This window comes from Haliotis rubra, unplaced genomic scaffold (assembly GCF_003918875.1).
Source record: "Haliotis rubra isolate DU_JTF1 unplaced genomic scaffold, ASM391887v1 Scf334, whole genome shotgun sequence".
NCBI classification, from domain to species: Eukaryota; Metazoa; Mollusca; class Gastropoda; order Lepetellida; family Haliotidae; genus Haliotis; species Haliotis rubra.
Window position 1 is genome coordinate 4,127 of NW_025767007.1, and position 144,179 is coordinate 148,305.

Here is a 144,179-nt window from a genome sequence, read left to right on the forward strand (position 1 = left end):
GTCAGGTACCTAATCGCCAGCACACAAAGTCAGCCGCGTAAAAAGGGGCAGAGCGGGTTAGGCAGCCGACTTTATGTGCTCGTCATTAGGTGCCTGACTCTGAGGGTGTGGGTTCAAATCCCGAATGGGACTCAACCCAACAAAAGTACAAGAATCTGTACATTACTAAGAAAGTGTAATCCCAAATATAACATATGTCGTAATATTGCAGTTCACTCTTTATACATATTCCTTTACAAAATATACAAGAAAGTAGTGTTTCACTATAGTTACACCAGGAAAAAAGTATGAAATATAGGATGTACAATTTGTAATTTGTAATCATGCAATATTACAGACATACCAGTAGGGGATACTTGGAAATAACTTCAAATTTCCAAAATTGTAAAGGTCCTGTCACACCATGACAATTTAGCCAGCTTATGCCGACGTATGAAAAATTTGGCGAATACACTGGCGTACACTGAATAAATTATGGGTAAGTTTTGTATAAGTTAAACGCACACTAAAGAATGCTGGTATACATCGTAGTACGGCAGGTCATTGGAAAAATTTTGCATGCACAAAATGGTTGACGTATACCAACGTATGGCTCATATGTCCTGCATATGCGGGTGGTAAGTTGAAGGCAAGTTATGTGATAGTTGACACACCCTACTTGTAAGTTACTCATAAGTCGAAATACATCAAAATAAAGTCTAGCATACGCAAAACTTATTTCTAACCTATGAGTAACGTGCTTTGAACATATACGCAACTTTAATCGACTAATTTCCAACGAATATTGACGTATGTGAACGTATTTGACGTGTTCCGGATGACCACAGAACTTACTGAACCTGTTTCTAACTTACTCTGACTGACTGACTGAGTTTGGTTTTACGCTACTTTTAGCAATATTCCAGCAACTTCACGGCGGGGGACACCAGAAATGGGCTTTACACATTGTACCCATGTTGGGATTCGAACCCGGGTCTTCGGCGTGACGAGCGAACGCTTTAATTCTAACGTACAGCTACCATATGACTGACTGACTGACTGACTGAGTTTAGTTTTACGCCGCTTTTAGCAATATTCCAGCAATATCACGGCGGTCTACCATATGATGGCGTATCGGCAGCGTTCAGGGCAATTGGTAGGTAAACATGGGGTTCACAGGAGGAAACTTTCAAGACTCCTCAAGACTCCTCAAGAGGTTCTTCCTCATCACTCTCCTCGTCCATCAGCTCAGTGAGGATGGTGTTGATGCCTGACCGAGCCTTCCGGAATTTGTCCTTGCACATGCTGACCAGGCTGTCACGCACGTAGTTGGCGAAAGCTATGGTGACTGTGATGGGTTGAGGCTGTGTGAGTCTTTTGATGAGCTCCCCAGAATCGTGCACCCTCTTCTGGAGTGACTGTAGCAACTGGTCATTGTCCTGGCTATGCTTGCCCAAGTGCTGTGAACATGAGGAAGGGACAGTGGACGGCATGCTGTGGTCAACAACAACCATGTCTGCATGGGTAGCCTCGAGGTCCCCCCCCCGCTGTGTGCCACAATTCATGTTTGTCACAACCTGACCCATACCCTGAACAACGCCCTGGAAGTGGTGGAAACATACAGGCTCCTGTAAAGGAATGCTCTCGACTTCTTATAACTCATGTTTCCAAACAATAAGGACTATATGTAATCCTGATGCTAACACACAAGTGAAAAAACATTTGAAATCTATCATTTGACAATATTTCTTTCATTTGGCATAATTGGAACTCTTTCCTGCCATGATGGCTTCAGAAATTGGGTAATCTAATCTAAACTTCCTGGAAACATCATGCAATAATTCATTGAGCAGCTGCGCATTGCCTTACAGACAGTGGTTCCTGCCAGGGGATCTCATTAGCAAGAATCTAGATAACAAGTATATCTGTTTGGTTTATCGCATGATAAATACCAACTGTTTGGTTTCAGTGTGTGACTTCAGTTTTACGCCGCTTTTAACAATATTCCAGCTATATATTCACACATTGTACCCATGTGGGGAATCGAACCCGGGTCTTCGGCGTGACGAGCAAACGCTTTAACCACTAGGCTACCCCACCGCCCTGTTTGGTTTCAGAGAAAGGAACCTTTGACAGACCCTGGCTTTAGGTTTGTACACTCAGCATGATTCCAGCAATAGACAACGGCTGCCTGTAAGTAATCAAGCTGGATCAGACAATCCAATGATTAACATGATCAACAATCCACACCATCAGGGTATGACAACATATTATCAACCAAGGGTACTGACATGTGTTACATCTTCAGCAACCCATGCTTGCCACAAAAGGCGACTTTGCTTGTCGTAAAAGGCGACTAACGGGATCGGGTGGTCAGGCTCGCTGACTTGGTTGACACGTCATCGGTTCCCAATTGCACAGATCGTTGCTCATGCTGTTGATCACTGGATTGTCTGGTCCAGACTCAATTATTTACAGACCGCCGCCATATAGCTTGAATATTGCTGAGTGTGGCGTAAAACTAAACTCACTCACTCACTCACATGTGTTACATCTAGGTTTACACTGTAAAGTACAGATTCTAGTAATTTTGTTGGGTTGCACCCTTTTCAGGATTCGAACACACACTCGAGTCAGGTACCTAATCGCCAGCACACAATGTCAACCCTCTCAGCCACTGCAGCTTCCACAAGTGTAAATTTCAGAAGGCTACACAAAGTATGTGATCTAGACTACCAGTTGTCCAGCTTCCATTTTTAGTGGAACCCGAGGTGGCTGGGTCGGTTAGATCTCACAGCGATTTAACCCACTCAGCCACAAAAAATGAGTGGGTGAGATCACAGACATTGGAGCACCTTTAGAATACAGCACCACAACTTCTCATGAGGACGCTCTCAGCCGTAGGTCACGTTTCATTAAGACAAGCAACCAGTTTGTGAGAACCCGTCGGACGCGAACCTGCGACCTTCGGATTGTTAGCTCGACAGCTAACCGACTGAGCTACGTCCACACTGTTGCACAATGTGCAAATTTATCGAGTCATTCCTGTGACGTCACGGAAATGAACGGAAAGAGTCGAATAGGTCACGGACAATTACGAATGCTACGGGTAGACTTGGTGTCTCGTGATTTTATTCTGGACAATTGCCGAATGGATCCGATGCCATTTGGCACACTCGCCCCATTCCGTAATCTACAAATTAACGTGTTGCATGCGTGGTATGAGCCGATATGCCTCATACTGAAAAGGGTTGTTGACGCCAGGCGCCAGACGATTTCACGGTGCATGCATAAATGACGCTTTTATATAAATCGGTGATTTTGTGACAGAAAAGTGATGTAGGGAACACTGTAAGGATAATGTGGATCGCACTAAGGAACGAGGGAGACATGAGCTGTGTAGTGACGGCACGAGGGTGAGTTAGCCTTCGAATCATTACTTTACAAAATTTTTTGTTGCGGTGAAAGAGGCTTGAGTGCAAATTCCAGGCCAATTTCCATTAGCCCAAAATTTGTACATTAACCCATTTCATAATGTACTTTCGACGCTTTTGGTTTCCGCTTTTGTGTGTGAAAAAAGTATTAAAATGCAAAAAGGAAAAACAACAAATGGTACTCACGTATTACACCGGACATGTACCTACTATATTGGATTAGGTCCCTAACCCTAAACCCTAAACCCTCAGCCCTAACCCTAACCCCTTGAAATAATCGTAATAAATAGAATGCATTGACCGAACCACCGGACATGTACCTACTATATTGCATTAGGTCCCCAACCCCAACCCTAAACCCTAAACCCTAGCCCTAGCCCCAGCCCTAACCCTAACCCTAATCCCTTGAATTAATCCTAATAAATAGAATGCGTTGACCGAACCGGCACAAACACGATGACGTGTAATGCATTATTACTGCTTCGAAAAATAAAATACTAATAAAACACTTTTCTATGTAATGGTGCAAATTACTGAATGACAAAACTATATATGTAAATTTAAAAAATTACAAAATACAAAATACACAAAACATAACACCTCAGCAGCCCGTAATACAAATAAATATGAGCGTATTAGTGAAAAAAGAAAAATATTTCAAACTGGTGCTTGCAAAATATTGCGCATCCGCCGGTATACAACTACTGGAAACTCTCAACATCGTTGGGCTTATGCAATGACATAGCTCGTAGAGATGAAACATCAGTGAGCGGAGCTTATACGCACTCGCTGAACCAGACAACAGTGTTGCCATGCAGGGGTCATAGGGCATTGTTTCGAGAACGTGCTTTCGAACAAAATCACATTACATTACGTAAAAGGGTATTATGACATATTTTTAAAGTTTGTGGTGCTGTATTCTAAAGGTAGGCCCAGACATTATGTGTTGGGTTAGCCCCTGGGAACACAGCTCACCTGCAAGTCTTCTAGAACCATGTCGCAGATGTTGCTGATCAACGTCCACTTCTCACGTGCTACTGTGTCATCACTCTTACAGCCTTCCTTGCTCAACTTGGACAGACTGACGGTTCTGCAGAAACAGGAGCCATGTGTCAACAAGGTGGATAAGAACAGTGGTTAAAAGACTGGTCAGATGAATGATCTTTGCTCATCAAATATATTATGTAATGAGTTTCCACATGGAATATGATGGCAGACAAATGAGCAAGTAGCTAAAATGAATATGTCAAGAAGTATATCAACAAGAAGACAAAGTCATCAATATCCCCCGCAATGGCAAACTACTCTTCATGAATATGTCTACAATTATGGTTATGTCAAATATTTTGGTGTGTATGGTAAAGTGGAAGAGAGTATTGAAAGGTTTTGAAGTTCTGCACCAGAAAGGAGCACTACCACCAAAATCAGTTGAAGCCAAACTTGGAAACACAAAAAATATTTTATTCAGAAATCCAAAACTACCAAAAGGCACCATTTCACCACCAGACCTATCTATGTACCAAGTTTGGTGAAGAAATCAAAGTCAAACTTGTTGCCATAGAAACGCCAAAAAATATTATAATCAGAAATCCTAAACTACCAAAAGGCACCAGTTCATCACCAGATCTATCTATGTAATAAGTTTGGTAAAGAAATATTGAAAGGTTTTTAAGTTCTCCTCCAGAAAAGAGCACCAACAAAAAATTCAGTCAAAGTCAAACTTGTTGCCATGGAAACGCAAAAAATATTTTATTTACAAATCCAAAACTACCAAAAGGCACCAGTTCACCACCAGAACTATCTATGTGAGTAGTTTGGTAAAGAAATATTGAACGGTTTTAAAGTTCTGCTCCAGAAAAGAGCACCAACACCAATTTCAGTCAAAGTCAAACTTGTTGCCATAGAAACGACAAAAAATATTATAATCAGAAATCCAAAACTACCAAAAGGCACCAGTTTATTACCAGACCTATCTATGTGCCAATTTTGGTGAACGGTTTAAAATTTCTGCTCTGGAAAAGACAAATGTGCACGGATGTACGGACGGATGGATGGACGGAGTGCATTTTAATACCCCCCGCAAAACACGTTGTGGAGGATAATTAAAGTTTTATGGAATTCAGCTGAAAGGATGAGTGAGAGAGTTTAGTTTTACGCCACACTCAGCAATATTCCAGCTATATGGTGGTGGTCTATAAATAGTTGAGTCTGGACCAGGCAACCCAGTGATCAACAGCATGACCATCGATCTACGCAATTGGGATACAATGACATGTGTCAACCAAGTCAGCAAGCCTGGCCACCGATCCCGTTAGTCGCCTCTTACGACAAGCATGGGTTGCTGAAGATCAAGGTGGATAGGTATGGTGGATACGGCAAGTAGCTAAAATGAACATGTCAAGATGTATCTCAATTAGTTTTATGGAATTCAGTGGAAAGGAAGAGAAATGGTTTAATTGTAACAGATGTACATTGGAATATTGGACTATTGGACTTGAAAAAGAATTTTAATGGAATTAAGATTTTTCCAGAAATGCATTGGTATTCAGAGGAATTGTTCCAGAATTGTAATTTACAGGGTGAGGAATGAGTGAGTATGGTTTTACACCGTTTTTAGCAATATTCCAGCAATATCACAGCTGGGGACACCAAAAATGAGCTTCACACTCTGTACCAATGTGGAGAATCGAACCCGGATGAGCGAAAACTTTAACCACTAGGTTACCCCACCTCCCTGTAATTTACAGGGTGAGAAAGAAATGCTACATGTGCAAGTGAAAATGACCATCTAAATAAAGTTGAGATCAATAAATTCTTTTAAGAAAATAGGAATTATTCAATTGCATGGAACATTGTTTTATCAGGTATCAATTTTTTTGTACATCACTAAACAGATGCATGAGACACAAAATAACAATTAATTCAACACATAAAGAAACCACTTTTTATCGACATAAGATGCCACCATCCCACAGATGATGGAAGTGTGGTGGCCATTATATCCCAGACAGTTAATAACGTTTCACAAGATGCTAAAAGAATAGTTTGGCAATTTAAGAAACGTTCATAACATCTGTGAAGGGCACCAAGAACTGAATTGATTCAGCTTAAGTCATTGAGGACAGCCAGTGACCTCTGACCTTGCCAGGCAACGTTGGGACCACCTTTTCTCAGTCCACAAACCAGATTTTCAAACAGTGTGTCTGAAAGCACCAAACAGCCCTTGAAGATGACACGCCAAAGTCACGTCAATAGAAAAGTTAGTTTGCATGCAGTGTGCATTAAGCCACAAACAGGCTCCAATCTCCCCACACCAAAATCAATGTGTCTTTCGATCAGGCTGCTCAAATTTTCATCTGGGGTTTAAATAGTGGACAAAGAAAGGCGAATTTTGTAAGGATGAGTTTGATTTGTGGTAGCCAACTTGGTTTAAGTAACGAGTACACGCAACACTTAAGAACCTGTGATCATACAGTTTGTAACCATTTCTGTCTGTCTCTGGTCAGATCAATGGAAGTGAGCCAGATTTGATTGAATTTGATTCTTTCATTAAGTTGCTAGCTCAGAGTGTAATAAACAGATGCTGAGAGACAGATCTTAACCCTTTCTGATAAGGCAGATATCACAGTGTTAGTTTCATCAAATCAGTTTTTTCTTTATTAACAAGCATTTTGTGATGTCAATTTGGCTTTCAAGGCCTGGGAAGCTTTCTTCATGAAATAAAACCAGGATATCACCTTACGGTATGTATAACATATCAGGGTGTGGAGATCAAAAGGGTTAATGTCTAATAATATTGACAAAGAAAGATAGACCTTATAACCATAACAACAGATAATATTGATCACTTAGATAAGCTGGTTAAAGAGATGTTTGATATTCATGTACAAAACTGTTTAGTGTAAAAGCAACCTAAATCCCAGACACGATGGTACACAGGAAGTGCAAGTCAGACATATTGGGTCTGGTTTCTCACCTGCTATAGAGAGACACCTCCCACAAAAGCACAATATTCTTCTGACTCACCTGATACACTGACAGAGCTCTTCCAGGAGAACAATGTTCTGATTCTCACCTGTTTCTATTTTGAGTGACATAATGAGACAACTCTCCCAGGAGAACAATGTTCTGTATTCTCACCTGTTTCTATTTTGAGTGACATAATGAGACAACTCTCCCAGGAGTACAATGTTCTGTATTCTCACCTGTTTCTATTTTGAGTGACATAATGAGACAACTCTCCCAGGAGAACAATGTTCTGTATTCTCACCTGTTTCTATTTTGAGTGACATAATGAGACAACTCTTCCAGGAGTACAATGTTCTGTATTCTCACCTGTTTCTATTTTGAGTGACATAATGAGACAACTCTTCCAGGAGTACAATGTTCTGTATTCTCACCTGTTTCTATTTTGAGTGACATAATGAGACAACTCTTCCAGGAGAACAATGTTCTGTATTCTCACCTGTTTCTATTTTGAGTGACATAATGAGACAACTCTTCCAGGAGAACAATGTTCTGTATTCTCACCTGTTTCTATTTTGAGTGACATAATGAGACAACTCTCCCAGGAGAACAATGTTCTGTATTCTCACCTGTTTCTATTTTGAGTGACATAATGAGACAACTCTCCCAGGAGTACAATGTTCTGTATTCTCACCTGTTTCTATTTTGAGTGACATAATGAGACAACTCTCCCAGGAGAACAATGTTCTGTATTCTCACCTGTTTCTATTTTGAGTGACATAATGAGACAACTCTTCCAGGAGTACAATGTTCTGTATTCTCACCTGTTTCTATTTTGAGTGACATAATGAGACAACTCTTCCAGGAGTACAATGTTCTGTATTCTCACCTGTTTCTATTTTGAGTGACATAATGAGACAACTCTTCCAGGAGAACAATGTTCTGTATTCTCACCTGTTTCTATTTTGAGTGACATAATGAGACAACTCTTCCAGGAGAACAATGTTCTGTATTCTCACCTGTTTCTATTTTGAGTGACATAATGAGACAACTCCTTCCAGGAGAACAATGTTCTGTATTCTCACCTGTTTCTATTTTGAGTGACATAATGAGACAACTCTTCCAGGAGTACAATGTTCTGTATTCTCACCTGTTTCTATTTTGAGTGACATAATGAGACAACTCTTCCAGGAGTACAATGTTCTGTATTCTCACCTGTTTCTATTTTGAGTGACATAATGAGACAACTCTTCCAGGAGAACAATGTTCTGTATTCTCACCTGTTTCTATTTTGAGTGACATAATGAGACAACTCTTCCAGGAGAACATTGTTCTTCTTTTCTAATGACCGTTGTGTGTCCTCCAACTGAAAACAATTTGAGTGAGTGAGTGAGACTGAGTATGGTTTTATGCTGCTTTTAGCCATTTTACAGCAATATCACGGCTGGGGACACCAGAAATAGGCTTCACACATTGTACCCATGTGGGGAATCGAACCCGGGTCTTGGGTCTGATGAGCAAATGCTTTAACCTCTAGGCTACCCCACCACCCCTGAAACAATGTGGACACAATCGATATTTGTTCCACAAAAAGACAGAAATCCTTGTCTTCTATACCTACCTTTCGGAAACATAAATTGGGAAGTAAGCTGGGTTGTATAATTCTTGATATTACAAGAGGACAGCAACAGTCACACATTTCATACATGTGGGAAATTCCCGGTATAGACTTTATATGTGGATGCTTTCAGCTACAAGCTTCACAAATGCCAATTATGGCAGATAAAATTTCCTTGACATGCGTACGGCAAGAATGATTTCAATAATGAATCTTTCAACAAAATTCAAACATTAAGTTTTTCTTGGTAATGCCTGTCTCAATTCCGACAACAAAATCTGTGTTGTTTCAACATAGTCAGGTCCATATTTAGCCTTTCATACCTGTGGAATCATCTCACCTGACTCGGGTGTTTAAAAGAAAAAAATGTGAGTCAATATACCAAATACAGGAAGGGCTTTGGCATTACATTCCAGCCACATCACAAGCATACACACCAAAGTCAAAGTGGCCTGTGCTTCACACATTGTACCAACAGGGGCCGTGGGGTAGCCTAATGGTTTAAGTGTTGGCTCGACACGCCGAAGACCCGGGTTCGCATCTCCACATGGGTACAATGTGTGAAGCCCATTTCTGGTGTCCCCCGCCGTGATGTTGCTGGAATATTGCTAAAAGCGGCGTAAAACCAAACTCAGTCAGTCAGTCAGACATTGTACCAACAAGAGAATCAAACCTGGAACTTAATCATCAGGCTATCCAATGGCAATTCAGGACTTCTAATGCTTTTGAGTTGGAAACAGAAAATCACAACTTAGTACAATGTGCATACTCTCACACAGAGCAGAGTTTGGGGAAACTCATCAAAATACAAAATATCACACACACTGGTCAAAACATCTAGGGATTGCGAAATGTTTCAAACATCATACACATTTAAAGAAACTCTTCACTGCTGATAAATATTAAAAACTCCCTACAGCCACATCCCACAGATTTCCCCAAACCCATATCCTACAGTCCCCCTACAGCCACATCCCACAGATCTCACCAAACCCACTTCCCACAGTCCCCCACATCCCACAGATCTCCCCAAACCGACTTCCCACAGTCTCCCTACAGCCACATCCCACAGATCTCACCAAACCCACTTCCCACAGTCCCACAGATCTCCCCAAACCCTCTTCCCACAGTCTCCCTACAGCCACATCCCACAGATCTCCCCAAACCCACTTCCTACAGTCCCCCTACAGCCACATCCCACAGATCTCCCCAAACCCACTTCCCACAGTCCCCCACATCCCACAGATCTCCCCAAACCCTCTTTCCACAGTCCCCCAACAGCCACATCCCACAGATCTCCCCAAAACCTCTTCTTCCCACAGTCCCCTACAGCCACATCCCACAGATCTCCCCAAACCCACTTCCCACAGTCCCCCACATCCCACAGATCTCCCCAAACCCTCTTCCCACAGTACCCCACAGCCACATCCCATAGATCTCCCCAAACCCACTCCCACAGTCCCCCACATCCCACAGATCTCCCCAAACCCACTTCCCAAAGTCTCCCTACAGCCACATCCCACAGATCTCCCCAAACCCACTTCCCACAGTCCCCCTACAGCCACATCCCACAGATCTCCCCAAACCCACTTCCCACAGTCCCCCACATCCCACAGATCTCCCCAAACCCTCTTCCCACAGTCCCCCCACAGCCACATCCCATAGATCTCACCAAACACATTTCCCACAGTCTCCCTACAGCCACATCTCATAGATCTCCCCAAACCCTCTTCCCACAGTCCCCCTACAGCCACATCCCACAGTCTCCCTACAGCCACATCCCACAGATCTCCCCAAACCCACATCCCACAGCCTCCCTACAGCCACATCCCACAGATCTCCAAAAACCCACTTCCCAGTCCCCCTACACACCCACTCCCCAAGACCCCTACATATACACCCCACAGACCCTATACACCCACTCCCTAAAACCCTGACACATACTCCCCACAGACCCTACACGCCCACTCCCCAAGATTCCTACACATACTCCCCACAGACCCTATACACCCACTCCCCAAGACTCCTTACACATACTCCCCACAGACCCTATACACCCACTCCCCAAGACTCCTACACATACTCCCCACAGACCCTATACACCCACTCCCCAAGATTCCTACACATACTCCCCACAGACCCTATATACCCCTCCCCAAGACTCCTACACATACTCCCCACAGACCCTATACACCCACTCCCCAAGACCTCTGACACACTCCCCCACAGACCCTATACACCTACTCCCCAAGACTCCTACACATACTCCCCACAGACCCTATACACCCACCCCAAAACTCCTACACATACTCCCCTACAGACTCCTATACACCCACCCCCAAGATTCCTACACATACTCCCCACAGACTCTATATACCCTCCCCAAGACTCCTACACATACTCCCCACAGACCCTATATATACCCTCCCCAAGACTCCTACACATACTCCCCACAGACCCTATACACCCACTCCCCCAAGACTCCTAGCACATACTCCCCACAGACCCTATACACCCACTCCCCAAGACTCCTACACATACTCCCCACAGACCCTATATACCCTCCCCAAGACCCTGACACATACCCCACAGACCCTATACACCTACTTCCCCAAGACTCCTACTTAAGACTCCCAACAGACACTATACACCCGATCCCCAAGACTCCTACACATACTCCCCACAGACCCTGTACACCGACTCCCCAAGACCCTGACACATACTCCCCACAGACGCTATACACCCGCTCCCCAAGACTCCTACACATACTCCCCACAGACCCTATACACCCGCTCCCAAAGACTCCTACACATACTCCCCACAGATCCTATACACCCACTCCCCAAGATTCCTACACATACTCCCCACAGACCCTATATACCCTCCCCAAGACTCCTACACATACTCCCCACAGACCCTATATACCCCCCTCCCCAAGATTCCTACACATACTCCCCACAGACCCTGTACACACCCACTCCCCAAGACCCTGGACACATACTCCCCACAGACCCTATACACCCGCCTCCCTCAAGACTCCTACACATACTCCCCCACAGACCCTGTACACCTGCTCCCCAAGACTCCTACACATACTCCCCCACAGACCCTATACACCTACACTCCTCAAGATTCCTACACAAACTCCCCACAGACCCTATATACCCCCTCCCCAAGACTCCTACACATACTCCCCACAGACCCTATATACTTCTCCCCAAGACTCCTAACACATACTCCCCACAGACCCTATACACCCATCCCCAAGACTCCTACACATACTCCCCACAGACCCTATGTACACCCCCTCCCCAAGACTCCTACACATACTCCCCACAGACCCTATACACCCCTCCCTCAAGATTCCTACACATACTCCCACAGACCCTATATACCGATCCTCCCCAAGACTCTACACATACTCCCCACAGACCCTATACACCCATCCCCAAGACTCCTACACATACTCCCCACAGACCCTATGTACACCCACTCCCCAAGACCCTGACACATACTCCCCACAGACCCTATACACCCACTCCCCAAGACTCTACACATACTCCCCCACAGATCCTATACACCCACTCCCCAAGACTCCTACACATACTTCCCCACAGACCCCTGTACACCCAACTCCTCAAGACTCCTACACATACTTCCCCCACAGACCCTGTACACCCACTCCCTAAGACCCTGACACATACTCCCCACAGACCCTATACACCCAATCCCCAAGACTCCTAAGCACATACCTCCCACAGACCCTATACACCCACTCCTCAAGACTCCTACACATACTCCCCACAGACCCTATACATCCTCTCCCCAAGATTCCTACACATACTCCCCCACAGACCCTATATACCCACTCCCCAAGACTCCTACACATACTCCCCACAGACCCTATACACCCCCTCCCCAAGATTCCTACACATACTCCCCACAGACCCTATACACCCAATCCCCAAGATTCTACACATACTCCCCACAGACCCTATACACCCCACTTCTTCATGATTCCTACACATACTCCCCACAGACCCTGTACACTGCCTCCCCACAGACCCTATACACCCCTCCCCAAGACTCCTACACATACTCCCCACAGACCCTATTCACCGCCTCCCCAAGATTCCTACACATACTCCCCACAGACCCTATACACCCACTCCCATGAATCCTACACATACTTCTCCACAGACCCTGTACACTGCCTCCCCACAGACCCTATACACCCACTCAAGACTTCTTACACATACCCCACAGACCCTATACACCTACTCCCCAAGATTCCTACACATACTCCCCACAGACCCTATACACCCACTCCCCCAAGACTTCTACACATACTCCCCACAGACCCTATACACATACTCCCCAAGACTCCTACACATGCCTCCCCACAGATCCTATACACCCACTCCCCAAGATTCCTACACATACTCCCCACAGACCCTATATACCCTCCCCAAGACTCCTCACACATACTCCCCACAGACCCTATACACCCACTCCTCTCAAGACCCTGACACACTCCCTCACAGACCCTATACACCCAGCCCCAAGACTCCTACACATACTTCCCCACAGACCCTATACACCTACTCCCCCAAAACTCCTACACATACTCCCCCACAGACCCTATACACCTACTCCCCAGGACTCTACACATACTCCCCACAGACCCTATACACCCACTCCCCAAGATTCCTACACATACTCCCCACAGACCCTATATACCCTCTCCCAAGACTCCTACACATACTCCCTACAGACCCTATATACCCTCTCCCCAAGACTCCTTTACACATACTCCCCACAGACCCTATACACCCACACCCTCAAGACTCCTACACATACTTCCCCACAGACCCTATACACCCACTCCTCAAGACTCCTACACATACTCCCACAGACCCTATATACCCTCCCCAAGACCCTGGACACATACTCCCACAGACCCTATACACCCACTCCCAAGACTCCTACTTAAGACTCCCAACAGACACTATACACCCATCCCCAAGACTCCTACACATACTCCCCACACAGACCCTGTACACCTAATCCCCAAGACCCTGACACATACCCCCACAGACGCTTATACACCCGCTTCCCCAAGACTCCTACACATACTCCCCACAGACCCTATACACCCGCCTCCCCAAAGACTCCTACAAATACTCCCCACAGATCCTATACACCCACTCCCCAAGATTCCTACACATACTCCTCACAGACCCTATATACCCTCCCCAAGACTCCTACACATACTCCCCACAGACCCTATATACCCTCCCAAGATTCCTACACATACTTCCCCACAGACCCTGTACACCCACTCCCCAAGACCCTGACACACACTCCCCACAGACCCTATACACACCCGCCTCCCCAAGACTCCTACACATACTCCCCACAGACCCTATACACCCACTCCCCAAAACTCCTACACATACTCCCCACAGACCCTATACACCGACTCCCCAAGACTCCTACACACACTCCCCCACAGACCCTATATACCCTCCCCAAGACTCCTACACATACTTCCCCACAGATCCTATACACCCGCTTCCCAAGACTCCTACACATACTCCCCACAGACCCTGTACACCCGCTTCCCCCAAGACTCCTACACATACTCCCCACAGACCCTATACACCACTCCCCAAGATTCCTACACAAACTCCCCACAGACCCTATATACCTCCTCCCTAAGACTCCTACACATACTCCCCACAGACCCTATACACCCGATCCCCAAGACTCCTACACATACTTCCCCACAGACCCTGTACACCCTCGCTCCCCAAGACTCCTACACATACTCCCCACAGACCCTATACACCCACTCCCCAAGATTCCTACACAAACTCCCACAGACCCTATATACCCCTCCCCCCAAGACTCCTACACATACCCCCCCACAGATCCTATACACCGCCTTCCCAAGACTCCTACACATACTCCCCACAGACCCTGTACACCCGCTTCCCAAGACTCCACACATACTCCCCACAGACCCTATACACCCACTCCCCAAGATTCCCACACAAACTCCCCACAGACCCTATATACCCTCCCCAAGACTCCTACACATACCCCCACAGACCCTATATACTCCTCTCCCCAAGACTCCTACACATACTCCCCACAGACCCTATACACCATCCCCAAGACTCCTACACACATACTCCCACAGACCCTGTACACCCGCCTTCCCCAAGACTCCTACACATACTTCCCCCACAGACCCTATACACCCACTTCCCCAAGATTCCTACACAAACTCCCCACAGACCCTATATACTTCCCTCCCCAAGACTCCTACACATACTTCCCCACAGACCCTATACACTGGATCCCCAAGACTCCTACACATATTCCCACAGACCCTGTACACCCACTCCCAAGACCCTGACATACACTTACTCCCAGACCCTCTACACCCACTCCCCAAGACTCTTACACATACTCCCCACAGACCCTATACACCCACTTCCCAAGACTCCTACACATACTTCCCCACAGATCCTATACACCCAATCCCCAAGACTCCTACACATACTTCCCACAGACCCTGTACACCCACTCTTCAAGACCCTGACACATACTCCCCACAGACCCTATACACCCAATCCCCAAGACTCCTACACATACTCCCCACAGACCCTATACACCCACTAATTTCAAGACTCCTACACATACTCCCCACAGACCCTATACATCCCTCCCCAAGATTCCTACACATACTCCCTACAGACCCTATATACCCACTCCCTAAGACTCCTACACATACTTCCCCACAGACCCCTATACACCCTCCCCAAGATTCCTACACATACTCCCCCACAGACCCTATACACCCAATCCCCAAGATTCCTACACATACTCCCCACAGACCCTATACACCCACTCTTTCATGATTCCTACACATATTCCCCCACAGACCCTGTACACTGCCTCCCCACAGACCCTATACACCCCTCCCCAAGACTCCTACACATACTCCCCACAGACCCCTATTCACCGGCCTCCCCAAGATTCCTACACATACTCCCCACAGACCCTATACACCCACTCCCCATGAATCCTACACATACTCTCCACAGACCCTGTACACTGCCTCCCCACAGACCCTATACACCCACTCCCCAAGACTCTTACACATACTCCCCACAGACCCTATACACCCACTCCCCAAGATTCCTACACATACTCCCCACAGACCCTATACACCCACTCCCCAAGACTCTTACACATACTCCCCACAGACCCTATACACCCACTCCCCAAGACTCCTACACATACTCCCCACAGATCCTATACACCCACTCCCCAAGATTCCTACACATACTCCCCACAGACCCTATATACCCCTCCCCAAGACTCCTACACATACTCCCCACAGACCCTATACACCCACTCCCCAAGACCCTGACACACTCCCCACAGACCCTATACACCCGCTTCCCCAAGACTCACACATACTTCCCACAGACCCTATACACCCACTCCCCAAACTCCTACACATACTCCCCCACAGACCCTATACACCTACTCCCCAGGACTCTTACACATACTCCCCACAGACCCTAGTACACCTACTCCCCAAGATTCCTGCACACATACCTCCCTTACAGACCCTATATACCCTCTCCCTAAGACTCCTACACATACTCCCCACAGACCCTATATACCCTCCTCCCCAAGACTCCTACACATACTCCCCACAGACCCTGTACACCAAGCCTTCCCCAAGACTCCTACACATACTCCCCACAGACCCTATACACCTACTCCCCAAGATTCCTACACAAACTCCCACAGACCCTATATACCCTCCCCAAGACTCCTGGCCACATACTCCCCCACAGACCCTATACACCATCCCCAAGACTCCTACACATATATTCCCCACAGACCCTGTACACCCACTCCCCAAGACCCCTGGACACATACTCCCCCCACAGACCCTATACACCCACTCCCCAAGACTCTTACACATACTCCCCACAGACCCTATACACCCACTCCCTAAGACTCCTACACATACTCTCCCACAGATCCTATACACCCAATCCCTCAAGACTCCTACACATACTCCCCACAGACCCTGTACACCCACTCCCCAAGACCCTGACACATACTCCCCACAGACCCTATACACCCAATCCCCAAGACTCCTACACATACTCCCCACAGACCCTATACACCCACTCCCCAAGACTCCTACACATACTCCCCACAGACCCTATACATCCCTCCCCAAGATTCCTACACATACTCCCCCACAGACCCTATATATACCTATACTTCCCAAGACTCCTACACATACTCCCCACAGACCCTATACACCCTCCCCAAGATTCCTACACATACTCCCCCACAGACCCTATACACCCAATCCCCAAGATTCCTACACATACTCCCCACAGACCCTATACACCCACTCTTCATGATTCCTACACATACTCTCACAGACCCTGTACACTGCCTCCCCACAGACCCTATACAGCCCCTCCCCAAGACTCCTACACATACTTCCCCACAGACCCTATTCACCAGCATTCCCCAAGATTCCTACACATACTCCCCACAGACCCTATACACCCACTCCCCATGAATCCTACACATACTTCCCACAGACTCCTGTACACTGCCTCCCCCACAGACCCTATACACCCACTCCCCAAGACTCTTACACATACTCCCCCACAGACCCTATACACCCACTCCCCAAGATTCCTACACATACTCCCACAGACCCTATACACTCCACTCCCCAAGACTCTTGGCTACACATACCCCCCACAGACCCTATACACTTAATTCCCTCAAGACTCCTACACATACTCCCCACAGATCCTATACACCCACTCCCCAAGATTCCTACACATACTCCCCACAGACCCTATATACCCTCCCCAAGACTCCTACACATACTCCCCACAGACCCTATACACCCACTCCCCAAGACCCTGACACACTCCCCACAGACCCTATACACCCGCTCCCCAAGACTCCTACACATACTCCCCACAGACCCTATACACCCACTCCCCAAAACTCCTACACATACTCCCCACAGACCCTATACACCGACTCCCCAGGACTCTTACACATACTCCCCACAGACCCTATACACCCACTCCCCAAGATTCCTACACATACTCCCCACAGACCCTATATACCCCTCCCCAAGACTCCTACACATACTCCCCACAGACCCTATATACCCCTCCCCAAGACTCCTACACATACTCCCCACAGACCCTATACACCCACTCCCCAAGACTCCTACACATACTCCCCACAGACCCTATACACCCACTCCCCAAGACTCCTACACATACTCCCCACAGACCCTATATACCCACTCCCCAAGACCCTGACACATACTCCCCACAGACCCTATACACCCACTCCCCAAGACTCCTACGAAGACTCCCAACAGACACTATACACCCGATCCCCAAGACTCCTACACATACTCCCCACAGACCCTGTACACCGACTCCCCAAGACCCTGACACATACTCCCCACAGACGCTATACACCCGCTCCCCAAGACTCCTACACATACTCCCCACAGACCCTATACACCCGCTCCCAAAGACTCCTACAAATACTCCCCACAGATCCTATACACCCACTCCCCAAGATTCCTACACATACTCCTCACAGACCCTATATACCCCTCCCCAAGACTCCTACACATACTCCCCACAGACCCTATATACCCCTCCCCAAGATTCCTACACATACTCCCCACAGACCCTGTACACCCACTCCCCAAGACCCTGACACACTCCCCACAGACCCTATACACCCGCTCCCCAAGACTCCTACACATACTCCCCACAGACCCTATACACCCACTCCCCAAAACTCCTACACATACTCCCCACAGACCCTATACACCCACTCCCCAAGACTCCTACACATACTTCCCCACAGACCCTATATACCCTCCCCAAGACTCCTACACATACTCCCCACAGATCCTATACACCCGCTTCCCAAGACTCCTACACATACTCCCCACAGACCCTGTACACCCGCTCCCCAAGACTCCTACACATACTCCCCACAGACCCTATACACCCACTCCCCAAGATTCCTACACAAACTCCCCACAGACCCTATATACCCTCCCCAAGACCTTACACATACTCCCCACAGACCCTATATATTTCTCCCCAAGACTCCTACACATACTTCCCCACAGACCCTATACACCATCCCCAAGACTCCTACACATACTCCCCCACAGACCCTGTACACCCGCCTCCCAAGACTCCTACACATACTCCCCACAGACCCTATACACCCACTCCCCAAGATTCCTACACAAACTCCCCACAGACCCTATATACCCCTCCCCAAGACTCCTACACATACTCCCCACAGACCCTATACACCCGATCCCCAAGACTCCTACACATACTTCCCCACAGACCCTGTACACCCACTCCCCAAGACCCTGACACATACTCCCCACAGACCCTATACACCCACTCCCCAAGACTCTTACACATACTCCCCACAGACCCTATACACCCACTCCCCAAGACTCCTACACATACTCCCCACAGATCCTATACACCCAATCCCCAAGACTCCTACACATACTCCCCACAGACCCTGTACACCCACTCCCCAAGACCCTGGACACATTCCCACAGACCCTATACACCCAATCCCCAAGACTCCTACACATACTCCCCCACAGACCCTATACACCCACTCCCCAAGACTCTACACATACTCCCCCACAGACCCTATACATCCCTCCCCAAGATTCCTACACATACCCCCACAGACCCTATATACCTACTCCCCAAGACTCCTACACATACTCCCCACAGACCCTATACACCCTCCCCAAGATTCCTACACATACCCCCACAGACCCTATACACCCAATTCCTAAGATTCCTACACATACATGCCCCCACAGACCCTATACACCCACTCTTCATGATTCCTACACATACTCCCCACAGACACCCTGGGTCCCTTGTACACGGCTCTCCCCACAGACCCTATACACCCTCCCCAAGACTCCCATACACATACTCCCCCAGAGACCCTATTCACCACCCCCCCAAGATTCCTACACATACTCCCCACAGACCCTATACACCCACTTCCCCATGATTCCTTGCACATACTTCCACAGACCCTGTACACTGCCTCCCACAGACCCTATACACCCCTCCCCAAGACTCCTACACATACTCCCCACAGACCCTATATACCCCTCCCCAAGACTCCTACACATACTCCCACAGACCCTATATACCCTCCCCAAGACTCCACACATACTCCCCACAGACCCTATACACCCACTTCCCAAGACTCCTACACATACTCCCCACAGACCCTATACACCCACTCCCAAGACTCCTACACATACTCCCACAGACCCTATATACCCTCCCCAAGACCCTGACACATACTCCCCACAGACCCTATACACCCACTCCCCAAGACTCCTAACTTAAGACTCCCAACAGACACTATACACCCATCCCCCAAGACTCCTACACATACTCCCCACAGACCCTGTACACCGACTTCCCAAGACCCTGGACACATACCTCCCCCACAGACGCTTATACACCCGGCCCCAAGACTACACATACTCCCCACAGACCCTATACACCAAGCCTCCCAAAGACTTCTACAAATACTCCCCACAGATCCTATACACCTACTCCCCAAGATTCCTACACATACTACCTCACAGACCCTATATACTTCTCCCCAAGACTCCTACACATACCCCCACAGACCCTATATACCCTCCCCAAGATTCCTACACATACTCCCCACAGACCCTGTACACCCACTCCCCAAGACCCTGACACACTCCCCACAGACCCTATACACCCGGGCTTTCCCAAGACTCCTACACATACTCCCCACAGACCCTATACACCCACTCCCCAAAACTCCTACACATACTCCCCCACAGACCCTATATACACCCATTCCCCAAGACTCCTACACATACACATACCCACAGACCCTATATACCCCCCTCCCCAAGACTCCTACACATACTCCCCACAGATCCTATACACCCGGGCTTCCCAAGACTCCTACACATACTCCCCACAGACCCTGTACACCCGCTCCCCAAGACTCCTACACATACTCCCCACAGACCCTATACACCCACTCCCCAAGATTCCTACACAAACTCCCCACAGACCCTATATACCCCTCCCCAAGACTCCTACACATACTCCCCACAGACCCTATATACCCCTCCCCAAGACTCCTACACATACTCCCCACAGACCCTATACACCATCCCCAAGACTCCTCCACATACTCCCCACAGACCTCTGTACACCCGGGCCGCCCCAAGACTCCTACACATACTCCCCACAGACCCTATACACCCACTCCCAAGATTCCTACACAAACTCCCCACAGACCCTATATACCCCTCCCCAAGACTCCTACACATACTCCCCACAGACCCTATACACCCGATCCCCAAGACTCCTACACATACTCCCCCACAGACCCTGTACACCCACTCTCAAGACCCTGACACATACTCCCACAGACCCTATACACCCACTCCCCAAGACTCTTACACATACTCCCCACAGACCCTATACACCCACTCCCCAAGACTCCTACACATACTCCCCACAGATCCTATACACCCAATCCCCAAGACTCCTACACATACTCCCCACAGACCCTGTACACCCACTCCCCAAGACCCTGACACATACTCCCCACAGACCCTATACACCCAATCCCCAAGACTCCTACACATACTCCCCACAGACCCTATACACCCACTCCCCAAGACTCCTACACATACTCCCCACAGACCCTATACATCCCTCCCCAAGATTCCTACACATACTCCCCACAGACCCTATATACCCACTCCCCAAGACTCCTACACATACTCCCCACAGACCCTATACACCCCTCCCCAAGATTCCTACACATACTCCCCACAGACCCTATACACCCAATCCCCAAGATTCCTACACATACTCCCCACAGACCCTATACACCCACTCTTCATGATTCCTACACATACTCCCCACAGACCCTGTACACTGCCTCCCCACAGACCCTATACACCCCCTCCCCAAGACTCCTACACATACTCCCCACAGACCCTATTCACCGCCTCCCCAAGATTCCTACACATACTCCCCACAGACCCTATACACCCACTCCCCATGATTCCTACACATACTCTCCACAGACCCTGTACACTGCCTCCCCACAGACCCTATACACCCCCTCCCCAAGACTCCTACACATACTCCCCACAGACCCTATTCACCGCCTCCCCAAGATTCCTACACATACTCCCCACAGACCATATAGACCCACTCCTCAAGACTCCTACACATACTCCCCACAGACCCCTACACATACTCCCCACAGACCCTGTACACTGCCTCCCCACAGACCCTGTACACCCACAGTTCCCCTACACCGGCCCTCACCCATGTTACCCCTACACCCACAGTTCCCCTACACACCGCCCTCACCCATGTTACCCCTACACCCACAGTTCCCCTACACCGGCCCTCACCCATGTTACCCCTACACCCACAGTTCCCCTACACCGGCCCTCACCCATGTTACCCCTACACCCACAGTACCCCTACACCGCCCCCACCCATGTTACCCCCTACACCCACAGTTCCCCTACACTGCCCCCACCCATGTTACCCCTACACCCACAGTTCCCCTACAATGGCCCTCACCCATGTTACCCCTACACCCACAGTTCCCCTACACCGGCCCTCACCCATGTTACCCCTACACCCACAGTTCCCCTACACCGGCCCTCACCCATGTTACTCCTACACCCACAGTACCCCTACACCGACCCTAACTCACGTTACCCCTACACCCACCACCCTGACAGTATCGACACCCACCTCCTCTCTGACTTGCTGCAACTGGTGCTCCTTGTGGTGTAGTTGCTGTTTCATGGTGGTCATCTCCCGGTCTTGAGACAGGAGCCGGATTTTCAAGTCTTTTACCGTCAGCTACAAACAAACATGAATACATAAAAACACTGATTAACAAGAACTCAACTAGCTTTTCCGTTTTTGGTTATGAAATCAGATTTCACTATTTCACAACTTGGGGACCGTTCATAGTTTATGGCTAGGGGGATGATGATGATTTTTATGGAGAAGCATGTACAATGTGAATGGCCCCCCCCCCCAAAAAAAAATAAAAAAATTATGTACAAAATAAGTGACACCCCCCTGCATGTCGTGTACAATATCAATGACCTCCCTCCCCTTTCCATAATTTTTAAAGCATAATTATAAACATATTTTTGTGTACAAAATTGCTGCCCCCTAGAATGTGTGTACAAAATTGCTGACCCCCTAGCTCCCAGAACAAAATGGTTGACCCCCTAAAATCACACCACCCCCACCACCCCCAAGCCATAAATTATGAACAGTCCCTTACAGATAAAAATCCTCTATCAAAATTTGTGTTTTAATTGCACCTGAGACAGAACAAATATACTTCTTATCAGGAGCACGAGACATTTTAAAGCATATTTCCATTTTTACTGATTTAATGTGCTACATTTGCTGACTTAATGTGACACAAGTCATTCTCTTCTAAGCTGGCATAACATGCTTAAATGTTTCTTCTAAGCGGCTGACATGTCATAAAAGTATGTTCTTGAGATGAGTCTCTACCTGGCTTGTCTAATCTGTAAACTGTCTGCAATGGATGTGTAAATGTGTAATAAGTCACTACTTGGTTGGTGTAAATGTGTAATAAGTCACTACTTGGTTGGGGTAAATGTGTAATAAGTCACTACTTGGCCGGTGTAAATGTGTAATAAGTCACTACTTGGTTGGGGTAAATGTGTAATAAGTCAATACTTGGCTGGGGTAAATGTGTAATAAGTCACTACTTGGCCGGTGTAAATGTGTAATAAGTCACTACTTGGCCGGTGTAAATGTGTAATAAGTCACTACTTGGGTGTAAATGTGTAATAAGTCACTACTTGGTTGGTGTAAATGTGTAATAAGTCACTACTTTGGTAAATGTGTAAATGTGTAATAAGTCATTACTTGGTTGGGGTAAATGTGTAATAAGTCACTACTTGGCTGGTGTAAATGTGTAATAAGTCACTACTTGGTTGGTGTAAATGTGTAATAAGTCATTACTTGGTCGGTGTAAATGTGTAACAAGTCACTACTTGGTTGGTGTAAATGTGTAACAAGTCACTACTTCTTGGCTGGTGGTGTAAATGTGTAATAAGTCACTACTTGGCGGTGTAAATGTGTTACAAGTCACTACTTGGTTGGTGTAAACTTGGTTGGTGTAAATGTGTAACAAGTCACCACTTGGCCAGTGTAAATGTGTAACAAGTCACTAAACTTTTCACGGTGTAAATGTGTACTTGGCTGGTGTGTGAAAGTCACTACTTGGCCAGTGTAAATGTGTAACAAGTCACTACTTGGTTGGTGTAAATGTGTAACAAGTCACTACTTGGTTGGGGTAAATGTGTAACAAGTCACTACTTGGTTGGTGTAAATGTGTAACAAGTCACTACTTGGCCAGTGTAAATGTGTAACAAGTCACTACTTGGCGGTGTAAATGTGTAATAAGTCACTACTTGGCTGGTGTAAATGTGTAATAAGTCACTACTTGGCCGGTGTAAATGTGTAACAAGTCACTACTTGGTTGGTGTAAATGTGTAATAAGTCACTACTTGGTTGGTGTAAATGTGTAACAAGTCACTACTTGGTTGGGGTAAATGTGTAATAAGTCACTACTTGGCTGGTGTAAATGTGTAACAAGTCACTACTTGGCCAGTGTAAATGTGTAACAAGTCACTACTTGGCCGGTGTAAATGTGTAACAAGTCACTACTTGGTTGGGGTAAATGTGTAATAAGTCACTACTTGGCGGTGTAAATGTGTAACAAGTCAATGTGTACTTCACCTTGGTGTAAATGTGTAACAAGTCACTACTTGGGCGGTGTAAATGTGTAACAAGTCAATACTTGGCCAGTGTAAATGTGTAACAAGTCACTACTTGGTTGGTGTAAATGTGTAACAAGTCACTACTTGATTGGGGTAAATGTGTAACAAGTCACTACTTGGTTGGTGTAAATGTGTAACAAGTCACTACTTGGCCAGTGTAAATGTGTAACAAGTCACTACTTGGCCGGTGTAAATGTGTAATAAGTCAATACTTGGAAGGTGTAAATGTGTAATAAGTCATTACTTGGCCGGTGTAAATGTGTAACAAGTCACTACTTGGTTGGTGTAAATGTGTAATAAGTCACTGCTTGGTTGGTGTAAATGTGTAACAAGTCACTACTTGGTTGGGGTAAATGTGTAATAAGTCATTACTTGACCGGTGTAAATGTGTAACAAGTCACTACTTGGCCAGTGTAAATGTGTAACAAGTCAATACTTGGCCGGTGTAAATGTGTAACAAGTCACTACTTGGTTGGGGTAAATGTGTAATAAGTCACTACATGGCCGGTGTAAATGTGTAACAAGTCACTACTTGGCCGGTGTAAATGTGTAACAAGTCACTACTTGGGCGGTGTAAATGTGTAACAAGTCAATACTTGGCCGGTGTAAATATGTAACAAGTCAATACTTGGCCGGTGTAAATGTGTAACAAGTCACTACTTGGCCGGTGTAAATGTGTAACAAGTCACTACTTGGCGGTGTAAATATGTAACAAGTCAATACTTGGCCGGTGTAAATGTGTAACAAGTCACTACTTGGCCGGTGTAAATGTGTAACAAGTCACTACTTGGCCAGTGTAAATGTGTAACAAGTCACTACTTGGCCAGTGTAAATGTGTAACAAGTCACTACTTGGCGGTGTAAATGTGTAACAAGTCACTACTTGGCCAGTGTAAATGTGTAACAAGTCACTACTTGGCCGGTGTAAATGTGTAATAAGTCAATACTTGGAAGGTGTAAATGTGTAATAAGTCATTACTTGGCCGGTGTAAATGTGTAACAAGTCACTACTTGGTTGGTGTAAATGTGTAATAAGTCACTGCTTGGTTGGTGTAAATGTGTAATAAGTCACTACTTGGTTGGGGTAAATGTGTAACAAGTCACTACTTGGCCGGTGTAAATGTGTAATAAGTCACTACTTGGCCGGTGTAAATGTGTAACAAGTCACTACTTGGTTGGTGTAAATGTGTAACAAGTCACTACTTGGCCGGTGTAAATGTGTAACAAGTCACTACTTGGCCGGTGTAAATGTGTAACAAGTCACTACTTGGCCAGTGTAAATGTGTAACAAGTCACTACTTGGCCGGTGTAAATGTGTAACAAGTCACTACTTGGTTGGTGTAAATGTGTAACAAGTCACTACTTGGCTGGTGTAAATGTGTAATAAGTCACTACTTGGCCGGTCGAATGTGTAACAAGTCACTACTTGGCCGGTGTAAATGTGTAACAAGTCACTACTTGGTTGGTGTAAATGTGTAACAAGTCACTACTTGGTTGGGTAAATGTGTAACAAGTCACTACTTGGCCGGTCGAATGTGTAACAAGTCACTACTTGGCCGGTGTAAATGTGTAACAAGTCACTACTTGGCCGGTGTAAATGTGTAACAAGTCACTACTTGGCCAGTGTAAATGTGTAACAAGTCACTACTTGGCCGGTGTAAATGTGTAACAAGTCACTACTTGGCCGGTGTAAGTGTGTAACAAGTCACTACTTGGCCGTGGTAAAAGTGTAACAAGTAATAAGACATACATCAGCCGATGCCTTGACCTGCTTGAGCTGTTTTTCAAACTTGGTCTGTAAGACTGCTTCCTCATTCACAATGTCTACCTCCTTCTGCATCAGCTGGGTCTCAGCTGATTTCAGTTTCCTCTCCATCTTCGAAAGTGACTTGATGCTATCAGACTCCATCAACTCCACCTGGGCCTGCGATAGTCAAATGGTCAAATCTGTACCCAGGAATAACACTATGACACTAAAAGTTTGATGAATTGTATTACCGTATTTGCCATATTCAGGTAAATAAATTTGCAGTGAAACAGCCTGGGAGCCATTCAGCAGGTGACACAGTTACTTACAACACTGACAAGACTAATGACATTGATGACATGACAAAAAAGTTCATTGTCTGAGAATGAAATTCCTAAATTGCTAAACTCTGACATCAGCTGTGACCATTGTTGTAATTTGAAAATAGCACATGAAAAGTTTGTTTTAGGATGCTTCATGCTATTTGGTCTCTACACACAAAAATACCTTGTGATAGCAAATGGCAATTAACAAACCATGGACGTATTTCTGTTGTTGATACAGATTTCAACAAAAATAGGAACAACATGAGGAAGTCAGAGAGTTTAACTTGTATGACAATAATGGTTGCAGATTGGTTTCCTTAGAACTTCACACTAAACAATTATTGAAAGGATCATGTTGGGTGATCACTTAGGGCACTGTGCATTAAATGACTGGCAGTACATGTTACCCTGATATGTCAATACGATTGTTATTTCCAGGTTATCTTAAAAGGAAATCACTGAGAAACCATATTGATTAAGGCTTTTAAAAAGTGCTTACCTAATGGAAATACTGCTAGCTATCACTCACCATGTCTAATGACCTATTATTGGAACAGTTCTAGCTTTATCAATGTTTACTAAGTTTACTTGTTCCCACGTGACTCCTGGTATCACGTGTGGTCCTAACAAGCCCACTTTTGATAATTATATACCAGGATGCCTATTATGGAATATACAGTAACATCTAAGAAGCGACTGTTTATCTTGAAAGTTATTGTGTACTACCATGTGCAAAATATTATCCTGTTCATTTGCCAATAAGGAACAATTACATGTATTGTTAGTAATTGTTAGTAAACTTACCTCTGGATTATGGTTGCCTTATTCCTGTGGATTCCACAGATACATACAGAATGGAAATGAAATTTTTAACTAAGTCATAGGTATCCCTAGTCGTATGCTTAAAGAGTTACGCGGTTATCTCCCTTAGGCTAGCTGTGACGTCACAACGTAGTTGTTGAAAACCTCTCATGATTTTTCTGAAGAAAACTGACATCTTCTGCATCTCCTCGTGGGGAGGTCGGGTGGGCACTAGATCCAATAATCCAACGGTAAGTTTACTAACAATTACTAACAATACATGTAATTGTTCCTAATTATAGGCGTAAACATTCCCTCTGGATTATGGTTGCCAGAATCTCACATAAGGAAGGAGGGTTTATACAGATGATGAATACAGCAATACCACTAAACTATGACTTAAGTGATGAAATGTAATATACATATGGATTACCTAGATCATTCCCTGGATATTTCAGTATTTAATTACCTAAAGGGAAAGATCATCCTTGTGAGGGAGAAGTATCTGGTGTTTGGAGAAGACTGTGACGTCACTTCTGGTCCCAGACGTCATATCCGGTTCTGTAATAGTCTATTGACTGATTCTCATTTTAACCGGTTTCTGTGACGTCACTTCCTGTTTGATTACGTCACTTCCGGTTCATTGACGTCACTTCCGGTTCATTGACGTCACTTCCGGTTCGTGACGTCACTTCCGGTTTGTGATTTCAAGTCTTCTTGTGGATTATTTAACTGGAGTAATAAATTGCAGCGGATATAATAATTCCAATTACTGGTGATAAACATTATTAGATACGGTTCTTCAAAGATCCTCATCCTTCCGTTTACTGTTAACCTGTTTCCTCCCTCACAGTCCAAAGACAGTGAACCACTGCTGAGTTTGGATATATATAAATATGCACCCACACCTCTTTTTCCCCTTCAAGGGAAAAAACAAGAGGAGGAGAGGCGCTGTCCGTAGGCTCTCTAAGGATGGAATGAGTTTCGCAAAAGCAAATTGGTGTGGGGATTAGAGATCTTCCACCGGCATGCAGCAACAATCTGATCTACTGAAATGGACCCCCAAGCTGCAAGTGACGACGTCCAGGCCCTGGTCTCATGCAGGGAAAACTATTCTTCACTAAGTTGGGGTCAAAATCCTGGTAAACAAGAAATTATTGTCTTCCTAAGCCAAGACGATATAATATTCAATCAAGAACTCCAAATCAACAATTGTCTTGCATGAGATAATAAAACAAAACAAAGCACAAAACAAACAAACAGCAGCAACTATGTCTGATATTGAGAGCATGCTGGATATACCTTCTCAGAGCTCGAATAGGGCATAGGAGTCTAGTTCTGTCTGATCTAGAGGCAGAGGTAGGGAATACTTGAATCTGGTATACTCTGTGGCTGAGAGACCGCCAGCAGAAGCCTGATTCTTGGCAAGAACAAACTGGTTAAGTTCTACATGACAGCCATCTAGAGCCTCCTGTAAAGGTGATTGACTAAAGTCTATGGCCAAAAATTCTGGAGCTGGAAGCTGTAGCAATGTAGCAATGACAAGTAGAAAACCCACCTTTTATGGAGAAGAAATAAAAATAAATTTCCTACATAGGTTTGGAAGACTTCTGGAGAGACTACAGAATTAAACATAAAGCCAACTTGGGGAAGATTGTAGGACTAGGAGCTGAAAATAATAATAATAATAAATAAATAAATTCTTAACTGGAATGAACTAATCGGCTTGTAGAGCAAGCTGTTAGAACCACTGCTAGTCCTTGTATATCTCAAACAGAAGCGATTGCTGATCTGTAGTCCACCATAGTACTGTGTTTCAGTGTCTTAACGTCACTGAGAAAAAGTAGAAATCCACTAAGAATCGTTGAGATAGACCTGAATCTGAATTCCCATCAACATAAAACATTGTAGGAGCGATATCATAACAATGAAAAATATCCAGAAATTGTTGAAACAATTTCCTCATTGGATTGTTCTGGAAGATTCGTATCTCCAGTCAAGAGGTGAGATGGTACTATAGCTGCCGAATGGTCTAACACAATCACTCGAGTGTGATTGGCATCGGAAAACTGCCTGAAAAACGACATCCAAAAAGGAGTGGGCAAGCATCCTTCGTGGGCTGACATGACCACCATGGAATCTTGATGAATTGCCATATAATCCTCAAAACCTGGGTGAGGAAGCTACCCGATTCCCAAGACAAGGCAACTGCCGTGATGAAAAGATATCGATCTAGTATGCACAGTCGAAAACCTAAAACTCCCTAGGACTAGGAGTAACGTGACGTAAATAAGAACGAAATTTTTGGATAATTTCGAGGATAGGTGTGAGAAATCCCTATCAATTTGAAGCACTGGCGAGGAAAAAACAACCCCTTCCTATCCAGGTTGACATTGGCTTGTCTATCCATACCCCTAGCCAAGGATGCTAAGCCTTCGTATTTGCAATATCATGACTGAATTGTCCAGCCACTTGTACAGTGAACACAGACATGAAAGCACGGAATAATTTCCCACATGGTGCATAAAACGCTTACAGCGCATCTCCAATGGCGCGTCATATTTTTCAAAGAACGTACCTTCATAGAAAAAGATATTACAATTCAACGAGCCGTTGATTAAACCCATGATTAAACTCATGTCCCCCCGTAACACTCTAAAACCTAACAACACGATGCTTACGGCGTCCATTTACAATGTATTAGCTCTCTGCCAATCAGCGTCATTCATTCCGCAGTAAATACTATTTATCAGCCAATGCAAAAATTCGTTACATTTTAGCTTACACAATGTCTAAGCTGGTTCCCAAGCTGGTTTCCGGCTCCCTTTGCGCTCGCAAACTTGCGCCACCTTGCGTATATTGCGATAAGCGAGATGAGGCCCAGCGTAACACATGGTCGCAAAGCATCACAGAAGTTGGTAGACCAAACAGAAGATGCCATTAGCGTGGTTAGGGAGATGAGGGTGATGAAAAAGTAAACTAACGACGGAATACACCTTCCAAGATCCGTCAGAAGCAGAGGGATAATAGGCACTTGTTAGAACAATAAATGTGCCCTATAACACGCCTTTTCCAGGTACAAGGCACATGCTCAAGGTGTTGACATGTTACCTTTTATTAACCCTGAAAACCCATGCTGCCAAGAGGTGCGAGAAAATTGAATAGCCACATGAATTATCCCACCAGGTACCCATGTACCCTGCTTGGTTATATTGAGGCAATTTGAATAAACTCACTTGCCTGTATTCAGTGACTGGATATCAGTCTTGTTTCCAACCTAACGGTATATCGCCCGTGCCTCCCATTGAGCGCTCAGCTGACAGTGCATTCTGGCAAGAAAATGCACGTGTCATCCCCTTATCTGATTCATTCACCCGGTCGTCACCTGGTCCGACTCGTGCTACCTGAACAGCTGTAACCTCGTGGGACAGCAGATTGATTTGAACCGTGGCCTCGAATATAGCCGTGGTGTTTCTAATTCAGTAATAGTAATAATAATAATATTACTGAAGGTTATATATCGCGAAATCCAACCACAAGTGGATGCTCAAGCGCTACAAGTGAGGTTGAGTTAATAGTACAATGAAAGAGATGCGTTGAAAGATGTGATCTGAACGCAATAAAACATGGAAACAGTTTATAGCGAGGAACAGTCTATTCCACAGCAATGGCGCGCAACCACTGAAAGAACACTCGCAATAAGAGGCCAAGGCAGTCTGTAAGAAGGAATACTAAATAAGAATTGCTTCCAAATCGTAGTTGTCTGGGTGGTTGAAACGGGTTAGCCATTCACTTATATGATAGATATTTTGGTGCCATGCCATTTAGACTCTTGTATGTGATACAGAGTACCTTAAACAACTGTACCGGGTTGTTTGGAAGCCGTGGCCGTAGGTAGATTCCAATGGAACGGATGAAAAACCGAAGTAGTAGACGAAGTAATAGGACCAGATGACGAAAATGTATATCATTGTTTACCACGCCAAGTGGAACAGATTGTTGAGTGGAGACGAGATCGACAACTACCTAGCTCAGAGTTGTCGTAGGCTCAAGTGACATATGCGAAGGAGTCATGGATATGTTTTGTGAGTAAACGTCAGTTTGGAACTTCCATCAAGACATCAATGTTGATTGTTTAATAACAACAAACAAAACAAATAAGACATGTCAGGTATTTAAGCAGTACCGAGCAGTCAAAAAAACAACAAAAACAAAAAAACAAACCAGTCATTGGATAGAACCCAAGTTAGATTATCTGAACTAAGGGCCCAGTAGCTGTTCGTCAACAATGACGCAAGCTTCTAAATCCACTGCCTATTTGAGATAATTGTGTGTTAAAAAAACGCAGGTTATCTGCGTCATGACAAACACTGCTGACACCCTTATATCTCTCTCCCTGAAGGTAGATATCTACCGAGAGTTGAGAAGTGAGAATTTCCAAATGCCGTTTACAAGTGATGAATGGGGAAGAAATGTCTTGGGAGGTCCCTCTACTTAACATAAAGGGCGACTAATAGAAACAGGTGGTCAGGCTCGCTGACTTGGTTAGCACAATAAGTCATCGTATCCCAATTGTGTAGATCGATGCTCATGTTGTTGAACATAAGCTTGATTGTCTGGTCCCGACTCGATTAATTACAGACCGCCGCCATAAAGATGGAATATTGCTGAGTGAAGCGAAAAACTTAACTAGCTCACTCTGTGGTTGATACTCGACTACCCACATATAAACTAAAGAGTACCTTACTGCCTAAACTATGGCTCTTGCTGGCGTCATACGAGTTACTATGGCCGACGATTCCGTGGATGGCACTCGGACACATTCGGCTTGCAACTCCGACCGCACCATGCGGTAATAAACGATTGCCTGCCAAGCGGACTTATTATCAGTAGGTCAAACGCAAGCGGTTGAACCCCCGGGACTAACGGCAGGACCTCATGCGGCTTGTGCCATGGGCATAAGCTACCGCCGGGTCGACTTTGTCGAACCTAGACGGTGTCAATCTGAGCCAGATATATCCCGTTATGCCATGCCACCGATCCGCCCGACTACCGCGGGCTACGGAGACGGCAGCTGGTGTACAGCCGCGGAAGCCCGTGGTCTCCGTGAGAGTCGGTATCGGTTGACTGGGACGATCCCATACGAGGATCAGCCCCGTTATGCTCGCGCTGTTCCAGACCACCCCTGGCTTACGGGGGATGGCAGCTGATGAACAGCCGTGAAGCCCGTGTCTCCCGTAGCTGGTACGGTTGACTGGGACGATCCCATACGTGAGGGCCGCAAGCGGTCCACAGGATCAGCCCCATTATGCTCGCGCGGCTCCAATCCGCCTGCGCGGGAAAGGTTGGCCGGCCGAGAGGGCTTTTATGGGTTGTTACCGTTGCCGGTTGAAACCCAGGGACTGAAGGCAGGGCCCGTGCGGCTTGCGCCATGGGCAAATCCTGCCTAATGTCGAACCGTCGACATAGTCCCTCCCGCTCGAAACCTTGGCTTCTCCCCCGTGGGGATTGCTCATCAGCTTCAGTTCGCGGGTGATACTACGGCTTTCCCGAGTAGAGCACCACAACGACCTATGGGTATAGACTCTAGACCGTTGGCCCTGGACGTGGTCTTTCGAGTCTGTACGGCACACGGCCGACAGGCTTCAGCCTGATCACACTGCCTCTGCAGATTAATTTTTAGCCTCTTTTTTATCGAATTTGCAAAGAATAGATATATAGACGAATGAATGTACCCGTAAGGGATGAAATAATGCCGAATATTGTCCATTAATCCAATCAGATTACAAAACAATTCTTGACACAATGAAAATCGGTTATAAAAAGAGTAGGGAGGACCCGGGGGGCAGGAGGCAATTAGAAATGGGGATACAATTTGGCCATGAATTTTTTGAGATTGCAGACACGTGCTTGAGACAATATGATTTTTGGCGGGAAAATTAGATGAAAATCAAGCAATATGCACAAAATATAGAATGCGATTGTCAGAAACATCAACCAATGCGACACTACTGACCAGGAGTCTTGAAGTTGTTGAAAATTTGAAGAAAAGTTAAAAAACACTTCCACACTGTAAACACGTCTTCTGTGTTGTCCATACAGAAAAATCATGAGAGGTTTTCAACAACTACGTTGTGACGTCACAGCTAGCCTAAGGGAGATAACTGCGTAACTCTTTAAGCATACCACTAGGGATAGCTATGACTTAGTTAAAAATTTCATTTCCATTCTGTATGTATCTGTGGAATCCACAGGAATAAGGCAACCATAATCCAGAAGGAATGTTTACGCCTATAATTTCATCAAATATTTGCAATATCATCTACTTTGACAATGACCACATGTAAACAATGTCGTGTCGAAGTTCAAGGGAGATAATATCACTTTAAGTTATCCCTGGTTTGATACAACTGAAGAATAACTTGGCAAACATCTACTGACTTATATGGCACATAAATAACTACAGCTTGTTCAGCTTGACCCGATCAAGTGAATACTAATGCATTACGTGACCGTGTCACAACTGGTTGAGTAGTATACACAATGGGGCTACAAGGGTCCCCCCCCCCGGCTCAATTTAAAAATCCCCTAGCCCCATTGTGTATACTACTAAGGTCCCCAGCGAATAGTTTCTGAAATATTGACTTTTAAGTGAGCATGGGGTCATTCGGTCGTAATTAAGTCTTAATTAATCTAATGAAGTCATCGAGAGTGTTCCCAATGCCCTTTTGCTATAGCGTAACCATCTGCCGAGATGCATGCAAAATTTCACGAAAATCGGTCAAATAGTTTAGGAAATAATCACTTTTTAGTGAGCATGGGGTCGGTCTGGCGAAAGGCTAACAATCCAACGTGTTGTCGTACTTGTTATATATTATCGAGGCGAGAGGAGTTTTTAGCCGAATGAAAGGCAGGTCTCGGAAGTCGTCACCTAGCTACCATCTCTTTGAGATGGTTTCTTTGAGCGAGAGCCGTGCACAAGTATAAGTGTGTGTGTCTCTTGGCTCGGCTATGATGATGATGCACGGCCGTCTGACTAGCGAGGCTACAGATGTCTGAAAATGAATGAAACGCATCTCTCGGCAGTTTCCTACCCGGATAGTCGTCTCGGTATAACTGAGCAAGCGCTGTGGGCGAGTCGCAGTGTGTGGCTCGGCTCGGCTTGTACAGCTTGCTGTAGAGCTGGCTGGCTGTTGGCTACTTTATGTAATGATAGTTTTGGACCAGATTCCTAAATTTGTTACGATCCATTGCTCCTGCAGGAGTAAAAATATGGTTAGAATGATGGTGGGTCGTCTCTCTCTATCCACAGTGGTACAGCTTAGATCGATAAGTAGCTTTCATTGTAAGTGCTATCAGCGTCCTCCGGGGTGTAATGGTTACAGAGCTGGGCACACTATTCTGAGGTCCAGCGTTCGAATCACACTTTCAGCAGAAACTTTTGTGACTTAGATGCCCTACTCAGACTGTATAGTCACCACGGCTCTGATGTTAAAATTAAAAGGGGGTGTTTGTGAGAGATGAATTTAAGCTTTGAAATTGATTGCTGATAACACGAGAAAATACAACTCTGACATATTGTGTCTCTAGCCACATAGCATACCACAACCTAATAGAACACACAAATAATCATGAGAATTATCATACAGTGGGCACTCTAAAAGGGATTGTGTCGTGAGGTACGATCATCAACTCCTCTCTGACGAATGCTCTCAGCGGTCCGTCTTTCAAGTAGTACAAGTTTTTTATGTTGACAAAGTCTATGTTGTACGTTTTCATGGACCATATCGGATCGGTGGCGCGTTTTCTGCAGTTTCTGCGTGCGATCGTAGCCATTTCTTTTTTATGTGTTTTTTAATATTACTTCAAAATACATGTATTGTCCTTAGTGGCCAAGTCCATGACGAGCATGCCCATGTCCTGCACATTGAAATCGAGTTTGATCGTAGGCTGTTTGAGAACCATTTTCGTTAAGCAAGCGTAACCTACGGTTAGTCCGGCGATATGCATCGTTGACGAATGTTTTTCCTTCGGACGACATCGTGTGTATATAAATATATATATATATTGCAGGTTTATTTCTAATTGTGTCGTCTGCTGTTGTGGCGGTGGTGGTTGTTGCTTGTTATTATTATATAGCAGCATAACGACGACCACGCTTAATCCCGGCAACAATCCACGGAGTGTAATGGGTGTTATTATTTTTGTGGTGCTTGGCTAAACCACCTTTTCTACCAGCAGCGACTTTTTCAGGATTCTTGGTGGTGGTGACTAGTCGTATCGGTGTCGTTGCTTCCTCCTCCGTCGGAGTTTCCTCCTCCTGTGGCGCATCCATGTTGTATATTATTATCATTATTATTTTTTTCTTCTTTAAATTGACAATGCTTTGCCGTGATGATTGCCGCGGTCATCGGAGCTAAAACATGCCGTATCTGTAGTACAGCACGCAGCTGACGGCGCTGAAAGCGTGGTCGATGAACAGATCTTTCATGAGATCTTCCCACAGGTAAAGTCGACGTTCTGGCAGAATGGGAAGGAAGTACGACGCTACGCCGGCGTAGACTTGCGTTATGACAGACCCTATGGTTTTCGTCATTTCGTCGCCGAGTCTGGCTTCGTATCTCGTGTACAGCTTGTCGATTTCTTCGGCTGGCATTTTGTGAATTTTATTGGGAGTGTGGTCGCCCCCACCCAAGTATTGTTTGGCTTTGCCGCTGTCTGCGCGCGGCACCAGTCTCTCTCGCTTGTCGTTTTTATTTATATTATCATCATCCAACATTTGTTTGAGCAGTTGTCGCACACCATCTTATTATGTAACAAACGATTTTTAAGTCTAATAAAATATCATGCGATGTACGCGAAACACAGCGAGATGAAAGTCAAGTTGCACACAACGATAGTTTCGAACATCGTTTTTGCTTGAGTAATGCTAGAATTTGCTTGAATTTTGCTAGAATTTTGCTTAAAGCTAGCAGACTTTATACGCCACGGGTTGGTCATTTTTCAACAGGAGTTTGGTGTGTTTCGTTTCGGCGAGCTGTTTTTTTCACTCGCTCTTGTTCTTGTTTGGTCGGGATCACGTCATTTTCTCGCAAGCAGTCCTCGAACGAATCCCTGTCCTTGCAGTGAAACAGGGCGACCCATCGCGTCTGTTCCCGTAAATCTTTCAGCACCGAGTTGAATTTCTGCGTCAAAACCCAAACGCTGTGTTTCGTGTGTCGGCCCGAGAAGGCCAGGTACGACAGCACGTCTCGTTTTTTAACCATCTCCTTGTTGACGCTGCAGTCGTCCAGGATAAACAGGGTCGATTCTCCTTTCAGCTTGTCATGGCAAGCGCGCAACCAGTCCTGCAGACGAATTCCAGCATCGATTTTGTGCACGTCCGGGTCCGTCACAGTCTCTCACCTACGGTCTCTCCATGTACGTCTTGTTCACCCGTAAAGTGGGGCAGCGAATGACGATGTGGTCGAACACGTCATGATAGTTATGAATGCCATCTTGCTGCATCCCGTCTGACCGCACAGGATGGCGCAGTGGGGATCGCAAGGTAAATCAATAAATGGCTTGCACGAATCTTCCATTGTCTATATTGAGTTGCGCGTCCATAATCACGTACAAATATAAATTTAACTTGCCGGCCGGATTTTGAGCTTTTGGGGCGATTTGGATGGTGATCCCCTCGCTGCCGTTGTCGATGCGACGTCCGCTGCCATGTAGTCTGTCGTCGTCCGTGGATCGCATGTCTAGCCACAGCGCTGTAATGTTTATCCAGGTAACCATCAATCCTCATGTAGGATAAACTCGTTGACTTCCGGCGAGTGTCGCTTGATGGTCGGTAGTTTTCTTATCTCGTCCCACTGCTGGTAAGCTCGCATGCCTTGGCTGAACAGCTGGTTGGGAACGCCCTCGACGGTCACTTCAACTTTCGTGATCTCGGGATTCCAAGTGAGTTCGCTGTCTCTTCGAAACGGCTCGTATTCCGCCACGGGAGTGATCAAGATGCCTTTCATCGATAGAGCCGGCACGTTCAGGTTGATGTTCCACAACGTGTCGCTCTTGTCCTTGACGATCGTCCGGTGCCGCAGCACGCGATCGTACAGGATGGACAGCTTTCCTGAGTACTGGGTGCGAATCTGCCGGGCCAGTTCGGAGCTCGTGACCATGTCGAATTCCAGAGAGATGTTGTCAACGACGTAGCTGGCCCCGGTGCCGTCCAGTGTGAATATTACTTTGCTGTAGCCGTTGAACGTGAGTTCGTATTCCAACCGGTCACCCAGCGCGGCCCTGTAAAACGGCATGTGGCCCTCGAGCAGCTCGAAGTCGAGTGGTATGCAAAACCGGTTCCCGTATGCCTTGGTGATGGCTTTGTCCCCTGCCTCTATCCCATCTAGCTTGTCTTGCGTGAAAGCTCATCCCACATGCATGTCGTTCGCACGGCAGAACGAATTTGCACGGCCCAACAAATTCCTTGATACAACATGTCAGCGCGTTCCTTCTCGATTCTCCAGAGGTCCGTGTAACAGTAAAACACGTCACTGTCGTCGATGCTCAGCACCTCGTTCCCGCGTATTTTGATGGTGGTTTTCTTGACAATGGCACGACCCAGGTTGTGCACGATCTTGCGTTTGTCGTTCGTGGACTCCAAAGTGATGTGCAAAGCCAGTCGAGCTGTGCCGGGGACGATGACGTCGTTCGTGGCCAGGTTGGGGAATCGAACCAGCAGCGTTTGGTTTTGATCAATCGTGCTCGGATTGTTGGTGATGGTCACCGACTGACGCATGGCTTTAACACCCAGGGGTTCTCTCGATCTTTGGAAAGGATCTAGCTTTCGTCCGTATTGCTACATTGTTTATATTGAAACTATGTATATTATAAGTTTAATATAACAAAAATGGCTGATGATATTCCCACGGAAGATTTCGACGTACACCAGCTGAACGACCATGATGCAGCAGCCATGGACACCTTGTTCATGGGGGACACCGTGGGCAACAAGCTTTTAACGCAGGCTGTAGATGAGTATTACGATGCTTTAAAGCGCGATAAAAATTACGCCGAAACGTTGGGACGCTGCGATTGAAAGCTCATCCGGAGGTCGATCTCATGAACAAACACACGAGAAAAACTCTCGCCCTGTCGACGCTAGCCAGTCGCCGTGGCGGTAGTCAAATGATCCGCGAACGAACTAAACCTGCGAGATTACGGCGGCGCACGACCCAAACAACTTCCGCGAAGGTCGTCCAAGATCTGCAAAACGTAAGGACCAAACTTGGTGGTGCCAGCGCTGCCGATCTGAGAGAAATGCCCAAGGGTGCCAAAGAAGCGTCGGACGAAATCGATAAAATATTGGTCACGTACTGGAACGAACCCTTGCCCGGTTTCGAATTTCCTCTTAGGGAACTTCGAGGTCGAGATGAAGCCTTGAAAAACTAGTGCGGAGAACTCGTGAACAACATGGGTAAACTGAATGAAATCGACGAGCACATCGCTCGCGAGAAAAGAAACCTCAGGATTGTGGATGACGACGAGGCGATGATAAACATCATCGAGAAAAGATTGCACGACCTGGAAGACGAGAGACGGACCAGATTGGAAGCCGCTTCCTCCAACCGGGAAGCCCTACGATCACAAATCAGTCGCGTGCGCGAAACCATCAACCAAGTCTTGAACGAGGACACCACATTGGCCAACAGGATCCGAATTCTGTTCCGGGAACAAGGAATCACCATCGCCAGTGTTCTCACGGCTTTGGGCTTCATCATATCGACTCTGGTGGTATCACTGACGGGCAGTGGTGGTACACCACCAACACCAACAAGCCCATCATCAGGCGACGACGTCAGAGACTGGATAAAAAAACATTTGAAATCTCTCGGCGAAGCCCTGGCTAAACTGGCATCTTGGGCAGCATCGTTTCCTGGTTGTTAGGCTTCTTGTCGAAAACCGTCACGTGGCACGGTCAAAACCTGTGGGCTTTCATCGTCGCCGTGGTGGGTCTGGTGTAAGTCGCGGCTAAGGAATTTTTAACCAAATGAGGCACAGACCGATCGCGATCCCCCTGACCACCAGCGCCGTTTTGCAATTGACGTGCTGCTGATTGTTTGCCTGCACATGCTGAGGCAGCTGCTGCTGTTGTTGGCGTGGTGGTGCTACTTCTACTTCCGGTGTCGGTGCCACGATGCCCGTTTCATACTGCAACACGACTCGACTCGTGTTATTGACATCCTTTTGACACTTTTGATCGGCGATGACGATTTCGTTGTTGTAGCCCACCACTCTGTCCATCCTCATTCGCATGTCGCTCGGAGCCATGTACAGTCTCGGGCCGAACACGTGGTTGACTTTCAACCGGGTTTATTCTAGCGCTTTTTGATAGCTGTTTCTGCGCGTCGTAAGCTGTCCCTTCACGACCCACGATGCTGGAACGCATTTGCGTCTGAGCACCCAGCACGGCCCACACGTACGTACGTTCGAATCGAATCGTTCAATCTGACAACACCAGCAAGAGTACACCCTTTCGAAGTGTCCAGCATGAACATTTTCCAATCATCCGCAGGTCCTGCTCGAACCTCCAAACGCGGTAATCCTTGTTGCTGTTGTTGAAAGACATGTAATCGTCTTGATGTAATGATACGACTTGTAACCCCAATCTTTCACTAGCTGTTTGCTGGCTTCCACGAGAGACATGTTGTGAATGATGGGAATGCCCAAACCGTGGTTCGGACCCGGCAAACACTAATCATCTGATCTAGTTCTAATTCATCGCAAACGCGTTCGTACGCACATCGATCGTATGATTGTTTATGGCATTCCATGCCTTGTCTTGCGGAATCGGGGCACTGATTTCTTTCAGGATACGTCTGATCTGGTAGTACACGTGAAATGAGAATACAGACCGACTCAGCGCATCACGACAAGTGTCGTTCAACGTCACGCCGCACCAAGTGGTTGCGCACCACACGGCGAAATTGAATTGATTCTGCCACAACTGCATCGGGTTGATAAACCAAGTGTGTACCGTTTTCACATTCGTGACTGAAAACCCGTTATTTGTAAACACGTCGATGAACCGAACTATGAAATGTAAACCATCCTTTGCATCGACCACAAGACTCGCTTGCATGAGATTGGTAGCACTTTTAGAAGAAAACACTCCCGGTTTGTACATATTTGAATTGTTATATAGTATACATATCTACTTTTTCAATATGTACATGACGCTTCCGGGAATCATGAGTGGCGAGTCCGTTCAACTGTTTATAAATAAGAGGCGGTCGGGTAGCCTAGTGGTTAAAGCGTTGGCTCGTCACGCCGAATACCCGGGTTCGATTCCCCACATGGGCACAATGTGTTAAGCCCATTTCTGGTGTCCCCCGCCGTGATATTGCTGGAATATTGCTAAAAGCGGCGTAAAACTAAACTCAGTCAGTCAGTCAGTTTATAAATAACGCCCGCAACCAAATATTGGAAGGCTACTACTGCGTGTGCACGCTCAAAGAAGAAATCTTCAAACCCATGGGAGCCGAACTCAAAATAAACGACTCTAACAGCACGGTCATGTTAGCCATCAACGGAAAAAACACTTTGAGTCGGCTGTTGGCTAAAACGGTCGGGTTGACGTCAAACAACATACCACCGAAAACCACCGAGACCGGCACAAAATTACCCGACCTCGTTCTGTATCGCGAACTGTGCATTCATCTCGATCAGCTGAGCACGACCGACAACATTCAAGGCGAACGACCTTCCACACTGCTGAGAGCTGTGCCGGTGAAAACTGAAAAGTACAACGACGACAGAACCGAATTGTTTTCGTCGCGGCATTACAAGAAATTAATCCGAGGCAACATCACGGAATTGAAAATATCGGTTTTAGACATTAAACATGATCCCATAAGTATAGGATATCTCAGCGCGACGCTGCACATACGACAATGACGAAGTCTCATGGTCCAAGAACACGCGTTAGAAAATGCGCGAACATAGCGATCTCCGACCTCGGGGACACGCATGGATTCGACGGCAAACTTTATGCCTTGCAACTGAAAAACAGCATTTACAAACACGTCGATTTGCCACCCTCTACTGCCGCTGGTGGTGGTGGCCACGACCTAGGCGATTTCTTCGATACTGAAGGAGCGGCCAACAACACCCGGTACGACCTGATATGCAATGACGAGGACAAATGGACGATAACCCCAGCCTTCCGCGGCAGGGTGATCCACCTGGACGACGTCGAGACCACGGCCATCTCCAGAAACACGCAGTCTCATCTTCAACGACGACAACAAATGAGTATTAGTGCCATCCCAAATCGACTGGAATCTCAACATCACCCTCGACTCTCCCCACGTTTTCACGGACAACAAAGATCACTACCTGATGAAAGTCATGAACAACGGAACGCTGCTTGTGGCTTACGTCCCTACGCAAAGACGCAGCGTGAATGTCAGCACGTTGAGGCAAAGAGTAGCCCACATGCTGTCTAGCAAACCCGGGAGGCAAAACGTGGGATTGCAGATGGTGTCGGAATTCGACAGTAACAAGCTGTAACTACGGAAACATATAAGAGACTTTTGTTTTGATGAATATGACCAAAGATTAGACAGCCTAAATAGTCAAACAACACACACACCTTGTAGTCCCACCATACCTTTTACACCTTGGTCCTGCACACTCACACCTTAAACGAAATCTAGCTCAATACTAGGCCAACATATGAACCAGTGACCCACCTGGAGAGCTTTGATTGTGTCCATGTAGCCTTGTTCTCGATGTTGGAGGTCAGCACTGACACTGTCGTCTGCTCCTGTGGACTCCAGCTGATGGATGCTGGCACAGTAAGCTTCACTGGCTTTCCCACACACCTAGAACACATCATATGTCACTTGAAAACTTGTCATTCCTATGTCTGTTTTTACGTCTGCTCCAGTCGTGTGACACTTTTGAAAGATCATAGTCCAACAAATATCATTTGAACCCAAATGATATAGTGCCACCCCGCCACTGCCAAAATAAATACCACCTCTATAAACAACCCTTAATATTTGTCCTAATCAACCCATCCTGAATGTGCAGAAATTGAATTCAGAATGCTATTTGGGGTGTTTCTTTGAATGGCAGGTCAAACACTACATCATGAATATACTAGGCTACTTTTGAGGTGTTTTGAATCTGTTCACAAATTGACAGAGAGAGAGAAAAAAATCTATTCTTTTAGTGCTAACTTTATTATTTGTATCAGAGAAGGATGTAGATTAATTTCTTTAAAACAAACATTGGCAAAATAGAATGACTTCTTTGAGTGGCATTTGGAAGCTGGTATGAGTGAGTGAGTGAGTTAATCTTTAACGTCACATCGGCAATATCTCAGCCATATCGTGATGAAGGAAGCTGGTACAACTTATTATGGACAGACAATCAAAAAGTTGTCTATCCATAAAAAATTGGTCCTGTTCAGAATAGAATAGACAAAACACATTCAATTCACATGGTCGACTTCTGAATTTGTCACATCATTACCTGAGGAAACATTGTGGCAAAGAAAGACTGACATCTATTAACATTTAAAAAATATTTGTACAGGGCTTATCCATAATCCATAATTTGTGACATAAAGGTTATCATCATCAGAAACATATTAGGCAACATCATCCAGTTTTTATTATATCGTCTGGCTCCAGCTCTATTAAACAGAAATGTCCAGCTACATTATCAGCACACAGATACTTGCCAGGCTGCCTGCATATACCAACACGATTGTTTTCTCAGAGAACAATTTTACACTCATCAGGGAAGATGACTCTATTTCAGTATTTACAGTTTGATACCTCTGTCCTTTCAGACATGCCACACAATTTCCTGAATCCTGATTTTCTTTCTGACCACTAGCTTGTGATTTTTGTTGTCAATGTCAATAATTTTCTCCTAATACAACCCAAACTCGGTGGCTTTTAAATTCTGCAGCAATATTATCTAAACACGAAAGTATGTCATTTATTACTAGTTTTAAAAGTTGCTGTGTTCTATTCCCAAGTCCTTCTCAATTTCAGAACAATTTTGTCCATCTTGGTATTTGTCTATGACTTTCTTTTCTGACTTTGGCAGAGTGAGTCACTTGTAATTTGTTGCTGGAAGGACCCTTGGAAAGTAGTGATGTAGACGACAACAAATTGATGACAATTAGATGACGATGTAATTATTGAGCAGTGTCAATCTTATTACTGAGCATTGAAATGACAACATCATCGCCATTCCAAATTGTCTGTAATCATATGGTCACTCACTGTTTCTGAATGTTTATCTTAATAAACATTTATCTTAATAAACATTTTCCATGTGAAAATAAGTAAATTGATAAACTAATGCTGACTATTCCAGGAGTTATCACTTGTGTAATATGAAGATCTCCGATGATACTCTTTTCCTGATCACTGACACTCATCGTCTTGATGTCAGAACAAAATTCTGTGCTAACCTACCTTTTTACTTAAATACAGTCAGGCCCCGTTAGTCTGGACCCTGATAATCTGATTCCCACGATATCTGAACGGTACTTAGCTGTAACCAATCTTGTTTACTATGTAAACTCATTGACTGTTGATTCATTAATCCAGAGCTTCACTCTCCGGATCCGGACGTTAATAAGCGGTAACGGATTAGCTAATTACACTTGGTTTTGCATCATTAATCTGGCAGTACATCAAAAAGGTTTGGATAATCCCCTTACCTCATGAGCACCATTGATTAGCACTGATCATCATCAGTAAACTTCAATGGTAATTGATAAGCGAGGTGACACTTCTGAGTTGAACATGTCGTTAGTTTGTGATTTTAATCAATTAATAGGTCTCACTTGTGCAAACACAACTGGCACCATCAATATTAAGCCATTTGTCATCGCCAAATCCCAGATGTTTTGGAAGAGACTTTAACCCAGAAATGTATGTTCGCTATCGGTTCAGCAACAAAACATGGATGACATCAGACATGTTTTGTGACTGGCTGAGATCTTTTGACAGACAGATGCAATCACATGGTCGACACGTGATCTTACTTTGTGACAACGCTACCAAGTGTGCCAATGTCAATTGACCAGTGTGAAATTTCATTTTCTGCCTCCCTACACCACTGTCATTGGCGATTTCTTTAAACCCAGTGAGTTTCTGACTTTTGATTGTTATACAAACTGTAATAAAGTCATTTGATAAGGTATCTTCCCATAAGACAGACCTCCCAAAAGACAGACCGCTTAAAACAACACATTTTGTGGTTGGTTGCATAAGGCTTAATGAAGCTGTACCCTTGATAATAATGGTATGTGCCCACATAAAAGAGACAACATTAGGTATTAACTATAGTCTTATCAATTCATGTTATGAATTATGATTTTTAAATTAAGACATATTGCATCAACAGTCAACACATATGTACATCAACATCTATGTGTCAGATCACATTTACTTGTGAATATTATCAAAAACAATAATTTATATATACATGTACCTATCAAACATATGAGACCAAGCACCATATTATTTTACATCACATGTCAGGTAAGAGCACAGATAACACTTATTAGAAAGTCACTTGAACATCATCAGTTTCTCCTGTTCACCTTGCTCTTGGCATACAGGTAGCCATCTAGAAGGGTGATCATATTAGCTGAAACAAGTGATGGATTGCAAAAAACTTTGAATGTGTTTGACCAGTATTGTAAAGAATGGAAACATAGTGTGAATTTAGATGTCTGTGATGAACTTCACTTTTTATTATACTATCCAGCACTTAATGCCCTCAGAAATCAATTTCTTCCCCAATATTTCTGTAAACATTGTGCTATTGAAAATTTGTTTATCTTATGAAATGTGATTATTCACCACATAACTCTAAAGTATCTGTATCAATATGCTGTATGTACTGTGTCACTATAAGTGTTTTATTAGAATAATATTTCGGTTCTATTCTGTTCTGTTCAGTAAAAGGCTCAGTAATATGTTTTGAGAAGAGCACAGGAGATAGGAGTGTGCTGTTACTATACACTGTAGTGACTCTGGGTCAGCTCATTAATTAAATAGGGGTGGACAGCATGGCTTAGCTAATTAGTGTACTCCCTGAGTCTGTCTTTTGGAAGGTCTGTCGTTTGGGAGGTCTGCATACATTCTTATGTTCTTGTCTCAATATGTCAAAGGGAAGTAACTCTACTGTAGTGGTGTAGATAATGGTTCGTTTCAGTAGTCTGTACGTTTCATTATCTGAACGTTTTTGATGAAAAACGGAAGTGTTCGGATTAACACGGCCTGACTGTATATATTTTTATTCACTTTATTCCAAGAGTTAAAAAAAAAATGCTCAAATTACTGAACAAATCAAACTAGGATGATGTACATCTGTCCACTATCCTAGTTCTCAAACTCAAATTTAAGCTTAAACTGCAAGGTTCATGTGCCTTATTTATTTCAAGATTCTGTACAAAGTTAATGTGACCATGGAATTAACATCCTGTTTGTGTCATATATATTTGTTTGTTGTTTAACTCCATATCCCAGATATGTGAGGTGAGGTGAAATTGGGTTTAACGTCGTGCTTGAGAATATTTCGCTCATATGACGACGTGTATGCGTGTGTATGTGTATGTGCGGCTGCTTGTACTAGCCCAGACTGAAGCTGGTTTTATAGTGCTAGCCCACTGAGATACCATGCCACAGTGAAGCATGAATATCCCACTCAGACACATTATACTGACTCCGAGCCGACCAGTCCTTGTTGTGCCCATTAATGCCGAGCTCCAGGCAGGGACCAACAAGTACCATATTTTAACGTCTTTTGGTATGACTCGTCCGGGGATCGAACCCGCGACCTTCCGCTCTCCGGGCGGACGCTCTAACCACTACACCACGGAGGCGGTCCCCAGATATATGAAATAGTCGAGTCAGGAATTGAGAATTCAGTGATCAGTTTTGTGAACAGCGAACCACATTGTCAAGGTACGATGACATTAATCAAGTCATAGAACCTAACCGCCCGATTCATCCAGTTGCCTCTTATGATCATCACTTTAACTGGGGATGTATTCTAACCCGGATCACCAGGCAGGTGTAAGAAATATTTCTGAATATATGTTGGAAAATGAAATTAAGGATATTGGAAGAATCTCAACCATACATCTTTCTTGCCAATTAAAGAATACCTGCTCTAAAACTACGTAAAGGTTCGGAACTTGAATCAACTCATGTTGAGATATACAGCTCAAAACAATCAAAGATCACCAAAGGTTTGAAAGGTTGTGTGTTTTCCTACAAGCCAAGAAAATGTAATTTTTAGTAAAATTGATATTTTATACTTATCCTGACTCATGCTTATTGGCTTTCTCTTCCTTCCATGCGAATGGTAGTGGAACACTTAGAATCCCTTGTAGTTCCCTGAAGAGGACGTAAAAGTTCTCTCACCCACGAGTTGCCTCCCTTTTCCCGCACAAACAGTCATGTGACCTGCCATGCTTGTCACTCTCTCCTGGGAGGCTGGGAGGGCTTGACATCATGAGTCAAGATAAGTATAAATATCAATTTTACTATAAAAATTACATATTTTTCCTTATCCTGACTCATGCTCATTCGCTTCCAGAATCCGATGGATTGGAGGTGGGTCAAGCCACTTCGTGGATTCATCAGCTGTTCTTAGATACGTCCTGTATTCCCCCCATGGGAACTGTGTAACGGTACTTTCTGGATACTGTTCTTCTAACTTCCGCTGTCAACTCGGGATACCACATCTTGTTATACTGCTCTAAGACAAGTGAATCTTTTTAGATTCATGTGGATTTTAGATATACTAGTATCTTCTTCTAACTAGTTATCTATAAACAACCCATAGATTATTTTAATATCATTACCATAAATGAGTTACGGCCCCTTATCGTACAGGTAAGATCGTTACCCGTACAGAGTCTTAATCACTCATGCTAGTCTAGTGTAGACGGTGCGAATGGACTCTCAACCAAAACTCTCCAGAGTGAAGGTTATGAACAAGTCAACGTGATAAAGGGTGAGATTCCCAACTCAGCGCCTTTGTGGAACCGTTAGTTGTAGTGCTACAAGAAGTGGCCCAAACTGGGGAATGCCGGAAGCATCCTCGGCGGTGATGTCTCTGAGGTAGAGGTTGCCAAACTCCGTGTCCGACTTTCAAAAGCAGCTCTCCATTATAGCTCATATCTAGCAGCTTCCGTGCAGAGCAAGTGTGGACGCCAGTGCTCTGACTTTGTATGGGTTGGAAACTCTTGGAGGTTCTAGTCCTGCTGCTTTGTCAGCTCACATCCAAATAATATTGTTGTCTTTGAGACTTCTACGGTCGTTCTGCTGACAACGGAGAGATGACTGTTTCTGCAATCGTGGCTTGAATCTTGACTCATCGATCTGCCGGTAATATGATGCCATTCTGATTGACAACAAATCTTGCTAACTGCAATGCTTCCGCCAGAATCCAACACAGCACAACGCTTGTTGCTGTCGAGGCGCTCCAATCAGCTGATTACTCATGTAAAACAGATGATTTTCAATGATGCGTCATTCTTCGTCTTCAAATCGCCAAAGATTTATATTGAAAGCAAGCTGACATCGATGTGAAGTCTATTTATAGTTGACTGGTTGCCGCGAACAGAAACCATCTGTCACTTGCTACTGCAAGCCTCCAGATAAACAATGTTTAATCTGCTGTCAGAAGAAGACCTCTATGCATCCCATGGAGATGATGGAACCACGTTGCACACTGCTATCTAGACTGTTGATGAAGTCTTTCCACGTTGGAAGGGTTGTTTACAATTGTAGACGACTTCCTGGTATGTGAACTGCGACCGCCTTCAGCGCAGGGCGTTGTCTCTCATGGACCAATCAGATTCCAGATATGTGACCTCACCAGTGTTGCAGCAAATTGCTCATCATGAAATCTTGTGCAGTCGTTGGTTCCTTCGTCATCGAACACTCGGTCTTGTCCGTAACCTCGCTATTCGGCTTGCCCCGGAATAACACGAGTGAACACAGGTGTTGTTGGTTGAGCAAAAGCGCGCGAAATTATTTGCCGCTTAGTGCTTAGTCCCGCTGGCAGTTGCATCTCTATGCTTCAACTTCTTATTCTTCACTGAAGACAATGCAGTCATCATCTTGTATAGATGTTCTGATGAGGTTCCCACGCTTCCTCAACGTTGTTACTGGTTGTCAGTAATAATCGGCTAAATGAAGCGTTTTACAATATTCTTGCACGTCCCAATTGCGTTGTAATACACAAGTAGGTTACTGTAGCATTGATAACTTCCCTCCACATTGATTTTAGAGTCGAAACATTCATCAAATTGAATGTTAATCTAATAACTTTGGGACGGATGCGATATCTTGATGAGGAACTGCGATGACGCCAATCCTAGGCTGGCGTCGACTGTCAGAATGTTCCCTTAATCTCTTGTAAACTGCGCAGGCACAATGTCAAATGGAGAAAATCTGAATGTAGCTGCATTCGTGCAAAGTTGACAACATATTCTTCATGCAGGTTAACTTGTGTAGCCAGTCAGGCATCTACGAACATTCCATTCACAACTGCATGCATGATGGAGATTCATCTTTGGTGCTTTCTCGAAAGTTGTCTGACATCGTTGTAACTTGCTTCATTAACACGCCTGGGACGAAGTTCTGCGATGTGGGTTGAACTTGATAAAATGCGGTGTACGCGTTCATGAACGCTGAGGCATTGTCTTCATCCCTGATGACAGACGTCTGCGTTGCCGGTGGTTGATCATCAAAGAGCTGGGTAGATGTCGTAAGTTCTCATAACTGCAGGGGAAGATCGTCTCACCGATGAAATAGCGTGTGTGAACGTAATCGTTGGTCTTAAAATCTAGATGAATGTCTACTTCGCCGGAAGGTACGATGTCTTCCTTAACCGATCTGAACTCCGGTTCGATGGGCGGGATCGTGAGAGAGTCGAAATCCTCATTCAACATCTTGTACGTGAGTACTTCATTCGACTCTTTGGATGGAGACGCTAAGTCCAGACCACTTGTGATCCAGGATGTAACTTCCGAATCCGAAAGGATGCCATCACTTTCTTCATCTGTTCTATGAGTCGATTCTCACTCTGATGAACTGTGTCTTCGCGAGTGCATTTGCGAATACTCCCTTCGTGAATCTTCCTTTTGTGAAGCTTCCTTTTGTGAACCTTCCTTCCGCAAATCTTCCTTTCGCAAATCTTTCTCCTGTAGATCTGAGGGTTTGCGAACCCTGTAGATGTCTGCATTGCTGGAATCTGCCTGTTGATCTGAGTGTTTGCGAACCCTGTAGCTGTCTGCGTTGCTGATATTTCTCTGTGTTGTTGTCGGTTTGCTGACGTGACTTCATAGTCTCTTGTAGACTCAGGGACATTCGCCGAACCTCTTGTAGACTCAGGGACGTTCGTTCGCCGAACCTCTTGTAGACTCAGGGACGTTCGCCGAACCTCTTGTAGACTCAGGGACGTTCGCTGAACCTCTTGTAGACTCAATGACTCAACTTACTCGACTATGTAACGTACTCGGGAAACACCTGAATTCAGCAGTAGTTAACAACATACGGTTACCGGTATTATCACCAGTGACTTGAGGTGACTTCCTCTCCTGGTCTATCGCCCGTCTATAGATATAAGATAAATAAATATTAAATTGCAAATCTGATAATTTAATACAGAATCTGCAACGCAAGCTGGAAGAACATGGATTAATGCATGACAGGCATTGGGGAGAAGACTCAGCCGCTGACAGCCGGTACCTGCAATCACTGCAAGATTTCATCAAATGTAAACAATCTACATTATGATGAATAAATGTCACAAAATATGAATAATTTTTCCAAAATTTTGGCATACGATGAAAACTAAATATAACCAAAGTCATACACAGCTTAATTTTGAATAAAGGATCTAAATATTAAAGGATATGGTGCCGTATACGGGACTCCAGTGATCGTCCAACCATCCACTTGGGCGATGAAGGAGAGAGTGACAAGCATGGCAGGTCACATGACTGTTTGCGTGGGACAAGGGAGGCAACTCATGGTTGAGAGAACTTTTAGGTCCTCTTCAGGGAACTACTAGGGATTCTAAGTGTTCCACTACCATTCACATGGAAGGAAGAGAAAGCCAATAAGCATGAGTCAGGATAAGGAAAAAAAATAATCTAGTCATATGAATAAAATCATGTGATATTTGACTTCTTTGGAATAATATATTTGACATCTAAGACATGATATTCTCTACTAATTCTGATACTGATAAATTGGAAAAAGTTTAGCTTCTCTATTTTTGTCAAACATCATTTTTACATTCTAATATTCAGTATTGCTTGGGGTAAAACAAACATGGTCTAATTGAATAATAAATATGAGAAAATATCAAATACTTCAGCCGGAAACCATGTATGCAGATAATAAACATAATATTTACACCAATTTACAAATTTCAAGTTAGGTGTATAATGTATCCTATTACATGTATATGGTCTTAAAATGTTGTTTAAGTAATCAATTCAAGCAAATTATCTGTCAAAGTTAGAAACATCCGCTGAAGCTCACCTGTGAAGCCAGTGCTGCCACCACATTCACTAGAGGGTAGTGAGACAGGGCGCGTGGCCTCCATCCTGTGTCGTGGGGAGCAGGTTGAGCTTGAGCAGGTGTTTCCTTACTTCCAACACAGCATGACACATGACAGACTCACGACACTTGCACTGAAAAACAACAGGAATAAATCTGAGGTGAGGTGAGGTGAAATTGGGTTTTACATCGTGCTTGAGAATATTTCGCTCATATGACGACATGCATGCGTGTGTATGTGTATGTGCGGCTGCTTGTACTAGCCCAGACTTAAGCTGGTTTTATAGTGCTAGCCCACTGAGATACCATGCGGCAGTGAAGCATGAATACCCCACTCAGACACATTATACTGACTCCGAGCCGACCAGTCCTTGTTGTACCCATTAATGCTGAGCGCCAGACAGGGACCAACAAGTACCATATTTTAACGTCATTTGGTATGACGTGGTTGGGGATCGAACCCACAACCTTCCGCTCTCCGCGGGCGGACGCTCTAACCACTACACCACGGAGGCGGTCGGAATAAATCTCACACAAAACAACCCTGTACCAGTGACAGGAAGGGATTGAGTATTACTCTCATGTTTCTTTTGTCTTCTTGATACGAGTTCGGGTGAAAGTGAGATATCGTCACAGTATGGTTCTTGAATGATTTAAATCAAACTTCTTGGGACTGCCAAATGGCCAGAGTCATGCTCCCTTTAACATATTTAAGGTTCTATAAGCTGTTCTTCACAGTATGAATAATACTAAGGCTAAATACTACCATTTGAGCCTTATCAAAAATTCCCCACTCACAAAAATATTTTTAATACACAAAAGGATATTGGTTTTCTAACAAATAAAATACTCATGTTTCCCTTGTTGTTAGCACCTCTGATGGTTGTCATGTATCTGTGAAGGAAGCACAATGAAAACATGTTCCAAAAAGGTCCCAAACATTCTGTACTGACTCAGAGCCAACCTGTCATTAATGCAAAACATGATATCTTTGAAACCAAAGTGTGTGTAACTGACCTTGACATGTTTCTCCAGCTGGGAAGGGTTAAAGTTCATCTCCATGTGGACTGCGTCCAAGTCCAACATCCACAGTGGAATACACACTCTGCCGTCTCTCTCACTGCATGTCTGGAGAGAGACTCACACACATCATTAAACAGAAATACATGAATCCTGTTTTGCAACAATCATCTTATACAGATATGAGGTCCTAATTACTTTATCTGGGAATTTGTTTGTTTTTGCCATGTGTGATTCAATCTCACTGATACTGACTGATTAAATTCCATGATTGACAAGTGTGTGTGTGTTGTGCATGTGCAGGACAAAACTTCTGCCCACATCCCCACTTAAATTTCACTTTGCAAGGCTAACCCTAACCCGATGATTTAATGTCTGTATGCACAAAGTCATTTTTAAACTTATGTTATGGCTTCTTGTCAAATCATTGTATCTGAATATAAATATATCTTTTTCATTATCGTTAAAATTTCGGGGGATACGGACCGAAGTCTTACCCATGTGCATGCAAGACAGCATGCAGCCTTTAACGCCACACTCAGAAATATTCCAAGGATATTCCTGCCAGCCTGTAAATAACTTAATCTGGGTATTTGAGTATTTCCCAAGTAATCCCCCCTTCTGGAACTAACCTGATAATTATCTCTGTGTCAAATTATGTTGAATAGCATTAAATTACATTTATACCTTTTGTCATGTTATTTAACTGTAATTTTATTGTTTATCTTACAAAAATTGTTAGTTAAGATAATTTCATCTTGCTTCCTCAGCATGCTCAAGATTTCCTTTGTAAATCAAGGGAGGTAATTTTGCTTCAAACAGTTTCATAGTCTTTCCACATCAAAATCAGAACTGTGACTATCATTTTCTTGAAATGCCAACATAACCAGAAAAACCACTGACAACACTACATCAAATATAAACGAGCACAAAGAATAGATCGAAACTTGTTCATTTCCAGATCTGGCTGACACTTTGATAAACCAAAGCAATATGATTAAATATAAGCTATAAGCTTCCCTATTCCTCCTGTGAACCTGTTTGTTTGTTGTTCAACACCACACTCAGCAATATTCCAGCTATATGGTGTCTCTTGTGAACCTACAATACATTGCACACACATAAACAACATTCACACTTCCAGGTATGTCCATGGAATAATCGACCGCCTCCGTGGTGTAGTGGTTAGAGCGTCCGCCCGGAGAGCGGAAGGTCGCGGGTTCGATCCCTGACCGCATCATACCAAAAGATGTTAAAATATGGTACTTGTTGGTCCCTGCCTGGCGCTCGGCATTAATGGGTACAACAAGGACTGGTCGGCTCGGAGTCAGTATAATGTGTCTGAGTGGGGTATTCATGCTTCACTGCGGCATGGTATCTCAGTGGGCTAGCACTATAAAACCAGCTTCAGTCTGGGCTAGTACAAGCAGCCGCACATACACATACACAAGCATGCACGTCGTCATATGAGCGAAATATTCTCAAGAACGACGTTAAACCAAATTTCACCTCACCTCACCATGGAATAATCATGTATTTGTCAATGCTAACCTCTCTGCGTGGTGTATCAACAACATCCACAATAGCCAGACTGAAGGAAGAGTCAGCCATGTTGGTTAGGAGAACCGCCTCCTGTAGGACATGCCTCTGCTCAGATGACAGGGAGGAATACGGGACAGTCACTGATTCCTTCATACGCTGCTCGGTTAATGCTGAGCTGAGGTTGTTGTAGCGACCAGATTTGATCAAGAGCTTGATTATGGTGTCATTACAAAGCACAACCTGCAACATGAGCATGGAAACATTTGAAATGATTGTTACTAGGGCTGTGCAATATAACCGGTTTACCGGTATTTACTCGTTCAGACATGAAAACAATACGTATTGCGAGACGCTGATCGAAAACCGGTATTTTGACATGCATTCGGAAAACCTCGTAACACTCGGAAATCTTGATAATCCTGGCAATTGTGGTAATGGTAGTGGGAATGATCATGTTGAAAATTACATTAAACTGGCTTGTTAAGTTGGGTTTGAAGTTGTGTTCTTAGTATTTGTTCAAGCGTTTCGCAATGTTTTGGATCTGAGTGTTTTAAAAATGTACTTATTAATGACCAGTGATCTCTGATATCTCCTGACCAGGTCAAGTTGCTGTCATTTTTATTTTGTCATCATTAAAAAGTTTATATTAAATAATCAAGCATAGTGATTTTGTTGTTGTTTTGCTTTAAACTCGATTATAAGAAGTATTTTGTTAAAAAATTCTTCCTGCAATATATTGCAATACATATCGCAATATATGCTTTCGTATCGCAATATATCGCAATATGAAAATTCTCTGCAATACCCACCCCTAGTTGTTACATACAGACAATAATTGTGTCTTTCTCCCACATTTGGTTTTGTAACGACAGGACAGAACTGCGAAACTCCTCATTAAACTATCACACAGATGGTACAGATATCAGTGAAAATGTTCTGATGAAAAAATTATTGTATTAACCATAATTACCAGGTCATGATAAGCAATCTCTGACAGTTGTATAGTAGTAAAGTAATTTGTACAATAAATAAAAATAACTATCATCATTATTGTGTACTGTTCTGATTTTTCCAAAACATTTATATACACTTTGGTTTTGCTGCAATGCCCAGCATGTAAATAATCGAGGCTGATCTGGAAAAAGCAGTGATTGGTATTTTAAGCAATGTCCCACAAGATGACTATAGTCCGCTTGTTGCAACATTGTTCACATGAATTGCCAACTAAATATACATCTGAAAGCAACAACATGTCGTAAATGACATGAAAGTAATTTATTTGTCAATACCAACCATTTCAGACATTGCCATGAGGTAGAGAAAAAGTTCTTTAACAAACTATCATGAAATTGTTGGTGTTTTAATGGCTGTTGTAACAAGACAGTATACAATGTAAAGGACACTACAAACACATGGACACAAGGTCCTCAGACTACCACCCCATCATTGTGACCTAAACCCAAATGGAACTTCACTCTAAGAAGGGCGAAGCTATATAAAATTCAAACTATCCAGTGTGGAGAAGCTGGTAAGAAATAATTTAGACAGTATTTGTAAAGAAACTTGGTAAAATGCATTGAAAATGTTAAGACTGGAATGAAAGATTTGGATATGAAAGGAGATGGTTTAAATCATGCAACCACCAGTCAAATTCTCATTTCAGCTGACAACAATTTCATGATAGTTTGTTTAACAGTTTGTCATGACAATGTCTGTAAATATGGTAAGGAGTTAGTACATAAACACAACTTAGATGCCATTCAGGGGGCAGTGGGGTAGCCTAGTGGCTAAAGCATTCGCTTGTCACACCAAAGACCTGGGTTCAATTCCAGACATGGGTACAATGTGTTAACCCATTTCTGGTGTCCCCCGCCGTGATATTGCTGGAATATTGCTAAAAGCTGTGTAAAACTCAACTCACTCACTCACTCACTCATGCCATTCGGGTTTGAGTAGTTGCTTTCAGATGTATTGTATCCATCGTATTACAAGCCTTGCATTGCTTCCAATATTTATTCAGGAATGTTTACAATCTGCATTAACATGGTAGACTGTTGGCAAACACATGCTCTATAGATATCGCATGTGAAGTCCATGCACGTGCACGAAGCACACATAAACAGAGTTACCTCCCCTGACCAGTATGCACCTGCATAGCAGATATACCACAGGATGCAGAGATATTTGGCATTATATGTCAGTGAGAAACTGAGTGAGTATGGTTAATGCCAAATTTAGCAGTACACCAGCAGTATCAGGAGGTGGACACAAGAAATGGGCTTCACACATTGTACTCATTTGCAGAATCAAACCTAGGCCTTTGGCGTGACAAGCAAACACCTTTACCACTGGGCTACTTCACCTCCCTATTTATTGTTATGCAACAAGCAGTACACTGACCGTCTTGTGCAACTCGTCCCTCACAGACTGAATGTCTGTTGCCTCTGTGTTGTTCAGGACTGGGAAGGCAGAGTCACCATACTGTCTGTCAAATAGAAATAGGTACATCACAAAATGAAGACATATCTAGATCGCAGAAACAATGTATTTGAAAAAACATTCATTGCAAATATCTATACAGTTGTATTATCAACTGTCTTTTTAGGGAAACCAGATACTTAATCATGAAACTTAAATGTGAAGTATATCAATGTTCAATGATTCTTCACTGCAATAATAAATGACATAATGTTTTGGAACCTATCCCAAGACTTCGGTTCACCTACTTCAGGAACTGATCTGCAACCATTAGAGCCATTTCAGGTGTTGCATAATCTGCAGCGTGACGCACATCTCTGTATTTGCTGTAATGTTTAAAATCATACTGACAACATATAGGAACATATCTTTTGCTGTGTTAAAACAGTGTATGAAATAAGGCCCGTCCGACAGCCCAAGACGGGCTAGATTTCTGCCGGACGGTCTAATTTTACAGCTAGCCAGCCCGATGGACGGATGAAAAAAAAGATTCAGATAACATGTCCACTGGCACTGTCTATTTAGTATTTAAGACTGACTGACTGACTGAGTTTGGTTTTACGCTGCTTTTAGCAATATTCCAGCAACATCACGGCAGGGGACACCAGAAATGGGCTTCACACATTGAGTATTTAAGAAGGACTGGTTAAATCTCTTCTGGGCTGGTAAGTTTTTGAAGTTACCTGCCAAGATGTCAGGCTGGGTTTTTGGCTTATTTCATACACTGGCTAAAAGCTATTTCATCAACTGTCAAAATGTTACTGTTTAAAGCAAATTTAAATGAACGCATCACTTAAAACGACTATGACAGGTCACAAACAAAATCGTTTAACTATCGCCTTTAATTGCAGCATGCTAACAACAAGAACTGTGTTGATGTATCTTCAGACATTGTGAGGTGAGGTGAAATTGGGTTTTACGTCGTGCTTGAGAATATTTCGCTCATATGACGACATGCATGCGTGTGTATGTGTATGTGCGGCTGCTTGTACTAGCCCAGACTGAAGCTGGTTTTATAGTGCTAGCCCACTGAGATACCATGCCGCAGTGAAGCATGAATAACCCACTCAGACACATTATACTGACTCCGAGCCGACCAGTCCTTGTTGTACCTATTAATGCCGAGCGCCAGGCAGGGACCAACAAGTACCATATTTTAACGTCTTTTGGTATGACGCGGTCGGGGATCGAACCCACGACCTTCCGCTCTCTCAGACACTGTGAATGTCAATTGAACATAAGCTGGATAATAAGCAGTGTTTGCTCCCTTTCTTTTCAGTGATATCTTAAAATTAATTGGGGTAAATTTCTTACTCCCCATGTTTCACACTGTGCATTAGATGTGATCACATGTTAATTATATATTTTCACCCACAATCCTTTTACAAAACAATTAATTCAATAAAACATATTTACCACAAGGTACCTTTTTTAAGATAAGATTTCTAAGATTACCACCAAATTATTTAACTGTGCATGTACAACTTTTTGCTGTTTCAAAGATACTGAAATACAAGTAGCTTGAAACCCTGTCAGAGTATACATGTGAAAATACAGTGTGTCTCACTTACTCATTAAACAACAGTTGGTAGTACCTCTCTACAAGACTGGGTTTCTTCTGCACTGCCCGGATCCACATTCCGCTAACCTGACGAGAGACCATTAGGTATATCAACAACCAATGACCAACAGCAAGCAGTCTGTTCCAAAATATGTCTCTTCGTATCAGTTTCAGTGGGTTATAACTTGTAGGCACATGTACAACCCGTAATAGTCCTTTGCATAGGTGCTTGATGAAACAAATTTTTGACAGATGTGTGCTTTAGTCAGTGGCTGAATTCGCTGACTGATTGAGATGTATTCTTTCTCAAGTGTTTCAAAGGGAACCCACAAACATGGCAAGTTGTTAGTTGGTTTGTTGTTTAATGCTGCACTCAACAATATTCCAGATATATCGTCACACCTCTAGTAAGAGGCGACTAACAGGATCAGGTGGTGGATTTTTTCAGCTGAACTTAATAACACATGTCATCGTATCCCAGTTGGTGTGTTACTTCATTATGGGCTATCGATGCTCATGCTGTTGATCACTGCATTGTCTGGTCCAGACTGTCGATAATATACATCGATGCTCCGCCGCCATATAGCTGGAATATTGCAGAGTGCTGCGTAAATGTAAAACTTAACTCACTCACTCACTCACTCATTATGAGCTAGACAATGAAACAATTTTGTCCCTTTCTCTAATTGGTTTGCTCTTATCCTTTTCAGCTTCTGAATCCACGAGAATTGTTCTGTTACTCATAGCTGGACAGCGATGTCCTCATGCTACAACACGTTCCCAGTCATATTGTAGCAACAAGCAGATGAAGGGGTGGAAATATCCCATTGCCCGAGTCCAGTGTTTTTTTCTGTTGGGCAAGTAAATTTGTATATCACACTGTACTGGTGTCCAGTTGACTTTCCAATATTAATTATGTTGTTTATTTAAAAAATCAACAAGAAAACGGCCGGTATAGTGGAAAATTTATCAGGGCAAGTGAATTTACATGTGCCACTGCACCGGAGTACACTAGCAATTTTAAAGTTATTTCCACCCCTGATTTGAGTAGTGACGATACTGTGATATGGTGTTCATCAAATTTGATTGGACTATTGTTTGTGTCATGTCATTCACCTAGACAAAACAATTAATAATGGCATATGTGTCCAGGGTATTTGTCATGAAAGAATGGAGAATTCATACAGACATAATCAAGCATGGTTAATCCTTTGCCAGTGACATTTTGAATATTTATGGACAAGTAATCATTGAAGTGTATACATGTATACCTGATGGTCTATCTCATGGTCTACATACCTGGTGGTCAATCTCATGGTCTACATACCTGGTGGTCTATCTCATGGTCTACATACCTGGTGGTCTATCTCTGATGGTCTACATACCTGGTGGTCTATCTCATGGTCTACATACCTGGTGGTCTATCTCATGGTCTACATACCTGGTGGTCATATCTCATGGTCTACATACATACCTGGTCTACATACCTGGTGGTCTATCTCATGGTCTACATACCTGGTGGTCTATCTCATGGTCTACATACCTGGTGGTCTATCTCATGGTCTACATACCTGGTGGTCTATCTCATGGTCTACATACCTGGTGGTCTATCTCATGGTCTACATACCTGGTGGTCTATCTCATGGTCTACATACCTGGTGGTCTATCTCATGGTCTACATACCTGGTGGTCTATCTCATGGTCTACATACCTGGTGGTCTATCTCATGGTCTACATACCTGGTGGTCTATCTCATGGTCTACATACCTGGTGGTCTATCTCATGGTCTACATACCTGGTGGTCTATCTCATGGTCTACATACCTGGTGGTCTATCTCATGGTCTACATACCTGGTGGTCTACATACATATGGTCTACTGGTGGTCTATCTCATGGTCTACATACCTCTATCTCATGGTCTACATACCTGGTGGTCTATCTCATGGTCTACATACCTGGTGGTCTATCTCATGGTCTACATACCTGGTGGTCTATCTCATGGTCTACATACCTGGTGGTCTATCTCATGGTCTACATACCTGGTGGTACCTGGTGGTCTATCTCATGGTCTACATACCTGGTGGTCTATCTCATGGTCTACATACCTGGTGGTCTATCTCATGGTCTACATACCTGGTGGTCTATCTCATGGTCTACATACCTGGTGGTCTATCTCATGGTCTCATGGTCTATCTCACATACCTGGTGGTCTATCTCATGGTCTACATACCTGGTGGTCTATCTCATGGTCTACATACCTGGTGGTCTATCTCATGGTCTACATGGTCTACATACCTGGTGGTCTATCTCATGGTCTACATACCTGGTGGTCTATCTCATGGTCTACATACCTGGTGGTCTATCTCATGGTCTACATACCTGGTGGTCTATCTCATGGTCTACATACCTGGTGGTCTATCTCATGGTCTACATACCTGGTGGTCTATCTCATGGTCTACATACCTGGTGGTCTATCTCATGGTCTACATACCTGGTGGTCTATCTCATGGTCTACATACCTGGTGGTCTATCTCATGGTCTACATACCTGGTGGTCTATCTCATGGTCTACATACCTGGTGGTCTATCTCATGGTCTACATACCTGGTGGTCTATCTCATGGTCTACATACCTGGTGGTCTATCTCATGGTCTACATACCTGGTGGTCTATCTCATGGTCTACATACCTGGTGGTCTATCTCATGGTCTACATACCTGGTGGTCTATCTCATGGTCTACATACCTGGTGATCTATCTCATGGTCTACATACCTGGTGGTCAATCTCATGGTCTACATACCTGGTGGTCTATCTCATGGTCTACATACCTGGTGGTCTACATACCTGGTGGTCTATCCCACGGTCTACATACCGGGTGGTCTATCTCACTAGGTTTGGGTACAGCATTCCTGTCTCTGTCCAACTGTAGATGGACAAAGTCCACCCCTGCAGCCAGATCCTCTTGTGACAAGTCGGACACCCAAATACCCTTCATGTACAGCTGACCGTTATGGTGAGGGTCCAGCAGCAATGTTCCTGTCAAACAAAGACCTCACTAATGTGGACAACTGACAGTACTGATACAACGTAAATATCCACAGAACTGAAAGACTGGGCATAGTACCTCTCCCACTCTTTCTTAGTCTGTCAAATATATCCAAGAAAGCGCATGCAAGTCTAGAAAATGTGTCAAGTATAGATTTCCACAGCTTCTGAAAATGAAAGTCTCAGGGCTTCTTTTCATTTTATTTTACGGGTTTTTTTACAATGAACTTTTTTCTGTAATATACAGTGAAGCCTCGTTAATCCGGACGGTTGCGTTTCTCAGCAAATTCGTCCGGATTGCTAATAGTCCGGACTACTGAATCAAGACCCAAGTTGCTTCCCTTACTATTACAAAAACGACACGAATCTGGATAAAACAAATAAGCATTTAATGTAAAGCTTATTGAATTCATCACATCAATAATTTTACCGAGTGACATCCGCATGTTGATCCGACGTGTCTGATCACGTCCTTCCTTAACACAGGTGAGGTAATGGCTAACAAGCGATTGTAGTATGCCTTGAATGTCCGAATTATTCCTGCATCCATCGGTTGAATATGATACGCGGTATTTGGTCACATTTCGCAAAGTTAACGAAGCACACTTGTGACTTGCAGCGTTGTCGTAAAGCAAAAGTCCACGTGACCGCATCTGTCTGTCAAAGTACATTAACCAATCACAAAACAGCTCACTTGTCATCCACGCCTTTGTATTGTGGTGTCAATCAAAGTGTAAATGTACAGTATCTTCAGTCGGGAGCTTTTAATGTCTAATTAAAACAACAACCCAGTTGGCCAGTTAATTAAGTAAACATCGCCGGGAAGTGTTGTTACGGTTCGTGAACACGACTTACAGCGTCCGGACTGTGAAGCAATTTACTGTTTATTTTACTGATTGGTGACAGCTACTTGCCGTCCGGTTCTGGAAACCGAATTCCCGGATTATTGAGGCAAATTATATAGGCATAGATTGGTAACAAGCTGAAATCGTCCGGGAGACGAGACATCCGGATTATCGGAGTCCGACTAACGGGGCTTCACTGCACGTTCATTTCAGAGACTAGTTGTTAGTCTAACACTTTCCCAACCCATCCCTGTCCCAACCCTTCCACACACCCAGCCCCTCTCCCAACCTTCCCCAAACCCTGCACCCCTCACATGTATCCTGTCAGCTGGCATTCAATATTATCCAGTTTAATATATCTCCATGCTATGATGACTTGCTACCTGTACTCATGATTCCTAATGTTTTGAAAATGCTTTTCAGGTAAAGCTACAGTACAGAGTGGGCTCTTGGTATTTCGGACATTAAATGGTAATCATAAATCCTATGATAATCGAGGAACATCAACTGATGCATCTTCTCAGGATTTAGCCACCTGTATCTGGTAAAAACATCTGCAGGAACTCCCATTCTGAAACATGCACAGAACAGGGGCTACTTTGTTGAAACCTCTTCATTTTCAAAGCAAATGCATGGACATTACTGCAACAGCAACAATAATGTCATAAAAATAATGTCACAAACATACATACCTAGTTCAGTTTTAACAAAGTCAGCAGGAGGTCTCAAAAACAGGAATCTTGGCAGCTGAAAGAGATTGGTATATGTCACCAGACCACCATGGTTCAAGCTTTTGGAAAGAAACACAAATGAACTAGGGCTGAAAAACTCATAACAAAATCGCACAAGACCTGAAACAGCATTGTTAAGATATGACAGTATTTATTCATCCAGGGTATGAAACTCCCAAAAAGATGTAAAACTTGCCAGCCCTGACTAAAACTTACCTGCCCACTATTAAATATCTTCACATACCAGTACATGTCTAAATTTTATCCCGACCGTCGGGCAGGTGAATTTGAGAATCTGGCTGTCCGTGTTGAAAATAACCCGTCCTGGGCTGTCGGGCAGGCAGGTGTTTCGAACGCTGATTCACCAAATGTTAACATTTGCTCAACCATTCACATGCCATACGTCCATTAACAGGTGAGGCAGCATTCATGCACTAAATGTTGCATATATTATACATAAATAAGTTACCACTACTTACAAACTTCTTCCAGTCTTGGTTTTCAACGCCGCTGATCTTTGTGCATGTATAAGACTTCTCACTCGGACCTTGTGCCATACCGCTGTTGGTAAACAATGACTAATTAACATGACTGAGGTCATAACACTTCAATTCTGGTTTCATTTCTGACATTGCATGATTCTATCTATCAGCAATCTTTGGTGTCAACTGCCAAAACAATTTTGGCAACACTGCAAAAAATATTTTTGGAAAATCTCTCCCAATTTTGTAAATAAGAACTGAATTGTTTAACGCCACATTTAGCTGTATTCCAGCTATAAATCTCTAAATAATTGAGTCTAGACCAGACAATCAGGTGATCAACAGCATGAGCATTGATCAGTTGTGATACAATGACATGTGTCAAAAAACGTCAGTAAGACTGAACAATCTCAAAAGTCGCCTTAGGACAAGCATGGGTTGCTGAAGACCATTTCTAACCTAACCCCAAACTAGTGGCAATCCCATGTTAATGCCAAAACCACAAAGTTAAACTTAAATCCCTGAGAACTGGTGATAAATAAGGATCATAATCCTGCCAAATCTAGGACTTCCAGAAAAGATCGCGTTCCTGGCTTAGCGATTTCTGCTTTGCACAGCAAGTCATGACCAACAGGAGAATAACGAACAGATGCAGATTATGACGTTTAACACTTGTGCAGGCCTGGACCTAGTCAAGTTTGTTTTAGTCTTGTTAGCATAGCTGACAAAAAACATTAACACTAAAATCGCCCGTACATATTTTCAAGTAACAATGTCATGATTCCAAATTTTGGGCAGATACATGTTAATATATTCAGATGTGAACTGAACAGAAAACAGACAAATGTGACTGTCAGTTTTGGGCATGAAGTGATAGTATGTTTATTTGAGTACCTTTTATCTTGATTGATGTTTTCAAGATCCTCAAGTCTTTCTGTGTACAAAAGACAACATGGTGTTAGAAATGGGAGTGAACATAATATATACTCCTGACAATACCTCGTATACTTCTAAGCATATGAAAGCAAGCTGTCTAAAGCATACAGGGTACAATGTGTGAAGTACATTTCTGGTGTCCCCCACTGTGATATTGCTGGAATATTGCTAAAAGCGGCGTAAAAATAAACTCACAACTAAAGCATACAGGAAATATCAGAAAAATTCACAACATAAAATACAAAAAATCCCAAGTTACACTATTATTGTTAAAACTATTGTCATGAACATGCAGGGGAGAACTTTATTTCACTGACAATGTGGTTAGTAAGCTGTAGTTCTTAGTTGTACAAGCGCTTGCTTGCCCACATGGGTTCGATTCCCCACATGGGTACAATGTGTGAAGCCCATTTCTGGTGTACCCTGCTGTGATATTGCTGAAATATTTCTAAAAGCAACGTAAAATCATACTCACTCACTTACAATACATAAAGCATAAAATGAAAAGTTGCAATACATATAAGAAAACATCCAGCCTGTTACAAAGTAACTTTTTTCAATTTGCCTCCCAAATGTGCTCAGTTTGAAATCCTGGACAAACAGCGGGGGTATAATCTTACATCACTGACACGAAATTGATGCATTTAAGTTCTCACCATAAGAAAACAAATTAATTCAAGACTTACCTGAAATAACCACTGACAATACTTTTTCACCAAATTCTTCATTATGCAACAGTTGGAACTCCCACACATCACTTCCCGTTTCCATAGTTACCAAATGACCTTGTCTTACCAGTGCCAAAGCGCCAATTTTCAGTCCTTCACCAAACTGGCCAATCACCTCTTTTGTATCAGCTTTTGCACTGTATCCTAGCAACAAGATCTTCTTCTGCAGTGCTGTACATTCATTAGTTAGCATTAGCCTATTGTCAAATATACTGTATATAAGATGTCCAAGAATTGTTTCTTTCTTGGTCACTGGGTTCTTGATTAATGCTTCATATTTCTGTTCAGAGACATTTTTCTTGCACCTGAATTCAACCATGACATTGGAATCTAAAGGTAGATCATCCAGCATGGCTGCCATGGAATGAAGGCCATCATGCCAATTTTGAATGAGTTCTCGTATTCCTTCCCACGTTCCCCAAGATCTGGCATATCGTGATGTCACAGTAAGGGGGATAACTCTCTGTGTAGTCATGATGATGACTCACACACCTGTAAAGAACTGAAAAACAAAAGAAAAAAAGGATCATGTAACAGAACAATACATCAGTTAGATACATATGTATTAAAATTGTTCTTCATAGAAAAAATAATAATTTCAATGTTGATTATATTATACTTGATAAACAAAATTGTATTTCTGTTCATTTCTTGATCACTTGTTTCCTAATTTGTTATCTAGGAAGTTGAATCATCTGAATAATAATTATAGTATTATGGATGACAAATCAAAAAGAATATTTCACAATTAGCCAGAACACATTCTACAGGTATGCTTAATATGGACTAGTAAAAGTGGGAGCGTGAAATTCAGAAGGGTATAGAGTCCTTTTTCCAATCTGAATATATACTGAACATCATTGAAAACGCACCAGTCTAAAATTGTCCATATTTTCATCAAGATGGATTTCAGCATGACAATGATCAATGAATATATAACTAACATGAAGTCGAAGGGCATGTCCAGTTGAAAAAATGCTTTAGAAACAAATTCCTGTCCACAGTATGACTCTTAATTCCAAAATGCATCAACATGCAGCCACGCCATGAAAAAAGCGCAAATTTCATTCTGAAATCATACTGACTGTGACATTAAAAGCAGGTGTATGAGAACCGATTCTCATTGTTTCACTAACGATTGTGAAACGAGGACAGAGATGCCGAGGTTAACACTTCACGAAAGAGAACGTGCACTAGGCATGATTCAGGTTGGCACTAGCAGCAGGGATATTGCTCGACAACTTGGACTTGGCCACTCCACCATCGTTAGGCTTCATACACGACATCAGTAGACAGGCAGCACCCATGACCTTCAATGACCTTGGCAACAACGTGTTACGACGCTCCATCAGGATCGCCATATTGACCTTGTCCATATCAGTCATACTCATTGAACACTGCCGACTGCCAAGACTGCTGCACTAGTTCAAGGTTGACGTGGGGGTCATCAGCGCTGACTCTATGCGACGCCGTCTACACGCTACAGGACTTCATGTTCGAGGTCCTTACGTTGGACCAATTCTGACTGACAGACACCGTAATGAACATATACAATGGGCTAGCAGTTATTTTCAGTAAAGGTTACAACAATGGTATGGTGTGGTAGTCACTGACGAGTCACATCTTCATCTACGTAATGCTGACGGCCAATTACGTGTTTGGCGTAGACGTGGTGAACGTTATGCTGATGAGTGTGTGGTTCAGACAGACCTTTGGGTGATGGGTTTTTCTTTGTCTGGGGTGGAATAAATAACAATCACAGGACTGCCTTCATGTCTGTCAAGGGAGAGTTAATGCCCTTTATAAACCGTGAGCAGATTCTTCAGAATCACATTGCGAAACCAGATCTGTCTTCAATCACCACCAAGATGTCCATATTCTTTCAACATGCGGGCACACAACAACAAGACTTTCCATGCAGTATCTGGCCCAGCAACACAACCAGGTTATTCATTGGCCAGCACAGTCGCCAGATGTATCACCCATGGAGCACTTGTGGGATCTAAATTGGTCAAAGTCTTCGTGGCAACAACAGATGCTTGCAAAACAACCTGGGAACTTGAGTCTGCACTCCTGCTGAAGTGGAATGCCATCCTCAAGAACTCTATTTGGACGCTTATTGACTCAATGAGGAGACGTTGAACTGCATGTGTCAATGCAAATGGCGGTCACACACAATATTGACTTTTCCATTTGACTCCATGTATGTTTGATCCTTTCTGACTGTGGAACATTCAATGAATGAGCGTCTTTTCTGTGTTGTTGTTTTTGTCAGTCGACCATCTGTTATTATCCACTCAAAACATATTAATTCCTTACACATGCTTTTAATAATCTGAACTTTTATAAGTGGTGCGTTTTCAATGATGTTCAGTATATTTTCAGTCAATTACATCAGGGTCTTCTGCATAACAAGAAAATGCCTTAAACACTAGACTACCCAACCATCCTTTGTTACTTGGGCTGCAACAAATCCACTAAGAGGTGAATATGACAAATGTCACGAATATTGGGTCATGAATACAGCAACAAGTTGATGTACTATTCATTAAATCATAAATGTAGTTAAACATTAACAAACAAATTCTTTGACATATTGTGACTATATTGACAGTGTTGATTTATCACAACAATGACCAGTGGCCATGTTACAGTCATATTGTATAGCTAAGAGAGTTGACCTTCATCCTGCCTGACCATATATATACTGAGGAAAGGAAATAAGAGATCATATGAAAGCACAAGTGTTCCTTTATTTTTTCCAGCTTTTTCACAAGTTGTGCGATACAAAGCTTATGAGGAAACCTGGGAAAAAATAAAGGAACACTTGTGCTTTAATGTGATCCCTTATTTTATTCCCTCAGTATATATTCTATTTCATATCTTGCTTTGACAAGTTACAAGTTCTATTAAAAACACTTCTGTTAAAAAAAATAAAGAATATTCTATTCTAATACTCTTTATGGCCCTATATCTTACCAATGCCAAACATGCAACAAAACAGATGTTTGGGCTTTGAGTGAGTGAGTGAATTGGTGAGTGAGTTGGTTTTACGTCGCTTTTAGCAATATTTCAGGAATATCACGGCAGGACACCAGAAATGGGCTTCACACATTGTACCCATGTGGGGATTCGAACTCAGGTCTTCAGCGTGACAGCAAATGCTTTAAGCACTAGGCTACCCTACTGACCTTTTGACTTTGAAAAAAAACAATGACTATTAACTCAAAAGCTGTTAAATACCTTTTGCAAGTTTTGTTTAATCAAGAATGATTGAATGAATGATCAGTACTGGAACTATAACACTGGTGCCACGTGTCAAAAGGGAACTCCATTGTCACATTGTTTGGTCACAGGTTATTATAAGCAGGGCTCCAGATAATTTTTCAACATCAGGAGTACGTACTCCTTATTTTTGTAATATAGGAGTACTGGAAAACCTTAAGAGTACATTTTGAGTACTGAATGGAATTTAATGCAGTATCAGTAATCTTGTGTTTCGTTTCATATATGCACCACAACATTGCTACTCTTGTGTAAATGGGGCAATAAACAACAAAATAATACTTTTTCAGATAAATACGTCTGTAAATGATTCTAAGACCGTACACCATTGCTGTAGTACATATCTGCTACGTTTTCTAAATTATTTCCTACCATATCATGCATATTTTTTAGCCGTACACACGCCAATACGGCCCTTATCTGGAGCCCTGTATAAGGGATTATGCGTTCTGATGATATCAATAATAATGTGTATTTGACATAGGTACTACTGAAATGTGCCCCAGGTAACCCATAAATTCTCCATACTAACTGTCCTCTAAAGTTACTGAAGTACCTGTGGCGACAACCCACCCAACAGCATCTAAGTGTCCTTTCTGTATACACAATATTCCTTGAAAAATTCATTCGGTACATATTTCTGTGCCAACCATGACCTTATCATCATCAATAGTATCATCGTATCATGGGTTTCGGATGCTTCTCACCAAATGCATGAACAACTGTAAAACATGCTAACTTAATATTGAAGGCAACATTATCTTAAACACAAGACATCACCAGAGTATTCACAATGTCTCTGTGACGCAGCACACCTTGTTATAGTAACATATAAACATTGTTATCCCAAAACGTATGAAGTCTGAAAACATATAATCAGACGATACATGAACTTCTATCGTCTTGCTATAGGTTTTTGGATGCTAAAGAACACCTGTTATCATCTTGATTATCACATAAACAATTGTAAAGCATGTCCTTGACTTATTAAAGGCAATTTTATCTTAAACACAACCCATCATTCGAGTATTTTCAATGTCTGTGTGACTTAAAGGCAATTTTATGTCTGTGTGACGCTACCCATCACTTTGTATCCGAATAAGCACTGCCATCAGAAGACATGTAATCCGACAATATTTGTTTGAATATCTGGATGCTACACACTATATAGATGAATATTCCTGAAACATTACATCAGTAGAGGAGCTACTCTCCCAAAGTCCTCCACAGCCTGGGAATACTTGAACAAATTCATTTCCAAACAGCTAGCTAGCTTACAATTTTCAGTGTTCATGATGGTACTCAACTTCAAGAATTTCAAGTCTATATTTAGCATCCACCCATCCCGTGTTTCCGTTTATGACCTTTGCAGAAAGAAGTGAGCATACACTTCAGAATATCCGTAAAATGTGAAAGTTTACTATTTAGCAGCATCTGCTGTTTATTACAAATTTCATATTATGTATTTTCGGACATAAGAAACATTCCTTCCTTTATCTTTATCAATAATCACGTGAACAACTGTTAAACATGTCACTCACTTATAAAATCTGAAACATAAGCAATCATCCGAGTATTTACAACATCTGTGTGATGCAACAGACCTCGTTATAACGCGAATCCCTCCGAAAACCTCACACCTCTTTCACCTTACCACAAAACGCCGCTGCTGTGTAAAACTTCACTGTCTGATCGATGTTACCGACTTTCATTGGTCTGATAACAGTAATGCGAGACTGTCAGCTCAAATTCCAATTGACACTTTCTCAAAATAGCACCACAATTATCTTACTCAGTGCTGATGGCTCTTGTCGTTGTTTACCTGTCTTGGATGAAAATAGTTTAGAGTTACCCGCCCTTGGTGTGTATGGCGGGAAATTATGAACAGAAAGATGTCACAGAGTTTCGCTGTACAGAATGTCAACCAAATTTGAATGATATAAAGATATTCACAAAATATAACTGAAGAGATCTACATTATATTAATCATTTGATCTTATACTGTATTGTACATTAGCTGACGGATGATTCATGATTAGCGAACATATTGCATACCATCGTACATAGGTTAAAGAACACATGTATCTAGATAGACTAACAACTAGACTCTGAAATGAACATATTTTCCAGAAAAAAAACAGTTCATAATAAAAAATATATCTAATGAAAAAGAAACCTGGGATTTTCTTCATTTTCAGAAACTCTGAAAATCTGGTCTTGCCTCATATTCTAGACTTGCATGGGCTATATTGGATATGTTTGTTTCAGGATCTGTATGACAGACTAGTATCAAGATTGACTCCCACCAGCATCGTCTTAATTGAAGACTAGATGAATATCATCTAAAATTAGATTGTTTGTAATTGGAAATTTGCATAAAAATGTGCTGAAAGAGTGGTTAGTTTGGGGTAATTTTGTCATTCCAAATCGAAAGTCACTCGTGATTTGTTTAGATTTATTTTTCTTATTTATTTATTTTCTTATTTTCTAGTGGGACATAGGCATAAACAGTTATGTTTTAATACTTCGGTGTTGTAGATTGTTGTTACTAACGGAACAAGATGGTCACGTTCACCTAAAGTTTGTATGTCATTTTCAGAAACTTAATTGGATCAGGGAGACTCTATCTGTTGTAGAGTATCCCTGATTGGATCCAGTGTCGGCTGGTGCAAAGCCCACGACACAGACAATACAGGTCATCAAAAACACCCAGAAATCTCCTTGTCAACAATCTTTTGCGACCAGCCTCCCCTACTTTAGAACCACCAGGAACAACATTTAGGGAATCCTGAAAAATAGGCCAACACTGATGTAACTTCTTTGAGTGGCATTTTAGAAGTTGGGAAGTACGATATAGAACAAACTTTATGCATGAATCGTCTTTTCTTCGTGAGTGCGACGTTTCGATACAGATTCTTGTACCGTTGTCAAGCATGTCAAGAATCTGTATCGAAACGTCGCACTCACGAAGAAAAGAAGTTGTTATCCATAAAGTTTGTTCTATACACTGATGTAGTTTTCAAGACAATAAACAGCAATCAAAACACCAGTCCCACGAATATCTTTCCATCCAACACAAAGAACCACTGGCATACACAGTACCATATTCAGTGTAATGGTGGACATACTTATAATGGCAACCCCTCGGCCACTGTGTTTGTGAAATAAATAAAATCCTTCACAACTAACCCCAAAGACTTAAAAATCAGAAAACTCCAAGAAGAAATCCACACCATTACACTCCAAACACCAATCAGCCGTGATCAAGGCTAGCTGTTATACTACCTCCAGCTTACCATCAACTGAAAGAAGATTCTCATCAGTCGTAATCCTTTATATCATTGGAAGAACAAGTTAAGTCTATACCTCAGATCAACGTGAATATATTGTGTTGTCAACAGCTTCTACACTCTATTGTAACCAGACCCCAATTCATTCAACAGTAAAAACACTGTCTCACGTTTGTATACAATGTACTTCTCGACCACACTCTCGATATGGCTTAACGTCGGAAAGCATAAGTTAAATCTCAAAATCATCATCATCATCATCATCATTATCATCACTCTCGATATCACTTGCCAGATAACGGTGAACGATGAAAAGACACGTACCATCCCTTTTACAGGAGAGTTCGATTTTAAAAACGGCTCATAGTATAATGGAGATAAACCTAAAGTATTTGAATAATTTAAATACAACAAGTTTCACAAGACTGCAAAGCGGAATGCACGTGCAAGCTGTGACAGTCATGTGCAGTTAATGACAAAGCTACCCGTTACACCACACACAGCTGACTGTGACCTGTGTCATACCTCACACATCAATGTCTTGACATGGCCTTCTAGATCTCCGGGTCTGAACCTGATAGATAATCTGTGTCACAGATTAGCGTCAACGTCAACATTCTCCGGGGGGCGGTGGGGTAGCCTAGTGGTTAAAGCGTCCTCTCGTCACGCTGAAGACCCGGGTTCGATTCCCCACATGGGTACAATGTGTGCAGCCCATTTCTGGTGTCCTCCGCCGTGATATTACTGGAATATTGCTACAACTAAACTCACTCACTCACTCAACATTCGGCACCAGGTACTGATCGGAACTCCTCCCTAGTGGACGGGGATATCTAGTGACAGGACAATCAGTATTGCGATTACATGCTCAGAGCGTGTGGTTATCACCAAGTTCCATCCTTGTTTCAAACAAATTAAATGAAATATTAATATCAAATTACATACCGTAATTAATTTAGTTTGCCTGTGCGTCTCTTCTTTCGAAGAGAGTATTCCACGATCCCCTACATATTTAAAGAGTGTATTCCAGCTATATCACAGCAGTCTTACTAGAAAATAAAATAATTGCCATCATGGGAATAGATGCTTGATTGGCATTTTAGAAGATGCTATTTGATGAACATAGAGATTTTTCTGGGTTACAGGGGCGGTGGGGTAGCCTAGTGGTTAAAGCGTTGGCTCGTCACGCTGAAGACCCGGGTTCGAAACCCCACATGGGTACAATGTGTGAAGCCCATTTCTGGTGTCCCCCGCCGTGATGTCGCTGGAATATTGCTAAAAGCGGCGTAAAACCAAACTCAGTCAGTCAGTCAGGCAGTTCTGGGTTACATCTTCTTTTTATTCTTGAGTACAACGTTTCAGGGCTTGTTCTGGCCCCACCATCAGGTAAAACTTGGGCCAGAACAAGCCCAGAAAAATCTCTATGTTCATCATAGGAATATATGAAATATGATCAAACAAGTCACTGGTCCTGGCGACTCGATGTAAACAAAGGTCACGACTCTTAAAGACAGTACATCTTTATCTTATTCTCTTTCAAAGGAACGTTTGGTACAGAGCTACCGCACAGTCAATCATTTTAGAGCTGCATCAGTTCTGAGTGACAGTCGTGTATTGAAACTGGACGATTACCAACAATCTCACGAAACAGAAGATCATGCTGTGTTTGTAATGCCCAGGTATTTGGATGTCAAGTGTCCGGTTTTAACTTCTTTTTCCCCCATATCTTTGCATAGGCGGATCCGGTTGATCATTTCGTTATTTTATTTATCAACCGATTTCACTTGGTTGTGTGTGTTTTGTCCGGACATAAAAGTTTATATATAAATATAGTATGACCAAAAATTATTGAGAATTTTAGGAATATGTTTAATTGGATTTCTAGTATAAACAACCTTGACCAGCTATCAAGTGCTTGGTAACATTCAAGAGAGACAACTCTGTTAATCCTTTTTCATTAGTTTGTGAAGAGTTATCCCCCTTTGTTTACTTGCTAGCAGACGACATTTTCAGTGATCCTCAGTATGGATGATTTAGAGAAGAGGAAGTTGATTTTAGAGTAGTATAACAAGGACATCAGATCAGCTAAAGTGATTTCAAGTATAACAGGCACCCCTTTGTCCACTGTTTATCGTGTTTTGAAAAATATTGCAAATGGATATGGCATTGAGCACCAGGGAGGCGGTGACAGGAGGCGGCTTGGTATTCTTGTTTCTAAAAACAAACGAAGGAGTTAAGAAAACTTAAGGCTGGATATGATTGATAGAGGAACTGTGGCTGTCTGTAAGGAGACAATTAGAACTGAGCTGCATGCAGTGGGTTGGAAGAAAAGTCGAGGAATTCCATCACCGATCATGAAACCTGAACAAAAGGAGCGAAGATTGAACTGGTGCTTACAACATAGAAATTTTAACTGGGACAATGTGATTTTCTCAGATGAAAGTTCTGTGTGGCTGTTTCCTAATACACTGAAATTCTGGACCAAACAAACCGAAAAACCTTTGTATCAGCGCCCAAAGTACAGTCCGAAATTTAACGTGTGGGGTGGCATATCTGTGTTAGGGGCAACGCCCCTCTGTGTATTTGAAGGGAATATGAACAGTGAGCGGTACACAGATATTCTCGAGGGACATTTACTTCCATCTGCTAACGTGTTCTATGGACATTTTTGGATTTTCCAGCAGGACAACGACCCAAAACATCGTTCAAGGCATTCACAGGCCTGGTTTCGGACCCAAAATATGACATTATTAGATTGGCCAAGCTATAGCCCTGACCTAAATGCAGTAGAAAATGTTTGGGGACTTATGAAGGAAAGTGTCAATAAGAAAAATATGACAAATATTGCTGAAATGAAAGAAGAGGTGGTCCGATATTGGGACGGCATGGACCAAGACTTTCTAACTTCTTTGATCAGTAGTATGCCCCGCCGCATTGAAGCCTGCATTGCTGCCCATGGTGACTTGACAAAATACTAACTGTTCACCTGTCTTTGAATCTAGAGTTATGTTCTGCTAATATTCACATTTAATACGTGAGTAATGAGTGAAAATTAAAAAAAAAAAAATACAATCTTAAATTCTCAATAATTTCTGGTTGTACTGTACAAAAGTATAAATGGGTCCGATGGTCTACACTTATAAAACAAACGGGTTTTTGTCTTGATGACAGCTTTCTTCCCGTGCAATTTTTTTTTAAATGCTGATGCACCACCAAACTCCCACAAATATGTGTCCATTAAATAATAATTCACGCTTAATCTTTTTAGTTTCGTTTTCTGTTTAGCAACGTAAAAGTGAGCGGAACTGAAAAATGTTTTTAAAGACTGGGACCCATCTCTAAAAATATGCGTTGCGCCAACGGAATACCAGTATAACAGCATGTGCGTGCATATTGACCAATGACAACTGCGTATTGTATTCACATGCTGAACTACAATATGTCGGCGTACTTGACGAAATTTTCTTTCTGATAGAACGACCTTCCACTGAACTAATCCAGGATGCGTATCCCAGTTCGATCACAGAGGAATAGGAAAATATTTGTCTACGCTGCAATCGCTTGTAGTCTGGGCTATTACTTTTCCCCGGCTCTCGACCTCGGTATAATAAAACCTCTCATGATAAAATACGGTCTACGGGAGGATGCCCCCGAAAAGAGAACCGTTCCAAGACCAGCACTCTATCCCTTTCTCGGATCACCCCAAGAATGTATGTGACATAAGTACATCGGGTTCATATGCATTATATACATTGCGTTGAAAATATGATCTGGCTGAATTTTTGCACCTGTTTCAAATCTATTTTGGTTTGGGTACAGCCCCATAAGATAAACACCACAGTGTATTGATACGATTGTATATTGTCACTGTTTATCAGTTTTCATGAATCATTTTCTTGTCTGAGTAAACATTTTCCGTGAATTATATAGATTTTGATTTAGATATCTATGTCATTCTATTTCACGTATTTTTTATAAATGTGAGTGTTTACAGATGTGCAAGCTCATATGATGTTTTTCCTCTGATCAGTTGGTAACTGATCAATGTACTGGCTGCTGAACAGTTACGACATATTTTAGCGGTATTTACAAAATTACTCCACCGTTCGTTAAATTAATGAAACAGAATTAATTATGACACTTAATTATCTGCTCACTGATGTGTCCAGCCTTTCACTTCTGCCAATCATGTTTTTATATAACGCGACAGTAATCATGTCAGTACTTGTGTAAATAGGTGATTTCTCACAACTGACTGTAACAGTTATTGCCATTTCAGAATTTCTCATGTCATTCGTGAAATAACATATAATTATATCATAAAGTAACCTCGAATAATTGATTGTGTGACTAGCTGAGTGTTTTTTTTACAGTAGATTGATAGGGAATGAAACAATTAAGGACATTTGTGAACTTGAACTTGCTATTATATAGATTGTTAAAAAGATAAGTTAAAAAACATTTAAAGGGTTCATAACTTTATCTTTATTTTTCTCTTATGGTACTTACCGGAAAGAATTTTCTTTTGCTCTCCTTTATTGTTGTCAAATACTGTGGGAAAAAATTCTGGAATTGTAATTAAATAGAACTTCGCTCGCGTGAGACTATGTATTGGTGATAACTGTAACGAGGCGATAACTGTTTGGCAGCCAGTAGACATTTCTGTAATTTTGTAAAATTTTACATGATTTCTACTATTTCGTTTTGAGATGAACTATTCAAATTGCATCAAAGTGTAATGTCCATCACTGCCAGTATCACCACTAATTACAATTTTCAATGATAGTAACGGAGATGAAACTTTGAATTTGATCTAATCAAGAATATTGAGTAGTGTAAACATGGTTTTGATTGTTAATTTTCATTTAATTTGTCAGTCTGTTGTATCTCTTCTTTATTATTTGACATTATTGATGAATTGCATTGATGTTTGAAGGTTTCTATTGCCTCCTTTCTCCATAACTCATGGTCAGATTGATGGCCTTCACTTCTGTCAGGTTACACACGTTTGCTCGAAGTTTTGCAAGCGATTTACTTTTCAGAGTGTGTAGTATGTAATCATAGCAAGTTTGAAATTATCAATTTTTAAGAATAGTCCAACTGATAAATATGTCGAGCATCAAAGCCTTTGGATAACGGATTAATCTATTATGGAATATGTTGTGCAAAACGTTATGGAAACAGACTTTAAACTATTAAAGTAGGTATGGTTCATCACTGAGACTGCAGTGATTTCACAATGACATCTTCAAAGAAAATATTTTTTATGTGTAACAGTGTGACTTTGATATACATGTATTTTATAAATACTATATACATTTTTGATGACGTGGAAACAATGCTTTTGATATTTTTGCATCATTTGTATATGTTTCAAATATTCCCCTGATTTATTTGTTTATTGAGCCTGTTGGTATGGCTCAATCATCCAATTAATGTCTCAAATTAGTGTCTGTACTTAGTATGTACACCTTGTACACAAACAATACATGAGTGAAATATAGTTTTCATTATATTTTCAGTCAGCCTCAAGAATAATGAAGCGAAGAAAGAAAATTAGTCAACATCTGTTTATGTAGAAGAGATCAGTTGAGATGACATCATTCAAGATGGCTATGGAGTACACATGTAACAGTAGTAACCTTATTGAAAAGCATGAAAAAATGACTTTGTCAGATTTATTAAATTGCTTCAGTGAAATGAGACAAAGAGATGAAATAGCAGCTGAAATGGAAAGAGAGAAGAGCCAAGCTTTTCTCAGTAGTTCTGATTTCTTTAATCATCTGTCACTGGAGATCATATGTCATGTACTGAATTACCTCCCTTTGCGAGATGTGCTAAAAATGGAGCAACAGTGTAAGAAGATTCAGAAGGCTGTTTCAATGCATCTCAAAGTTAGGAAGTCAATTGATTTTACTGAAGGGGAAATATATGGGTGGATTCCTGCAAGTCTGAATGATTCCATGCTGGCCAAGCTGATATCAAGATGTGTGGAACTTGTGTCAATATATGGTTTTCACTCACAGCTGATTCTCAAGAGAAGACAACGAGGTGCTGACATGTTGACTATTCCAGGAATTATTGCAGCCTTGTCATCAGCCAAGATTGAAAGCTGTGGAAGTGTCTGATATCAACCTCATGGAGGCTATCTTGAATTATCTTCCACGCTTGGAAATTCTGGGAATATTCAAAAACAGAAATGCTGCATTTCCAATCAATCCATCTAATAAACTTACTCTGACATCTAACCCAAGGATTACGTCCCTTCATTTGTCTGGAGTTGTGATTTCAGAACTACCTCGTATGAGTCATGTGAAGCATATTTATCTCCGTTGGGTAAAAATCACACATTCACATCCATTCCGTGACTTCGCAGTTCCAAGCCTGCAGAGTTTTGTCATGTCCAACTGTGCAGGTCCTTCCAGTACATTGAAGTATGTGCCCCTGATAACAGGCCTGGCTGCAGCAAGGTCTCTCACCCGGCTAGAGCTAGTCAGAGTTCCATTTCTAGGTAAGAACTGTCAGAATATTTCAGCTGGTGGAGGGGGCTGTTTTATTACTGTGACACTGCTCCAGCCTATCTTAAGGACCTCCTCACTCCCTATCTCCCTGCTCGCAGACTCCGCTCACCTGGTCAACTCCAGCTCTGTGTACCCTTTACGAGGACAAAGTTAGCTAGCCAGGCTTTTTCTGTTGTGGCTCCAACTTTGTGGAACAGCCTACCAACATATATAAAATCTGCGGACTCTGTCCAGTCATTCCGCCGTGACTTGAAAACCCATCTCTTCAACCAATAACTCTGTTTATTTTATTCTTATTTTTAACCTTGTGAAGCACCACTGAGCAGCCACCGGTTGGAAATTAGGTGCTATACAAGTGCATTATTATTATTATTATTATTATTTTGTGTTTTCCATCACTGTAGTAATACACAATTTGTTTCATCTTTCAAAGTATGCAAAGCAGGTTTTGTTTTAACACAACATTTCTTTTTCCAAGACATCCTGCATGATTTTGGACAAAGACAGCAAACACAATTATGTGTTCTTCATAGAAATGAAGATACCCCAATGGCAGTGAGTCAGCGGATTTGTTAAGTGGGTCATACATAGCGAACCTCCATTTCTGAATTGCACCAGATTGAGGGGATATTTCATCCCGACTGACTCTGGAAAATGTAGTAAACCATTGCATGTATGATAATAAGGAATTAGGAGCATAACAGACCATATTAACATGACTGTTACATTCGGTACACAGGAGGGCTGATACAGCACATTGTGGAGGACAGCTGGCGAGTCAGTGGCTTCTCCCAGCTGCAGACTGTCATGTTCGGAGCCTGCAAACATGCACAGGAAGTTGACCTCGGCTACCTCATGATCACAGCTGCCCATTGGTAAGGATTTCTGTCTGTCTTCAATTTTCTAAACTAATTCAAAGAAGGTTTTGCCCTTGATTGGATGTATGTCATCACGATGTTGATTTCATGCTTGAACCGTGGGTGTCATTGCTCCGCTTGCAAAACTTTGTGTATGCTTGTCTGGTCCAGATACTCAGCTGTAACATAAGGGGCAGTGGGGAAGCCTAGAGGTGAAACTGTGCGCATGTCACACAGAAGACCAAGGTTCTATTCTCCACATATGTACAATGTATGAAGCCCTTTTCTGGTGCCCCCACCCTGAAATCGCTGGTATATTGCTAAAAGCGGAGTAACATTTCCCTCACTGACATGAAACAACCTTTCCTTTGAAAATGAAATTTTTGTTAAATTTCATCGAAAGTTTTCCTTGTCCTGACTGTAATATTGCTGTACATTGCTTCTACAGCCTAGAGGAGTTGAGCATCCAGCCTTCTCTCACGAAGGACAGTTTGTTTGCTGCCATCAAGATGGCCGACGTCACATTCCCAGTCTTTGAGACTCTACATCTGGGTTATGTGGACCCCTTCCCAGAGGCGGGTAAGTAACTATTACAGAATGTGTTCAGTTGACATGATGATCAAGATGGGAAGAATGGAAATATTTTTCAAGTCTACTAAACCCAGTGGGTAATGTATGTTGTCGGTTTATGACAATTGCCTTTATCTAATTCTGTTATCTGCAATATTGCAGCTATGATGCTAGTCTGCATATAATTGAGGCCTCTGAAGATCCGGGGTAGAATTGGTCTTCAGCAACCCATGCCTGCCACATGGTTACCTGTCCCCTGCTGAAGATTGCTGGAATATTGCTTAACGTAAAACTCGCAAGGTCAGGTCTATCCATGGACTTGGTTGATAACATACCCATCGGTCCCCATTTGGGCAATCAAATGCATGGACCAGTTCTTCAATCTCATACAGTCAACTCTCGTTAATCCGACACTTGTGGTTGCAGAGAAATATGTTGGATAAAGAAAATGTCGGATTAATGAAAATGTCGGATTAATGTACATGTATTTGTGTGAAAATATCAATGTTTACTAAATGTCATGGTCGTCATACTGTTGCATGCATATCAGAAATGGTAGATCTAGTTATCTTCATCGTATGTAAAAATATTCACAGAAATAAAAAATACTAACAATACATCCTTGTTTCATTACAACAACATAACAAACTCACCTTGCTGTGGTTTGTCCTGGAACTGTAACCTGGGCGATAGTGCTTAATCATGTCTCTGTGATGTTACCATGTTTTGCAGGCAAGTGGAACCAGGATGACCTGGTGATGATCCACGGCCTGGCTGAGGTTTCTGAGAACCCTGCAATGATCACTGATATTGGGATGAAGGCCATTGGCCAGTGCTTTTCCTTCCTCCGCAACCTGGAGATCTACAACTGCCCGCACCTCCATTTCCCAATGTCGTGGTTCACTTCAGGTAAGTTGATTCAGAGGAAACATTGGGCCCTGTTCTTCCATTACCTTATCTTAAAGCTGCAGCTGTTATGACTTAATAAGTGTTAAAATATTGAACCTAGACCTAAGATTGTGTTGTACAGTGCTCAGTTTGTTTTAGGGTTAAACATATATGTGTCATTCCTCAGCAAAATAAAAAAAAGATGTGTCGCCAAAGCCAGGTAAGATAGGAATCAGGGTGCCATTGTAAAGATGAACCAAAATGCTATGATGATCATATATCTAAGTATGGGAGTTGCGAATGCCTTATCGCTAGAAGGTGTGAAGTATCTATTCATGTTAATCGTGTGGCACAGTTTGTTGCTCTTGCTGTCAACCACTGGAATATTGATGACTGCAGAGTTAAAAAGCCACTGTGTAGGACAACTTACCTGTATTTTTATACATGTATTGAGATCCGTAACCATGGTAACTGTTCTGCAGGTGCAGAGAGTCTGAGTCACCTACGACACCTTCATCTCCGCCGCTGTCACGCTCTCCGACTCCAAGACTTCTGCCACTTCATTGAACACCTGCCTCAGCTTGAGCTACTGCACTTAGAGTTCATGTTCAGGGAGCCACCTAAAGGATGTGCGAGGTGGGTGATCATTCCTGTTGTCAAATATCATTTGTACCTCATTGAATACCACATGATCACAGCTTATATTTTCAAATCCAGTCAGATACCTGTCATGTTACCCATGGAGAATCTGGGTTGGAATTGATCTTCCACAACCAATGCTTGTCATGATAGGTGACTAGCAGGATCGATTGGTCAGGCTTCACTGTTGGTATAGGTAGTCATATCCCAACTTCATGGATAATGAGACCGCCTCCGTGGTGTAGTGGTTAGAGCGTCCGCCCGGAGAGCGGAAGGTCGCGGGTTCGATCCCCGACCGCGTCATACCAAAAGACGTTAAAATATGGGTCCCTGCCTGGCGCTCGGCATTAATGGGTACAACAAGGACTGGTCGGCTCGGAGTCAGTATACTGTGTCTGAGTGTTCATGCTTCACTGCGGCATGGTATCTCAGTGAGCTAGCACTATAAAACCAGCTTCAGTCTTGGCTAGTACAAGCAGCCGCACTTACACATACACACGCATGCATGTCGTCATATGAGTGAAATATTCTCAAGTACGACGTTAAACCCAATTTCACCTCACCTCACCTCACCTCACCTCATGGATATTGATTATGATGTCAGTCACTGTACTGACTGGTCCCTCAATTATTTACAGACCACCCACAAAATTTTTACTGACGTAAGTTTAGCTTGGGTCATTACTGAAAAGTAAGTACAATTTCTGAAAGTTACTCCTATTTTATCCAGATATTACTGATACAAAAACAAAATTTGTATTCGCAACTGAAATCTGACCCAGAATCAGTTGCAAATCAAAGCAATCATACATGTGCATATTCCGGTATTGAAACAAAGGACAAAGTACAGTTATCACATGTACCAGTATTCATCATTTTGACTGTATTCAGTATTATTTGATAACGTTTGTCAATATTAACTTGTTATTTCAGAGTGGGCCTGAGTGCTGGTACTGGGTTGGGTGTATCCTCAGCTCTTGTCCAGAACAACGGCAATGACGCTGGTAACCTCGATGGTGGGAATCACAACAATGATGATGGGGACCTTAACCAGGATGGTAACAATAACAATGCAGATGCCGGGGCCATGGCTGCTAATGGAGGGGACATTAACAACAATGAACCGCCCAATCAAAATCCAGATAACATTGAACCCCACATTGATCTAGATGATGATCCATTGGATGAGGATGATGAATTTGATGATTTTTCTGATAATGGAGATGATCTAGATTTTGACGGATTGAGTGGTGATGAAGAAAACATTGACATGGCCAATCACATTGGGGATGACATTCGAATATTGTCAGTGGTAGCCAATGAGGGATCGGGTAACAGATCCCATGAGGAAGAAGAGCACCCGGAGACCAGCAAGAAAGCCAGTCAGTCCAAAATCAAGCCACCTGAAAAGGATGACAGCAAGCCAGGATCAAGCAAAGAAGATGTGAACAACCCACAGCCAAGCACAAGTCGAGTCTATTGTGGCGGAATGCCTTCAGGAAGCTGTATGAAAAGAGAAGTAAATATTGTCCCTTCTGTTGATTCAAGGTCAACTTGTCAGCTTGTTGATATTGACATCGGTAATGGCAGTGATACAGATATAGAATGTCCAGCAGACGGCAAGATCAAGGTGAAGGTTGAATGTAACAGCACCATTGAACTTCGATCCAAGGATGACGCTCTGGTTACTGAACCAAAGTTTGTGTCCTCATCTTCTTTGTCTGGAGCCCAGAGAGACCTAGGTGAGGCATGTCCCAGTACGTCACGAGCGTCAGGTACAATGTGTGCTGCTTCACAGGGAACTAAAGCATCTTCCAGTGGCACGTCTGATTGTGTTCAAGGAATCAAGGCAAATTCAAAACACACATCTGCCACGGGTGAGGAAGTCAAGGAGACCACCAGTTGCATGTCTGCTAGTGTACAAGAAGTCAAGGCAACAACCAGTGCCACAACTAGCTGTGTTCAAAGGATCCAGGCAACCTCCAGTGCCACGTCTGCTCATGTTCAAGGAACCAAGGAAACTGCTAGTGCCACATCTGCAAGTGTTCAAGTTTTCAAGGACAAAAAGAAAAATCAGAATCCAAGTGTAAAAAATGAAAAGCCGTGTAGTAGTGTTCCCTGCAAATCTGCAGGGAGTGTTCATGCTGCTGACAAAAATGCAACTGAAGTAAAAGAAACAGAAGAACACATTTGTAGCCCAGCTAAAAAGAAGAAGAAAACTTGTTCTAAGAACAAGGATGAACATATTGATAAAAGAAGTGACAAGTCACATTCAGACTGCAGGGGCAAATGTGAATATGCAGATCATGCTTCTTGTTGCTCAAAGTGGGCGAGACCATCAGAGCAAGATTGTCATAAGACTACTGAACAGCACTGTTCAAAGGACCGCCATATAGATTCGCCTATTGCTCCACCTAGTGCTCCAACCTCCAGTACTGCAGGCAGACAGCATGGGAGGACTTGTAGCCATCTTGAATCATCTCAACCTGTAGCTTCTTCATCTGGTGTAGTGAAATCATCGTCAGCCAATTCACATGTTGATCTCATTAGAAAGAAACCTGTTTCAAACTTACCAAAATCAGTGAATCGAAGGACTGCCTCTTGTTCTGTATCTGACTCTGCTACAAATAGGAAGAAGTGTTCAGAGACAAAAGGGAAGATGTCACATTCGACACACAGTAAGCTTGGTAAATCCAGTTCTTCCAGTCAGCGTGAACCAACAGGCGATACAACAGAGAGTTCCAGTGATGAGAGTTCAGTGAATGAAACTGTGGACAATACTGAAATAGTTCGAAAGAAGAAACAGCCAGTTGATAACAAGAAGACAAGCTCACAAACCAGTTCCCCTGAACCCAGTACATCGAAAAACTCTTGGGACAAAGCTTCCGTCGAAAGTGAACCTGACAATCGTACAGTAGATGAGTTTCTAGATGACATTGCTAAAGACTATCACAATGACCTGTCTGCCTCCAAAATAGCAGGTGATGACAACATGTATCTGTTTACTCCAGAGGAAGTGGAGGCAATGGACTTTGGGAAGGAGAACCCTGGTGAAGAAGACAAAGATGATGACACAAAGGGTTACAACATGAGGCCAAGGAAACGGGGGAAGAGTCTCACTGGGAAAAAGAAAGGTCTTGTGAAAAAAACGAAGGAAGCTTGACAATGTCGTGAAGGCAAATCCAAATATGCATGATAAATGCTGTCAGGCAGTCAGTGATGAAATACGTGAAACAACCAAGCGTGCCAAAGAGCAAGAAGAGGCTCGACAAGGAGCTGCTTCAGCTCCTAGTTCGAAGGGAGGCAACTGCTGTGGGAAAAGGACAACCAAAAATAGATCAGTTGTGCATGAGAGTGTATCCAGTTCCAGGGATGAGGCACAGAGGTTGAAACTGGGACTGCGGAAGAAAACCAACATGTGTGATAAGGCTACAAGCACGAGTGACCCAGTCATAGAGGATGACCATATTCAGGTGAGCTTCACCTATGCTTCTTTTGGCATGTGTCTGTTTTTCTGTGTAGTGTTGCGCTCAGTAGTATTCCAGCTATGTAATGACTGCCTGTAAGTAGTCGATGACCAGACATACCAGTGATTACGTTATGAACATCAAGTTTCACTGTGAGGGTGCTGTGACATGCTGTTAACCAAGCCCTCAAATCCGAGGGACTGTGGGGTAGCCTAGTGGTTAAAGCATTCACTCATCACACCGAAGACCAGGGTTTGATTCCCCACATGGATGTAATGTGTGAAGCCCTTTTCTGGTGTCTCCTCTCTCTTCTCATTACTGTTGCTATGTAATGCATCTTGCACATTTTGGCTTCACTATATCTTTTCTTTTGAGAATGGGGACTCCTTGATTAAAAACTAAAGGAAATGAAGTTACATTTAACACGTGAAGAAAACCTTTGATCGAAGTATAATTTCAATATGTTGTGTACCTTTATTTTGTACTTAAACATGTATCACAATCACTCAGGTGCTGTCTCTGAGATCCAAGAGTCTGTTGTGTGTCACGCTTCACATGGTTGGGGTGACTGACGTCATCATTGATGAGTGTCCAAACCTCAAGCTACTCCGAGGTGAGTTATTCATTTTCATACATTCTACAGATTGTGTTGCCCTTGCGTGTTCCTGTGTGCGTGTGTTCCTGTGCACGTTCTTTTGTGTGTGTGTGTGTGTGTGTGTGTGTGTGTGTGTGTGTGTGTTGTGTGTGTGTTGTGTGTGTGTGTTCCTGTGCGCGTGTCCTGTGTGTTGTGTGTTCCTGTGTGTGTTCCTGCGTGTGTTCCTGTGCAAGGTGTTCCCTGTGTTCCTGTCCTGTCCTGTGGGTGTTCCTGTGTGCGTTTGGGATAGGGTAGCCCAGTGGTTATGGTGACCATTTAAGGGTTCCATTCCAAGTCTGTTACTAGTCCAACGGTAACAAATAGTCTGGAGCTCAGCACTGACAAACACTGACAAGAGCTCCATGTGAAGCTGGTATAACAGGAATACTGACCAAAGCTGTTAAAACTCACTCACTCACTCCTTTCCATTAGTTAATGTGTTGTTTTTGCTGTATATGAAGTATCTGCATAATGGCAGTAACAAATGTCATCATGGTCATAAGCTGTTCTTGTGCTCCTCTCATGCATTTAATGTTCAATTATCACAATACTTCATTGAAAGTTTCCATCAACTTGATTCCATCATTGGCAGGAAGTGCTTGTCGTGTGCTGAAGAAAGTGACAGTAGGTGGGGCTCCCAAGTTGTCTAAGGTGTCATTTGCCCAGTGTCGGAAGATCGATGAGATGCACCTTGTCAATGAAGTCTGTGATCAGATCAGCATGACCAACAGAGTGATTTTCCTTCGGCCCATGAGACAGGTAGGGATGTGATACTGATAAACAGAGTTATCTCCCTTTTGTCCATTTCAAGTTGGTAACATACTACCGACAGGTAGGGATGTGATACTGAAACAGAGTTGGTCCATTTCCTACTTCTAACATACTAACATGGGACAGGTTACCATTACCTACTGATAAACATGGGCATACCAATACCATTGAACAGGGATCCACAGGTTCAAAGTTAGTAGTGGTAACCATAGGGACATATGAATTAAGTGAGGTGAGGTTTTGATAAGTTTTCATCGATGGAAGGAGCGGGGTTTAGCTGCGTAATTGGTTAGACTATGTGAACCTTTCATTCTCGTTGACACTGCAGTGATATGATAAGTGTAATTTCGCTGCTTGGGGATTGTGGTAGAAGTATGAAAAATTCTTTATAGATCAAAGTATAGAATCCGAGATCATCTCCTCCCAAAATGACATCCTCATTGATGACAAACAATTATTCTTATTTCAAAATAGGTTCATTTAGTGACTTGTAAGTGTAACCATTGTAACAGTGTACATTTGTCTTTTACAAATGCTTACTGATCCATTTCATAAGCTGTGCTCAAATGATTAAATGCCATAGTATCTGTCATTGCAGTTTGACATGTTTGCCTTTGAGAACATGCTATTCTGCCAACCTGACATCGACTACCACCTGTGTGTCATCTACGACTACAGCCCCGATCCCACCCACACCATGTACAACCACGCCCGCGTGGCCACATGGCTTGACCTGTTTAGTGGCACCAACATGTGAGTTGACATCCCCAGATCATCACTTAATGAGTAGGTAACCATGGTAACATACACTATACAGGATCAGCAGATGCTTTCAGTGAGTAATGCTGGACAGGGCAGATACCAGCACAGGGGCAGATCTAGAAGGGGGTGTCTGTGAGGCGCTTCTCCAAATACCTGGATCCCTCCCTGCAGCAGTTACAGCTCCAGGGTGGACAATTGAAAATGATGGATTTTGTATTATGATTCAGACAACTTACATTCATTGATTTTTAACATTTTGTGTCAAAGCATCCAACTTTGCACTAACCCAAGTCAACATGTCTAATGTTAAAGGTATCTGAAGAGCCTTTTTGGGAGGTTTAGGGATAGAAACTAACACAGAAAGTCTACCAGCCTGAATAGTGATAACCCATAGTTAAACATCCCTAAAATGTTTCAAAGTTCTACCAACTCGTGTGACGTATGATGACTGAAACATTAATGAAGCTGCCTGAGGAAAGAAGCCAAGTGTAATTTCCCCCCTTTTTTGACAGTTTCATGTTTTTTAACTTTTGCAAATGTCAGGATATTCTTTCTTTGAAACAATGTATAAAATAGCTTGATCTTGTTTGCTTATAACAGCATTTATAGCAAGTTTTAGAAGTTTAAATTTCTGAGACAGAATCTGTTCAATTGTTTGGTCAGGGAGCTGTTGCGGTTTATGGATTTTGAACAAGCCAAGAACTTCCCAGTGGATGATGACGATGAAGAGAAAAAATGCTACAGAAATGCCTACATCTTGCATGGTGAGACCCTTGTTCATAATCCAGGATGTACCAGGATGTATGAGATGATGCTATGACTGTTAGCCTTCTGGCGCCTCACAGGCAGCTTGGCATGTAATATGTACTGACCTATTGACAAGGGTAATAATGTTAGCACTTTGAGCATACATCATGTGTATGGAATGCAATGTAAGTATACACATTATTATAGGGTTGTAACGATGCATCAAACTTCCGATGGATTGCAGTTGTTGAATCTCCAATAGCAATTAATCCATGGTAGAAACGAAAAACTATCCACGGATCGATAGTATGTGTGACTATCGATACTTTAGTAATTGACTTTCATTGTTAAATACGCAGCACAAAATACAGGAAGTACCAGATTCGTTCACTTTGATTTAGAGTTATCTGGTCCTGTTACCTCATAAACTAAAACAAACTTGATCTGGGTTTCAAGGTTCTTGTCAGTTATTTAAAGTTACTGAAAGTACCTCAGCTTGTTTTTATTTCATATAAACTATACATTCATTTGGAAAATGACTTCAAATGAGACATTTCAAGGAGGAAGAAACTATTGCAATAGTTGTTACCCCCTCAATAGTCACCCCTACATTATTATTGTTATTATTATTGTTGTATCTGCAGACAAACACTAAAACACACACGCACACCTGTTTCAGGCTACAACGACAATGGCAGCAAGTGGACGCTGTCGACAGACATCCCCTGGCTTGATCACCTGAGTCAGTGTCCGGACATCGACAGCCCCGACCTTCATCCTGATGATTATAAAGGTTGGTGTATTGAAGTGATGCTTTCAACATTAGAGTGAGCGAGTGAGTTCATTCTTACACCGCTTTTAGCAATATTTCAGCAATATCACGGAAGGGGACACCAGAAATGGGCTTCACACATTGTACCCACGTGGGGACTTGAACCCAGGTCTTCTGCGTGACAAGCGAACGCTTTAACCACAATATATTGCTGAAAGTGGCATAAACTAAACTCACTCACTCACTCTTTTATGCAGAGGAGGCACAGGTGAGCCCATCATCTAAGGCAGTTCACCTTTGCAGAGTTGCTTCCCTTTGTCACACTAGAAACCTATCCCAATCGTGTTTCTGTCAGCCAGCACTATACCCATGCTTGTAGGTGTCACCAAAGTGGTAGACAGATAAAACCTGAATCACTTAGGGTTTTACCCTCACATGCTAACACAAGATGATTTAAATGGAATACTTTTAAAAGCTGCCGTGCACCAAACTCACATATGTGAAACCTGTTACCTTGTGTTTCAGAGGGAATCTACTGTCCCAGACGGAAGGGCCACCATGTGATGACGGATTGCCTCATGGACCTACAGGACGTCATCTCCGAGATGAGACACAAAAGCGTCAGTCTCTATTGCTACTCTGTCATCGTTTATGTTAACATGTGTGACGTCACAGGAACACCCACTCCTGACATGTACCTGTAACCATGGTAACCATCTGATGCTAACATCATGCAAGAACATGAAACTGACAAGTACTCTGGGATGTGCTTCTCTAGCATGATCATCGGTGGAGCCATATGAAAGACTCATCATCTCGCTGACAACAGACGGTGCCTACATTGTTGGATGATGTAACCCTTCAGTAACAGCACGTGTACCATTCCTTACAACACTGAAAATGAGGGAAATGACTCACCCAGTAAACATGGTAACCTGCATGTCAGGAATCTGCTGTGATAACTGTCAAATAAGACTCTTTGAAGTGGGAAAATCTCTTTTGTGTTTCTTTGTCATTGACCTAAGAAAAGGATTTCTAATCCATTAAACAGGATTTCATGTAGGTCTCTCTGATACAGTTGATGATGTATAAATTGATAAGTCAAATTAAAACTGACTTGGTTGATGCATGTCATCATACTTCAGTTGCATAGGTCGGGGCTCATGGTGTGAGGGGCGGTGGGGTAGCCTAATGGTTAAAGCGTTGGCTCGTCACGCCGAAGACCCGGGTTCGAATCCCCACATGGGTACAATGTCTGAAGGCCATTTCTGGTGTCCCCGCCATGATGTTGCTGGAATATTGCTAAAAGCGGCGTAAACCAAACTCAGTCAGTCAGTCAGTCATGGTGTGAGTCACTGACTTGTCTGGCCCAGACTTAGTTAGCTACAGGCCACAGTCATTTAGTTGCAGTATTGTTGACAAACACAAACATGCTGAAGTCCTGGGTTCGATTCCCTACATGGGTACAATGTGTGAAGCCCATTTCTGGTGTCCCCTGCTGTGATATTGCTGGAATATTGTTAAAAGCGGCATAAACAACTCATTCAATCACTTTAAGCTGTGCTCTTAAAAAAGTGGGCGGTGGGTAGCCTCTTTAAAAGTGACTTTAAAACCAAGTCTAATGGATAGAGCTTCCCAGATAGATGCTGGTGGTCAGTTAGTCTAATGTCACTCAGTACTAGTACGAAAATACTCTGTGACTATGTGTCCCAGTCCACCCAGCTGTGAATGGGTACCTTGTACGGATGGGAAAGCCGCAATAACTCGGTGCGCCTAGTGGCTGCAAGAGTTGTATGATCCCCAGGGAGTTGAGATTGATAATAAGATGTGCTGTTGAGATTGACATCCAGTGATCGAGGGAAAAACTACCAGCACCTTGAGCATGCACTAGTGTGTGGATATGTGCACTATATAAATATCCAATAATAATAATAATAATAATACAAGCTGTCACAGATACATGCACGCATGTATTAAAAGTATCTTTTTATGTCTATCCAGATTCTCAAAATAGGTAATGAACTAACAGGAAAATGTCAGCCTGTTAAGCTTGCTGTTCCATCCCTGACAAGACTATGATTTCAGCTAAGTCTATATCACACTATTACTTCTGATTCCAAAAACTCTTTCCATGGAGGTTCAGAGTGAATTGGAACATAGATATTTATGTGTTGTTAATAAACTCAATGTCATTTATGTATATTAGTAAATATTTATTATGTGATGAGCACTTGCCGCTATGCCATAAGCTATATGGCTGTGTTCATGTGATGTGATCAGAATGGTCAACATAGTCAAGGTATTCTTTTCGGAATTGGTATTGTTGAATTTCTTCCACTAGAATATTTTCTGTGCAGTCTAAGTATACTTAGGCTCAGTATTATTCGTTACACTGCTATACAGTATATCAGTGTAACAAATAATACTGAGCCTAAGTTTACTTAGACTGATTTTCTGTGGTTCATTGTATTGTCAAAATGAAAATGAAGTCGTAATGTGTTTATTTGTTAGACAAAACCGTACCTGTTGAATATCAGGAAGTTTGGAATCGGTAACTGCAGTCTGTACTGGTCTGTGATTGTGTTTGATTCTTTCCCAATGCGATCATTAATCACAATATCAATCAGTGGATTGTTTGGTTCAGACTCACATGTAGAGACCACTGGCTCTGATGAGAAAGTTATGTGTGTGGCCTTTCCCAACAGATGCACTTACGCTTGCATGCATGGCCACACAAACCAGAGGAAACGTGTTCATGATTTACAAGTAGTTCAAGCTTGTGCTTTGGGTCTCCTGTCATGGTGGTGATGCTGGTATTAAACTTCATGTCAGAAGATAATATGACCCTTGTGTTTCTGGTAAGGGGCACATGATTTAGCAGCATTGTACAGATGACTTTGTCCTAGGAGGCAGCAACCTTATCCTCCAACAAATTCTCACACTATTTCCAAAATGGACATCCTGAGAGCCACAGAGACAGTGGTACATTTTTGTTTAGTTTCTTGGTAACATGTTTGTTACGACTTGCATTGTTTTATTAAAAGTGGTTAGGGTTTTCCATGATTTTAAGTTTTAGTATGATCTTCAGCCGAATAATGTTACTTGTAGAGATTTATTTGAAAGTTATTTTACAGTATCAGGTTGAACTGAAGGTGCTATGGAAGTGATAGAGAGGTGGGATACAGAAGCTGTCTGTATATATGTGTGCGTGAGACATAGAACGGAGTGTGAATTTAAGTAATTGATCTTTGTAACACAAAGGGAATAAATTATTTGAACAGGTACCATGAATACATCTTTGTAAGTTATTGCAGAATGTTATTTGTTGGAATGAGCACAGGTTGCTTCAGACCTATATTCTGAACATGAGCCCTGTAGGAATCATAACATTTTGCAGTTCAGAACAGGGGCAAAGGTTGAAGTGACCTTTCTTCAGGACCGTGAAGGTCCCCATAAGAATATTGATCTTCAGTAACTCATGCTTGTCGTAAGAGGCGACTAACGGGATCTGGTGGTCAGGCTCGCTGACATGGTTGACACATGTCATCGGTTCCCGACTGCTTAGATCGATGCTCATGCTGTTGATCACTGGATTGTCTGGTCCAGACTCTATTGTTTACAGACTTCCGCCATATAGCTGGAATATTGATGAGTGCAGCGTAAAACTAAACTCACTCACTCGTTCAGGACAGTCTGGACCAAGTTGGGACCATATGATCCAGTGATTGACTTCATGAGCATCAGTCCATGCACATGGGATGGGATGAAGTGTAGTCAAGCAAGTCAGCCAGCTTGGCCAGACAGCCACCTTATCTTGGAACCTATATTCTTAAGGGATTGGCACATACCATGGGTTTTTGACCTTTCTCCAGATACGAAAAGCATACGCAGACTCTCAGGAGATATGTCCCAGTTTCACATTCATGTTTAGACACAGACTCCCAGTCTTGTTTAATTCCCATGATGCCGATGCAACAAAGGGAAACGGCCAGTACCATGTCTTTATGGCCTAATCAATGAAGTGGCCCGCAACTATCACCGACTTTCAGCTCTCTGGCCACACCAAGTATTCTGTTGGAAATGTTTAACACCTGGATCAGGGGCGTAGGAACAGGGGACATGACATTCCTCTGTCTACAGTATACAGAACTGGGGGGCGCTCGCCGGGGCCGAGGTGGGCGAGCTGGCTAAGGCGCCAGGCTAGTGATCCAGCAACGTTGAGGTGCCGGGATCAAGCCTACCTGTGACTGGTTGTGAAAACCTTGGAGTCAACATTGTGTGCCAACTCTTTCCGTGTTGTCATAACCCTGTGGACTTAAAAGAACCCACGAATCCATTGGTATATGACCAGATGGTGACCACATAAATACATGCAAACACCTAGTTGCGGGTACAGCAACGTGCAGTGAACTTGGACAAAGTACTGTGACTATGTGCCCCATTCCACCCAGCTGTGAATGGGTACCTCGCTAGGATGAGAAAGCCACAATAACTCTAGCAGTGCGCCTAGTGGCAGCAAGAGTTGTATACTCCCTAGGGATTTGAGATTGATAATACGATGTGCTGTTGAGATTGACATCCAGTGATCGAGGAAAAATTACCAGCGCCTTGAGCATGCACTAGTTGCGTGGATATGTGCGCTATATAAATATCCTATAATAAGAAGGATCAAGGATCAACTTCTTGTACAGAAAATGATTTTGGAAGAGGCTAAAACATCACCGCAACCTCTCTGTGTGCTGGATTGACTTAAAAAAGGCATACGACTCTGTCCCTCATGAATGGATTCTGAAGTCTCTTCATTGTATTGACCTCCCGGAGCGACTATTTGATTTACTCAAGTCTTTGATGAGTTGCTGGTCGACTCAAATTGAGATGTACTCGCAAGGGCAGGTGCAGACTTTGGAATCGATTCCAATCAGAAGGGGAATTTTCCAGGGGGACTCCTTCGTTCCTTTGCTCTTTTGTTTGTCTCTAAATCCTTTGAGCTTTCTGCTCAACAGAGAGGAGGGTTACCATCCCGGACCTCCCCAGGACAGACCCCCAACACCGGTTACCCATCTCCTTTACATGGATGACATCGAACTCCTTGCCGAAGGAGATACCAATACCAAGTTCGAGACAAGCTCCAGAATGCCCAAATTCATGAAAAAACTTCGGGCTGAGTATGAAAATCTCGCTTAAAGAAAATCTGGAGCTCAGAGCTAAATGCTCGAAACAAGGTCAAAGCCACCAATACTTTTGCTGTGCCAGTCCTTTCCTATTCCTTTGGAGTAGTTTATTGGACAAACCAAGACATCCAGAGTCTTGACCGCCTGACCAGAAGGATCATGTCTGACAACAGAGCCCACCACCCTTGTTCCTCTCTTAACCGTTTATATATGCCAATCAATTCTGGAGGTCGGGGTTTGATTAATGTGGAGGCTCTTAATGATAGAGTTTTATTGTGTACTTTTGCACATATTTATTTATCGGATGATCCTCTGGTGATGCATGTGAAGACTCATGATGAAAGCAAGGAATTCCACAGCTTTTTTAAGCGTGCCAAGGTTGTTGGACAGAATCTGAGATTTGAGGTTGATTTTGTTGATGACGATGTACTGCTGGACGGTACAGTGATGGGAGTAAACCAGGTGAAGCACTTCACCAAGTCTGCCCAGAGTCGGTCTTTTGTGGAGAAGCTTTCTGAGAAGCCATTGCATCGTGTGTACATGCAGTGTGTGGAACAGAATAGCAATCCAACCGACTCCTTCGCCTGGATGAAGTTGGCTGGTCTTAAATGTGAAACTGAGGGCTTCCTTTTTGCTGCTCAGGACCAGTCACTTCCCTCTCGTAATCGCCAAAATGTGATTCTTAAGGAAAATATCAATTTGAAATGTCGACTATGTAATGAATTTACAGAGACTGTCCAACACCTTGTCAGTGGATGCCCTTCTTTGGCACAAACAGCATATCTTAAACGACATGATGGCATGGCTCGTTGCTTTTACTACCGTCTCCGCCATGTCTGTGGCTTTGACTCCGAGGTCCATCCATGGTATGACCCTGAACATGTCCAGGGCGTCATGGAAAATGATGCTTTTAAACGTCTGTGGAATAGGCCCATATACAGCCCTCAGAAGAATTCCTGCCAACAAACCCGATCTTGTCCTTTTTGATAAAGCCAATGAATTTATTTATATCATTGAATTTCCGGTCCCTTTTGACAGCAACGTGATTGGCAAGATTCAGGAAAAGCATGATAAATATGCGGACCTCGCCTTTGAAATGTCTCGCTTGCATCCCAAGTACACTGTCGTCAGGCTCCCCATTGTTCTCGGAGCCCTTGGTTTGGTACCTCCTGATCTCTTGGCGCAGATCAGGAGAGTGCCCGGGTTCTCCACCGGGAGCACAGCCCTTCTGACACGCTGGGTAATGCAGAAGGCTGCAGTGTTGGGGAGCTTTCATATTCTCCGGAAAGTTCTTGGTGGGTTCGACTAGGCAGTGTTTCCTGGGAGAAGTCCCATTCCCTGTCTGGGCTGCGTGTAGAATGGGCGAGGGCCCTGAGCTGATGATGAGCCTTACCAGCCTGACTGTGCCAGGATCACCCGAATCTCTGCTGCATTTTTCATCTTTAATCTGTAAAACATAATAATAATAAAAACTTTGAAGAATATTCAGCCAGGAGTTGGGATTGAGCATAAATTCAGGGGCAGGGAGGCCAAGGAGTTTCAGTACTACGAATCGCCGGCGACTTGGTCAGATTGTGAGAAGGGGAAAATTGAAAAGCGTTGAAAATATCAGAAATTAGATGATTAGTAGAGGAAGTCATAAGATATGTAATGAAACCCTTAGACAGGAATTACAAAGAGAACTGGTTGAAAAAGCGCTGAATTCCCTCACCATTGATGAACAATGCACAAAAAGAAAGACGTTTTAAAAACTGATGTAGGGCTCACGAAAATTAAGATTGGGGTAATGTTTTCTTTTCCTGTGAAAGTTCTGTCTGGCTTTTTCCAAACTGTGTGAAAATTTGGACAAAAACATAGCCCGAAATTTCACACGTGGGGTGGGATATCATCGCGTGGAGTGACGCCGTTGTGTATTTTCACTTGAAATTTGACGCAGGAACGATATGTTGACATCTTAAATGATCACTTCCTTCTAACGGCCCGAACAGTGAATGAAGATAACTGGATTTTCCAGCATGCTAACGACCCAAAACACACTGCCGGCTACACAAAACAGAGGTTGTCGGACGAAATTGTTCATGTTTTAACTGGCCCAGCTACAGCCCAGATCTTAATCCTACTGAGAATGTGTGGTGGCTAACGAAGGACAGAATAAACGAAAAAGGACTCAGAAATATTGAGGATATGAAGAAAGAAGTGGTCGAATATTGGGATACACTGTCAGACGATTTCCTGCAAACTTTGATCGATAGTGCGCTAAGGCGGATACAGTCGTGTATTGCAGGACAAGGAGGTCTCACAAAGTACTGAAAAGACACTAAGACTGTAAGAGAATAATATCTCAACATATTCATTTAAAAAAAACGTCTATAGTTTACATACATGAATTAGATATTTGCCGAAACAGCTTTCTCATTACTTTCTGGGAATACTACATATTTCAAACCGTTAAAAAGTGCATGGGTACAATTGCTGCTAATGAAATGAAGATATTGGTCAGTATGCTATCCTGTCCACAATATGGAAAATACTTATCTGTAATAAATTATATGCTGTACATTCTAACATGAAGTGAATTTCATCTTCATTCGAGCCGCAGTCACATGTTTTACATATCTATCAAAATTAATACCTCTAATATTACATCTCAGTGGAAGTGCATGTAATATCAATAAAAATATATTTCTTCTAACTGCTAAGTGATTAATGGATGTAACCTAATTTTTTAACATTTAACAATGATTTCTCTTCTTTAAAATACCTTAGATGGAGAGATTCACTTATTTTATACCTGTGGGGTAGCCCAGTGGTTAAAGCGTTCGCTCGTTACGCCGAAGACCCGGGTTCGATTCCCCGCATGGGTACAATGTGTGAAGCCCATTTCTGGTGTCCCCGCCTTGATATTACTGGATTATTGCTAAAAGCGGCGTAAAACCAAACTCACTCACTCACTACTTTATACCAAGAATCCGTTGTTTATCACAGTCAAGAAGTCTATTCTTAAATAGGGAAGTAAAATGGGAAATCCTGACTGTACCATACACATCTGAAACCATAGGAACCTAACATACAATGTCCGAGATAGTCAGGTTGTCACAATGGCATCACGCACTTTAATCAGAAGTCTGTATTCATGATCAAACAGGATACCAAGAGAGGAATTTCTTTCGTATCGCTTTCCAGGTTAACGGATTATCTCCCCTGGTCAGGCCATCCTCAAGTAATATCTAAGTTAGATACGTGGTCCGTCATTTAAAATTGCATAAACCGTTGTGATATTGATGTGTTTTATACCATCTTCAGTACATATTGTTCTGGAAACCTTGAATTCGTTTCACCTTCACTCAGAGTGAAAAGGTATAGAGCATAATATCTACTGAAGCGGGTGTAAAATATGTCAATATCATAGCGGTTCATGCAGGTTATATGATGAAGGTGTGGAGTAGACGTGAATGTTTGGTGTGTTGTAGTTGTAGAATTCATGTATGTGTAAACCACGCGAATGCATACTTTTTTATGGCTAAAGAATTCATGTGAATGCATGTTGTTGTGGAATTCTCGTCAAGCCATGTTGTTTTGTTGTGGAATTCACATGAATGCGTACCGTGTAGCAGCGGAATTCACGTGAATGAATACTGTTTTGTAGTTGTGGAATTCACTTGTATGCATGCTGTTTTGTAGTTGTGGAAATCACTTGTATGCATGCTGTTTTGTTGTTTGAATTCACGTGAATACCTGCTGTTTTGTAGTTGTGGAATATACGTGAATGCATGCTGTTTTGTACTTGTGGAATTCACTTGTATGCAGGCTGTTTTGTAGTTGTGGAATTCACGTGAATACCTGCTGTTTTGTAGCTGAGCAATTCACATGAATGTATGATGTTTTGTAGTTATGGAATACACGTGATTGCATGTTGTTTTGTAGTTGTGGAATTCACGTCAATGCATGCTGTTTTGTAGTTGCAGAATGCATGCTGTTTGGTTGCTGTAGAATTTACGTGAATGCATGCTGTTTTCTTGTGGAATACACGTGAATGTACAGTCAGTTTGTAGTTGTGGAATTTATGTGAATGCATAATGTGTTGTACTTGTGGCACACGTAAATGTATACTGTTCTGTAGGTGTAAAGTATATCACTTCGTTCGTTGTACCGCCATTTACTCACATATGGATAAGGTTTATGCAGAGGGGCGTGATTTCACAAACTGATTGAAAGAGAGCTGTCCAGTTAGTCATAAAGACACGAACCGGATATCGTCTGACATCTGTTAGGTAACGTCTGATGAAGCATGACATTTGACCAGCCTGACTCACAGTTATTGTCGAAGAGAAAAGATGAATTTTACAAATTGTCATTGTCAATCATTTCTACTCCATAAATATGTCTAAATAAGCATAACGCTGCCCGGTGACTGAATGAAGTCATTACAACGTTGTGGCGGCCAGATTACATGAGCATTCCTGGCGGCCTGAGTCGCCGGTAATACCGCATGCATATTATCATATTATCTTCCATTATCCCCCTTACAGCCAGTCGCTGGCATTAGGGACCAAATTACATAAGTACGTCTGGAGATATAGGCGAATTAGATTACCGTTTACGACCTTGCTGGCTGACAGAACGTAATAAAGTGTTTCATTCGACTGAGGACCAAATAATACCATTAACAGCGATGGAATTGTCCTGTTTTCTCTGGAAGACGTCGTTTTATGTTTCCATTTTAAAACAGTAAGTAATATTGTTAGTATATAGTAATATGTGGGAGGAATTATATACCAATTACCACACTTAAAGCGATTTGATGCTATTAAGGCGAAGAATGGAACTATTATTTGTATGCTGATGGAATTATTCATGAATTAATACGTTCTGTTAAGCATTTCTATTCCAGTACTATTCGGGATTGGGATCTATTTTCCTGAAACTAAGGTGGAACGGTGGCGTGGAATTGTGAATATATAACAAAATGAGAACACACGTTTGACCTAAGTGATTTGTTGATGGGGTCTAAATATGAAATTAGATTAATGTCAAAGTATTCATAAAATATTTTGCATTTGTAACGTCGTTCTCTCTACTGAAATTCATTTTAAGGTTTTACAAGTCTTGTTCAAGTTAACAGACTCAACGGGAATAGAATTGAAAAGGCATGATTCATGTTTTAATTCCATGTTTGTTAAAGAAATAAGGTTATATTACACCAGGTAATATTTTAAAAATCCTAAACAAGAATATCTTTCTGTTTCCTATTCCTATTTTGCTTTGATCGACGCTCTCAGTGATTGCGCGAAGTCTTTGATAATTCCCTTCACCCAAAGAGTGCCCCTTCTTTGACAGTCCCCGCAAGTCGCAGTAACGTGAGAAGTGAAGCTTGGAGCCGAAGTCAGTGGTGCTTGCGACATGTTGTGAGAAGCACAGGAATTGTATCCGCCAGAACTGTAAGTTAAATTTTTGTATTGTTGCATTTAACAATTGATAGAACATATATAAGATGGGTGATGACACATTTATGATTTACTTTTGGTGCAACACGTGGTTGTGTGGTTCAAACGAATCCATTAACACAAAGAGATGTTTTGGCGCAAATAGGTCAAGTGGTTCACAGGTTTCAAAATCTTGACAACCATCATTAGTGTGTGTAGTAGTGAGACAACATGTTTACAACTGGTTTTCTCTTGATCTGAAAGAGAAAAATGTTCAAATGAGAAGTCAAACAAGATTGTATGCCATCCCAACATTACCCTAAAGCTTTGTGTTGATGGACTAGGTCAACATCTTGTCAGGAAACAAAGCTGTTTACAACGTCTTAGTGTCAAAAACAACCCTCAAGTATAAGCAGCCCATCAAACAGCGTAAGTTCAGTGCTTAGAGCTAAACAAGGGGACGAGGAAGGGATGCTGGAGCCGAGGACATGATAAGGATGAAATAGGGATGATTTAAACAAGTGCTCTTGCATCTGTAAGAGAAACTGTCAGTGGGCCTGTTGTATCCAATCAGAGACCATATAATAAATTTATAATATGGTCTTTGATCTAATTTTATGTAAGATTGTCATCATCATTTCCAAATTATGACTATTTACAAACCGCCGCCATAGCCTACAGCTGAAATATTGATGTGCGTTAAAAACACACAACCAAACATAATTACCCAATTGGCATTGTAATGAAAATCATCGTGAGTGTGCCAATGAATTCAAATTTTTAAAGTATGATTCTACAAAATATAATTTTCGTTGTTCATCTGTTCCTTTCATATTCTGACTGATCAGTGCAGGTTTTAGAGAATTCAACTGCAAAACAAAAATATGTCGCGATTCCGTTCAGGTTTTGACATCGGAAATTAAACGGGAAGCACTGGTCGTGTAAATAACAGCTCCCATGTGATGCAAGCCGGAACTGTCGACACACACAATCCTCGTTCACAGGCCTAGCTGCACTTCTTCCGCTGTCAGGAGCCCTGAACAGGATACGAAGAAAATATGCAGTGCAATATGTAACACATCCACACAATTATTTTGAGGAATATTTTGTATAAGTATAAATTATAAAAATATAGATGTATTGGTATCTGTTTCACAAATTCACATATGTTATGGCTCTATTGTACAATTTTAATATGTAAATTATTTTCTTAATGTATATCCTTGACATTTTTAACCCGTTCCTGGCAAGACCATCAGTGACATTTTATCCTGAATATAGAAGTTGTTGCGTAAATAGTTGTTGTTGATAGTGTAAATCTGGTCGTTATCTCCTCCGGGGCTATGTTGTGTACCACTGTTAATGCAGAACGGCCACGTGTTTATGTATGTTTGACATCAGGGACCCAGCTGACCCGTGGCCAGTTGCCATTATGGCTGGCGGGTCAAGAGTCCAGTTCTTGTATATAATACCACATTAACTGAACAATGACATATGCATGGTATATGGCCACTTATTGACCGGATGTGGGTGGTCAGTGCCAGCCGCTCGGGATCCAGCACGTGAAGCTGACCAGTGCTGAAAATAAGGCTGATGGTCACTACGTCAGTTACCTCCCTTCGACGTCTTGTATTTTATTGGTAAAGAATCTGTGTTATAAAAGGGTACATATGTATTCTATTGGTTATCATATCCTAAATCAACTTGATCGATATCATAAAATTCTTACAATTCAAGGTTAAGTAAGTAAGTTTGGTGTTATGCGTTTGCGTGTTTTGTATACATGTACATTGTCAATGCGTTTTGCTTGTTTGATCCGGACGCCCCGCTATCCGGACGATTTCCGAGTGTAACCAGAATGTCCGGATAAACGGGGTTCGACTGTACTTATAAAGCAATGGGGTTAAAACATTCACCCATTATGCAGAAGATTCAGGTTCGAATCCAGTCCTGGTAACACGGAGTGTTTATGTTCTCGTGTCGTATATTTAGATTACGTACTTAGCAGTAAGGACAATATCCTAAACTTAAAACAGCGACAGGTAGTCAAATATGTTGAAATGTGAACACACATTGGTGCCACAGGGCAAAGGTCGTGAGTTCATCGTATCTGGACATGTTGTCTTAATTTAATAAATTGTATTCTTGCAATCTGGTAATCATATTCATATCGCAACTGCAGGCGATGCCTTTAGGTTAGCGTCTAAAATAAATATACTCCAACAAGCCTCAAGAATGGTAAGATAAGCTATCGTCAAACGGTTAGTCCTGTGGAACCTACAGAACGCTTACCTCCCTTGGATAGAGTGTGATACAGAAAGTACTGTATAATGTCTGATTCAGGTTTGGGATGTCCACCACACTCTTCCCACGGCGCCACGAAAACATGGGACGTATCACGTTTCCCATCCTTGAGTGACAAGGGCCATTCTTACCATAGACGCTTGTTTATGCCTTGGTGCGGGTTAGGATCCGTGTTTGGGGGATACTTTTGTGTCCGTTTTCAACAAACAGGATCCTCTTGCGAATTTCTCCCAGAAAACGTGATTATATTCACAATTGAGAAATGTAGCAATTACATCATTCGTTCCACGCGGTCGTTTTTAACATACACTGGTATTTGTATGATAGAGTCAGTAGCGCTGAAGGGGTCGTTATCAGCACGGGTACTACAGAATACAGAAACGTACCTTAGGATTAGTCCATTCCATATTATGCCGTTTTCTTGATCGGAACTGTCCTACATTTGCATTAAATGCATTTGATCGCGTTAAATAAGAAATGAGCATACACAGAAACGGGAACAACTCAATGTTTCGACCCTCGTTTTGGGTACTGGGTAGGGCGGGTACGTGTTTGTATTTTTACTTTGTTTAGGGTACATTTTCGTATATAGAAAACTTATAGAAAAGTACCTGGTGTACATATCTGTAGTACCCGTGCCGACGACGACATTTCAGCGTCAGTGGCTCCCATTCAAGACGTTGTGTGGTCAGACTTGGTTATTCCTGGCTTATTGCTTACTACAATATCAGAGGCGGATACAGCTTTTTGAGAAGGTGTGTGCGCGCGTGCGTGCGCGCACACTCTTTAGAAGGGGGTGGGGGTGCACACTTTATTTTCACGAGTTTGAATGGTCATTTAAAAATCTTTTAGGACCGCCTATGAATATCGTGTCTTAGTCTGTCTTTCAGTCCCTGAATCGCGTTCTGTTCCCTTACACCCAGCCCTTTCTGCAAGGCTAAAGCCTAAATAAAACAAATCTGGGGCTCTTTTTCATTTTAAAAGGAATTGTTTGTTTCTATCACAATTGTGTACATGTATAATCAGAGACTATTAGAGATTATTCTATATCGTGTCCAGATGGTGATAACCGTTGTTATTTTTCATGGGTTTCATTGTTGTTGGTTTGGTTGTTTATTTGTTTATAATTTTGGGGAGGAGTGTTTCTTTGTTTTTGTCTGAGGTGGCATGTCTTAAACTATACATTTAGTGGACTCAGTGCATGAGGCGGGGAGACAGAGAGTAAATGACGCATGAGTGGTGTTTTTGGTACCACGCCTCACCGTCGGAGACTTAATGAAATAGAATAGCGTCATGTCTAAAATTATCTATCCCAGTGCATGGTGCTTGCTGTCTTAGCATTGTCAAACTCCCTTAGAAGAACTGATAAGCTAAGATTGTGTTACAGGGGTTGAGAAGGATAGTATATCTTGCACAGTTCAATTAAGTCTCATGATTAAACCGCGTCATTCCACAGTCTACACAATCACCCGCAACATAGCCCATTACTCAACACTTCATGTACAGATCAGCGTCACAACATAAACACAGCACTCCACAACACATCAGCCTTAGAACGAGGATGACCATCGCGTGGCCCCATGGAATAAATATCGCGTGGCCATATGGAATAAACATGTCCTTTGTCTTAGAGCGTGAGGTCACCGTGACCCGGTTCACGAAACTGACCAGTGTCCAAGAGGTCATGAGAAGATGGTGGCAGCAGACCCAGCAGGTGACTGGAACGTGGAGATAGGACGCGACTCAAATTGAGATAAATAAATAGATAGATAGGTACTAATGTAATATACAGAAACAGTGAAAATATTCTAAAATGTATCTACATACATAAACGATGTAGCATAATACGCAGTGCTAAGTCAAAGTGTATGTTGGCTGAGGTTTTCTGTGTGGTGTTTGATATCAGAACAAATAGTAAGGGAGTGAATTTAGTTTTTCATCCGCTTTTACCTTTATTCCAGCAATATCACGGCTGGGGGCACCAGAAGTCGGCTTCACACATTGTACCCTTCGGCGTGACGAGCGAACGCGTTTTACCACTAGGCTACCCTACCGCCTAGAAAATATAGGTGAGGTGAAATTGGGTTTTAACGTCGTGCTGGAGAATATTTCGCTCATATGACGACGTGCATGCGTGTGTATGTGTATGTGCGGTGCTTGTACTAGCCCAGACTTAAGCTGGTTTTATAGTGCTAGCCCACTGAGATACCATGCCGCAGAGAAGCATGAATACCCCACTCAGACACATTATACTGACTCCGAGCAGACCAGTCCTTGTTGTACCCATTAATGCCGAGCGCCAGGCAGGGACCAACAAGTACCATATTTTAACGTTTTTTGGTATGATGCGGTCGGGGATCGAACCCGCGACCTTCCCCTCTCCGAGCGGACGCTCTAACCACTACACCACGGAGGCGGTTAGAAAATATAGAACGAATGAGCATCCGCATTTGTATCCGTATGTAAACTGTGTAATACCGTGGTCTCGGGATATCCGTATGTAAACTGTGTAATACCGTGGTCTCGGGATATCCGTATGTAAACTGTGTAATACCGTGGTCTCGGGATATCCGTATGTAAACTGTGTAATACCGTGGTCTCGGGATATCCGTATGTAAACTGTGAAATACCGTGGTCTCGGGATATCCGTATGTAAACTGTGTAATACCGTGGTCTCGGGATATCCGTATGTAAACTGTGTAATACCGTGGTCTCGGGATATCCGTATGTAAACTGTGTAATACCTTGGTCTCGGGATATCCGTATGTAAACTGTGTAATACCGTGGTCTCGGGATATCCGTATGTAAACTGTGTAATACCGTGGTCTCGGGATATCCGTATGTAAACTGTGTAATACCGTGGTCTCGGGATATCCGAATGTAAACTGTGTAATACCGTGGTCTCGGGATATCCGTATGTAAACTGTGTAATACCGTGGTCTCGGGATATCCGTATGTAAACTGTGTAATACCTTGGTCTCGGGATATCCGTATGTAAACTGTGTAATACCGTGGTCTCGGGATATCCGTATGTAAACTGTGTAATACCGTGGTCTCGGGATATCCGTATGTAAACTGTGTAATACCGTGGTCTCGGGATATCCGTATGTAAACTGTGTAATACCCTGGTCTCGGGATATCCGTATGTAAACTGTGTAATACCGTGGTCTCGGGATATCCGTATGTAAACTGTGTAATACCGTGGTCTCGGGATATCCGTATGTAAACTGTAATACCGTGGTCTCGGGATATCCGTATGTAAACTGTGTAATACCGTGGTCTCGGGATATCCGTATGTAAACTGTGTAATACCGTGGTCTCGGGATATCCGTGTGTGTTTGTGGTCGCCATAGCCGAAAACCACAACAGGTACCGGTACGTGAAAGTCCTCTTCCGTCCATCCGGGGCTTGAACAAATCCCTTTCGGAATCGAAAATAATTTGTAAAGATGTTCGTGGTTGAATTGTATGGTAATCTATTGCACTTAGGGAACCAGAGTATATCTTCATTTCTAGTGAGTGAGTTTGGTTTTACGCCGCTTTTGGCAATATTCCAGCAATATCACGGCGGTGGACACCAGAAATGGGCTTCACACATTGTACCCATGTGGGGAATCGAACCTGGGTCTTCGGCGTGACGAGCGAACGCTTTTACCACTAGGCTACCCCACCGCCCCTCATTTCTAGTGAGTAAGTGAATGAGTTTAGTTTTACGACGCAATATCCCAGCTACATGGCGGCGATCTGTATATAATCGAGTCTGAACCAGAAAATCCAGTGATCAATCTACACAGTTGGGATACGATGACATGTTTCAACCAAGTCAGCAAGCCTGACCACTCGATCCCGTTAGTCGCTTCTTTCGACAAGTATGGGTTACTGAAGATCAATTCTAACCCTGTTGTGGGGACATGGTGGGCGAGCTGTCTAAGGCGCCAGGCTAGTGATCCAGTGAGCTTGAGGTGACGGGATCGAGCCCACCTGTGACCGGGTGTAAAACATTGGAGTCAACTTGTGTTCAGACTCCTTCAGTATTGTCACAACCCCTAGTGTACAGTACACAACCCTGTGCACTTAAAAGAACCCACGAATCCGTTGGTAAATGACCAGATGGTGCCCTAGGGAATACGTGCAAACACCTTGCTGCGGGTACAACAACGTGCAGTAAACTTGGACAAAGTACTGTGACTATATGTCCCAGTCCACCCAGCTGTGAATGGGTACCTCGTAAGGATGGGAAAAGCGACATTAACTCAGTGCGCCTAGTGGCTGCAAGAGTTGTATGTTCCCCTGGGAGTTGAGATTGACATCCAATGGTCGAGGGGAAAAAACAAAGCACCTTTGAGCAGGTGATCTAGATACGCTATACATACATATATGTATATATTTTCATGGGTCTCTTCATTAGGGCTTCCACGGGTACTCGAGTACTCGAGGACGAGTTGGGTTTAGCTGGACTCGAGTCCATTTTCAAGGACTCGAGGACTCGAAAAAGGGAGATAACTCGAATTATTGACGTTGACGGACTGTCTGCCATGTGCTCAGCATGAGCGGCCGTTAACGTCTAATATTAAGAAAAAGATATAACTTTATTATCCCGGAGGAAATTCTCATACATCCAACGTCAAAATAAATATATACACAGTTCACAAAAATGTACACAATAATTACATGCTCAAAACGAATGCTATTTACAAATAAAACTGGCATGATATAATTCAATTAACCACATAGGTAAAGAGGCTGAATAATTCTGGTGAATGGTGATTCAAAATATTTGTTGCATTCACGAATACTTGATGGTATGAAAGACTATCGAGCTCTGTTTTGGGGGAAAGTAATCGACAGCAGCGTCCAGAAGGAAGTAGTTCAAAATGGTGAGATCAAATATGTCAACTATCAAATCTAATTTTAGCTGTCTTTTTGACTATACTCGAAATACACTCCAGAAATTTTGCAAGCAGTATTAACAATTTTGAAAAGTCTGTTTTTGTTAAGATGAGACAGATCCCCATACCATCATAGAAAATTGTAGGTCAACACACTTTGAATAAAGGTTTGTTAAAAAACTGTCATTACGGTTTTGTCAATGCCTTGACGATAATAATGTTCAGAATCAGAAATTAGGCCAGTAACAGTTGAGATTTTACTTCTTAAAATGATTAGGTAACTATCTTGACAATTAATCGTTTGCTTGAAAGGTATGAATTTCGAGTATTCGGGTCCGAGTCGAGTCTCACCCCTCGAGTACTCGAGTCCAAAAAAATGGACTCGTTGAAGCCCTACTCTTCATTTCTAAAACTGAAGTCAACTACGCTACCTCTGTAGATCAAAAACAAGACCTGGCCCTTTAACATGTTTTGGTTTGTTGTTTAACCACACACTCACCAACATTCCAGATATATATATATGACGGCTGACAGTAAATAATCGAGTCTGGACCAGACAATCCAGTGATCAACAGCATGAGCGAGTCTGTCCACCCGCCTTTTACGACATGCACGGGTTGCTGAAGACAAAATTCTTGACTGACTGGCAATTAATCGGCACATGAGGCTTAATAGATTAATGTGGTGTTTAATATTGTCTCTCATGCAAATAACACTACATGCCCATGGTGTACGGACATTATTTATTTCACTTCTCCAAGAGCGTAATCTGGAAGCCCAGTCAGGAAAAGGGTTTAACACGTGCTAGGTCCTTCCCCAGAAGATCAAAATGATCGATCAATAGTTGTAGACTTCCTATAAGAGAGGCAGAAGCAATTTCTTTAACTGTAGCTAGCATGAGGTCATAAAGATGTGATGGATATTAAAAACTGCTTAATCCCATAAAGTTTCACGTCCTGGCGTTTATGTGTCACGTGATCAAATGTATTATGAAAATCAATATTACTTATGTGACAATCGATGCACGCGGCCTTACACAGACATCCGTTATACCACACCTGTTCTATAACCACCGTACTGACACCACTCCCGAGCCTTTCTCGTGATATTGATTAATATAACTATATATTTACCTACATGCACCACCTTACACATGGTGTTTGAGTTGCACAGAAGTCGATACTGTGATGGCGGAGTGTGCAGTATATCACAATATAATAGTATAATAATTGTGACGGTTTGCATTCATGGGATGCCTGAAAGAACGCTAGGCGTGATGACGGTGAGGGTACTGACGGAAGCAGTCGGGATATGTGAATATACGTGGACTACAACAGAGACACGGTATAAGCTGAGGATACATTTAACCGCGGGTAGGTGTAAATATTTAATTCAAATTTTAATCTATGAAATCTTTTATGATGCACTACTCTTCTGAATCTATATTTCCAATGCCAGTTTAATTTAATTAGCAATAATTCTGTAAACTAGATTGGCCTTATTACATTCCATGCAGATATATCACAGTTCTAATTTCGATAATTGAATATGAAATGTGAATTTTATCATTTACGATTTAGATGTAGTTTGGATTTATAAAATGAAACTGTTTTGAAATTCATTGTAGATTATTCCAATTGAATATGCATCCAGTCGCCTGGATATGCCAGGATGTCGTTAGATCGAATCTCATATTCACTCACATTATGATACTTGGATTGTGAAAACAAATTAGTTTAATTGCCACCAAATAGTAAATGCATTCATCATTCGTCACTTGGACGTTTCCTCCTGAACAGTAATCTACCACGTTCAGATAAAATACTGTTTCAAAAATACATTTTAAAATAACGGTACATGAGTGTGTAAGTTGTTTTCGGAACCTTTAGCAATTTTCAGCAATATCACGGCAGGGACACCGCATTATATCCACTTCGGGAGACGAACCTGGGTTTTTGACGTTGTACGCTCTAAGCACTACCTACCCCACCGGCCTTTCGACGCATGCCACATATGCTTTATCTTCATATATAAATTCACAAACCGACATGAATTTTTCAATGTTTCAAATTCAACTTGATAGGTAAACACAACATTGGCAGGAGTATGTTCACGTAATGGAAGAGCCAAACACCCTCTGGCTGACGAAGAAATGCCGGAACCGTAATTGAAGCATGTTTCTGGAGGGGGTCAAGGGTTTAAGGAATAGCGCCAACTCGATATGCGCTGGCGATGTAATTGTATTTTTCATGGTAACATATTAAACTGCTCCTGTAACACATTCATGCACGAATCGATGACTGTGTTGTGGTCAAAATGACATTTTCTGATTGGCTTGTTTTTGGAGGTACTGATCGCAGTTTTATTTCTAGTGAAAAGGTTATCAATTGAACATTATCTGGAGACAGGTAGTTTATCATAGGGAAGGGGTTGTTTCGTTTTGTCTGGTGTGGGGATGGCTTGAAAAACATGTTACATTATATAACGCGGGAAGAGACATGTAGTTCTAAGATCAATCTCTCAAAAAATAGTGAGTGAGTATGGTTTTAGGCTGCTTCCAGCAACATTCGGGGAATTTCCAACAATATTATGGCGGGGCACACCAGAAATATGTTTCACACGTTGTACTCATGTGTTTAATTGAACCCAGATCTTCGGCGTGACGATCCAACGCTTTAACCACTAGACTACCCCACTGCCTCAGAGACCAATGACATGTCCCATACAACCGATAATAACACAAAAGAAAATTCAGTGAGCGTGTTTGAGACAAACTGGTGGCACTATCCATCCATGCCTTGTAGAAATGACCTCACTGGACAAATGGTAAATGTAAACCTAACCGTTACGACAGTCAAACAACGAGCAGACGACATATCAGCTGCATCAGCACCCTTTCATTTCGTTGAAAGCGACGTGCCGGTTTCATACCGGCCCATGTCCCCTACATCCAATGCGATTGGTCAATGGCAGGGTCTAAAAATAGCAGGGGTTACGCATGAGGGATTTGGTAGCTTTTCTTATTAGAAGTGAATATTTGGAGCAGTGGTCGTGACGCTTGGCAACGGGGTAGCCAAGGTTGGATTCAAGTGTACAAACCTCTTTCCTGTTCATTTCAGATCACATCGAAGGTGACATCAACGAGAAGCAAGCCCAGCACGAAACCCACGTGTATTGGAGTTCACACGCCATCATGTGCTCTCTGCATCTAATGTAAACAATGTACCCACGGACAAAAGAGTGATTCGAAATCTGGCGGGTTGAGTTTGCAGTCGCGACAAAATTGGATTACTAACTGTACCCCGAGGATTTAAAGGGACCGTTTGCACAGGACAATGTAAGTGTTTCCTCTGTCGAGTTAGAAGAAGTTTGTCATATCGATTGTGATAATGTCTTTGTCTCTTGTCTAAGACAATGAGACGAGTTGAGATGGCCCCCTTTCTTTCACTTGGAAACAAAGACCATCTGTCTACGGACACTGACGATCAGCTTAGATTTACGAAAAAATAATATTTTCATTGAAAGGGACATTTAAACATCTAGTCAATTTTAAAAAACAGTTTACACATAATTTAAAAAGGACATTTTAACTTAGTTTTGTATTTTGGTGTAGAAATGACGGTATAATTCAGAGTAAGTACACAAATCAGATATGAACAACTATTTTGTGTGTATTGTAATTCTAAAGTTATTAAATTGAAAATATTTCCGCAAAACACGGAATTTGACAGTTTTTGTTTCAATTTCGACATGAGTTAAGACCACAGCTATATACTGTAGCACGTGTACACTTGATAGTTTTTTCTTCAGGATTGTGACTGTTTTCGGTTTCAAATCCCTTCACGGCATGTCGTAAATGTATATGATTATCATGAATACTAGTATTCCCGCGGGATCATGCATGTGACGGTGAGGCAAACCGTTTTGACAACACGTGTATTCCGATCAATTGATCAGCTGATGTTTTGTAAACAGATGTTACATATATATGCATGATACAATATTCTCCTATTTGTAACACCACGTGTGTGTGTATTCACAAGTTCTACTGCCCAGTGGTATGGAATGATCCCGTACATTAAAGCGGCAACCGACAGGAAACATTATGCTCGCGGAGTGGATATGGAGGGCCATTTTTCATCTGGTGAATGTAATTATCCTGTTTCACTAGAATTAGACATAATTGAGAGAAGGCATTAAGTAAATGTCAACCACTTCCCTGGGCTGCAGTGCAGACAGAATGTCAAGTTAGACCGAAAACCTATGTTCGCGTAGCATATTATTAACTTACATTCATACATATATATTTGTATTAGACCTATGCATATTTTAAAACAAATTAGTTCAGAGTGAGTGTATTTTACGCCGCCTTTAGCAATATTCCAGCAGCATCATGCCATGGGACACCAGAAATGGGCTTCACACATTGTAGGGGAATCGAACCCGGGTATACACCGCACCTAGATAGACATAGAAGCAGAATATAGTTTACAATGAAATAGGATAGTGGGTAGCGCACCATGTGGTGAATCAGGGTCATTGTAGCCTCCAGCCGTGATGTTGCTGGAATATTGCTAAAGCGGCGTAAAACAAAACTCAGTCAGTCAGTTAACGGTGTGAATTGTTGTTCATGCTATCGGCAACCATCTGCCTGTCCTGTGCCCGAATATTCCCACAACCAATTTCTGTACACACACCCCACCCCCAACACACACACATTCCCCCACCCGTCTCCCCGGGATGAACAAGATAACCACGTGTTCTTATTGACACTTGGCGCCAAGCAAACGTTTGAAAAACAACGATAGCGAGGCTGCCAGATGTGTAATGTGTATTCAATAAGTTTGATATTGTAACTTTTTGCCTCTTTCGTAGCCTTGCACCAAGGCTGTACTGAATGCTAGGCATTTGGATTTATAGTGATTCTGTTCTTTGAACGGGTAAGTCTAGATAATCGGTCTGAGGATGCCAGTCTGTTAGGGGGACAATGTGTTAATTTCATATATATTTATACAAAATTATCATTTAAACTATTAATAATTACTTTAGAGACTTGTGCAAGTCTACCACTTGCGCTTTGCTTTATTGAGAATATATGTGCACGGAAGAACGTCTCCAGATAAGATTCAGCTTGGTGAAACTTGACATATACTTCCTATTATGTAACCGAAACTAGCAATTAAGTAGTTTAACACGGACTCGTCTTCAATGTCACCTTCAGCCCAAGTAGGTAAGGAATTGGGGGGTTGGGGGTCGGCCGGAGGCGTGACCAGCCACATGTGGCATCACCTCGTGGGTTTTACCATCGGGCGGAGACACAAGAAAACCAGAAGATGTTGAAGCGTGCCTTGTAGCGTCTTCACAAGGTGACTTCCTTTCACAGCTGTTTGTGGTTGGCGCCCAGTCACTGGCGACTCGCACATGTGGTTGTCTTGTTCTTCTGGGTGGCAGTGGGGCGACTGTGGCTTCGTCACGTGTGTGTTTGTTTCATTTTAGGATTATATTCCATCAATCGAAACACGAAAATAGTTGTGGGTACACATGGGCTATGTTAGTCTGTCTCACAGTCCCTGGACCATATTATTTTCCCTGTAGCCTAGCCCTCCCTGCAATGCTGAAGGCCTAAATGAAGCAAGTCTAGATTTCCCAAGGTTCTGAATCTCTTGTCTCCTTTGGGCTCATTTTCAATTTAAATTGGTTTATTTGTTACAATCATACAGTGTAGCCCTGAACTTCTGGTGACGGGGCAGGGACGAGTTAGTTCACCTGTGAAGGGAACAGAGTAACGCCCCTTGGCATGCCAGAAACATATGAGGGTGGGTTCGAATCTCATTATCCTAGTGAGACTTGATCTCACTTTTTGCCCCATACGCCCTGTTAAAACTGAAATAATATTATCCAGTTACAGTCTCCCTCTGAAAATCACGGGAGAGTAATGGAATGGTCGTTATGCTCTTCATTTCTGCAGAAAAGGAAACGTTTACATGACATGGGATATAAACCGTCCACCTTTCTATTTAAGAGGAATAATATTTAAGGACAAGTTGAGATTATTCTCTCACTCACTCACTCTTCAGCACACCATGCTTGTCGTAAAATGTTCCTGGTTGTGTGTGAAAGTACTACATTATGAAACTACGTATGTGACGACAAACAGGTGCGTGATTTGAAGTATACAACTAAACTCACTAAATCAAAGTCCTTCATAATTGATAGTAGATGGTTAGTGAATAGCGGTGACATCAAGAGTGTATGTTTGTGGGTGTTTAACTAGATAACAGTGGCTTATGACGTCATATTGTGTAATGACATCCTCCGCGGTATTGCGTCATCTGTTCACATAAGTGGTGACAATTTGATCACTCGTTAATTAGTCCCTCATTATGCCTGTAGGCCAAGAGGTACGACCCTTCACAGGTCGTTGGTCTGATGATAACGACATGAGATCTGACGCCCCGCTTTGTAAGGTGGGGTAGAATTTAATTAGGTGCAATCCGGTAATTGCTCTTCGCAATTAAGAGACGGTATGGAGGATGCGAATGATCAAATCTAGGCCAGATATTATAGATATATCATACATGTAATATAAATGTAATATTATTTGAGGGAGTCGACTGATACATGACTGAGTGACTATTATTTTACACCACTCTTATCCAAGTAATAATCCGGGGTAGAATAGGTCTTCAGCAACCCATGCTTGCCACAAAAGGCTCTAACACCCAATGGTCACCCCATTCACATCGATTTGTGATGATCCGGGTTAGAATTGATCTTCAGAAACCCATGCTTGTCGTAAGAGGCGACTAACGGGATCGGGTGGTCAGGCTCGCTGACTTGGTTGACACATGTCATTGTATCCCAATTGCGCAGATCGATGCTCATGCTGTTGATCACTGGATTGTCTGGTCCATACTCGATTATTTACAGACCGCCGCCATATAGCTGGAATATTGCTGAGTGCGGCGTAAAACTAACGCACTCACTCCAAGTAATATCATGGCGGGGAAGGGAGAGTTGAGACACTAGTAATGGGCATCACACTTTGTACCCAGGAATAGAATCTACCTGGCAGGTATGTGTTGTCGTGTTAATCTATTGTACTACTCTAATATAGCATGGTGTTGACGAAGACTTCAGTAAATATCCAAGTCAGTAACTGTTTGATTTGTTGTTCAACGCCGCACTCAGCAATATTCCAGCTATATGGCTGTGGTCTGTAAATAATCAAGTCTGGACCAAAAATGTAGTCATCATCAGCATGAGCATCGGTCTACGCAACTAGGATACGATGACATGTGTCAACCAAGTCAGCGAGCCTGACCACCCGATCCCGTTAGTCGCCTTTTACGACCAGGGTTACTGAAGACCAATTCTAACCCGGATCTACACGGTTATATGTGTCTGTAAAAGAGCGGGGTGCGAAACTCTACATCCTGTGCGGAGACAAATGAGTGGTTGATACCTTACCTTGATGCTGATTTCTTTTAACAGTAGGACTGACTGACTGACTGAGTTTGGTTTTACGCCGCTTCTAGCAATATTTCAGCAACATCACGGCGGGGGACACCAGAAATGGGCTTCACACAATGTACCCATGTGGGGATTCGAACCCGGGTCTTCGGCGTGACGAGCCAACGCTTTAACCACTAGGCTACCCCACCACCCCTTTAACAGTAGGAACAGTACATAAGCATCTGGTATCTGACATGAACATATTCAACCGAAAAACAGTTCTTAAATTTAACTTAAAACGTCTCACTTGAAGCAGCGAAGAAACCTTCAACTGTCATCTAGACCTGTCACATATTATAACTTGCATGGGCTGTTTTTGAGATAGTCTATGTGAGCGGATTCGTTTAAACCTGTTGATTTGTTCGCAGTATTTTTATTTCTCAATATCTGAAAGCTACCGTCGCATGACATCAGCCCGTGACATTAATGAAACTATTATGCCTCGTCAATCCAAAGTAGTTGTTAAAAGGTTAAATGGCATGAAAAAAATACTGCGTTTCGTATGTCATGATGTTCATTGTATATGGCCAGCCTGTTCCTGTAGGGATTGTTGGTATGGTAATTACATCAGATAAATAACAATTGTAACATACTTGATGGGTCGAAACAAATGTCCTGCTTCTGGATGCTGCATTTTCATTGGACGTCACATCCCAGTCCCAAGTGACGCGTTACATGATTGGTCAGTTAGAGACAGTGCGAGCCTTTTTTCTGGCAATATCCAATAGTCTCATTACTTAATATAATTATGTTGACACAGACACATGGGTTTCTCGCGTGTACTTATTGCTCGGGTAGTGATTATGTCACATACATGACTATATCAACAAGCTAAGGGAATTAAGGCAATCAAATAATAATAGGATTATGTCAATCACTGCACCTAAACCTGAACGGAAAACTACTCCAGTTTGACCACATATCGTTCTACCTCATTAATTGGTCTTACAGATCAGGCCATTCTTACTGAGATATGTTGTACACAGACTGGGAGTGTTAGATATAATCGGTTTAGGGGGAAAACGTATTTTGGTGAGGGTTCGTGTTTCCGATACGGCAGGATTTGCTTACCCATTTCGCGAACACCCGGTGTCGTCACTAATTTTCAATGATCCATTCGTTTCACCGCGATGTTGCCCTTTACACCCAGCTGAATCTGGTTTTGGAGGTAATCGCGATTATCCACTTGCGTTGACGTTTTCTCTTTAAACTGGATTTGAAGTATGGACATTTGGACTGTTCAATGTGTGTGTGGATATTTTCTGCCTATATACCCTATCACAAATTGAAAATCGTGGCATTCGGCATCGTAAAAAGAGTACAATATCCCTTGCGTTTGATTGTTAATTGGGAATTATGGATAACTTTTTGTATTTTACAATGTTGATACACATTATGCCATGACATTGTGTTCCGAACATATTCCGGACCGCCTCCGTGGTGTAGTGGTTAGAGCGTCCGCCAGGAGAGCGGAAGGTCGCGGGTTCCATCCCCGACCGCGCCATACCAAAAGACGTTAAAATATGGTACTTGTTTGTCCCTGCCTGGCGCTCGGCATTAACTGGTCTGCTCGGAGTCAGAGCATGAGTGGGGTATTCATGCTTCACTGCGGCATGGTATCTCAGTGGGCTAGCACTATAAGGCAGCTTAAATCTGGGCTAGTACAAGCAGCCGCACATACACATACACACGCATGCACGTCGTCATATGAGCGAAATATTCTCAAGCACGACGTTAAACCCAATTTCACCTCACCTCACCGAACATATTCCAGGTGTTGAATACACAATATCATTTGTAAATCTCAAAAGCACAAAAGTTTGAGTGAGACCTCCTCCATTGTCATGTACCCGAGAACGGAAGGCCGGTGGTTCCACCAGTTTGCTGGGAGTCTGTATGATATCTATGTTAAACTGTGGAATGGCATGTCAGTGGGCAAGCAGCATTGTTAAAACTGCTCAAACGGACAAGTCAAAGCAGCCACGCACAACTACTAGTCTGTCATACAGACCCTGAAGCAAATATAGTCAAGAAAGCCCACGCAAGTCAAGAAAATGTGGCAGGTCTAGATTTCCACAGCTCTGAAAATGAAGAAAGTGTCAGGGCTCCTTTTCAGTACATATTATTTTTTACTATGAACTTTTTTTTCTGTAAAATATGTTCATTTCAGAGACTAGTTGTTAGTCTACCCAACTACATGCACCGCTCTATGTAAGTGAAGTTATCTTGAAAGCGACCTCATATCCTCAGCTCACCTAACTGACTAAAACAGGTTTTCTTGACAAAATTCGAGGAGTTACCTGTCCCATTCATACATTGACGGATGCATAAATGAAATTAACAACCAACTGAAGTCTGTAACTTTAAGCACACTGCACGATAGTCCAGTATAAAGTTTAACACCACACGCCATAGACTAGAGTCGCCATACTAACCTGTACATATGGTTCAAGCTGACTTTGTACAATTTGTATGAATTATAAGAGTTCCACACTTGTTGCGCTTTATGGCTTTATGATTGAATCGTCTAACGCTCAAGTAAATTCGGTCTGCAGTCGCGTCGCTTTGTCGTGATAAAAACCTATCATCCAGGTTTGAATTCAAAATTCGCCCTGATTATTTCATGGCCCAGAACCATACACGGGCTTGGGACATCTTCAAGCAGTAACGCGAGGCGGTGGGGTAGTCTAATGGTTAAAGCTTACGCTCGTCACGCCGAAGACCCGGGTTCCATTCTCCACATGGGTTAAATGTGTGAAGCCATTTCTGGTGTCCCCTGCCGTGACAATTATTGCTGGAATATTGCTAAAAGCGGCGTAAAACTCCACTCACTCACTCTCTCCAAGCAGTAACGCCTTAGATGATGAAGAAAAACTCGTATACATGTAAATGTCTTGAGATCAACACATGTCAGGCTCAGAACGTATCGATCACCCAGTAAGGAAAATACTCAATTTGTCAAAAACTGAATTTATGGGAAACACAGGTGTTGTGCATTTATTGATTTATTCACGAAACGTGAACAAGGTATTTTTAGTATTTAAAGCAGATGTCGCCAGTGTTTGATGTATAAATACTGTTTGATTACTGCATATGCATAGATGAGATCCATTGATATAGATATATAATACAATAACAAGTATTACCAATCCAATAAAGGTGTTGTCACTCAGTGTATTGATACGCCGTTTCTATGGGTAATTCACTGAATGATCATCGATGTTTTAAAGAATAACGTATGGTAAAGAGATAACAACCCCGACGTATTTCCGAATCGTATCTATGAAATATATTGCAGTGTTAGAAACCTTTAAAAAATTCCCACTTGACCACTCCAGTGAGTGGCCCTGTCTGTACGTCCCATCCTTGTATGTGTCGTAAGAGGCGACTAACGGGATCGGGTGGCCGGTCAGGCTCGCTGACTTGGTTGACACAAGTCATCGGTTCCTAATTGCGCAGATCGATGCTCATGCTGTTGATCACTGGATTGTCTGGTCCAGACTCGATTATTTACAGACCGCCGCCATATAGCTGGAATAGAACTCACTCATTCACTGGTCCAAAATAGCGTGATATGATTGCATTCGGAATGTACTTTTTATTTTGTTATCCTCTCGGACCACATCAAACTTATCATTTTGTGATCCTGATGATTTCAAGTATTTTATCATTTACATTTCTTGTTACAATATGTGTGATCATAAAGTCTGGTTTCTTACTTGATCATCCAGACACAGTATAAGTTTGAAAGAGAAATTAACAGCTTCAAATCACGCACCTGCTTGTCACAAATGTGGCTTCATAACGTTGTACTTTCAAACACTGAGGAACTTTTAACCAATATGTATAGTTTAATAATACTGATAATAAACAGAAGGTAAACGTTGGAGGTAAGGGGTTAATCTAATCTAATCTTGTTTGTGTGTTGTTTAACCCCGCACTCAGTAATATTCCAGCTATGTGGCGGCGGTCTGTAAATAATGGCGTCAGGACCAGACAATCCAGTGATCAACAGGGTGAACACCGATCTATGTAACTGGGATACGATGACATGTGTCGACCAAGTTCAACCAATAATCCCATCTAATCAGTATAATACTGTTAACGTAGAAACCATTATGTATTAGCTTTGGCACCTCTACTTTGGATTATCTGATGATCTTTCACCTATGGTTCGGCGCTCAAGCGTGTCATTCACCAACACTGTAACGAGGCTAATTGGATACTGATTATTGGATATACTAGTAGATAATCCGTACGACATGAATTTAATACGTTGCCCTCTCGCGGGAGTACCACGTCCGATTCCGGGTTAGAAATGACCCCCAGTAACTCATGCAGGTGCGGACGAAGTTACATGATTGACTGGGCACGATCGTACACTTCCGAATGATTCATTGCTCATTATATCAGTCACTGGATTGTCTGGTCCAATTACTTCTAATACTTCTTATTTATTTATTTATTTCAATTTTAAGAATATCAATTATTATTATGTTTTTATTTATTATTATATTTTTTATTTATTTATATACTCTTTTTTTTTACTTTTTTTTTTTGGGGGGTGGGGGTGTATTGTTGTAAGCGGCGTTATATAATACGTAGCAGCCTTACTTATACACATCTGGCTGTATGAACTCACTACAGAGAAAATACTGAATTTGTGAATAACCGTGTACGACAGTGTATGAAAGAGGCCAACTGTTAACTTTATAAGTGGCTGTCGACTGACTTCCAGCTGTCACCTTATATCTGGTGGATTCAAGGGGTCCTATTGATTACCTTATAGGATATGTACACACTAATCTTGTTAATACCAACTAATGTACCGAGAAACCATTTAATATCAATTCCAGGAGCTATGAAAATATTTCATTTTCTCCATTGTTATTGTTTTTAAGCCCCAGGTTACAGGCTACCCCAACCATTCACGACGCGTAACGGTTCATTAAATTATCTGTTGTACATTGGGATGGAGGTACCAAACTAGTCTGTCTCACAGTCCCTAGACCGCATTAGTTTCCCTTCCACCCAGTGTGCGAAATAGTCACTGGCCCGCTAGCCTGTGGCTAGTAAAAATCCAGTCGGGCCAGTAAATCTCCACAGTCACTGGCCCGACTGGCTAGTGAGTTTTCATGGGGTCATTTCGTACATATATCACTGTCTCCGACTTGTTAAGTTATAATACACTTTTAAATCATGCAAGATTATGGCCTGATGAAAATGTTCATCATATTAGCAGGTTAATGATGAAACCCGTGTCTATATTCAGGTGTCGGACTAGTGAATTATTATGTGGGCTAATAACTTTCAGGCATAGCTATCCCGACTGGCTTGCAAAATTTGGAAACTATTTCGCACACTGCTTCCACCCATCCCTCTCTGCAATGCTGAAGCCCGTAATGAAGCAAGTCTAGATTACCTCTGAAACTCCCATCTCACTGGGGCTCCTTTTTCAATTCAAAAGGAATTATTTGTTTCTATCAAAATTAGTCTGGTATCAAAGTATCGCTCTGTCCGGTTTACTTTCGCAGTTGTTTGATCCATTTGCAGTGGGTTCGACTCCCCGAGGGCCGATTAGGTAGTCTTGTGGTAAAGCGTCACGTCGGGTCTCCCCTGCCATGATAGTGCTGGAATATTGCTGAAAGTGGCGTAAAACCCAACTCTCTCAAATCCCCGAATCATCCAATTAGGTTCTTGGGTTTATCAGCAGTATGGCCTGTACTGACGGGTTTCACCTACATGGTATTAGTGGAAAACCTCTGGTATAACGCTGACAAGGATTAATATATTTATAATGCTGCATACATTTTCCATAATCATCGGATAAATGATGGTTCCGGTTTAAACACATGTAAAGACAAATGGTACAATAGGGAATCCCAGCCTTTGTAAGAACTTTCTATCACTGTGCAGGCCAGTCTGAGATATGCAGGCGTTCAGGTTAGAATAGGTCCCAAACAATCTGTAATGGCCATAAGTGGCAACCTTGATGGACCTGGTTGCCAATCTCGGAGACTTGGCTCATTGCGTGCCATCGTATGCTGATAACACCTTGTCCACACACATTCACGTCTGAATAATAATATACGTATGCTTAACCTCACGTTTGCATTAATAACTGCTTTTATGCGCATTACATGCAAATACTGTAACTTAAGTTTTGTCAGTTTGTAATGAAGAGGTTTGTCTATTGAGAGTAACTGAAAAATTATTGCCCTGAACATTGTGTGATATTTTCTGCACCAAAGGTTATGAAGGGTTATGTAGCACTGGTAAAAGTGGTCTCAAACTGCGTTTGATTCACTTCAAGGGTACGATGTGGGAAGTTCATTTCTTGTGTATACCGTCGTGATGTTGGAATATTGCTAAAAGCTGCATAAAACAACACTCATTCGCTTTGTCAGGAAATGCAATGTACTCTATATTTAAATGGTGTATACCTGTATCCGATTTAGATTCATGTTAAAATGGGGGCGGTGGGGTAGTCTAGTGGTTAAAGCGTTCGCTCATCAAGCCGAAGGCCTGGGTTCGATTCCCCGCATAGGTACAATGTGTGAAGCCCATTTCTGGTGTCCCCCGCCGTGATATTGCTGGAATATTGCTAAAAGCGGCTTAAAACCCAACTCACTCACTCATGGTAAAATGTGCTTGTCTCTGTTTCAGGTTCGGGTTGGTCAGTGGCTTGGCCTCGTGGTCAAAGTTGCGTGGGCACAACGACGACGACTGGATCGACCGCATCAACCACCTATGGACGGTGGTGTTGTTGACGATGTTCACTGTGGTGGTCAGCAGTGCCCAGTACGTGGGCGAGCCCATACACTGCTGGTGTCCAGCCACCTTCACTTCCGCCTACATCTCCTACACCAAACACATCTGCTGGGTGTCCAACACCTACTACCTACCCATGAACGACGTCATCCCCGTCGACATCCGGGAACGACAAGAACGAGAGATCACCTACTACCAATGGGTGCCGATCATATTCCTGTTCATGGCTCTCATGTTCAAGATACCAAATTTCGTATGGAGAGTGTTCAATAGCGGTGCGGGGTTAAACATGGAGAAAATTGCCACCTTGGCAGAGAGCACCCAAATGGGGTCCCCGGATGAGAGGGAAGTCACTATAAAACATATAGCTTCGTATTTGGACAAGTGGCTGCGGGCGCATAGGCAGTACCACTACAACATCATCGTACGTGTTCGTCAACGACTGTCTGGCGTGTGCTGTTGGTGGTTCGGGAAAAGAGATGGTACTTACCTAACAGGCTTCTATCTGTTCGTGAAACTCCTCTACTGCATCAACATCATTGGCCAGTTCTTCCTCCTCAACGCCTTCCTCTCCATCGACTACAACCTGTACGGCTTTAACGTCATCGAACGCCTGATGACGGAGGGGTCTTGGAAGGAGTCTCCACGCTTCCCACGAGTTACGTTGTGCGACTTCGAGATACGGCAGCTACAGAACCTGCAGAGGTGGACAGTCCAATGCGTCCTCCCCATCAACCTCTTCAACGAGAAGATCTTCATCTTCATCTGGTTCTGGCTCTTCCTCATCGGGCTCATGACCTGTTGCAACTACGTGTCTTGGCTGTACCACATCATCTTCAGGCAGAACAGAGTCAAGTACATCAAGAAGTACCTGCGCATGAACGACGACCTGCGGACAGGGGCCGACCTGAAATTATGCAAGAAGTTTGCAAATGAGTACCTGAGGGACGATGGCGTGTTTGTGTTACGGGTCATCCAGAAGAACTCGACAGACCTGGCTCTCAAGGATCTGTTGTTCCACTTGTGGAGGTTGTTCAAGGACACGCCCTACACCACGTAAACCCTCTGCTCACGCAGTGGAGATGAACCATAAGGAGAAGGGGAGGAGGATGAATCTTTTGCATAGAAAAACAGCTTCCATTGGCAGCTTTGCGGTGCTTATCTGAACATTAACGTGATACATACCCTGGCCATTATTGTTCAATACTGCTCAGAGTATCAATACTGTGAGAGTGCTCAAGTGACGTTAAGAGATTTAAAAGCAGACACAGTTAGTGATGATTGCGCACGGTTTTGCTCAAACGTGAACGTTATTAATATACAGTGTCTTCCAGTGATGTCGTGGAAGGATATTCAACCACTTCAACATTAAGATGAGGTCCAAGTGTTGTGTGCTGTGGGCGACTTTCGTTGCCTTATTCTGACTGGTGCTATACAGTTACCACATCCCCACCGTATATGGGTTTATTGACCTATGTCCCGTACTATGCACACTTCAATGGCATTATACAACACTGCTCAGACGGTGCCTTCCACGAAGGGCCACAACTTTGGCCTTTGTTACTGTCGGTGCTCATTGTTAGATCTGTAGAACTCGCCAGTACAACAAATCGCCCACAAATCCACGTGGATGCATTTTGTACGTCATATCCCAGTTTGTTAATAATGATGTTTTGATGATGCCAAATTAAGAATTTCTAGATTTGTATGTGATATGCCCCGAGTATTACAGTAGATCGTTATGGATATGTGATAGACTGGTGTTATACAAGACAATGATCTCGGTCTACACAAGTCGCTCACGAACTTTAGGCCACATTAAAAAATACTTTTGTTTCTCATCACGTTTTAAAATAAATATGGGTAGGGCGGGCGGATTTTCTTTTTACATTGTATTATATTTTATGTCCAAAACCCCTTGATTTTCTGTGGAAATTTACACCTTTTCTCCCATAGGGAATCAAAACTTAGAAGCGTGAAAAATTCATGCAAATGTTGAGAGTCAAATTTGCATTTTCTCAAGTGTGAAACATGTAAGAAATCTCTTAGTCGGGCGGTCATGAGAAACAGGAATATTTTTATATATGGCCTTTGTTGTTCTCGTTAACTCGTGTATGCTGATATATCAGTGCGTTCTAAGGTTTCAATATTTACATCGAAAGTTAAATATTATCGTAGATCTATTACAGATTGAGTATGGGGATAGAGGTGTTCAATGGTTTCTGTCACCCATCTTTATTATGAAGGGTATTCCCCTTCAACATAGTCTGATATGATAACTAGCATGGTCCCATTCCCCACCGTTGCTCCAAGCTTTGCTAAATTTAGCTGCCAAATCAAATTATTCTCATGAGACAAGACATCATTTCAAGATGATGTACTGACGAATCGGACCAGGATGTAAGTGATTATAGAACGTTGATACAATATACTGATGATTGAGGATGACAGTCACTACCAAATCGACATAAGGAAAATTGACTGCTTCTTCGAGGTGTGACCCTCTACTCTGCATGTATTTTTCATATGACCTTAATATACTGAGAGAAACAAATAAAGGAACACATGAAAATTCAAGTGTTCCTTTAATATTTTCCAGTTTTCATCACCAGCTTTGAATAGCGCTGTGGGAGGAAATCTGAGAATAAATAAAGGAACACTGCCATAAAGTGGTGTTCCCATAATTGTTTCCTTCAGTATATTTGTTATTTTCACTATGTAATATTTACCGGTTAGCAACTGTACGCACTCAAATAATTGTCAAATACGCGTTGTGAAACCTTTCCCATCGCACTGATGTAAACTAATTTGATTGGCAAAACAGAATATATTTTCTTTCCGCGGTGATGCAAAGTAATTCACAAGCTGTGGAAATAGCTTGTGTGTATTTAAATCCCACATAATTACGAATAATTGTTCTCACCACCATACCGAATAAGCCTATTAAACACACACAGTAGACCACACTGTGCCAATGGGACGTGGTACGTTTCTAATAGTTTATACAACTGATGCTATTGTGAATGTTTATGCCGGAAAATGCCAATATTACTTAAGCGTCGGTATGGTAATAGGCCATTTTCATCGCCAGGTTATTCAGTAGACCTAGTTATAGCTGGAATATTGCTGAGTGCGGCGTAAAACTAAACTCACTCACTCAGTAGACCAAGTTGATTGACAGAAGTATGGTTTCCACAAAGACGTTTTCCCTAATTCGGGGCCGTGGGGTAGCCTAGTGGTTAAAGCGTTCGCTTGTCACGCCAAAGACCCGGGTTCAATTCCACACATGGGTACAATGTGTGAAGAGCATTTCTGGTGTCCTCCGCCGTAATATTGCTGAAATATTGCTAAAAGCGGCGTAAAACCATACTCACTCACTCACTCCCTTTGTGAAACACCGCATGGACGTTTCTCACTAATTCATCCAAACATGGTGCCTTCCTTGAATATTCAAGCGGCTTGTATGCAAACAAATGTTTAATGGTATATTTACCATTTGTGCTTTAAAATGGCTACAGTTTACATTGTTATTCGTCATATAACCGAATGATATATTTAAACAAGATTTATTTTAAATGCATCTGTATGGATGCAGAGACCATATAATATGGTCTCTGATGAAGCTATGCAAGCCAAGTGAGTGTAATTAATTTCAACTACATGTATGTGCATACTATTTTTCTCTCTATTATATAAATTGATCATTCCTGTACAATGCATTTCCATGTTCAACTGCCAAACCTGTAAACATTCACACCAAGTTTGTACTGCATATAGAGTACGTTTACTGTTTCATACTTGAGAGATCTATCATTCCTTTCTAAGTGCATTGCCACATACTGGAGCGATATTTTCCTGTTTATTTGTAAAATACTACATTCCCATGCTTTGGAAACTTGATGTTGTGTGCATGGTAGATAGTACCTTTCTGCAAAGCCCACCGATGGAACATTCACTGCTTGGGAATAAGGAACGTGGGATCGAGGAATTGGTTGAGAAGGACGTTCCTTCACCGGAACTTGAATAACACTTGGTTTCCCGGATTGACAAATCTCGTCAATGGTCATGAACACTCGTGTCATTCGGAGACCAATCGGAATGTCTTCTTCCATTTTTAGGATAAACGTTATCTAGCGGTGACAAGAGGAACTGTCATGTTTGTGATCCTGCTCCTTTTATAAATCCAATGTCCTGCGCTTCAAAAGCTAGTTTTACTTTGTAACCAGTCAAAATCACGATTTATGTTTTGCAGTTGTAATATGAAACCAGCTTACTTTTGGTTAAGGTAATTTTCACTTCTTTTCGATTTTATTGATAAATGATTTGTTCTGATTAACGTAGATTTGGTTTACTGAGAGGTTGATCGATATAGAACGATGCAGTTTTCAGTGCTTAGACCAAACTGATCATTATTGTCGGACAGGTAGCTCGTCGGAGGTTCACTGTTCCTGGAAATAGGTATCGTGTCTTTAGTATCGATACAAAACAGAGGTAAATGGCGTGGGTGAATATATTTGTGTAAAAGTTTCTGGTACATACACACTTTTGGAATATATCTGAACTGAATGGGTGTCTTTTTTATTTCCCTAAGTAGTAACGTTTATGGCGAAAGTCGACCCGTGCTTGACAGTGCCTAGCTGACATAGCGGGGATTCTCGTTACAGCTCCTCTTATTCAAATATTTGGGTTTTTTAGTTAATTCTTTGTTGCCAACTTGCCATGTTTATTATTAGTTTCAATATTATGTACCCTGTTTACAAGAGTATACTGAGTGTGCGGTCATTGACCAGATTGTTGTTTCCGTTGTCCGAAGCGATTACCAACTGGTTGACCTTTCTAGTCGTGTCGTGCCTGTGTAGTTGATGAGTATATATATGACAGCTATGTAAAACGGCCATCATTACGTATCATGGGGTATATCATCTCTCGTTTATGGCATGTGGAAATAGGGTTTTGAGCTATTTGATATTTCCGTTGCCAACTAACTACGTCATGAATCGGTATAGCCACTTTGTCAACTTCAATTCATCAAATGTTCATTCACGATCGTCTCAGTATAATATTTGTGCAACAAAAACACAAATGTTACAAGAAATTGATCGTTGATTCTTTTATGCAGGTTGTACAAGTAACGACTGTGCGTATTTAGGTCATCTTTTTACTGCAGGTATTCCAAATGGTCGAGACTCATAACGCTCCGAAAATGAAATCCTTTTATCTGTTATGATAGTTGCTTGATATCCATGGCCAGTAAGAGTAGGGTTTCAGGAACCACAATGGCCACCGAGCGTTGACCGAGCGCGACCGATACCCAGCTCTAGACTCTAGTTTCGGCGGTCGATCAACTTTGTATATTGTATGAAAAGCCTTTATGGTACAGCAATACAAGTGCCTAGCGCCAAATACCAACCGAGCCATAGAATAGTGTATATCTAACTAGGTCAGACAACGGTGCTACCATTTCAGCGTTTCTCATTTTATCCAGCTGAACATTATTCATTAAAGGGGTGCATTACTTTTACAGTCGATATAAGTAGACATTATAATTACTTCACTTATAACTGGGCGTAAGTAACAGTAATGACATGAATAATCAAGTACATGAACATTCATTGTACAAGACAACGTTTAAGGAAGTGTGGCGTGCTACACACGACTGATTTTACGACGCTTCATGTAATGTCTAGTCATTTCGCCTTTGTCCATTACAGTCGGTTGTCAGTAGTTAGACTTCTTTGCATTTGTTACTTGCACCAGTTTTGTGTTTTTGTACATATTAAGTTTGTTTCGTTTTTATATTTCTCTCAATATGTAAATATTTTGCCGATTAGAATTGTTGAACTATTGTACTACACCTTGTTGCGTCGCACGTGGAGATTAAGAAGGTGGGGCTCATGCTTGAGAACATGATATCATACCCTTGGGTGCCGAAGATGACGAGGCTTTTATGCTGTAGTATGTTGCATGGTTGTTGTTACCTTAGTTTATAGACTGTCAGGAAATACCGCCTACAGCATAAAGTATTAACATTTACATAAGCGTTCGTTTGTGAATTACTCGTTAGTTTCACATGGACCAAATCTTAATGCATATACAATACAATACTTTCGAATCAGTGTATAATTAACATGACAAAATAAAGTCATGTTCCTTTTTGAACATTTTTCTTTAATCACTTGCAGTTTAGATACTGGTTCTGTTAAGATAAATACAAGTCCTCGTCTATATGTATACGGCTGTATGCAATTGCATGTCCAGTATTCTCAATGGCCAAACTGTCTCAATTTTGACATTATATTATTAAACTTATTTTTTGTATCAAACTGTTGTTTTTGTTGTCATTGTTTGCTAGTTACTTGACTGTATAGATGGGTGAGTGAGCGAGTTCGGTTTTACGCCGTACTCAGCAATATTCCAGCTATATGGCGGCGGTCTGTAAATAATCGAATGTGGACCAGATAATCCAGTGATCAACACTATGAGCATCAATCTACGCAATGGGATACGATGACATGTGTCAACCAAATCAGCGAGCCTGACCACCCGATCCTGTTAGTCGCCTCTTACGACAGGCATTGGTTCCTGAAGATCAAATCGAACCCAGATCTTCACAGATTGACAGTATAGATGAGTCAGAAGGAAAATAGACCCTGAAAACACGTTGGTCATTACGGGGTGGTCAAGATCAAGATGTTTTATTGCACTTAAGACGTCTGGCCATGTGCAAGAGTGCAAAGAGGTAATATCAAGGAGTACACACCTATAGAAGTGGGTGTATCTAACTAGTGTACAATTGACGTCACGAAACTACATAATTCTTTCGCCGACAAAGTGCAGGGTGAAGAAATAGTGCCACCCTATGAATTGTTTTTCCACCCTTAGATTTCAACAGAGATCTACGTGAACAGAAAATATGGTGAACGCAGGTATTTCTGTGGGACACACCACCCATCAGTATAAACAGTACAAACAAATAGTATATCATCCTCTATACAAGCTAAAAAAGATACTGTCTCAATGCTTTCGGTGAAGAAAGCTGTCGTCCAATTTTAACCATTACGTCAAATAATGATGAAATCTTGAATCTGTAATTTGCTTGTGATATTTTAATACAAATCCCTGTTCAATTAAGGATGTAACAGATCTGTACGTGGCATATCTTGAGCTGTTTCAGGTTTTGCGCTGGAGTCGTGCTGAAACGTGAGTAAGTGACGTTCTATGAAATTATCTTTAAATACTCTCGGTATTACCAATTTCTAGATACACCCATACATAATGAAAACCATGAGCAAACAGTACATAACGGATATTTGATGACCATATTGTGTATCCATGGGTGTTTCAATTATCAGGGACCGCCTCCGTGGTGTAGTGGTTAGAGCGTCCGCCCGGAGAGCGGAAGGTCGCGGGTTCGATCCCAGACCGCGTCACACCAAAAGACGTTAAAATATGGTACTTGTTGGTCCCTGCCTGGCGCTCGGCAGTAATGGGTACAACAAGGACTGGTCGGCTCGGAGTCAGTATAATGTGTCAGTGGGGTATTCATGCTTTACTGCGGCATGGTATCTCAGTGAGCTAGCACTATAAAACCAGCTTAAGTCTGGGCTAGTACAAGCAGCCGCACATACACATACACACGCATGCACGTCGTTATATGAGCGAAATATTCTCAAGCACGACGTTAAACCCTATTTCACCTCACCTTAAATTATCAGAAGCATTTTGTATGACTTTCTGAGCTGGTGGTATTTTTTGTAAACCAATTTTCTGACATAAATAGTATTCCACCTCTCCGACACAGAACCATATGCATGTTTGTTTTCTCTGTTGTAGTTTTTTGTTTCTTTGTCATTTTGCACGATGTGTTAGATGATGCAAACGGCTGTAAAAACGAAGAGAGACAAAGGGCTAAGAATGTTTCACGGAACATCGGTGTCGGAACCCTGGCCCATGTGTCGTTGCTTAAACATTTTAAAATCAATTAATATTATGAATGTCAGAAATGCATCTTGTTTATACCTTTACACAAGGTGTAATGATGTATATACAATAGTACATTTGGACATTCGTGCTTACATATTTCGAATTTAATTAATATTACGAATGTCACCATAGCACTATTGTTTATGTATTAATTCTGTGTGTCGGCGGTAAATATATGCAGATAACCCAGGTTGCATGGTTCAGTTCGAACCTACCTACCACATACTGACCACCCTCAGTCCTGTACGGCAGGAAAAGTATATGATAATACTGTCTGGATGATACACTCACTGGAGCAGGAGCTATACATGTATGTAACACCACAGCGTACAAGTATACTCATATACTTAAAGTACACTCCGTGAAGCATAAGGTCAAGAGAAATTAGTGCTCATATTACATCGCTTAGATCTATCTTTACCCAGAATGACAATGACAAGTACAAGACAGAGTTGTAAATATGTGAACGACATACCTGAATGAATTGTTTCAATCCGTGTATGTATTCTATACTTATATTTTGAATGTACCACAACCGATAGTCTGTCTCACAGTCCCTGAACCACATTATTTCCCCTACTGCCTAGCCCTCTCTGCAGTGCTAAAGCCCTAAATAAAGCAAGTCTAGATTTCCTCAGGTTCTGAATCTCTGGTTTCCCTAGGGCTCCTTTTCAATTTAAATGGGCTTGTTTGTTACTATCAAAATTATATATATTCAGACACTAAGCATTAGTCTACACAACCGAAAGCATTGTTTCTTTCCCAACGTTAATTAGAGTTATTTCCCTTGGATTGTAATTCATGTAGTCTAAACTATGGAACCGCCTATTCATCTCTGATATACCTAGGGATGTGTTTTAAATGAACGATATAATATCATTCAGGCACACTGATCAAGTTAAATATATTTTACATCACTAATGAAAGAAATTATATTTCTGTGTATTAGACTGATCTATGTGCTTACCGTGAAGTTCCCCATTTTGATCGACTGTTTCGGTGAAAAATATTGTGTAAGTTCCACAATGTGCCTAATATAATCCCTACATCACCCGGGGAATACAGGGGTGTATTTCGTCTGTCAGGCCACCCCACCCGATTGCTTTTCAATCGGGGCAGGGGCTTTCAAAAACTGTTTCAGTTATCGAAAAGAACATTTCTACATCGATGTTACTGGTCACAATCCAAATCTGCTTGCTTATCCAAGAATTACTTATCGAGTTAAATAACTTACTAGTGAGTAACGAAATAAATTATTCGTGCCGTAAATTATAATTTTAGGGCTGCCTTTGATCCATGGTATTTTACTCAAAATATAGTTCCATCAATGGTAAAAAAATTCATGAAATGAAAAATTGGAAAAGGCACTTATCTGAGACTGATATCGAAAATTGGTGCCATATGTTTCCCCAGAAAAGTTGTCTTTTCTGTGTATTAATTTCACTGTCAGTATTTGTTCTTATGACATAAAGGGAACCTAGTACCTATTATTTCTGAAGGTTCATTTTCCAAGTTAACATTTGCTTATATAAATGTAGTATTGAGTAGTAGTAGTAGTAGTAGTAGTAGTAGTAGTAGTAGAAGTAGTAGTAGTAGTAGTAGTAGTAGTAGTAGTAGTAGTAGTAGAAGTAGTAGTAGTAGAAGTAGTAGTAGTAGTAGTAGTAGTAGAAGTAGTAGTAGTCTTAGTAGTAGCAGTAGAAGTAGTAGTGGTAGTGGTAGTAGTAGGTAGTAGTAGTAGTAGTAGTAGCAGTAGTAGAGTAGAAGTAGTAGTGAGTAGTAGTAGTAGTGAGAGTGAGTAGTAGTAGTAGAGTAGTAGTAGAGAGTAGTAGTAGCAGTAGTAGTGGTAGTGGTAGTGAAGTAGTAGTAGTAGAGTAGTAGTAGTAGTAGTAAGTGGTGGTGGTGGTAGTAGTAGTCAGTAGAGTAGTAGCAGTAGTAGTAGTAGTAGTAGTAGTAGTGGTAGTGAGTAGAAGTAGTAGTAGTAGTAAGTAGTAGTAGTCGTAGAAGTAGTAGCAGTAGAAGTAGTAGTGGTAGTGGTAGTAGAGGTAGTAGTAGTAGTAGTAGTAGTAGTAGTAGTAGTAGAAGTAGTAGTAGTAGTAGTAGTAGTAGTAGTTTATTTTAAAAAGTAATATACGCCATGGATCCATGTTGCACATCGAGAATTACAGACTGAGAAAATATGTTATAATGAAGACTGTCTCAGTAACATAGCTTGATATATACTCATTGATGAATGTTTAAGATTCTAGCATTTGATGATCGCAGAAGCATATTAAATCTGTGGATTGTTGGATGCTCATCAACTTGTAAAGGAATGTACAAACGCCGCAATGCTTGATATTTATTACAAATAGGTAAGAAGTGATATTCATCTTCTATATGTGGCAGTTTACAGATATTACATACTGAGTAATCTGTAGTTTCTGGCTTCTCCAATGTACCTGCCAGTTTCTATTCGTAGTTTATGTGAGCTCGATCTAGCCCAAGGGTGCTACATGAATAGTCATAATTGTAGCGTGCAGCGAGGATAGGATAGTGATAACGATATATAAAGACATATTTTCATTTAAATTGAAGAAGAGCCCCAGTGAGTTCAGAGATTTTGAACCTGAGGGCTAGACTTGCTTCATGAAGAGTTTTTGCATTGCAGAAAGGGTGGGCAGAAAGGAAAATAAAGTGGTTCAGGGACTGCGAGACAGACTAATGCAGTGTACAAATACATTCGTACATAAATGAGCGAATACATTATATCATAAAATACTTGTGATAACTTCGTGCTGTCATGTATGGAGTGGTTAATGTCAGTGTCTGCACATATGGCAACGCTTTCATGCACTCGACATTTCAAAATGCGCGTTGCCAATGGCAACCGACGACCGCGTATATTCCCCGTCTCGCTGCGGTGACAAATGCACAACGCCCTGACCCGGGCTGCACATTTCACAACCACAGTTGCAGAACACGTCGTTACTGCGACCTGTTACACCACCCCCTCGCACTAAACTGTCACAGGTCAAAGCCGAGGGTAACGAAACAGACGTGTTGAGACTCCAGGCTGTTTGATGTCTCTGCGTACATTGAGTCTCAGATCTTTGAAGCTCTGTGTGATTTGATGACTATAATGTTCGAATTCCTATGAACATTCAGCTGTAAATTTAAGTTCAGTGTGAAGTATAGTGAAAGCGAAGGGTGGTATGGTATGGTGAAGACGTATGTTTGTGCCCTTAAACCTACAGTGGTCTTAGAATATACATGAGTGGGCGGAGCACAGACGTATTATGCATGGTCAGATATTCTGAAGCAAGGCGAAAGCATGGTGTGGTGTTTTGAAGTAAGGCTACTCAGGGTCTGTACGAGAACAGGCGAAGCATGGTGTGGTGTTTTGAAGTAAGGCGACACATGGTGAGATATTCTGAAGCAAGGCGAAACATGGTGTGGTGTTTTGAAGTAAGGCGAAACATGGTGTGGTGTTTTGAAGTAAGGCGAAGCATGGTGTGGTGTTTTGAAGTAAGGCGACACAAGGCGAAACATGGTGTGGTGTTTTGAAGTAAGGCGACAATGGTGACATGGTGCATGGGTGTTTTGAAGTAAGGCGAAGCATGGTGTGGTGTTTTGAGGTAAGGCGAAGCATGGTGTGTGTTGTTTTGGTGAGAAGGTGGTGTTTTGAAGTAAGGCGAAACATGGTGGTGGTGTTTTGAAGTAAGGCGAAACATGGTGTGGTGTTTTTGAAGTAAGGCGAAACATGGTGTGGTGTTTTTGAAGTGAAACAAGTAAGGCGACACATGGTGTTTGAAGTAAGGCGACAACATGGTTTTGAGGTAAGGCGAAACATGGTGTGGTGTTTTGAAGTAAGGCGACACATGGTGTGGTGTTTTGAAGTAAGGCGACACATGGTGTGGTGTTTTGAAGTAAGGCGAAGCATGGTGTGGTGTTTTGAAGTAAGGCGACACATGGTGTGGTGTTTTGAAGTAAGGCGAAACATGGTGTGGTGTTTTGAAGTAAGGCGACACATGGTGTGGTGTTTTGAAGTAAGGCGAAACATGGTGTGGTGTTTTGAAGTAAGGCGAAACATGGTGTGGTGTTTTGAAGTAAGGCGAAACATGGTGTGGTGTTTTGAAGTAAGGCGAAACATGGTGTGGTGTTTTGAAGTAAGGAGAAACATGGTGTGGTGTTTTGAGATAAGGCGAAACATGGTGTGGTGTTGAAGTAAGGCGAAACATGGTGTGGTGTTTTGAAGTAAGGCGAAACATGGTGTGGTGTTTTGAAGTAAGGTCGAAACATGGTGTGGTGTTTTGAAGTAAGGTGAAACATGGTGTGGTGTTTTGAAGTAGCCACTAATTCTGAAAACAGGAATTACGGTGAACTTTGGAATAGCACAACACAGCTGGGGCACTCAAAGGAACAACTTGTTTGTCTTCGTTGAAAGCCACTTCCCAAATTGTTTACCTGCACGCCTAATTCAGTATCATCAGATGTCAGGTTACATGTAGTATAGCACCAGCAATGCGAATGCGTTCAGTCAGAGTGAGTGAGTTTAGTTTTACGCCACATTTAGCAATATTCCAGCAACGTCACGGCAGGGGACACCAGAAATGGGCTTCACACAATATACCCATGTAGGGAATCGACCCTGGTCTTCGGCGTGACGAGCGAACGCTTTAACCACTAAGCTACCCCAACACCCCTGGTTCAGCCAGAGACCATATACTAATCATCATATGGTCTCTGGTTAACAGGTAAACAGACGGCGCATTATGCTACATCACATCATAATAACTCGTAGAATCAGTGTATTAAAAGTTTATTTCGTTGTTACTATATATTGTTAAACCCAAGTCCATATTCACAATAGCAGAAATCACAAACCATATAACATACAGTATCACATAGCTTCACATCGGGAGAACCTCTTGTCATCATACGCAGAATTCGTCTTCCTCCAATGTAAATATGGCAATATCCCAGTCACTCGAGTAAACAAACAAAATTAATTATAGCTTTGTTAGTACCAGATGTGAAAGGCACTGGATATTAAAGCACTTCTTTACATTCGTATGATATGTGAAAGATTTGATTACAAGTCATTCGTCACTTGATCATGAAACTCGCGCTTTCATATTCGCTCAGTCATTAAGCTCACTTCTTCATACACATAAAATACCTTACGCCAATAAAACCCTCAAGAACGTTTGTTGCCTTAAAAATAGAAATCAGAAAATGTAAATAATAAAACAAACCTTCCGTGTTTCTATTCATTAGATTCAGTATGTCGATGACAGGGCAAGAACGTGTTGTGAGATCTTTGTTGCGGTTATTATACATTGAATAAAAACATTAAAATGAAATTAAAATTTTAAACATTCACAACAACTCAACAAACAGATATAAGGTCGTTTGAAACGTAAGAGAACAACAGTCTTTGAACTTTTGATATCATGATCTTAGATTAAAACAGTATTATTTATTTCACAATATACAAAACATAGCAATGGATCTTCTTAATTTCGCCCAAAGGAGCCATGAATGGAATTTGTGTGGCGATTTCTTGTTCACGATTTCTTTCAAGGAAAAGTACTAAGGTCACAATATAAAAAGGCGCCCTGAACATGTTTGAGTATTGTGATGAGATATCGTCATACCCTCAGCACGTAAATGACAAGATACAAAATATGATTGTCTCAAAACATGGAGACGAACGTTATCGCACTCTGAAAGAGAATGAGTTGTAATGTAACAGAAACCGTCCACCATAATCCATAAAATAGTGATATATTTACGGGTAATATTGCTATCGGTATATTCCACTAAGTGGAGAATAAAGTGTGCCCCTCATCAGAATAACATGCACATGTTGTTACAAGCGATGACATGACGTTTAGCCACCATTCTTATAAAAAAATAAGAAGATTTATATATCTAAAGTTCGCAACGGTACTTATAAGACACCTTTTTTCCCTAAAGTACCCGGATGATGATGGTAAGAGACATGTTTGACGTACCGGATGTTGGCGAAAAGAAAAATGTTCACGAATAATGATAAGAGAACCACCTTATCGCCCCCAGAAACTATCACAGACTAGATGAAGGGTTTCTTTGCTATATACAGGTATTCACAAAGCATAAATTTACGGGAATGTGAAATTCGTAATATACTTCACATAAAGGTTCTGCATATGTCATATCACAAGCGATTAAAACTGAATTAATGTATTCTGTACATTCATACGTCGTGGAAGACTTTGATCACGTTGCCGAGTATGCATGTTCGACTCTACTCTTGGATCATAACGGGTTAATATACATGACCCTTTTTAATAGTACTTATACAATACTAATAGTACTTATACAATACTAATAGTACTTATACAATACTAATAGTATTTATACAATACAGGCGAACCTGTTACCTCGAAAGTGTTACTATCGAAATAATGCTTACGTCGAAGTTGGATATACTAGGTAATGATTACACCAAATGTCAATTTAACGAAGTCAAGGCTACATGGAAGGTCAATGTCACATACACAAGGTCAGGGTCACGAGGTAAAGGTAACAACGAATATGGTTGTGTCGTGATGTACATCTCGAGCACTAAATTGCCCCACCATACTGCTTTCGTTGCTATAAGCCTGTGACGTTAATTTATCTTTGATTAAGCCCAACATTTCATTTGATTTAACAACTTTGAGATAACAGGAGTAACTGTACATAATCCAGACATGGTTAAATATCACACAATCTATCAATCTATCAGCTATCAGATAATTTCAATAACAACACGAGAAAGTATGGGCCATTTATTAAATGCACATAACATTTCAAAAGCATTGATAAAAACGTACAAAATAATTTGTGACAATATCGTTTTGTGAAAGCGGTGAAATGTATAATACAAAGGCACTAATAAATGGTCAATATTTGATACTACTTCCGCAGACGAAGCACTGTTAAAGGGAGGTAAGTAGTGTCATTGCCAGAGGTAGGCTGAAGATGAACTATCTTCATGTAATATCTATGCCGTTGCCTAGTGCCAGATCAGGCATGTGTCACGTTCCTGAAGATGAGATGTAATAAATGGCAGTATCTTTACATTTAGAGGAAGAGTGAGAAACGACACGTTAATCACGCTAAACGAGTCCAGTAGCAATAACTCCATAGCATTTCATCACATATTGCCCACTTTCACAGCCCTCCTGTGACACAATTATCCGTTTGGTTGGATCTACCCTGGCGATACCCTATATTTTGATATTTGGAGAATACGTTTTGCACTGGCTGCTATTATCTATGTTCTTGATGATCACCTGATTCTTGTGACATCATAGAAACGTACCACTGTATTCAATATATGCCCGTGTGATATAGACTCGTTTTGCACAGGAAGTACGATGGGAGACCTAGCACATGTGAACAACAGTGATTACTTCAAGATGCCATCCTCTTTGCCAAGATGCTGATCCTTGAAGCGATTCCACAGATTATTGACCAGGTCCAAGGCAACTATGTGACCGGTGTTGTTTCGGACCGACCTGAGAAGAAACACTCCATCATCCCTGAGATAATGACTGACGAACTTCTGAAACAGTTTCTTCTCGTGACTGTCATCCGCCACATCGGCGAGACCAATGTACTTGGCAACGAACTGTTCACGTCGTCGTCGGAAGAAAATGTCAAAGACCCATTTGCCGAAGTTGACGACGGTGGCGCACATAAGAAATACCATCCAGAACCAGGCAAAGGCGTACATCTTCTCCACAAACAGGTTAATGGACAGGGCACACTGGACAGAGAACCGTTGGATGTTCTGGAGCTGCCGGATCTCAAAGTCACACATGGCCACCCGGGGAAAGTGCTCCCAGTCCTCCCAATGTCCCTTACTGTTCAGGATGCTCATGATCTCGAATCCATAGCTCCAGAAGTTCCACCCCAGAAATTTTGTCATCAGGAAGAACTGTCCAATGCAGTTGCAGACATTGAGGAACTTGCAGAACAGATACAAGCCAGTGAGAAACGTGCCGTGACGCTTGCCCAACACGAAACACAGTATACCCGATATCTTCTCACGCATGCGTATGAGGATATTGTACTTGTAGACCCTGTAAGTGACCAACCATCGGTCAATGAAGTGACCAATATTTTCAATCTTACCAGCACGTTCTTTTGGAGGAGACAGCATGGCTTCATCCGCCATTCTGACAATTTTCTGAACATTGATCCCCGAGTATGTCTTGACTTCTTTCCAGATGATATTGGGCACCTTGAAGAGGACGGCCTGGATGAGGAACATGACGGCCACCCAACGGTAGAAGCTGATGTCCCTCTCGAATCGATCCTCCACCTTGTAGGGGATGGGGTCGTCCAAGGGGACGTAGTACATGTGTGAGATCCAGCAGTAACCTTCTGTGTAACTGTGGTGGGAACCGGCAAACTGGGCTGGGGTCCAACAGTGGATGGGGTCACCCACGTACTGCTTAGCTCCTACCGCAACACCCAGGGCGGCGAATAACGCCACCGAGACGATGTGGTGGAGCTGGTCGACGCCATCGTCATCCCAGGAACCACGGGATACGGCGATCTTGCTGGCTACTTCCAGTAAAGTTCCTAACCTGAAATATACAATACATTCTCTTATAGATGTATAAACTAGCACATACGATGCAGGTTATGATACAAAGATACATCGGTTGTATTTATCAGTATCTGAGCTACAAGCTGAAATCCCTAAAATAGCCAGGGGAGGTTACGCTTTGGTGATCAAACAGAATGGGATGACACGTTGCATACAGATGCTCTTTCATTCCAACTACTGCCCACACTATGTTGCCATTGCGACCAGCTCATTCTCGTTGAACGACGAATAATAACTTACTCCTATTTGCTTTGAAGTTCCGAGTTTATGAGTGAGGAAGTATGGGTCTCCGATGATTTTAGCAATGATACAACATTATCACTGCGGGGAACACCAGAAATAGGCTTCACACATTTTACCCATGTTTGGAATCGAACACATATCTGTTCACACTTACATGGTTCTAAAGTTGGTAGATCACGTCCAAATGAGCTGAATAAGTGTTTGATCTAAACCTGCAAGAAAACAAAAACATATATCAGTCATGAAGCAACGGTAAATAACATGTAACCTCTATTAATACATGTAGATAGATAAATGAGCTAGGTCAGCGGCACATATATCGTCAATGATAGCGTGATAATACTTTTTTGATACAATATATAATCACACAGTGCAAGAGATACTATTAACAGTGAACCCTACACCGAACCCTTCATTTGTTTCAAGACGGTAGATATAAAGTCCAGGTTATATAGGTGATAGACAACTAGTGCTACCGCCATTACTCCGTTAAACGCCTGTGACCATTGGTTGCATGATACAAATTAAACATAATTCGTGAAATCGAAGCTGTTATAACTGTTATTAATAGATCATCGAACACCTGTATGGCGTGTGACGGGTCTATGTTTCGGGGCTGACAAGAGTACAGCTTCATATCGCCACGTTGTACACGGAATGTGTGACAGGTGCCCGTCATGATGGAGTACATTTGAGCAATGAATCATAAACGAGTCTGGGATATCACTCTGACTTACCTCATAGAAACTATAGAGAAAAATGAATTGGTTACCTTATGAATACACTCTATTTGAGAGTACACTATAGTCTTAGGTGCCACAGAGCATATATATAATAATAAACTCGATCAAATCTGCTTCCCTTTCTCATTTCTAGCATATAACAAGTCCCTCATCAGCTTTAATAGGTTGTACACTCATCATCGCTTATCAGCTCTAGCAGCCTATCCTCCCATCTGGGCATTAAGAGCCCTTTAAATACTCGTTCGTTCCCTTGTGAGATGTATTTAATATCATACACAACTTCATTTCACTAACTATGTGCTAGTATAGATAACTATATGGTTTCAACAACACTTTGTCAGTTTGAGTTGGAAATTTCCCTACATAAAATATCATAACAGTGTGTTGCTTGGAACTTGAGAAAATACACCATTCGGGGTCTTGTACCATGAGAAAATACATCCCTCAGCGTTCATTCTACTGTCGTTGATCCACATCCACGTTCATTCTACAAGCAAAACCTCAGAGAGATCCGTTCTCAGGTATAAATAGACCGGTACAGTCGGTCGACAAACACTGGACTGGTTGTACAACGCTGTCTTTGTGTGTGTGAGGGGAGGGGCGGTTAACAGTAGAATGTGAAACACCGTCCCTTTGTTGCAGTGCCAACTATAATGGTGCATTTTAAAAAATGAAACACACAGAGAGAGAGAGAGAGAGAGAGAGAGAGAGAGAGAGAGAGAGAGAGAGAGAGAGAGAGAGAGAGAGAGAGAGAGAGAGAGAGAGAGAGAGAGAGAGAGAGAGAGAGAGAGAGAGAGAGAGAGAGAGAGAGAGAGAGAGAGAGAGAGATAGATTTCATGAGTTGAACTGTACAAAGGCTTCTGTCCACGGCTACAAAATCTCTGGCAAAAGTTGCTCGAGATCATATTATATGTACCATAGTGCTTTTCAAGCTCACAACTCCACTCTTTAAGGATTTAAATTATAGTATTTTAAGGCCAAACGTTGATTCTGCAAAGACTCTCATAGATAGTGATTCTCCATATAATCAACACCAACATACTCTTGTGTTCCAGTTATTACTTATCACTGGCAAAAGTTGCTCGAGATCTTATTATCATTGTGTTTTACAAGCTGACAACTCAAACCTATTTCTTTAAGGATTTAAATTATGGTATATAAAGGCTAAAGATTAATCTCTACGTAGACTTTTATATCTGGTGATTCACCATATAATCAACACCAACGTGATCATGTTTTCCAGTTACCAGTAAATTAACACTATCACACTTGAGAAGCAAGTTCTATTTGCTTAAGCTTTCGCGTCCAGATATCTTCTGACGATATCATGAGCGCATGCGCAATGCATCAGCCCGTAAGAACGTCACAAGCCCAGTGGGAACTAAAGCCATAAAAGTCTATCTTATATCAAACATGACATGATTTTCGATGAGGTCGAAACTAATAGCACTGTATACCTAAACGTCAGCCGGACAGACATTGGAGATAAATAACTGGCCAAGAAACGGCTTTACGGCTGATTGAGCACATATCTGGAGTGAAATGATCCGATGTTCTGGGTAATTACTCAACCTGCCACAAACTTCCTCCCTCACATGCATGACTGAGTCTAGGCCATGACGACACGCCGACGACGCCAGGACAGGTTTACCTATCTGAACTTGACGGTGTTTGTCGAGCTGTTCCGAATGAGTTAACGCCATTTTAAACTGTTTCCGGTTTATCACAGTGTGCCAGTTTGGCGTTGGTGGAAGCCTAAGACGTTAACCACTGTAGGGAAACCCGAGCACATGATGCTGATGAACCAAGGACCATAATCGGATTGAAGCTGAGATTAGAACTAGCCATCTTCGGGTACTGGCAGCTAAAATTGAGTCAACTGAGCCTCCTTTGCACGTTCAGTATGGTTCTCGTTGATGTCAGCAGAGTGGTACATGTCTGAATCATGCATCATCGTAGGCTTTCATCCCACACGAAGCAGAAATGCCATGCCGTAAGTGAAACACGATGCAAGCGACGTTAAACCGACCCAGTTCTACAAAGGCGTTTCATAAATCTGTAATACTTCGAAACTTTCCCCTCCGTGGCTACAAAATATATGACAAAGTAAATCACAAAATTAGGGCTATATTCTGTGTGTCCGAAGGTGAGAATCTAACTGTATGTGGATGTGTTTTCCGAGTCATGTTATTGGTATACCAACGAAGATGGGACCGCATATCTGTGAAATATGTTTCAATTGTAATAAATTAATAATGTGTGTGCTTATATTGTGCTACTTCCATACCCAAGGTGTATGCTCAAGCGCTAACATTAGCCCGCCCAATGGATCAGTGTGCACTACAACTCAAGTTGACTGTGAGGCGCTAGAAGATTAACAGTCATGAACATCTCACACCACCGGGTACCCATTTACTGCGGGTTGCGCAGAGACAATTTTGACTAAGACGAGACTACATGACTTACACGTGCTTAGTTCCCCAGAAACTCTCAGGTGTCAATCTGCCAGACATGGTCACCCATCCAAGGATTCTCCGCGACCATCGTTGAAAAACTTGAACTGATTAGTGACCTGCGTTCTTTGAGAGACCAGTGTTTGTTTTCAGGATAAATCCTAGCCAAAAAGGTTTATGAATGGACTAGGAATTGCGTCACTGGCGTCACAATCCGCCCCCATGGTGAATCCCGGTAGCAACAGGTGCCCGACAACCTACACTTGTCGCACGGGATACTCGAGTAACTTCAGGATCGGCATCTGAACAACGTGCCTGCTAACACAGTGGGTCGTATATTTAGGAAGGCTGAGACAGTACAATGTCATGTTATCTGGAGGTCGATATATAATGTTGTAAATCTATCGGTTGCCGACTTGTCTGTGCTTGTCAATATCCTAGGTTAGATCAGGTAGATAACACTGCTAATAAGCCCACATTCTTCAGTCCCACGCCTGTGTGAGACGACATAGCTTGAGGCAGACACACACACGTAGAACAAATACAGCCCACAATGTGCAAAGCCCGTGGTGACCCACTTGGGATTGTATATCCAACTTTCTTTCTTAGAGTGCAGAAATATAGGAAGGGCGTTTTAAATGTATTTTGATGAGAGGTAGAACTTAAAGCGGCAAAGGGACGTTTTCTTACATAGCAAAGGGTTGTGGTAAATATTGTTGGTTGATTTCTTTACTGATTCTAAGACCGTACTCTTTATTTCACTCCAATATGATAATATAATAAAGAAGGCATAAACTGAAAATAACTAACGTAAAAAAATGGCAAATTTCCCTCCAAATTTAAATTTTAACTTAATGTCAGCTATGAAAATATTTCTATGAATGAAGCCTCAAGTCTCTAAGGTGAAATCGGTATGTGGATAGGATGTTAAAGCTGAAAAGGGTGGGGTCTGTGCTGCTAGAGACGTGAATGGTTGGTTGGTTGTTTGGCTTGTTGTTTAACGTCGACTCAGCAATATTCCAGCTATATGGCGGCAGTCTGTAAATAATCGAGTCTGGATCAGACAATCCGGTGATCAACAGCATGAGCATCGATCTACGCAACTGGGATACGATGACATGTCAACCAAGTCCCGTAAGTCGCCTCTTACGATAAGCATGGGTTACTGAAGACCAATTCTAACCCTGGATCTTCACGGGTAGATGTGAATGGGGTGAGCATGGGGTGTTAAAGCTGAAAAGCGTCGGGTGAGGAATGAGGATGATTGTTCAATCAATTATACGTTCTGGGGTCGGTAAAAGATAAGAATCATTTCTAATCTGGAAATCCGAATGGGAAGACCAGGGGGAGTTTAGTGTAAAACCCTGTGACATACGTGTGAGTGATTGAGTATGATTTTACACCGCTGTTAGCAATATTACAGCAAGATCACGGCGGGGGACACCAGAAATGGGCTTCACACATTGTACCCATGTGGGGAATCGAACCCCGGGTCTTCGGCGTAATGAGCGGACGCTTTAACCACCAGGCGACATACATGTTATGAAAGAGGTACGTATAATTCTTATATTCAATTACATCGCATCACAGGAAGATGGCCTGCTGGACAACGGTACAAGGATTTGTTTTGAAACGTCGCACTCACGAGACGTTATTAATGCAGCTTGTTCAATACGGAAGTGATACAGGTTTGAGTGAGTGAGTTTAGTTTTATGCCGCTTTTAGCAATATTCCAGCAATATTACGGCGGGGGACATCATTAATGTGCTTCACAAATCAGACGAATCGAACCCGGGTCTTCGGCGTGGATACAGGAAGACAAATATAGAAACATAATATAGGTGAACATGGGATTCGAACCCACAGGTGAGTGAGTATGGCTTTACGCAGCTTCTAGCAATATTCCTGCAATACCACGGCGGGGGACACCAGAAATGGGCTTCACCCATTGTACCCATACGATGAATCGAACCCTGGTCTTCAGTGTGGCTAGAGGACACTTTAACCATTAGGCCACCCCACTGCCCCTCGAACCGACGAGCTTAGGTTTTTGATTTTGATACAACTGTGAAATAAACGACTGTCACCGTATATCTGAAACAAACTGTCCTTCGTGAACATGGAATATGGTCTTTCATGCTGTGGTCACTTCCGGTCAGTACATCTGATATGACCTGGAGCCGATAAATGACAATTGGCTCACATCGTGAAATTAATCAGGAAATAAGACGAAGTAAACGTCTGCTTAAAGCCCCGCGTAGGCAGAATCTGTACAAATATCCCCATGCTACACTTGTATGTCAACATTGGTCATTATAATGTATGAGGAGGATTTAGCGTCTCATCGTGCGCGACAACGTGTCTCCTTGTTCATACGATCAACCAATAGCTGACTGATCCTGACCTGAGTTCTTGAGCTAGATCATCGCGACCTGTCTGCGGCGATAAACAACATCCCATCTATCGGTCACTGGCTACAGTCGATGTTCCTGGAATGTCACCCAGAAGGAACATAGGATTCAGTTTCCCCATAGTATTGGTTTACTACCTCTTATAATGGCGTCTCACCTTTCTCCGTCGGAAAGAGTTCCTTCCGTTCCCCAACTCCAAACCTAACCCTAAAAACTTAAATTTTGGACTTTTAATCATTTTGTGAGTTCTCTAGTAATTGTTGTGTTAAGTTTTGTTTATAATTCTAGAATATTTATACATATTATTTGGGATGGGGGAACGGGAGGACTCTTACCTCTCCGTCAGCCCAAAGACGCGATGAAACAGTTTCCCCTCAACTCTGCACTCCTCTACTCACGATCTACTGTACATCCAAGACACATGTCCAACGAGACGCGCCACGGTCTACTTGCTCCCACATGCATCAGTCACACAGAATTCTTTTTAATGTGACCTCAACTGCCGTGATCTCCATGTATAATGGATTCCGAGAACAACAAGAAGTAGATGTAGGAAGTAGATTTACACGTGGGACCCAGAGCATGGGGTGTCGCTGGATTGCCACACATATTACAACACATTACAACATACCCTTGAGACAGTAAACACTTTAACGAGCGAGGATTAACTCAGCCCTGATCCATGGATATCTTATTAGCTTATTCACCACACAAAGGTAGATGCCCGGCAAGCAGACCAAACAAAGCCCGTCAACACAGTCAGGTTAGAGTGGCGCTGGTGGACAACAGTGAGAGAACTCGCCCGGGGGATGGGGGAGTCGGGGTGTGGGATCTCAGTGATAATTCTTCTGTATTTCATTGTCTCTTGCTACAGTCACGCCTGTCTCGTCGAGGTGTTCTGACAAGCGGAAATTATGTAACCTATTCAGCAATACGATAATCCTATTGTATGGGATATCAACAAGGCGAGGCGGCCCTACCTTGTGACATGTTCCGCACCTTCAATTTACCTGTCAGTAGGTAGAGAGAGGGACCTCTAATTACCTGGCCCAGCAGAAACCTGTTGTCATCAAAGAAACGTGTTTGCTTGACCAGAATGTCTAGCTGAGAGCAGTACAGATACGTGAAATGTTCCCTGACCTGTTTCCGTTGTCTTGTGGACGTTAAAAAATGCGCTTCTGCGGGGAAATGCAGTGACACGATCAAGCCGGTGTCTGCTTTATCTATTCGGTATTTTGACTAATACAACTGATTAAAATTATATAAATAAAATGTCAAAGGAATCAACATCTGGAGTGAGTGAGTATGGCTTTGCGCCCTTTTTAGCGGCGGGGGACACAAGAAATGGGCTAACAAATTGTACCCATGTAGGGAATCGAACCCGGGCCTTCGGCGTGACGAGCGGACGCTTTAACCATTAGGCTACCCCACCGCCCAGTAACATCCAGGATAACAAAACCAAGGAAAACAATGATAGAAGAAGTGAAGAAGGCGATCCCTTGAAGATTAATATCATTTAGGGTGTAGACATTATATTTATATACAGGATTGACGAAGATGATATCATCTAGAACG

The 144,179-nt window shown here is 42.4% G+C and overlaps 5 protein-coding genes across 7 annotated transcripts in view; 2 read left to right on the plus strand and 3 right to left on the minus strand.

Moving 5' to 3' along the window:
- Nucleotides 1–1,178: 1,178 nt before the first annotated feature.
- Nucleotides 1,179–51,531, minus strand: LOC124284349. Its single transcript, XM_046720436.1, has 7 exons — nucleotides 51,486–51,531; nucleotides 42,633–42,764; nucleotides 26,774–26,947; nucleotides 22,941–23,051; nucleotides 8,660–8,745; nucleotides 4,389–4,503; nucleotides 1,179–1,580 (listed from the first exon to the last, which is right to left on the minus strand). Exons 2-7 carry the CDS (start codon nucleotides 42,654–42,656, stop codon nucleotides 1,179–1,181), a joined length of 912 nt encoding a protein of 303 aa, XP_046576392.1. The 5' UTR covers nucleotides 42,657–42,764; nucleotides 51,486–51,531.
- A 1-nt stretch (nucleotide 51,532) lies between these two features.
- LOC124284350 lies at nucleotides 51,533–69,963 on the minus strand (the record flags this gene model as incomplete). The annotated part of the gene is made up of 12 exons (XM_046720437.1): nucleotides 69,810–69,963; nucleotides 64,829–65,372; nucleotides 64,101–64,140; nucleotides 63,204–63,285; nucleotides 62,686–62,740; nucleotides 60,976–61,139; nucleotides 58,115–58,191; nucleotides 56,792–56,869; nucleotides 56,466–56,550; nucleotides 54,075–54,305; nucleotides 52,521–52,631; nucleotides 51,533–51,637 (listed from the first exon to the last, which is right to left on the minus strand). Coding segments are annotated over exons 2-12 (1,545 nt in total), but the record flags the coding sequence as incomplete, so codon positions are not given.
- Nucleotides 69,964–74,869: 4,906 nt separating this feature from the next.
- On the plus strand, nucleotides 74,870–89,315 carry LOC124284323 (F-box only protein 38-like). The gene is given in 15 exon segments (XM_046720402.1): nucleotides 74,870–75,155; nucleotides 76,968–77,548; nucleotides 77,550–77,956; nucleotides 78,706–78,841; nucleotides 79,272–79,402; nucleotides 80,126–80,302; nucleotides 80,764–80,917; nucleotides 81,854–84,087; nucleotides 84,089–84,393; nucleotides 84,898–85,000; nucleotides 85,614–85,780; nucleotides 86,391–86,545; nucleotides 87,218–87,318; nucleotides 87,981–88,094; nucleotides 88,599–89,315. Coding segments are annotated over 14 exon segments (4,857 nt in total). The 5' UTR covers nucleotides 74,870–75,155; nucleotides 76,968–77,054; the 3' UTR covers nucleotides 88,778–89,315.
- An 8,573-nt stretch (nucleotides 89,316–97,888) lies between these two features.
- On the plus strand, nucleotides 97,889–126,468 carry LOC124284324 (innexin unc-9-like). 2 transcript variants are annotated; one of them, XM_046720403.1, is made up of 4 exons: nucleotides 97,889–97,972; nucleotides 98,582–98,682; nucleotides 108,979–109,196; nucleotides 120,041–126,468. In XM_046720403.1, coding segments are annotated over exons 3-4 (1,167 nt in total). In that variant the 5' UTR covers nucleotides 97,889–97,972; nucleotides 98,582–98,682; nucleotides 108,979–109,194; the 3' UTR covers nucleotides 121,206–126,468. The 2 variants fall into 2 exon arrangements, with proteins under 2 accessions (XP_046576359.1, XP_046576360.1); XM_046720404.1 differs by lacking the exons at nucleotides 97,889–97,972; nucleotides 98,582–98,682 and adding an exon at nucleotides 107,141–107,232.
- Nucleotides 126,469–132,910: 6,442 nt separating this feature from the next.
- Nucleotides 132,911–144,179, minus strand: part of LOC124284326 (innexin unc-9-like) — a 13,018-nt gene continuing 1,749 nt past the window's right edge. The window contains exons 1-3 of one of the 2 annotated variants that reach the window (XM_046720408.1): nucleotides 142,940–143,181; nucleotides 137,152–137,209; nucleotides 132,911–136,731 (exon numbers count right to left, since the gene is read on the minus strand). In XM_046720408.1, coding sequence (XP_046576364.1) covers nucleotides 135,546–136,731; nucleotides 137,152–137,153 — 1,188 coding nt within the window. In that variant the 5' untranslated portion in view covers nucleotides 137,154–137,209; nucleotides 142,940–143,181 and the 3' untranslated portion in view covers nucleotides 132,911–135,545. Of the gene's footprint in view, nucleotides 136,732–137,151; nucleotides 137,210–142,939; nucleotides 143,182–144,179 lie in introns of those variants that run through there. The other variant, XM_046720407.1, reaches the window with a different exon arrangement.

Coding starts and splice junctions, on each gene's coding strand:
- LOC124284349 (XM_046720436.1), bottom strand. CDS start 42,656: ATGGACACAATCAAAGCTCTCCAG. Junction 23,052..26,773: donor AGGTCAAGGCATCGGCTGAT/GTATGTCTTATT, acceptor GTTTGTTTGTAG/CTGACGGTAAAAGACTTGAA. Junction 8,746..22,940: donor TGCAGCAAGTCAGAGAGGAG/GTGGGTGTCGAT, acceptor AATTGTTTTCAG/TTGGAGGACACACAACGGTC.